Raw genomic sequence first — 144179 nt, 5'->3', positions numbered from 1 at the left:
AAAACAAATTAGTAGAACTATAAATATTCTATAAAGAGTTCTAATAATGATTCATCATGCAAAGATGAATTGGCCCTGCAGATTTCAAGGACAAGGTATGCTTGACAACACTTTGACTTTATACATTTAAAATCCAGAACTGTGAGACAATTTCTATTATTTTTAAGCCTCCCAGTTGTGATACTTTGCTACAGAAGCCCCAGGAAACTAATCATATTCACCAGAAAGAAATCATGCAGGACAGATTTTTCACTACTATTATTTTGAAAGAGTCCTGTGCTTATTCTTTCAGGACTACTCTTAAAATTAGAAAAACATATTGGTTTATATATTTTAAACTATCTTTTAGAGAAAAGATATTATCAATGAAACATTATTTTTAGTTTTATTATAGGAGATGAGGAAGATTTATGCTCTTTCCTGGAAATCAACATTTTCAAGTATCTGTCCAAAGTCCCTCAAGGTTATTTATTCTTCTCTAATGGGAACCACAGTACAGTGGGTAAGGTAGTTGCCTTGCATGTTGCTGACCTGGGTTTGATTCTCAAAACCCTGTATGGTTCTCTGAATTTGCCAGGAGTAATCCCTGAACACCGTCAGAAGTAATTCTTGAGCACTGCAGGATCTGGCCCCCAAAACAAATAAAAGATTATTCTTCAGGCATATCCATCAAAATGTTATGAAATGTAGGTTGGTTTGAGCGATTCCTCAATTTCAGCAAAGGTAAAAACATATACTACTTTGTTTGGTCATAGCTAACTTTAGATATAATTCATCTTTTTATGTAGTAGCTTCATGTTTTAATAATCATATACTTCCTTTTATTTGATAGGAGAGCTGTGATCGTCTTTATTCTAAAGTGTACTTGGAACACAGCAAACATAAATTAAGAACTTTTAAAGGAATAATGTGATCCATTTGTTCATTTATTTATGAAAATTTTAAATTCCAAAGGTACATAATATTTTATGATAGACTATACAGTGTTTTATGACATTTCATTGTCAAAAAGATTAGAATCAGAATATTTACACTATAATCCAGCAATAAAGGAAAAACATTCTAGCATCACCATAGATTGTTTTAAAAAATATGCCTTGTTTTGAATATAGTATATTTTCATCTAGAAGCATCTTACCAGGGTAATACTGAAAAAAATAATTAAGTATCCAAATTCCATTTCTATCAATCTTGGTGTATTAACAGTTTCCAGTCAATTAAACAAGCAAGAGCCAAATTCACCCCATGAATAATGTGAAGACAGCATTTAGTCTTAGAATTCTTGATGAGTAAATGATAGAAATTCATGAACCCCATTGAGAATATATACACATCAAAATGAATGAATCAAACTCCCTTTTATCCATTACCTACCTAATAGCTAGAAAGTCCATCTTAATAGCTAGTCATTAGGGATTTGCTTTGTAATAGAATGAAGAATACTTACTTAGGTAAATGACATCTACCTTTAATAATTATTTTTCATTTTCTGTCTTCATTACCCAAAGGGCTAATAAAAAATCTCAATATAATTAGTACTAGTTAAAATGGCATTGGTTATATTTTATAAAAAATTACCAGTCATTAATTTGTTTTTGCTTGTTCAAATTTCACAAGTAGAATACCTAAAAGAAAATATGGGAAATAATAACAAACAGTATCTAAAGAACTCTCAGATCCTATAAGCTAATATGATTCTTTTCATATAGGTTTGCTATCTTTTCTGCACAAATAATAGTCTCTGTATTCCCCATAATTTTCTGACTAGCCATTAGGGAATTACCACTACCTATTTTTAATGCAGTTTAAAATTATGCGACAAGATTAAGTGACACATACTAATGAAGGGATAGGAATGCAAAATAAGACATTTCCTGTACTTTTATTAAATTATATATATTGTTATTATCATTTATTATAGTTTAAGTGACATAGTTACAGTACTGTAAACTTTATGGTTTCAGTGTACATAATCACTTCACCTTATACTACCAAAGTGTAAAAGTCCCACCACACCTGTCTTTGTGTTACTTCTATTCGACCTCCAGCTCTTACTTCCACCTCACTCCTCCACTGGTTGATAATATGTTTTGGAATCTAAGACCAATAGTTTGTCTTGGTTTGATATTATTTATTCCCTGTTTTGCTGCTCTATAAATCACAAAGGAGATAATCCAGTATTTGTCCTTCTCCCTCTGATTTATTTCACTTAACTATATTGACTTCCAGTTATACCAACATTATTGAAAGGAACAAAATTTCATCTTTTCTTAAAGCTGCGTATTATTCTACTGTGGACTTATATAGTATATTATATAATAAGCCTTTATTTTATATATGGTATATAAATCTAGTATCCTATTTAATAGGGTTTATTTTTAGTTTAGGCCATGTATATTCTTCAGTGTAAAAATAATTGATAAAATATATGAATTTCTTTATTTATAAATTTAAAAAATTTGTTTTGTTTTTAGGGCCACATAGTTGTGCTCAGGGCTTACATCTATCAGACACAGAGAACCACATGCGATGCTTGGAATGGAACCTGGGTTGACAGAATACAAGGTAAATACTCTATACAGTATATATCACTCTGGTCCCAATAGTTAAATGTTATGACATTACACACTATCAATCAGAAAAATAATGTTTACCATCAAAATGTATTAATTTGTCATGTCAATATATGTATATATTTGTTTTTTTTTTCCTTAAAGAAATATTTTATTGAAAGACCGTGAAAACAAGAAAAAAAAAATACAAAGCTTTCAGGTTTAAGTCACAGTCAAATACTGATTAAATCACCATCCCTTCACCAGTGCACCCATTCCACCACCAAGAACCCCAATACACCCCCCTCCCACCCCACCCCCCATCTAAGTAGCTAATGATATTCCCATTATTCTCTATATATATTGAGTACATTTCATATTTCCATACAGAACTCACTATTATTGATTGGAAATTTTCCCCAACAATCAGGCCTGCTGAATAGGCATCATCTAATAATTTCTCTTCATTGGTAAGAGTGAAGACTTTGAGTCTGCGCGGCCGCTATCACGGCCGCGCGGTTTTGGGTTTCTAATATTTTAGCTCAGTTCACAGTCAAAATGGATGACTGCAAGAATCCGCTCTGGTGCCAAAATGGGTTAGGAGACCTCAGGATCACAGTCAATAGGCACGGAGGCTCTGCTTCTCGTGCTGCGGCTCTCGGTTCATCTCTGGGCGGAAGGCACGCCGGGCTATGTATATATTTGTTTGCAGTTACTTTGCCCAAATAATAGAAGAATTAAATAAACCTGATATGGCTTTGAAATATAACATTAACTGAATAGAGTTATGTGTACTTATTCCGTGCATTGTACTTTTATTTTTCACTGTAATATTTACTATTATTGGTGGTTGAATATTTCTTAAAATTTCATTGCAACTTATTATATTCTCTTCCCTTATACTTTTTACTTTGATACCTTCCTTTATTTATTTATTTTTTTAATTGAATCACCATGAAAAAAGTTACAAAGCTTTCAGGTTCAAATCTCAGTCACTCAATGATCAGACCCCCATCCCTTCACCAGTGCACATGTTCCACCACCAAGAACCCCAGTATACCCCCTCCCATCCACTCCCACCTGTGTGGCTAATGATCTTCACTTTAATCTCTCTATACTTTCAATAAATTCAATATTTCAACAGAAAACTATTATTATTTAGAATTTCCCCCCAATAATCATACCTGCTGAAAAGGTATCATTTGACAATTTGTTTTCCATTGCTGAGAATAAAAAATATATGTGCTCTGTTTTGGATTTCTGATATTTTAGCTCAGTTCACAGTTTTGTGTGCGGCTGCTCTGGATCTCATCTGGGTGGAGAGTGTGCCGGTAACACCCCCATTCCAAGACCTCCTGCACTCCAAGTCACTGCAAACTTGTACTTCTGGGTAGTGGGTTCTAGAAGATGGTGGTTGCCACGCGGGTGCTGCCACCACCGTTGCCACCACCCCAACCAAAAGAAAAGGTCAAGAGAGAAAACCTTTCCCCTCCAGGGTGGCATGGGGTTGAAGTTCAGTTAACAGTCTAGATGCATTTCTAAAAGAAGCCACTGGGTGCCAAAAGTGATTTGATACCTTCCTTTAGTTTTGATAACTTACCCTTTGACCACTTTTGATTGTTTGTGCTAAGTTTCTTTGTTTTGAGGTTACTATGAGGTTTACATATAAGATGCTAAGTGATATTCTTACTTAAATCAAAAGTGAGCAAAGCTTTAATTTGTTATAAAAGTTTCAATTTTTATACTATTCTCCCAAACTTTGTGTTCTTTTAAGCATCTTGCTATTTCTAATTGGGGTTCCTTTTCCTTTTATAGAAATCCTTAAATTACCTGTTTACCAATTTATTGAAGATGTCACTTGAGCTTTCATTTGTCTGAGAATGATATCAAGCTATAAAATAAAGCAGTAGTGATTGAAACAGTATATTATTGGCATCAAAAGTGATAAATAATCAGGGGGCTGGAGCGATAGCACAGCGGGTAGGGCGTTTGCCTTGCATGCGGTTGACCCGGGTTCGATTCCCAGCATCCCATATGGTCCCCTGAGTACCGCCAGGAGTAATTCCTGAGTGCATGAACCAGGAGTAACCCCTGTGCATCGCCAGGTGTGACCCAAAAAGCAAAAAAAAAAAAAAAAAAAAATGACAAATAATCAGTGGATTAGAAATCAAGACCCAGAATTAAACTCTAATATACAGGGGTCACTAACTTATGATAAAGAAATCAAAAGTGTAAAACTGTGCAAAAAAGTCACTTTACACATGAGTGAGAAAACCAGTTAGACAGATCAAAAAGGATGAAACTACATCACTATTTCACATCATTCACAAAACTAAAAATAACTGAATGACTCAGATGTTAAAATACAAACTACTAAAACACATTAACAAAACGTGGTAAAATACGTCATGATACTGACATATGATATATTCAGGGGTTCTACTCACAGTGGCAAGATGAAGAAAAGACATCTTTAATAATGTTATATTTGGGGCTGGAGAGACAGAGTAGTGGATAGAGCACTTGGATTGCATATGCCCAACCCAGATTCAACTCCCAGATTCCCAAATAGTACCCCAGAAGCCCATTAGGGGTGATCTCTGGGTACCGACCCAGGACTAAGACTTGAGAACAGCCAGACATGGGCCAAAAACTAAAAAACAAACATATTCTGTTAGTTTAATTGAAATGAGGTTTGGAATGTACAAGTAGTACATATATATATATATATACACACATATATATATACATGCATGTATATATATATATATCATCATTATCATCCCGTTGATCATCGAATTTCTCGAGCGGTCTCAGTAACGTCTCCATTTGTCCTATACATATATATGCACATATATGCATATATATAATATATGTGGAGAGAGAGAGTGAGAGAGAGAAAGAGAGAGCATCGACATGTAAAACCCCTTGCAGTCTTCAAATAAGATCTTGTGCCAAGATGGTAAGATGCTGGCCTTGCACATGGCTGACTCAGGTTCTATCCCTAGGAATACAAATGATACAAGGAGCACTATCAGGAGTGATCACTGTGTACAGAGCCAGTAGTAAATCCTGGACACAGTCAGATGTGACTTAAGAACTAAAACAGACAAAGGAGCACTATCAGGAGTGATCACTGTGTACAGAGCCAGTAGTAAATACTGGACACAGTCAGATGTGACTTAAGAACTAAAACAGGCAAAAACCCTTAAAACAAACCTCAAATGCGAACTTTCCTCTATGTTCAATATAACACCATAGGTAGAAATTGTAACTCACCTCCTCCTATAGATATAAATAATCAAATACTACTAACCATGAATAAGATACCCCATTCAGGTGTGATTTCCTTTTATGGGATATTCTGAAAGTAGACTATGGTTCTGTGGTAACTTGCTTTGAACACGTTAATCTTTTCAATTCTGATTGGCAAAGATAAACTACTAGATTGCTGGCTCTGAAGAAAAAGACATCTGGATGATATTAGAATTATACGAAACATAATTTGCCCATCAAAAGATGTACATACAGTGACCCAGGAACTCATTACAGAAACGAAAGTATAAAGAGTACACAATTTATAAACTTTTACAGCATTTGTCTTTGAGATAGAAAGCTTGATGCTCAGATTGGGAACACTGGTGGCTATACAACTACACCTAGAAGGGCCCACAGCGCTACCACCCAGTATACAATAGATGCAAATGTTCCCACTCACCAATATCACAGCATACTTAACCACCTCACATATTCTGTTTTACTGCATAGTGGATAGATTAGTATAGTTAACACAGGCCACACACTTGGAGCACCTAGTTCAGGTAGTCATGAGGAACTGTGCTTCTGGACTCTCTAGGACAGCCTCTTTAAAAGATTATTTTTATAGGAATAAGAGAGGTAGTAGAATAAACTAAACACAAAAGAAAACAGAGAATCTGGCAAACTTGAAATACAAAGAAACTGGTTCTTCCGAAGGACAATACAAAAAGACCTATAAAAAAAGGACATGAATAAACTAACTTGTTAAGATTTCAAAGTAACAGTTACAGATATTCACTAAAATTGAAAGAAGTCAGAATGAACTAGAGAATTTCCAGAGAAAATCCCAAAATAATTTATTGAGCTAAAGAATATAATGATAGAAATAAAATATACAAAAGAGGCCTAAAGAAGACTTACTGAAGTAGACAGAGGATTTGATAAGTGAACTGGAATATAGAGATATAAAACTTGTTAGACTAAAATTATGACAAAGAAATCAAGACAAATTCAAGAAAAATATCTTATTATAGTGCTAACAGAAGGAGAAGGAAGAGAGAAAATAGCAGAAAAATTATTTTGGAACTAATGGCCATGTAGCAAAAAAAGTGGATCAATCACTCATAAATAAAGCATGGTTATTAAAATCAAAATCATATTTACTAAAGATAAAAATCATTATTCACTTAGAGTAACAGGTAAATCTAAGGAAATATTCAAAGACAAACATGGTCAATTCACATTTTTATGTAAAGTTTTGAGAATGTGAATTCTTAGAAACTAATAACAGATTAGTGATTGCAAAACTGAGAGTCGGCTGGAGAAAAATGGATGAAGATAATCACAGGTTCCTATCTTAGTTTTTCAATAATATATTCTAACTATGCAACGTACACCATGGGGAACATAATTAATGGCACTGGTTTATACAAAGAGTTGTTCTCATCACAATAGAACAATTTAACTACATGAGTTGATGAAGTTAAATGCAATTTTTGTGATGAATATTTGCAATATATTTATGTATACAGCATGTCACACACATCAAGTGAACACACTACTATAAGGTCACTTAATACTCATAACATTGTAAGGAAAATGAATTTTAAAATGTAGTTCATTTTCTGTATCTAGATAGTAAAACTATAAAAAAATGTTTACAATAAAAAAATTAAATGAATGAAAAATTTAAACGTGAAAACTAAATTAAGAAAAGATATTCTGCTTTACATTCAACTGGTAATAACTATTCTTTAGACATCTGAAGTGTATATCACCATCTAAAATGAGAAGTAAACATCAAAACCTTAAAAACAAAATTGTAGAGGTAAAAATATGTGTAATAAACTAGAAGATTTAATAAATTGTAGGTATAAAACTGATGAAATAAGCTTTGTTCAAGTATTGTTTTGTTTCTATTCAAGTTCAGTGAGCAGGTGCTTGAATTTCTATAAGAAAGGTTATTATAAAGATAAGTAGCTTTAAATCCCATGTGATTATTTTCATCATTCATAAGTGCTGTTTGCTCTTACTTTAGTGCACATTTGCTTTGTTGATTTATTTTGCTATTTTGTCTCATGATGGAAATAAACTGCTACACAAACTGCTTCCCTTCAGCCATTTCAATGTTATTTTGTAACAGAGCTTCAAAATATAGCCAGGGTACTGTAGTATAGAATACAAAGAACCAGAAAAAAATAATAGCTGTTTGTGTAAGAGGGTAGCAGGACTCACAAGTTGGTAGGGACATATTTGTTTCTGAAAATGTTAGTAAAAATAAAATTTAAATTGCCCTAAAATATATAAAAGAAAAAATATAACAACATTTTTAACATACTTCAATATTGCTAAGAAGGCATAATATTATGATAGAATAGGTTGGTGGGAATAAGTAGGGAAGTGCATTGTTATCTAATTGATCTTGTCAAGTATTCTCACCATTAGTGGGTTTGTCTCTGTGTTGTGATTATACAAACATCACTATATATATATATATATATATATATATTTAATATAGATGTGGAACCTCTGATTTAGATTAAATATAAGAGTAAATAAGTGATACTGTTAAAATATTTATGAAGGCCATACACCTATTTTCAATTCATTTTACATGACTTATTAGTAACTTTAATTCAAAATAAAACACATTTAATTGCATGAAATGATTCTAAACTATTTTTCCTATTTAGTTTCATATATGTTACATTTTCAAACAAATTTTAACCCATTTATTAATTTAACTTTTTTTATCTTGACCACAACTGACTGTGATCAGGACTTACTCAAATCTCTGTGCTTAGGGGTCACTCCTGGTGATGGCATGGGGGAACTACATGTGCTGCTAAACCTGGTTAAGTAACGTGCAAGGCAAGATGATATGGATAGATGTATTACCTCTCTGGAGCCCGAATTTAACTTTTCAATCCTGTGTCAATTCTCTCTTAAAGAATTAAGAGAAAACTGAATTTTTCCTACAGTTCTTCAAGGATTTTCTAGTTTCTAGGTTAATAGATTTTATTCTTTCTGCCTACTACTGGAGAAGCTGAAAAACATAAAATTTTTACTCTAAATTACTCGGTATAGACATTTTACTATTTTTCTGTTACAAAAGTTTTTGAGTTTCCTTTGTATCTGTTATCATCAAAATTCACCATGCATCACGAATCACAAATCACAAAATTCCATTGATCATCGATTTCTCCAGCAGGCTCAGTAAGCTCTCCATTTGTCCTATGCCTGAGATTTTAGAAGCCTCTCTTGACTTGGCTTCCTAATGATTCCACATTGGAGGCCCTTTCAGGGTCAGGGGAATGAGATCCAGCTTGTTACTGGCTTTAGCATATGAATACACCATCGGAAGCTTGTGAGGCTCTCCCATGTGGGCAGGAAACTCAGTAGCTTGCTAGTTTCTCCCAGAGGGAGAAGTAAGTTATAAGATATAAGAAGCTTCTGGGAGCTTGCTTTTAAGTCTCTGGATGTTGGCCGTTGAAGGGATTACACACACCTGGGTTCCTCTGCTGGTACCTTCATGTGTGAGCCTTGTCCAAACATGTGGAGAGGGGCCTTAAGCATGCTATGGCTAGGTTCCGGTGGTCTTCGGCCACTGAAAGCTCTGCTCAGGGTAGGGAGGGAAGCTGGAACCCATCCCCTCCGAGGGGCCCTGAGGAAAACAGCCAGTTGTGCGGGCAAGAGATGATACATATAAAAGGAAAGAACTAAGAAACTAAAATCAAATACACCATGATCATCAGGCTAATAGGTGAAGAGCAAATATCATTTAATGAATAGTTATTGTGTTATAAGTGCTAAATTATATTTTTGCACAACTATACCTAATTTTGAAATATAACAAATTGCATTAATATTTTCATCCTATAACAAATGATTAACTCTTGCATGATCATACAAAATGTTTAACAGTCAAACTTCCTAGTGCTACTGCTTACCACTGTATAGCCTTGTCAGTATGCCAGCAGAACATTATACCAAATACGGAAAGAAAAAGCTATATATGTAAATGAAATTAATTTATAAAATAGAATTATAAACCAGTGTAGAAAAATCCACAGAGATAAAGGTGTTCATATGGAGATTCTATTAATTTGAGAGATATTGGTTGTTATCTAATGATACACAAAAGGCCAGCTGTGTTAAATTACTCAGACTTTGAGGATATCAAAGGAAAAATTTTCTTAGCAACTGCAAATAAAACTATAATGCAAATATATTTAAATGACAAATATTATAATTGAGAATATGTACATGACACATTTTAAAATAACTAATATAGTTTAAAAATAGCATATTAGTAGGCATTCCATTCCATTTATAATAAAGGACCATTTCTCAAAAACAAAATGAGTTATTTGATGGAAAAGTCAAAAGTCATTCTTTGAGCACTCCAGTGTCATCAACTAAGGAATACACAAAAATTAAGAGACTAACATCCAGCAGAAGAACCTACCTGAAAAAATCCACTAGAGAATACAACCATCATTGAGGTAGATTCAAGACCGTGGAACACAGAATTGCAGAAAAATTCAGAGCTGGGAACACTTATCTCTGAAGGATGGGGAGGGGAGAAGTAGAGAATGCAATGGACAACTAGTGCCAGACCTTAAATGCCAACCTAACACAGGAGCATTTATTGGCTTAATATAATTCCAATTTTATACTAGTACGTGCTGAGTTAGGAAAAATGAGTAAGGAGAGGCTGCTAAAATCTCAAGGCTAGGACGAATGGAGACATTACTGGTGCCCACTCGAGTAAATCAATGAACAACGGGATGACAGTGATACAGTGATACATGCTGAGTTTAAATTAAACTTGGGTTTTCTTGAGCACCATACAATAGGTTTCTGTAGCTATGAATATCAGCTTGCTGAACTGTTGGGTTTATGTGGCTGCAGTCTGCTATCACTGTCCAGGTCAGATGGATTTTGATGCCACATTCACTGCCAAATACAAGCAACTCTGAACAGTGGGTCAATTAGACATTAGTGCTAAATCACTGGTGACCACAGAATGTCTATTATTTTCCAAGTGCACAGAAATCAAAGATACAGTCGCCACTTTTATACAACAAGCATTGGAGAGATATGCACAAGGGCATCTGTGGCTGCCAGATATAAGTAGTCACAGAGGAACCAATCTGATATTGCACAGGGGAGCAATGAATTACCCAGGCTAGCTCAAACTTGTAGTTCCATCCTTAGCTCACACAAAATAGAGTAGTAATGAAAAAAACAAAGAAACTCAGATGCATTAACAGATGTGTACAGAAGCCCAAGAAAGTTCTCAACAACACTAGAACTTTAAAAACTGCCTACGGATGACTTCATAAGAACAGTCATTGTGAAGTTCACTGAATTAAGGAAATAACTGGGAGAAAGAATCAGTAAACTTAAAGAATGATAGGGCTAGGGGAAGTATTCCTCTAAGCATAAATGATGGAACTAAGGAGTACAAGAGCAGGACTCAGCAGCAGAATGGAAGAAGGCAAAAATTGAATTAGAGACCTTGATAAGAGGGCACAAAACATTACCAACAATGGTTTGAAAATGGAAATGGAAATGGAAAACAAATTTTAAAAATAAATTAGTTTAATAGATATATTTGAAAATATCAAGAGGAACAATATCTGAATTATAGAAATTCTAGAAAGAACAAAGGAATAAAGGAAAAGAATAGCTGGTGGGTAAAGTAATAGTATTAATCTATAGCATAATACCCTCTCAGCCTCAGGAGGAAATACTTTGGCTTTAAACATTAAGTTTCTATACAATACATTGAATTTTTATAAAAAAGCCAACGACAAATTGCAAGACAAATAATCCCAAAGCAAAACAAACAAGACTCTTCATATAAAAAGACAACAGGTTTCCTTACATCAATAATTTCTCTAAATATTAATGGACATGAGTTTCAACAAAAGTAACAGTACCTGAATGGATCAGGAAAGAAAATCAAACCCTCTGTTTATAAATAATGAAACACTTGAACTCTCATAATAAACACAGGCTCAATGTCAAAGGCTGGAAGACAATAATACAGGCTAATAGATAATTAAAAAAGGCAAGGAGCTAGACCTGTAATGGACCAAAGATTATTCAAACAAAAAGAAGTAGCAAGAGGGAGGGACATTACATACCACTTAATGAATCAATAGATCAAGTGCACTTAATAATTATTATATATATGAACCAACTTAAAGAGCTTCAATTTTTTTTTCTTTCTGGGTCACACCTGGCAATGTATAGGGGTTACTCCTGGCTAGCACTGGCGATGCTCAGGGGACCATTTGAGATGCTGGGAATCAAACCCTGGTCAGCCACGTACAAGGCAAACACCCTACCTTCTGTGCAATTACTCCAGCCCCCAGCTTCCATGTTTATAGAGCAAATATACCCAGGAAGATATACTAACTATACAATATTAGTGGAACTTCTGACACCCCACTTTTGTCATTAAAGAGATCAACTAGAAAAAAACATCAATAAGAAAGAAAAAGCATAAATGATGAACTGGAAAATCTTAGACTCATATATATATGGAAAGAACTTACACCCCCAGAAAGTTGAATACAAATTCTCAACTGTGCATGGGATATTCCCTATTACAGACAATGTACTGGGGCATGATCCAAGTATTCATAATATCATGAAAATGTAAATTAATATCAATTGTCTTTTCAGACCATGAGAGTAGAAATTAACCTTAAAAATAAGCAAAACTCTAATATTTGTAAAATAAATAGCGTATTGCAAAATAACCATTGAGTAATGAGGAAATAAAGGAAGAAATAAAAATTCTGGAAAATGGTGGGAATGAAGATAAAGAACATATGAGATACAGTGGGAATTTTCCCACTACTATGGGAAAATTCACAGTAACTCAGCTTACATCAGAAACAAGAAGTTCAAATAAACAACCCAGTCTCACAATTTCAGAAACCAGAAAAACAACAAATGGAATAAAAGGATGAACAGAATAAAAATTATAATAGAAACTGATGGTATAAAAATTAAGTAATCAAAAAATCATAAATTAAATCAAGAATTTTTTTAAAAAAATTCAAATTTTCACACCCTTAGGTGGCTATCTAGTGTTCTGCTTATTGTCATCTGCCAGGATGACTGGAGTGAACAAACTTGTAGATGAAAGACAGCAGGCAGATTGGGCGATAGTTGCCGATGTCGTGGATGTCTCCCTTCTTGAAGAACAGAAGGGTCCTGCTGGTTATCCACTGGGTCAGAACCTTGCATTCAGACAGGTAGCATGTGAAGATCCGAACCAGTGTATTGATGAGTACTGGCAGCAGATTCTTCAGGTGTTAGGATCTGACCTTGTTTGGACCGGGTGCTGTGCGTGTCTTTACCAGTGAAATGGCATGTCGGATTTCGGAAGGGATGACGTTAGGAATGACATATTCATCCTGCAGAATTTCGTATGTGAGCAGGTGGACATGGCTGTCAAAGAGATCCGAGTAGAAGTCGTGATTAATCCTCTTCATTGCCTTTCTGGAAGATGTGATAGATCTATCAGGACTTCAGAGGGTAGTCATCTTGGTCTTGTAGTTGGCGAAGGACAGGCAAGTGTTTTGAATACTTTTCCCGGCTTCTGTTGCATCTGCCAACACTGCTGCTCTTCTCTCTTTGAGGTCTTCCTTTATCACTTTTCTGCACAGCTTTGCGAGCTCAATGTTAGCTTGTGGTTGCCTGGGGCTCGCGCCAAACCACATTGACAAATGAGCTCGAGAGTTTCCAAAGACAGGTGTCTGTTTGTGGCTTTCTCACTCTCGGCATTCTTCGTGTAGTCATTGAGGTGCTGAACCAGTCGATCGTATTCCTTGTCGATGTTGTCAAGGATGGCATCTTCCCACGTTGCAGCAATAGTGTCAAAGAGCTCCCATTTGGTGGTCATTCTGGGAGTTTTTTTCTTAAACTTAAACTTTGCAGACCTTTCTCCCTGCTCTGTGAAATAGAATTTTGCACGAACAAGATGGTGGTCCGATCCCATTTGGAATTTTGGGACAACAGCGACATTGGTCAGGTAAAACCTTCGATTGAATATGATGTGGTCAATTTCACTGTGGAACTGTCCACTGGGAGACTCCCATGTCCAACATTTAGATTCGACCTTCTGGAACTGTGAGGTATGATGGATAGTCCTGGTCAACATGATGAACTCAGACAGAACACTAACCATTCCAGCAAGCCAGATTCCGAAAAGGATTCGGCACGATCAACCATATCCACACGATGACAAAACTCATTGAAGTTTCTCAAGAGTTCAAGATGCCACTCTAACATTCACCAACTTAAAGAAGGCCTTTGATTCTGTTGAGACTGAAGCAGTCATCAAAGCCCTAGCCAAACAGGGCATTCAAACTCAGTATATCAAGATCCTCCTTGACTTGTATTATGGATTCATTACCAGGATCTCACCATTCTACAAGTACGTGATCATTGATGTAAAGAGAAGGGTTCAGCAGGGCGATACCATTTCACCAAAACTCTTCAGTGCCACCCTTAAGAACGTCGTGAAACTCTTCAGTGCCACCCTTGAGAACTTTATGAGACGACTGGAATGGGAAGGAATGGAAGTGAAGGTAGATGGTCAGAAATTATACCACCTCCGCTTCGCTGATGACATAGTTTCCATAATGCCAAACATTAGCCAAGCAGCACAAGTGCTGGCCGACTTTGACTGCCAGTGTGGAAAGGTCAGACTGCAGCTGAACCTCAACAAGATGATGCTCATGAAAAATGAACTAGTCCCTGATGCTCCATTTACTCTCAATGGAACGACCATTTCCGAAGCAGCAGCTATGTGTACCTGGGTCGAGAACTCAACATGAGGAATGACTTGGTGCCAGAACTGCGCAGGAGGAAGAGAGCAGCATGGAACACTTCAAGAGCATCGAAGAAGTGGTTAAGAGGATGAAGGACCTCTGGCTCTGGGCACATCTTTTCGATTTCACTGTTCTTTCTGCACTAACGTACACCTCAGAGACCTGAGCCCTACACAAACAGGATGAGAATGCTATTCGTGTATTCCAAAGAGGAATCGAAAGAGCTATGTTAGGAGTATTATGTCTCACTCAAGTGAGAGAAGGAATCTGGAGTTCCAACCTCCATTGATCGTCAAGAATCAGGGATGCTGTCTCGTTTGCCAAGACATTAAAAAATCAGATGGGCCGGACATGTAATGCTATTCAGAGACGACAGCTGGACTAGAGCTATTACTGACTAGATTCCACGGGATGTCAAAGACTGCGTGGCCGTCCACCAACAAGATGGTCAGACTTCTTCATCAAAACTGTGAATGAATGGTTTGAGGCTCTTCCTGTTCCTGGAGCGAGCAGAAATCATTGGGTTACACTAGCATGCGACAAGAACAAATGGAGACATTACTGGTGCCCGCTCAAGCAAATTGAAGATCAACAGGGGAAGACAAATGATATGATACAAGTGATACCAGTGATACAAGGTGGCTATATACATGAAGGGAAAAAAAATCCCTAACATCACCCCCCAAAAAAAAGAAAACCCAAAGTCCTGTTTATAAAGATTGAAAAACTTGAACTCTCATAATAAACACAGGCTCAAAGTCAAAGCTTGGAAGACAGTCATACAAGCTAATGGATGATTTAAAAAGGCAAGGAGACAGACCTGTAACAGACCAAAAAGTATTCAAACAAAAAGAATAAAACAAAAGGTGAGAAACTACAGCAAATTCCTTAGAAATTGAAAATATTATGAGCATATTATGAACAACTTTGTGCCAGTAAGCTAAAAACCTAAAAGAAATGTATGAGTTTTTTAAAATCATACACCCTCTCTCTCTCTCCACACACACACACACACACACACACACATATATATATATATATATATATATATATATATATATATATATATGCCTCTTGGAGGGCCCGGCAAGCTACCAAGAGCCCAGCAAGCTACCAAGAGCAAGCTACCGCATGACACAGCAGTTCCTGGCAAACTACCCATGGCGTATTCAATATGCCAAAAACAATAACAATGGGTCTCATTCCCCTGACCCTGAAAGAGCCTCCAATCATTGGGAAAGAGGAGTAAGGAGAGGCTGCTAAAATCTCAGGGCTGGGAGGAATAGAGATGTTACTGGTGCCCGCTCGAGTAAATCGGTGAACAATGGGATGACAGTGATACAGTGACACACCCTCTCAATACTGAATCATGAAGAATAGAAAACTTGAGCTGACCAATCACAAGGAAATTTGAAGACTGATAAGATGTTTTTCATTGGTGGCTAGAGTGAGTAGTACATTTGCATGTTTGCCTTGCACATGGCCATGCTTGATTCAAAAATTGCCATTCCATGTGGGTCTCCTGAGCACTGCCAGGAGTGAGTGAGTGCAGACCAGGAGTAAGCATGGAGAACTGCAGGGTATGAAAAAAAATAAGCAAACCACCAAAACAAGTATTTTCTTAAATGCACTGAGTCTGACATGAGTAATCTAAAGGTACTTCTTGCTTCAAATACTGCTATTATAATGCTATTTTAGAAAAAATTATAATGTACAAACTTCTCTTATGCATCTTTTGCTATATATTGTTATATAGCTAAAACATAAAACTTAATATTTTACTACTAAAAATTATTGGAGTGTTGGAGCAATAACACAGTGGGTAGGGCATTTGCCTTGCATGCTGCCCATCCACGTTTTATTCCCAACATTCCATATGGTCCCTGAGCACTGCCAGGAGTAATTTCTGAGTGAAATCCAGGAGTAACCCCTGTGCATCGTCGGGTGTGACCCAAAAAGAAAAAAAACACATTGGAAATGCTTCTAAGTAGATATGGAGAAATAATTTATTATTTGAAATATCAGTCTATGATTAAAACTATATTTATTATTATTCCTATGTTAGTAGGCTTTTATTCAACCATGTGCTAAACAGAAAATATTTCCTTTAAAATTTCCATTTAATGCTTTTCTACAAATTACATGTAGTGTGTTTTTGTTAATAAAAGAAATAGAATAAACTATACAGTATCTTATAATTATAAAGTATATTTTCCTGTGTACTGGAAAATAAAATGAACCAACATCTCTGTTTTAGAACCCAGAAATTTTACTCTTCTTATGAGAATTTTCTTTAATAATAAAAACACCATCCTCTGGAAATTGGCCTTACAACATTTCTTTGATTTTGGCATTAAGACATAATAAAGAAGGCAAGAACTAATAATTTAAAAAGTAATTTCAACAGAAAATTATCATTTCCTCAAGTAGGTGTAGCAACTCTTATCTCCATCTCCCTTTAAGTTAAACAACCTTTTACCACAAACTCTTGAGTTTATGAGGATATCATAAAGGCTTTATAAGTCTAGATATTGATAATACAAAACATAAATATTCAGGTAATGGAATTTTTGCCTCAAGTGTGCAACCATTTTATTAGCAAACTACAGCTAGGAGACTGACAAATGCAATCTGGAATATTAAACCAGTTTATATTCTAATAAACTTCTCTAATATATCTACCTGAGAAAGTCACATCACTATGCTTTCTGAAATGGGGATATGGAGCATTCATAATATACTACTCTCACCCATTTTAGAATCCAGCTATTAAGAAATCATTCATTATTAGACCTTAGTCTTTTTAGATATATTGGCACACAAAATTTGTAAGTTTGAGATACATATTATTTGAAAGAAGACTACTGCAATAGTTAACAGCCTCAGCATTTCTAATAGCTATTTTTTATGCGGTGATAAACTCTACTTTTTAAAGGGGCTACAGGTTAGTACTCTGGGTAATTAAGTAGCCTTGCATACAGCTGATGCTGGTTCATTCCATAGATGCACATATGATATCCCTGAGCACTGTAATAAGTGATCCCTGTACACAGAGCCAGGAATAAGCACTGAGCACTATATTTTGTGTCCCCAAATTAAAATAAAATAATTATACTCTTATAACAAATTTGAAGTATATAATATTGTATTGTTCGCTATGTTCATCATGCTATATAAAAAGAAATTCTCCAAAAATGTTTTATCTTACAACTAGAAGTTTGTATTCTTGGACCAACATATCTCCACTCTCACCATCTTTTAACTGTGTCAACTGTTATTTTACTCTGACTTGCCTTCCTCTTGTTTGATATTTCACTTAGTGCAATAGCCTAAATACCCATCAGCAAAAACATATTGGCAACAAAGGTTTTTAACTATTGAATAACATTCTAGTGATACATGTAATCAATTAAATTGGGAAGAGAGTCACACCCAACAGTTCTCAGGGTGTACTCCTTGCCCTTTGCTCAGGGATCACTCCCGGTTGTGCTCTGGACACAATATGAGGTAGGTACCCAGGATTTTACCCATGTCGGCTATGTACAAAATAAACTATCTCAAGCTTTTTATATCTTATCCATTCACCCATCTATGGCTACAATTTTAGTATTTCAAATGCAAATTAAGAAGATCTAACTTTCCTAATTAACCCATAGTAAGTTATGTATCATCAAATGATTGCTTATAAAATTGAAATAAGAGTTGTAAGGGAAGTACGTTAAGAAATATTTTCTTGGGGCATAAACAGTATCGTGGATAGGGTGCTTGCCTTCAAATATATTATCAAAGCACAAAACAAAATAATACAAATTATTAAATAAAAACAGTGCATTGGACTCTGGCAGCAGATCTGAATTTACCCAGTAGGGCTCAGGGAGGTGGTGAGTTGATGATTTGTTTAGCTAGATATAATTTCTAGTTCTATCCATATTGTAGCCAATTTCAAGATTTTCTTATTGGTGGCTATTATTCCATGTTTAATATACCACAATTTATATTTATATAAATTTGCATATTTATATAAATATCAATTTGTTCAAGCGGGCACCAGTAACGTCTCTCATTGAAAGACTTATCGTTACTGTTTTGGGCATATCCAATACGCACGGGTAGCTAGCCAGGCTCTGCCATGTGGGCTCGATACTCTCGGTAGCTTGCCAGGCTCTCTGAGAAGGGTGGAGGATTCAAACACGAATCGGCCGTGCGAAAGGCGAACGCCCAACCGCTGTGCTATCGCTACCACAATTTATCTTGTCACTGTTGGACACGGCTTATTTTCAGATATTGGCTATTGCAAATAGCGCAGTAAGAACACAGGTGCACATATATCTTTTCAATTTTTTGTTTATGTTTTGAGGTAAGATACCAAGAGGTTCGGGGCAGAGAGATATACAACCAGTAGGAACCACACAGCTGACCCAGATTTGATTCCTGGCATCCCACATGGTCCTCTGCGCCTATGCAAAAATGATTCTTGAGTGCAGAGCTAGGAGTAAGTCCTGAGCACTGCAGCTGTGACTCTTCCCCAAACAAAACAAAGAAGTATCAAAGGGTGAAGTTACTGGATCCTCTGGTAGTTATTTTGATTTCTCACCTTAATGCATGAAGGCTATCTTTCCTCCACTCCTCTGCTCCCACAAAAAATTGTTATCTCCAATATTTTCATTTATAGACCATTCTCTCTTATGAGAGTTGATATATCTGTGTGGCTTTAATTTGCATTTATCTAATAGAGATACAAAACATTGTATTTTTGTGCCATTGATATACTTAACTGTGAATATGCATTTATCTTTGGGTTTTTTCTTCTTTGTTGTAAACTTGTGTTAGTTCTTAATATTTTTTATATATTTTGAATATCAATCCTTCCTCAGACATATGAAGTACAATTGCCTACTCATAATTTTCAGATTATCTTTTGTTTTGTGGTAGTTTCTATGAGTAGTGGCTTTTTAATTCACTGCTGTATTTTTTGTTTATTCTTCCCTTTGTTTTCCTTGGTAATGGAATTGAATTGATGTCCTGGAAAATATCATCTACGTTTTTTGTATGTATTTTGTGATTTGATTTCATGTTCATTATGCTGAGTTTAATCCAACTAGACCTAATTTTTCTCTCCTTTCCCCTCTTCCTCCTTTTCTCCTCTGTCTTTCTCTCCCTCCCTCTCTCCTCTTTCTCTTTTCCTGTCTCTTTCTCTTTCTCTTTTTCTCTCTCTTTCTCTTTTTCTCTCTCTTTCTTTCTTTCTTTCTTTCTTTCTTTCTTTCTTTCTTTCTTTCTTTCTTTCTTTCTTTCTTTCTTTCTTTCTTTCTTTCTTTCTTTCTTTCTTCCTTCCTTTCTTTCTTCTTCTCTTTCAACTGTAGTTTTTCAAATGCCAGTTTTTGAGGACTCAATTAGAATGAGTTTTAATTAAAATTTAAAATATATTACTATAGTTTACATAAATTTGAAACCCATTTTTGTCTGACTTATGGATATTTATTTAGTCTACATTATATACAATTGTGGTGTGCCTTCCAAATAATACAATAATCTCAGTTGGTATATTGAAATCTGTCACAGTAAGCATGTATATATAGAACCAGATGTAAACCCTTTGTTTCCATTTTGAGTCATTAATATTTATGGCCTGATCACATAATTGAAACTATATCATTATTCAAAAATAAATATTTCAAAATTTTGATTTGATTTTCCAAAAACAGTAACAAACAGTAACAATAAGTCTCTCAATGAGAGACATTACTGGTGCCCGCTCAAGCAAATAGATGAACAATGGGATTACAGTGCTACTGTCACTGTCACTGTCATCCTGTTGCTTATCGATTTGTTCGAGTGGGCACCAGTAACGTCTCCATTGTGAGACTTGTTGTTACTGTTTTTGGCATTTTGAATACACCACAGGTAGCTTGCCAGGCTCTGCCGTGCAGGAGGAATACTCTCAGTAGCTTGCCGGACTCTCCGAGAAGGATGGATGATTCGAATCCGGGTTGGCCATGTGCAAGGCAAACACCCTACCCGCTGTGCTATTGCTCCAGCCCAGTTTTGGTTTTGATGTGAATAACACAAAAACATTGGGGGAGGGCCCAGGGCATTTTCTGGCAGTGCTCAGGAGGCCCCAGGAACCTCATGGCAATTCTTGGTCCACAGGTTCAATGTGACAGCCAGAGAATATGGTGCTGCACTGGATCTTTGGTGCTGAGAATTACCTGGACCACCCAGGTTGTACTCAGGAACCCTAAGGTAGTATTTGTGAGTTTCCAAGCCTATTCAGAGGGGATTTGAGAAACCATGTAGTGTTTTGGGTTGAACCAGGGTCTATTCCTTAACTCCTGTATTAGCTTTCCAGTCCCTATTTCGAATAAGTTTTTTTTTTTTTTATATTAAGATGTTGGTCTGAACAAGCACTGCATATTATGTATGCTTGCTCAACTACAAATTCTATGATCTTATCAGTCTTTATACTTCAGAATCTAGAAAAATATCTGAGAGTTGTAGATTCTCCAGAAATGATTTCTGTCTCAGTCCACACAAGTTGGCCTGAAAATCATGCCACCATCATACCATTTGCTGGTATGTGGATGGATCTAGAAATTATCATTCTAAGTGACACGTTAGAGAAAAGGAACAGACACGAAATGACCTCTGCCTTGCACGAGGTCAATGTCAGTTCGATCCTCAGCACCCCATACTGTCCCTTGAGCACCACCAAGAGAGATTTCTAAGTACAGATTCCGGAGTAACCTCTGAGCATGGCCAGGTGTGGCCTAAAAAACAAACAGAATGATCTCTCTTACATGGGGAATATAAAGAAGCATAGTTGGGGGGTGGGGGAAACAAAGAGCATGAAAACTGGTGGCAGAGGGAAGCCTGCCACTGGGGACAAGGGGGGGGAGGGATGGGAAACAGATCAGAGAAGAGTTATCATACAACATTGTTGGAGGGAAGTGATAACTCTGAAGAATGGAGTAGGTCTGCAACTCAATCATCAATTACCTTGTAACTCTGTAATTCACGGTGTTAAATAAAAAAAGGAAAACACACACACACACACACACACACACACACAAAACAGTAGCTGAAAGCTGTATTTTTCTTCTGCTTTGTCCCCCTACCCTTCTTTTTTACAATTTATGCCTTTAGATTTCACTCAGGTCATTATTAAATAAAACAATGAACCTGTGGGAGAAAATCTAATTAAAATTAAATTATTGCAAAATAAAATGACATATTATTAGAAAAATCTCAGAAATTTTAAAGCAAGTCAGAGCTATGGCTAAAGGGGTAAAGCATATGCCTTATATGTGCCTTACAAGGCCCTGGGGTTCAACTCCTGGCACCACCTGGCTTCCCATACACTACCAAGAGTGGTCCCTACAAACAAAATTTTTAAAGAGAAAAAATTTAATGCACAACAAAGAACAGTAAATGCAAATAAAGATATGGTCCTCAGAATGCACAGCCCAATCTTATTACAAACTGCAAAAATCTAAATTTTATTATGAGCAATTTTAATTCAACACAAAAAATGTGGGAACAGATCAAAATATCCAATATACTTAATGTTATTTCTGAAAGGTAGAATATTGATTGCTTATATGTATATATATTTACTTTCTGAATTGGTTTGATGAATTGAGGTTAATTATATTGTGAAAATAATTTTTACAGTTTAGTTCTTAATAATATTAATATATTAACAGCCTTCTGAAAACTGCATAAATGATTTATTTTTCAAGATTTGTGTATGTGAGACAGAACAAAAGCAGTTCCTATGAAACTATTGAAACAAATTCTTATGAAAGACAAAATTGAGTATAATAACTTCAAGATAAAAGCATGTATTTTTATATTTCATCCACTTCGAATATCATCAGATAACTAAGAATAGTGTATATATATTTTGCAAGTAGTAACTGTGCAAACTAAAGATCAGTTTAACTCCTATGTTTACAGATCAGCTTAATACGTTCACCAGATGGGGAACTTTTGGTGAAATAAAAATGTTTGAAAGCACCAAAATTTACACCACTTGATATTTGAATCATTTATATATAAAACATCACAGTTAATAACTTATTTATCAGGAAAATGTAGCCAAAACTTGTCACTTTGCATTCAGTTTATTTAAGTCCAATTATGCTACTATGTTTTACAGAAGCATAAAATGCTTTGGAAGAAAAACTTATGCAATATGCTATTATTATTTGATCACTATAATTTGCAAATCTCCAGCTGGTATTCAATCTCTGAAAATTTGAAACAGTCAATGCTCTTCCTGTCTGACATGACTTTGTCTTACCTTTTATGTTTTACTGAAGAATGTGTATGTTCTGACTTTTAAAATACGGGTTTAATGTTTTAAATATTAGAAATTCTTATTCATTTGAACATTTCTTGATGCAAATGTATGTTGTCTAATTCTTGCCTTGAAATTTTTAATGTCCTTACAACATTTTAGAATCAGTTACCAACAAAATCAGCAAGCACTAAAAACACCCTTTATTTTCTTCTCATAGAACTAAAAATGTTTGAGTCAAATATACTTGCCATATTCCAATAACATTACTTAAAAATTATTTCTCTGTCATCACTGTCATTCTGTTGCTGATCAATTTGCTCTAACATGTACCAGTAATGTCTCCATTGTGAGACTTGTTACTATTTTTGGCATACCGAATACGCCACAGGTAGCTTGCCAGGCTCTGCCTTGAGGGCGGGATACAAGAGTAGCTTGCCAGGTTCTCTGAGAGGGACAGAGGAATCGAACCCGGTCGACCACGTGCAAGGCAAACGCCCATAACATAGAGCAGATATTTTCCTGCACTGTATGTCTCTGTCATGAAGTTTTCAAATATATAATCTTTCTAATAACCTTAAATAAGTCCTTATACCAAATAAATTTCATTGTTTTCATATATCCCTTCTTATTTTCAGAATAACTGGGATCAAACCCAAGACCTGTGCAAGCATTCATATGTTCCAGCCATTTGGCTTACATTTCAAATTCCAATTTAATACCTTTAAAGTAAATTTCTTATTATAAAGCAGAAATTTGTCAATTACTATTTGTTATCAAATTGTAACCCCCCCACAAAGAAACAATTGGGAAAAAAATATTTAGATCTGATGTAAAAAGCAAGGCCATGATCCTAAAGAAATTAAGGATATGTTTTACAAGCTATGAAAAAAGTGAAAATGCCATAGTAACATATTGTTTTAATATATATAATGAATATGGTTAATTATATTGCATATATATTTTTCAAGTAGTGACTCAATATAGGACATACAATATTTCACATTATAATATTTTACATCTATTATTTGATATTCTATGAAACTATTTAACAACTCATGACTATTCTTTTTTTTTTTTTTTTTTTTTTTTTTTTAATTTATTTATTTTTAATTAGAGAATCACCGTGAGGGTACAGTTACAGATTTATACACTTTTGTGCTTATACTTCCCTCATACAAAGTTTGGAACCCATCCCTTCACCAGTGCCCATTCTCCACCACCCGTAAACCCAGTGTCCCTCCCACCCTCCCCAATCCCATCTCCCCCCCACCCCACCCTGCCACTGTGGCAAGGCATTCCCTTCTGTTTTCTCTCTCTAATTAGCTGTTGTGCTTTGCAATAAAGGTGTTGAGTGGCCGCTGTGCTCAGTCTCTAGCCCTCATTCAGCCCGCAACTCCCTTCCCCCACATGGCCTTCGACTACAATGTAGTTGGTGATCGCTTCTCTGAGTTGACCTTTCCCTGGAACGTGAGGCCAGCCTCGAAGCCATGGAGTCAACCTCCTGGTACTTATTTCTACAGTTCTTGAGTGTTAGTCTCCCACTCTGTTATTCTATATACCATAGATGAGTGCAATCTTTCTATGCTCATGACTATTCTTTACACTTCTGATCTCCTCATTATTCTTTATTTCTTCCATTCCTATTTTCTTTCTCCTTCTATGCTATTCTTTTCTCTCCTTGGTATCTTTATCTCATTAAATTGTTGATTTCTTTGATCAAATTTCTTCTCTATTCTTTCCTTGCATTATCTATTTGTTACTCTCCACTTCAGCTATTTTCTCAAATATCTGATAAAGACTTGTGTTATCAAACAACATTTATGATTATCATCAGAGAATGAGCAAAGAGTTTATGCTGCTTCATAGTTCTTCAGAAAGGCTTATTTCAATACTAAGCTTTTTATTTAGTTGTACGGTCCCAAGATACAAACTGCCTCTCAACATATGTCTGTGGATGAGTTTAAAATATTTGTCTAAATTCAATTTCTGTTCTTCTAGCTGCAAGATAATGAAGACAAATAAGTTTTATATGTCAAACTCTGTCACTGCTTAAAAAGGTCTCCTTTAAACTGCATCAGCCATTGGTTAGAATCTTTCTTTTGAATGTACTAGACATTTTTATCTGATTACATTTGCGTAAATAAAGCAACATGTGAAGTTTTTAGTTTTACATAAGCAAAATTTTCACCTTACACACTAACATATGATTTGGAAATTAAAACTGAAATTGTTTCCTCCACAATAAATATTTTTTCTGTATCTCTTATATGAGGAATATAAAGAAACAGTAAGGAATTTGCAAGTGGTCACAGAAATAAATCATAAGGAACAGTCAACAAAATTGGCCTTATTGGACTAGCAGACAGGGAGAACGAGGATGGGAGGGTGTGTAGTAGAGAGTATGAGACTAAGTTAATAGCGGAGAGAAGGAGGGTGTGGTGTTAGAACTCTGTATGCATGAGACTATTATTAGAAGTATTTTAATAATGGTTTCTCAAGTTTTTACATATTTAAATGCTTAGATTGTCTTCCAAGTATTCATTTTAATAAATAGTAAGAAAATGATTTATTTTTATTTTATTGTCATTAATGCGGATCTTAGTCCCTTCCTTATATGCCTTATAAACATTTTTTCTTAACATTTTTCCAAATCTTGGTTTCAAAAGTTTCTTCATCTGGAAACCATGGTTTTACCTCATAAACTACTTTAAAGCAGGACCGGAGTTGGTCTCTGGAAATGCAGAGTTCCAGGTCCCCTGTTTTGCAGGAGAGATGCTGAATCAAATCCATATATGACTTGGCATGTTTATTCTGGCTCGAGAATCTATGAAATATCTTGGGAAGACCCAGAATCCCCCCCATCTTAGTGTGGAATAGCTGCTAGTATTCTAACTCCCAGGACCCTAAAAAAGAAAAGAATTATTCTCCCACTCACTTTCTAGAATAGGGGTACACCGAAAGCTATTCTCACCTTTAGTTGGTAGTTCATGCCTGCACCAGCTGTAAAAAATTACAAAGGCGGTGCTCCTGGGAGAGGGGGAGATGCGATGATGTGGATGATGTGTGGTGTTGTTACGTTGTCCAAGGGCACTCGGGGCAGCTCTCTCTTGCACGTGCTGCTTGCGTTCGGTGTTCTTGAGCCGCTGTGTATGGACCAGATCGGGACGGCTCCTTCTTGTGCTCTGCTTCTGTGTGTGCTGCTGTGCTCTCTTCTGTCTGTCTCTCTATCTCTGTTGTCTCTCCTCTGGTCTCTTCCAACCTTTGTCTCTGTCTTCTCTCCTGCTTCTCTCTCTTCTCTCTCTCCTGCTGTCTCCCTTGTCTTCTTCTGTCTCCCCCATCTTCCCCCACAGTCTTAGTTTATATAGCAAATTACATAAGGCGATAATACAAAGGTGGGTTGAACATTAACAAATCAACAAAGAAGGGTAAGATCATTTCTGGAGGAGATTAAAAAAAACCTCATCTAAGGAGATTACTAGGAGATCCATTCAAAGGTGGGGTCCAAACAAGGGTATGTCAGGGTGTTTCCCTTTCTTCCTTCCTCAGCTAGTAATCCGCTTAAATAGTTATAGTAAATTTACTTCTAATATTTCTAACAATGTCATTCTGTATGAGCACAGTAAGAGATATATCAGACTTAAAGTTTGGTTCTTCCTGAGGACATTCACTATATATTCCAGACCACAGTCCTCAGGCCAGGTTAATGTTCCTAACCCCAGCAGGGTCTTAGTCTCGTCATTACTTTTGGATCATGATAGCATTTGTCTATGACCATGCTCTCAACTTATAGTTGAGTATCGTGGTGCTTTGGCCTGGCCAATTTTGATGCCAGGGTAGCTCACAGCATGCCCTGGGTCCATTCTGTCCCTCTTCGGGACCCTGCTTTTGGGGTGCTAGGAACTAAGGGCAACTGAGTTGAGAAAGCAGATGCCTGGGAGTAAATATTGTTGGAGTCAATTGGCTCCCAAGTTAAAAAGTATAACTGTGTTCCTGTGTGCATACAGAAAGGACAATGCTTTAAGGTAAACTAAGTTCCCTTCAGCAAGGCTCAAAGGATAAACTCCATGTTATCCAACAAACTGATGTTGATTTTACAGTCTTTACTCATGTTATATATTTTGAATATTGATTTTCATTTAAATTTTATAAGAGTATCTATGTATTAGACATCTAAAAAACCTATTGCTCTTTGAGGCATATGTATTTAGGCTTTTTGATTTCTCTGATTATATCTCCTAAATATTTCAACATCCCAAAATACTGTTTGCTTGTTTGTTTTTGAGGATTCACCTGGCTGTGCTCAGGTGAATTTTGTCTGTAGTAAGGGAAATCGCTCCAGTGGAAATCAAACTGGAGTAAACCACAAACAAGCCAAGGATCGAAACCACTCTCTCTGAGTATCCAAGGAGAATTTTCATCAGCTCCAAAGCTCAGCTAAGTGACTCCTAACAGATTTACTTCATTTTAATTTCATTGTCTCCATCATTTGCACTTTTCTAACTAGTGCAGCTAAATGTGTATGCTATTGGGGTTTAAAGAAAAAATATTTTGTCATTTAGATAAACATTTATTATTGTACATATATTTTTACCGATAGTTTCTGGCTTACATTTTCTCAAGCCATTAGAATTTTCTAGTTTTAAGAGCAATAAGGGGATCTTTTATTATGCAAATGAGCCTTCTGTTTTTAAAGTCCATTGTTTATATTGAAGTGTAATTGCATTATAATGTTTGTTTAAGTGGTACACTGTCAAAATCAAAATGCTATGTTCTATATAAAGTTATCATTGAACAACCAATTACATTCTTCACCATACATTTGCCAATTTTGCCCAATTTCCTTAATAACCTCTTTCCCCTTCCAATTCTTATAATAACTAACTGGTCATTTTTTGTTTTATTTAATTCAACTATTTGGGTTTTTTTCTATAACATAATATTATGCCATGTTTGTCTTTGATTTACTCAACATGATAATCTCTAGTGTTATATTTGTTGCTCAAGTGACAGGGTTTCATTTTTATTGTTTAATGTTTTCCTATTTCACACACACACACACACACACACACACACACATTAATCCATTTGTAGGATGACATTGCTTTGTCCTTTCCCCCCTTGCCACAAGGAGCTTAGGTTTATCCCAGTCACACCATTCAAGGTGCTCCTGAGCCACTCCCATTCCTTTGTTTATCTGCAACTACTTCTCTATGCTCTCTTCCCCAAACAGTTAATCAGCTTTTCTCCCTTATCAGACTCTGTTAATTTGTAAGGTCAGATCTTTCTAAGACACTGTACTTATATTGTAAGTTAATATTGCCTTTCTCCTCTCTTTATATCTTTTGGATAGTTTACTTTAAATGTCCCTTTTTGTATAGATACAAGAAGGCAATATTATGCTTTTGTAACTTGGGATTTAATTGGCTTCGAATATTATTCATTCCTGGGCATCTGCTTTCTCGACTTAAGCTTCAGTTGCCCTCAGTTCCTAGCACCCCAAAAGCAGGGTCCCGACAAGTGACGGGACGGACCCATGGCAAGCGGTGAGTTATGTGCTACCCTGGCATCGAGATGGGCCTGGCCAAAGTGCCTAATTCTCAACTATAAGTTAAGAGCTTGATCATGGACAAATGCTGTCATGATCCAAAAGAAACGATGAGAATAGGACCCTGCCAGGGATAGGAAAGACTAATCTGGTCTGAGCACTGTAGTCTGAGATTGAGATGGCCCCAGAAGAACAATTCTATAAGTTTAATGCATCTCTTATTGTGTCCATACAAAATTATTAATATTATGAATGCTTATATGTTTGCTGGATGAGGAGAGGAGAAACACACTCATGGGACTCCATCCTTGTGTGGATCGTCCTGCTGAAGGAGAATCTGTCCTAGAAGCAGCATCTCCTGAGGGAAAGAACTTTAACCCTATTGATTGTGATCACACCTATGTGTAAGCCCCAACCCCCTCATGCTGGGGGGATTTAACTAGGCTGGAAGAGTGGGTTGAGGGCGAGATTGAGAGAAGTGGAGAGAGAGAGAGGAGAATGAAATAAACAACAACTGATCGAGCAACCGGTTTGGCCTTCTTCTTTGCTTCGTCTTCCCTTGACCAACAGCCACACAAAGCGGCTCCAGAACACCAAACACGGGCAGTGAGACAGAGCTACCCGGAGTGCTCGAGAACACATGCCCCTCAGCGTGCTTAGTTTTTTTGTTTTCTTTTTTTTACAAATATTTACTTCTGCTACTTGATAATTAGCTTGTTTCCAGTTTTTGACTACCATAAGTAATACTGCAACAAATATGAGTGCATACATTTTTCTTTAAATTTATGTTTTTATATTCATAAAATAAATTCTCTTATGTGGTACAATTGAATTATAAAATTTCTGGTTACAATACCTTGAGGAATTTGGCTGAAACTGAAGAGGGAGTGTGTACGTGTGTAGAACTAACTAGGTGATTAAAGGATTGGAAACTCAGTCCCACTCCCATAATGTGCCCCAGAGAAGAAAGGATAGTTAGAATTTTAATCAATTACCATTGGTCAAAGAGTTAATCTGCAAAGAACAGGGTCTGGACAGCTCTCAGTTTGGGAAATCAGAATCTTTCTATATGACACTCTCGGGGTCCAAGCCTGAAGAGGACAACTCCTCCTCTGTTCTGGACTTTGATCTTTGTATCTCTTCTTTTTTCTGATGATTTTATGACCTTCAGTGTTGTATATAAGTCATTGATCTAGTAAGTAAATAAGTTTTATGAATTCTATGAGCTGCTTTTGCAAAATAATCAAAATAAGAGGGGAATGTGACTCATATTTATAGCCAATTACTCAGAACCACAGGTAATGATCTAGAAGCTGTGACTAACATTAGTAGTGGAGGGAGGTCTTGGGAAACTGAGTCCTGTGTATAGGAATCTGAAACTATATGTAAATTTAAATTTTTTTTTTTTTTGCTTTTTGGGTCACACCTGGCGATGCACAGGGGTTACTCCTGGCTCTGCACTCAGGAATCACCCCTGGCCGTGCTCAGGGGACCATATGGGATGCTGGGATTCGAACCCGGGTCGGCCGCGTGCAAGGCAAACGCCCTACCCGCTGTGCTATCGCTCCAGCCCCTATATGTAAATTTAGTGTTAGAATTTTGTTGAATTCTTGGGCATCTTGCTGTTATCTAAAGGTTTCTTGTTTGTATAGGGACATGTACTCCTTGGCTACACATATTCTTGTGCTGATATAAGTTATGGTAATGCCTTTTCTCATTTAACAGCTTAATTTATAAATCAATTCCATAACTCTTATGAATTAAATAACTACTCCCTAAACAAATGTATATGCTGTAGTTTTAATACCTTCTTACTTAACATTTGGCCTATGTTCGGGGTATTCTTCATGAAGTAATTATGCTAAAATTATGTAAAGGGGGATTAAATAGAATATTAGTATATTTAAAATAAGGTATTGAAGCATTATATATATAGGGTTATAGAAAAATTATGCATGTAGACAAAGGATGAGAGTTTATGCACATATCAAAGATAAACATCTTGTGAAAAATTATTCTGCGTCTTGATCTTACACTTTCAACTAGAATGGTGAGAAAAGAATACTGATAAAATATACCTGTACATTGTATTTAGTTAGAACAACCTGGTCAGTAAATTTAGTTACAGATCCTGACTTCAAAATAAGGTTTACACAGTGTCTCTGTCTATTTTGTCTCCATCTTTGGCGGGATGCTTTCTAAGCAGTGGTTAGGAGGTTTGAGCACCCTGCTTAGTGGTTCTCAGCTAAGTTGGTGTTTGCTCCAATACTGAATCTCAAAGATATAGTGCTGCTGTGAACCTAGTGTCAGAGATTCCCAAGATTACCCTAGTAGTTCTCTAAAGTCTTCAGTGCTGAATTTAGAGATGCTGAGGATCAAACTGAGATGGGTCGTATACAAGAAATGTTCCTTAACCCCTCGACTATCTTTTTGGTTCTCATATAATATCCTTTGTTAAATCAATTCTCTGCTGATATTGTAAAGTTTCTGATAATCTGTACCCACAAATTATTATATTATTCAAAAGTTCATGAGAAACAATTGCTCAAATGTGGCAAACCATTAGTACATATAATAAAGAGAAATAGTTTTTCATTGATTTCATTTCCAAGTCATTTCACATGGACTTCTTTTTAAATAATATGTACTGGTACAGCTATGTGCCAAGCTTCATGCTAGATATTACTCATAGAAAGGACATTTGTGGTGAGATGCTAAAAATAGTAATTTCTTATGTAATTTAGAAATAGTAACTAGGAACACAATCTTATATTATTATTGTCCACAAGATAAATGGAAGTAGAGTGATGTTTGAGTATAGATGAATGATGATAGTGTTTGGTAGATGAAAAAACTGAGAGATAGCCTTGTAAATGGCCTTAAAATATGGGTGGTATCCATGTTTGACCTGGCACAGACCCTCTGAGATAAGTGTCCTCTGCCAGATGCTCAACAATCCCTGGGCACACTCCATCAACCTCAAGGAGATCAGCCTGAGGCCGCAGATGTCCCAGGTGCTGCCCAGAGATGGATGCAGGTGCGTGTTTGTCAGTGTGCAGAGCGTTACAACATGCCAGTCTACCAAAAGCTTATATTCAGTAGATTGGGAACACCTGTAAAGGCGATTAGAGGCCACCCCAAAAGCCTCTGTCCCTCAGAGAGCCTGGCAAGCTACCGAGAGTATCCCACCTGCACTGCAGAGCCTGGCAAATTACCCAGGGAGTACTTGACATGCCAAAAACAATAACAACGATGGTCCTCATTCCCCTGATCCTAAAAGAGCCCCCAGTACGCCACTGGGCTACACTAGCACGTGACAGGGATGAATGGAGATGTTACTGGTGCCAGCTCGCGCAAATTGATGGACAATGGGATGATAGTGATACAGTGATACAGTGATCCTTGTTTAAGCTAGCTTTAGGGAAAGTACCGGCCGAAGAAATGCCCCACTAGATACAGGCCTAAGCTGTACACATCCTGCTCAGGATACTACAGGTTTTTAGGTAGACATACAAGGATGTCATGTAGACAGCTTGTCAAGGATACCCCTGCTAATATCAGATCATTCCCATAATCTCAAGGCTATTGCTTATCTGAACCAGCTCCCAGCTCCATGCCAGCAGCTACACTAAGTAGTTTTCCTGTGTTCTAAGTACTAACTCATTCTGAATGGTGTCTGTGATGAGAAGGAGGAGGGACATGAAAGTTATTTATAAAAAAAAGGATAAGGAGCCCATGTTTGGGGCTGTTGAATCTTGCTCGCTAACTGGACAAGCCACTGTGTACCTCTCATTCTGTGCAACATACCCCAGCTGAAAGGAGGTTGAAGGTGTCAATCCACTTGGCTATATTGTGATTACCACACACTTTAATTAATGACATATTATAGAGTGAAGAAATACGAAGAAGCATATGGAATATATTATTTGCCATTCTTCTGGGCTAGAGACTAGTTTTACTATCCAGGACTTATATAAAACATTTGAGATCTAATCTTCTCAGCTACTGACATTTCCTAATATTTCAGTCCTGAATAAATTAAAGAAGTCATGGTGGCATCTTTATTCTATACAAAAATTTACATACATATTTCCTCTCCAGGGAAACCAGGTCATAGGAAATACCTGAGACACAAATCCAATTTCTTACAAGTGTCCTTGTAGACTTAGACTTCCTAAACATATATTGCCCTTTAGTTCATTTATTTTTAAAGTTACAAATTCATATTTGATATTATTATGAGGTTCAAACAATTTTCTTAGAAGAACCAAAGTGAGTACCAGTCAATTATTTTCTATTCCCAACAGTCATATTGAACATTCAAAAGTAATCAGTAAGTTGACTCAATTATAGTCACTCTGAAGAACAAAGATGTGTCGTTAAGAAACTTATAAATCACTAATAAAAATGTAGCACTGTAGCACCGTTGCTCCATTGTTCATCGATTTGCTTAAGCAGGCACCAGTAACATCTCCATTGTGAGACTTGTTGATATTGTATTTGGCATATCAAATATGCCACGGGTAGTTTGCCAGGCTCTGCTGTGCAGGCAGAATACTACCAGTAGCTTGCCAGGCTTTCCAGGAGGGATGGAGGAATTGAACCCGGATCGGCTGTGTGCAAGACAAATGCCCTATCCAGTGGGCTATGGCTCCAGTTCTATAAAAATGTACAAAAATGTAAAATTTCAAAAGCTTAAAGTGCATAAAATACCCTAAACTGTCAAATCAAGTAATGTAAAATAATGAACGTTTCTAGGCAAAATTGACCTCATACATTTTACGTACTTCTGATGTCTTATAGATAAATTAATCAGACTAAATTATTATTTTTTTATTTTTTTATTTTATTGAATAACCATGTGGAAAATTACAATGCTTTCAGGCTTAAGTCTCAGTTACACAATGTTGAAACAACCATCCCTTCACCAGTGCCCATATCCCACCACCAAAAAACCCCCCAAAAAACAGTACACCTCCCATCCCGCCCCCCTCCCGGGACCACCCCCCCCTGCCATGTAACTGATAAATTTCATTTTACTTTCTATTTACTTTGGTTACATTCAATATTTCAACACAAACCTCACTATTATTGTTAGGAGTACCCCACTTGTCAGACCTGTTGTGAAGAGATATGAGGTTTTGGATTTCTGTACTTTAGCAACTAAGTCCAGGGAGATTTCTTCCAGTGGATCATTGCAAGCTTGTAAACCCTATCTGTGGTCGTAATAATATGGCAGTCACCACGCCCTTCACCCCTGGCAAGGAAGAGGTGAGAGAGAGAGAGAGAGAGAGAGAGAGAGAGAGAGAGAGAGAGAGAGAGAGAGAGAGAGATCCCTTTCCCCTCCTGGGCGGGTATCAGGCGCGGCTTAGTTCTCAGTCTGGAGACATTCTGCGAGGAGCTGCCCATGCCGAAAAATCTAGCTGGCGTCTGGAGTCATGTCCATGCAGCTGCAGAGAGGAGAGAGGCCGCACACACGTGCGGCCCCCCGGGATCACATCTTTAATCAGACTAAATTAAAAGAGTTTGTATGGCATTAAATTTTTGGTTGTGGGGCAGGCACACGTATTTTTTAAAAAACAAGTTTTGGTTCTGGGTAAGATGAATTATGTTTACATACAGTGATGTACCCTAATATGCCTCATATTTTACAAACTATAAGAGGATGATAAAGCAATATTTTATAAATCTGAGAAATCACATCTGTTATGTGTTGATACCCAATTTCTTTAACTATTTCTTATTCATGGGATTATATTCTGATCTGTCAATCAAATTAAGAATTTTAAAGTAATATCTAAATTTCCCAAGCCCATAATATTCAGTCTGTCTTTAACATGGAATGTGTCACACAATGAATTTTCAATGCTCACAATAATAAAAAATGAAATAGTAGATTAAATTTTCTGTTGAGAGTTGTTTTAATGAATGGTTTGTTGCAGGAAATGTTTAAACTCTAACATACATAAATCTGGATTACTTTTTTTTTTTTAACTTAATCAACTTGAGGTACATACTCACAAAGTTGTTCATGATTGGGTTTCAGTCTTATAATGTTCCATCACTCGCTCCTTCACCAGTGTACATTTCCCACCACCAATGTTCCCAGCTTTTCCCTTGCCCTCCTCCTCACGGCCTGCCTCTATGCTCTATGGCAGGCCATTTTCTTTCTCTCTCTTCTCTACCTCCCTCCCCTCTCCCTCTCTTTCTCTCCTCCTCCTCTTCCTCCTCCTCTCTTTCTTTTTGGACATCACAGTTTGCAGTACAGGTGCTGAAAGGTTATCATGTTTGTTCCTTTATCTACTTTCAGCACTCAGTTCTTGTCCAGAGTGATCATTCCAACTACCATTATTCTCACTGTCCCTTCCCTATCCTAGCTTTCCTTTCCCCACAACCTCTTGCAGCAAGCTTCCAAGTGTGGACCATTCCTCATGGTCCTTGTTTCTACTGTCCACTAACAATTCTTGCAGATCTAAATCTCTTTCATGCATCTCACTCTTGTAATTGATCTTTACCTTTCTCTCTCAATTTTGCAATTTATTCTAAAAATTATTGCCTAATTACATATTTCTGAAGCACAGAAATCTATGGCAGATCTATGGCAGATTCCACTTAAAGTATATTCTCTTGAAATTGGCAAATATAATATTTCATTCAGCTTTAGTTGGCCATATAGAGGAACACTCAGAAATATTAATTTCCATTTTTCATCTTGAAAGATTGAACTGTAAAATGAGAATTAATAAGTTTTATAGTGATACAGCATACAGGACAAGGGTATAGTTCAAGAGTTGTAGCACTACCCAGTATATGCCATGGTCTCAGGGCACTTCTATTTGTGGGCCCAATAAAATTTCAGAGTACTTCTAATATGCAACAAAGACAAAAATGTGCTATCTGAAAGGGTGCTATTATCTTTTCCATCAAGACGGTGTAAGTATTTTTAGATGACATTCCTCAAGGCAGTCATTCAAGATTTTAAGTATTGTCTTCTTTGCCTCTTTCTACACAGTTTTACCATGACTGTTTAGTTCATTAACACAATATAGGCTTCCTCTTCTTAGAAAAAAAGCACTATAGTTATTTTTTCAGCTAGACATGCTATATTAACTATGTAAGTACCATCTAGGTTTATGATAGTTTGATAGTCATGATCCTTATATGATTTAGCAAAGAAAATATAGTTAAAACAATGTCAATATTTAACATTTTATTCATGTAATCTATGCAACATTATGCTACATTTTATTCATGTAGCATAGTGGCAGCATATTGAATTTATTATTGTATATTATATTGATCCATCAGGATACTCACTTGATATTATGTTTTAAATATATACAAGCAATAAATTGTATATATTTAAAAACATAATATCAAGTGAGTCTGCTATAAAGATATTTTTATGGTTTGTTGTTATCATTTATGTTATTTCTTACTGGGTTTTAGAGTTATTTTTTAAAATAGGTTTTCAAAAGTTTTCTCTAATTATAGTGATTGTCTATATTATAATGACCTATTGGAGTCATTACTAAAATAATAAATTTTAATTCATATATTTCATTGTGAGTTTCCAAAGAAAGCATGTGGGTTATTAGGGACTCAAGCTTTTGGTGACCAGAGAGCTGTTTCCCTGGTTGGCCCACCTCGATAGACGGGGGCAGGTGGGGGAGGAAGATGGAGAAACTGGACCCCAGGCTGGTTGGTAGTCAGTTTATTTCTCTGTCCTCCCCAACTTAGTCTGATCGCTCCCCTTACAGCACAATCATAGGCATAATTTTGGTCATAGTCCCAGTCATCATAGTTCCATCATCCTTGTTGACTTCAAAGTCCTTTCCTTCATTATATCTTCTTCCTCGTCTCGTCATAGTCTCATAGTTCCTCATTTCCCCTTATAGCATAGTTATATAACAATCATGAAGCAAGGGGGTACACATAGGTGAAGCTGAACATTGTCATAACAACAAACAGAGGTAAAGCTACTCCTTCAGGGGAAGTTCTAAGAGATTAATTCAAGGACAAAAATCTCATCCCAAGGTTCAGCACTCTAGATTACTAGGAGATTAGCTCAAGGGCGGGATTCCATTCAGGGTGTATTGCTTTATCTTTTCCTCAGCTAGTAATCCATTTAACCAATCTTAATAAATGTACTTTTTATAATATTTCTAGTCATTTTTTATGGACAAAGTAAGAGATATATTAATCTAAAAGTAGGCTTTTCCTGAGGACACCTTGCTATATATTCCAGGCCACACATAAAGGAAATAGAAATGCAATATCGGATTATTAGTACCTGATGGAATTGGGTGTGCCTCAGGGACACTGTTTCGGAGTAACTCAATAGATCTAAGCCCTCTGCGGGAGGAGCAAGGACAACCCCATGTTCTCTAACATTTCATATTTAACATTTATACTTATATCATTTATACTCTATATTACTATTTTATATAAAATAAAATATATGAAATATATTTTATAAAAAACCAAAAATTTTGCTGGGCTTCTCTCCATACCTTTGGACGAGCTTCACGCATGAAGGAACAGGCAGAGGAACCCAGGTGTGTGGGACCCGGGGCTGAGATGGCCAAGCCTGCTCAGATCGGGACTGGGCCTCTTCTTCACAGATCCCCTATTTTCCAGTAGTTAGGCGGTCACATTCAGAAATGCCCCCTGGACCATGTAATCCCACCAATGGCCAACATCCAGTGACTATAAAATCAAGCTCCCGGAACTGACATCTTATAGCCTAGTTCTCCCTCTGGGAGAACCTGGCAAGCTACTGAGAGTCTCCTGCCCACATGGGAGAGCCTTGCAAACTCCCCATGGAGTATTCATATGCCAAAATCAGTAACAACAATGGGTCTCATTCCCTTGACCCTGAAAGAGCCTCCAATGTGGCATCATTGGAAAGAATAAGTAAAGAGAGGCTTCTAAAATCTCAGGATTAGGATGAATGGAGATATTACTGAGGCTGCTCAAGAAATTTGACAATCAATAAGATGATGATGATGATGATGAAGAAATATATACATATATTTTTCATGATTTTAAAGCATTCTTTCTATTACAAAATAAATAACATAATCTGTGCATCCATCTATAAATATTTAATGGCTACATGTGCAAGTTTATAATTATCTCAAGTTATTTATTCAATGAATAACAGTTTATAGTTATTTTAAGTTATTTAGTCTTATTACTGATTATATAAAACTATTTAAACCACTGGGACTGGAATAATGGAACAGCGAATAAGGCACTTGCCTTGCACATGACTGACATGCATTCAATCCCCAGCATCCCAAATGGTCCTCTAAGCATCACCGAGAGTAATTCCTGAGTGCATAGTAAGGAGTGAGCACTGGGAATCACTGGGTGTGATCCAAAAACTTAAAAAAAAATCACAGACTGCATTAGGTAGATACTTTTGGCATCAAGCTGGAAATATTAATGTGTTTGCCCTTTCACAACAATAAACATCCTCATTACTACTGTAAGAATTTTAGTGGTACTAAGGTGAATCTGTAAACATATCTGAGTAGATTGCTCTTTGTTTAATATAAAATAATCCAGAGTTTTGTTATCCCCATAGACTAGTTTGACCCCATAAGCAAAACTCTAGAGAAAGATTATTTTCTCAGAAAGCATGCATCCTGATGAGCCATGCTTTAGCAGTGATTTCATCTTTCATGTACTTATATCTGTTTCAGCATATGACAGTTTGAATGTATATTGCAAAGATTTATTTGATAGTGTATTGTCCCATTTTCATTGCCCCATCTATTTTTTTCTTTTTTTCCCTACAGATAATATAAATCAAAATCTTAGTGCCATAAAACCTAATTGTACATCTTGAAATTCTGCATCATTATAAAAGAGTGCTATACAGGAACAATGCTTTATGTATTTTAGTGGTTTATTTGCCTCCTTTGTAAGATAATACAAATGGCAATCAGCTTCAGAACCCACATGCGACAGATTTTCATGGTACTATTATATCAGTTTAGGTGCTATATATGAAACCTGATGAGCCTAGTAATAACTTTAGAAAGAAGGGTTATCAAAGGAGTGCCGATATCAGCAGGAAAGAATCATCCACAACTAGCAATCTCTATAGACTGCCAAATTACCCAAAATTCCATTCTGCAATGCAGTAATCTTTAATGTTCCAATAAAAAGTAACTCTTTCTGGAATAGATATTGTGCTTGTAATTGCACACTGAGAAACTAATTTACATAATATTGCAAAGGATTTCAGGAAAAACTAGTGATAAAAAGATAATTTATGATAACTGGAAAGCTATGTTTCTTCATGACATTCTTATTTATTAATACTCCTTTCAAAGATCAAGCACTTATTCTGTGACTGGAACATATAAGTGTCTGAGGAGTAAAAGAAAATATCACATGTCCTAAAATAGTTCATGTTTTAGTTCTGGTATACTAAGCTCCATAAGATTATTGTCTGATATTTCTCATTATAGCAAAATATCTGGAAAATACTTAGATATGGATATTGGGGACCTAGGAAAGATAGGTCAAGGATACTTATTGGGTAACATGGCATTTAGAGAGTTAAAAAATGCATATGGGAATTAAAATAAAGAACATTATATAGAGGCAGTATGAAAATTTGAAAATTTATAGAATGTAAAATATGAAAACATAGAAAAGGCTGGATTTATGTATAGAATATAGCTGACTATGGGAAAGAATGAGGAAAAAATAAAGTACAGATTTGAAAACTAAACAGAGGAGCATAAAAATAATACATTTTATGTGATATTAATGAATTAGTAATGAAGACAATAGAACTAAATGGAAAACTAGAGTTAGAGCAGATTCCCATGTTAAAGAGATCACTGCTGAATATATTTCATAGAGAGTCACACATCAAAATCCATTGGGAGGTTTTACAGTAATCAAAATGAATGGTGATATGGAAAAAAATTTAACCAGAAGGAAACTGAGGGCAGGTAGAGAATCACTAAATACTCAAAAAAAGTGGTCACAGATAAAGAGTTAAGGAGTCAAAAGTTACTCATCAGAAAAATTGATATGCTTTTAGTATGAATTTAGATTCTTATCTGAAATTCTACAATATTTGAATATATAAACTATTCATCCTACGAACTTTAAAAAAATATGTTTTAACTTTTTTTTTTTTTTATTTTAGTGATGGGGTTCCCAAGTCATGCTCAGGCCAGATACACTAGAGGTGAGTTTTGGCAAACCAATGGCTGATCTGATGATTAAATATAAGGGCCAAAAGATCCACAGCTCACTGGGTCCTGGTAAGCTATGAATCACTTTGACACCCTGGAAGTGTTTGGAGGTCTCCAGCGCCATATCTTATGATGCTTGGGACTTCCAGGGCTTCACTCAGTCATGCGTAGGGAACCATGAAATGCCAGGGATTAAGATATTTGGTTATTTGCAAGCAAGGCATGTTTTTTAACCTCTATATTATTTCTTGAGTCCCTGTTCATTTTCATTCCCCATTCTTTTTGGAAGAATGTATTTGTGATACTTTATATTTTCATGAATATTTTTAGTCTAGTTTTCACTAATTTTGTTTTAAGTATAAAATAAATTATATCATATCAGTAAATCAGCATAACATATCTGACATATTATGTTTTATTTTGCATTTTCTTCATCTATAATTATGAAGGTACTGTGGGTTATAAGACTTATTGTTTATGTTTAGGCATATAATGTTATATAATTTATCAGAAATAAAGTGGAAATCTATTAGTATTTTCTTCTTTTATTTTTACTAATTTATTTTGTTTTACTATTTAAAATAATTTTTTATTAAAAACACTACGATTTTCAAAACTGTTCATTATATAGTTGTTTCAAGCATTTAGTGTTCCAACACCACTAGTGTGACCTTCCCTCCTCCAATATCTCCAATCTGCCTCTTGGACACATAAACTCACTTTGTATTTCTTATTGTAACAAAAAGTTTAAGACATGGCAAATAGAATGATCAGAAAATAAATCAGTAAGAACCCATTTGTGATTACTATATGATTTTGACCTATGTAAATAAGGTCCCTTCTCAAATTGCCCATTCATTCCAACAAACACCCTGCTTGGAAACTTGAGAGAAAGAGAGAGAGAGAGAGAGACAGACAGACAGACAGACAGACAGAGGCAGAGGGAGAGACAGAGAGAGACAGAGAGACAGACAGAGAAAGAGATGCCTGCCTAAGAGCCAGGCTGAGAGGGTGGTGGCACAAGGGATACAGGGGATAGTTTTGCTGGGAAACGTACACTGGTGGGGGGATAGGTATTCCTACATTGCATGACTGAAAATTTGAAAGCTTTGTAACTATCTCATGATGACATGGTGCACTGTCATCCCATTGCTCATCGATTTTCTCAAGAGGGCACCAGCAACATCTCCATTGTGAGACTTAATGTTATTGTTTTTGGCATATCGAATACACCACAGGTAGCTTGCCAGGCTCTGCCCTGTGGGCTGGATACTCTTGGTAGCTTTCCGGGGTTCTCCAAGAAGGATGGAGGAATTGAACCCGGGTCTGCTGCATGCAAGGCAAACAACCTACCCATTGCACTATTGTTCCAGCCATTACTATATATATATATATATATATATATATATATAAAACAGAAACAATAATCTAAACCCATCAGCTTCATCACCCAAGTAACAAAATGTTGAACTAACCCCTACCCCTACCATCTCTTTTTCCCCACAAGATACAAGATCCTATTTAATTCTTGTTATAGGAATTATTAGGAAGAAAAAAATTAGATCAAAATACATACACTTATACTCATTTCTATCTCTTAAAGATTCTGAAAACTTTAGCAGATTACCAATTTAAAATTAATTTCTTAAGTGTAGTTGGACAAAGGTGATACACACACCTGCCACTTTGTTCAAATGCCCGATGGCAAAATAATCCAACAAGACCAAACAGGCCCCAGGAAATGAAGAGATTATCTTAGAAATCAAGCCAATATGACTTAATCCAAAACAGATCACATGAAGTACCTCATGGACAATACAAGCCTAGCTTAATAAATAAAAGGAACACAGGTGGCTGCATCCTGGGAGCAGACTCAGCCCCTCGGGCCCACTCAGAGCCTCTTCTGAGCCTCCACAGTCACCTCCATCTGCGAGAGTCTACTGGTGCGGCCATGAAGCTTGTAGCCAACTTATGTGACTAATGTCACGGTGCCAGGATGCACACCAACACCAGTGAGCACGTGCAAGATGAGTTGGTGCTCTTGAGGGTCATATTTGTCGCCAACAGGGGGTCATCTTCTCAAGGCCATGCTTTGGCAAATACTCTCTTCAGCTTTGCTTCTAAAAGGGACAAGCCTTGGAAGATCTTCTCCAGGGTGGGCTTCTGGTCCCCCAGGCTCTGCTTCTGCAGAAAGGCACTCTGCTGTCTTCTCCAAAAGGTCTGCCACCTCCACGTCCTTACAGAAACTCTGAATTCCAAATATCTTGGCATCCTCCACACATCTCTGGGTTCGCTTTCTGATGTTTTCACCATCAGCTACAATTCTCTGGTATTTTATTGTCAAATTCTGCACTTCTTTCTCCAGTTTAACAGCTTTTAGCTTTAAGGCTCGTTCTGATGCTGGACCGCGCACCTGAGGCAAAGAGGCACCACAGCTGCCCAAAGGTGATATTTAATAAAAAATAAATAAATAAATAAATAAAATCAAAATTAAATCAAAATTTAAGAAGAAGAGATAGTACTAAAATGTTGTCACAGGTTAAGGCTTCTGTACTTATGTTTTGTTAATCCAGATTGGTTATCTTCTACATTTCTCATTCAATGCGGTATGCTACTACCTGTTTATCAGTGTAGTGGAGTTTGAGATGTCATGCAGACTTGAAGGTGATCACATGCTCCAGGAAGTTTAGAATTTTTATGGAGTGGTACAGCTAGAGTTAAATTTTTAACTGGGTGGTGGATTTGGAGTGTATGCCTGACTCCCAGGGCTTCTGAAAGTACAGGGAAGTGGGGGGAGGTAGTCCATCCCAACTCTGCACAAACCTGGTGATTTTGGTCACAAGACAAATCCATTTGAATTTTCCATCAGGTTAATTTTTAAGTGAGGCTTAGTCCAGAGACAGTGGAGTCTGACAAGAACAATGGACTCAATTTTAGAGTGTGGGACCATGCAGCTTCAGGGGCTCTGTCTGAGTGGACCAGCCCAGGTCACCTATTTCTGGGTGATCTGAATATCCGATAAACTATTAGTAACTTAGGAAACTAGAAGCAATTAAAATAATCTTTAAAATCAAAAGTAACATGTATTTGCATTATGTTCATATAACATATATAAATTCTTTATAAAATTTCTACAACATTCATACTTACACTCAATAGATTCAGATACTTACCAATGATTTACCTTTAAACCACATATAAAATTGCTATCCTTTCTCAGAAATATGCTAGCCATTATTCTTATGCAAATCCATGTGATATACTTTGAGATAGGTATGCATTTAAAATAAAATTATGTGATATTTCTCAATGGAGAGTTCAGCAAAATTTACCACAAAATAATAGAAATGCAGAGAACCTTTCCCAATATTATGTTAAGGTTTATAATGTGAGATGTTACAGAATGCTCAGAATTAATATCAAAGTTCACAAAATTTGATTTGCTGGACAGAATAGTTATTACATTGAGTTTTGAATAGACAATGATCAAAATGCCTTCCTATGTCTTGTGAAAAAAAATTTAAATTAGATTTTGCTTTATCCTATCATTGTCACTTTACCATTAAAAGAAATAAGAAAACTTACTTCAACTATAATTATCATAAATCATTTTTAGTGTGATTTCAGTTATATTTTTCATAAGGAGTCTTTCTTCATGTGATATATTGATGCATTTATAAATTATAACACCAATCTCTTACAACTGCATAATACATATATATCCAAGGATAATGCTTAGTAGTTTACTATACTTTGTTTTTATAAACTCATGTAAGCCCCTCTTTTATTTTTATCATTATTTCCTCCTAATGTCCAATAATTTAATGCTCAAATGCCAAGTATACCAAATTATTAACTTATTCTGACCTTTAATATTAAAATATTTTAATTATATATATCTGTGGTAATATTAGGAGTCTTGCTATCAAATTTATGATTTTCCCTATTGAGATTAATATTGAATGTTTTAGAAGTATTTTATAACCTGATTAAAAGTAATCATCTCCCCTTCATCTCTACAATAATAGTTTGTCTCTAACTTAAAATCTTAGGTGTTTTAAGTGGTTTTATGATATTTTGCCTCAATCTCCTTTTAAACTTCTTTGTTTAGGTTTAATTGATATCAAACAGACTGGACAAGTTCATTATACAATTTGCTGAGTTGGAGATACGCTTGCACAATGAAACTATTACCAAAATCAGGTAGTAAATGTGTCTATCACTGCCTATGTTTCTCTTGTTTTTTTTTTTCTTTTGTTTATTTTAGCTTTTGTTTGTGGATAGCACCTGGCAGTGCCCAGTACTTACTCCTGGCTTTGTGCTTAGAGATGGTTCACTCCTGGAGAGCTGGGGCCAATTGATACCAGGTTGGCCACATGCAATTCTTGGTTTTGTGATAAGAATATAACACATTAAGAATTTCACTCTTAACAAATATTCAATACTCAATTGATAACTCTGGGCAATACTATGGTATATATATACACACATAAATGATTCACTAACTTAAACATAATTAGTTCTTTTAACAACTCCCCTCTTTCATTCCTTTCAATTATGTCCCATTTTGCTCATTCTCAGTTTGATTTTGTTAGATTATCACATAAGAGCATTCTTAAAAGGACAAGGGGTTAAGGAGATGGGGTCAAAAGGGACATTTGTATTACTAAGTCATTGCTTAAATATCAAAGCCATTATTGTACATAAGGAAATATTTGCAGCCTTCATTAAATTTAAAAATTCTGCAAATCTCACATTTTTTTCCCACGCACTTTCCCTCCTAATTTAATCCTCTTCCTACTATCCAATTTTGCAGTCAGGTGCTCTGTATATTCTCTTGCTGCTCCCCAAGAGCTGTAGTTTGTTCTTAATGTATCTTTTTTTTTCCATATATTCGTGAAAGCATTTACCCCCAAAGGACAAAGGATGCACATAATCTTTGAAGCATCTAGTTTGGGGCTATTGATTTTATTTTTCTGTAAGTCATGTCTTCATGCTGCTTGTCTTTGCTTAGCCAGCACCAAGCCTTCACAAGTGTACGGAAATGAAAAATCAATAAACAAAATATTGATTTTTAAAGAACCATACAAAAAGTGAGACCTGAAAAGGTTTGTTCTTTGGTTGATTCTAACTTTTAACTTGGAAACCACACACTTTTCTAGCCACCTCTCCAGCCCTGAATTAGTCTTTACAGATCATCTCTGTCAGTTCTTAGAAATGGAAACAGAGTCTGGGTAGAAGAAAGAATTTGCCTACAATTGAACACACTGTGTAAATTGGTCATGTCAAATATTTCAAATGCTGTGACCCTACAATACTTGCATTCCATAGAGCAATGTACCTGTGCAATTATGTCATTTTGATTTTCTTGTCTCATGTAGAGTCTACAAGAGCCTCATCTGATATGCAAGAGATTTGTTATCAAGAGATATATACAAGGCCTCTTTAAAGAAAACATTTCTGAGATTTATGTCTCTTTCTGCTGGTCACTTTTCATAATTCTTCTTCCTTATTTTGTTGTATGTTTATTATAAATTCATCGAATATGCTGTAATTTTTGTGTTTGCTCACATATGTCACATTTAAGAAAATATAATATTAGAGCATTGTTTCCTTTTGAATACAAATGTAGCTAAATTTCAGTGAATGATTGTAAAACTATGAACAATTTGCCTTGTGTTTGTAAATCATCCCTTGTAACAATGCCATTGAAGAGTCAATAAAAATTCATCATGGAATTCCTTCTTATTCCCTTTAGCAATTCAATTTCTATTCTATGTATTCTTAATGAGAACAAAATTGGGAGATTATGCAGAGTATTATTAATATATTATCACTTTTACTAAGTCCTTGCTTTTATATATATTTTTTCCCCCCACATTTTTCTCAAAATCACATGATCTCCAGTTTTGGCTTAAAGTCTAAAATTACAAAAAACTTTGGATTATTCTTATGTGTATATTATAGTTTCATATGTAAAGACTGTGTTTTAACAATTTGTATGTTTTTTGGATTCCTTACCTTTGTTCCAGATAGTTACTGCTACTTTGGTAGTGGGTTTGATATAGTAAGTAAAACATAAATAGCAATAGTATTGCAAACCATTATCCCTCAATAGAAAGTCGCAATTGTACATTTCTATAGTTTATATCTTAAAAGAAAAAGTAAATATATTTATCCAGCATATTTGTTCTTAGTTTGATTTGTAATTATTAAGTTCGCCCTAACAATGAAAAAACAGTCCTCACTATAAATTTCACTGGAGACAGTATTAAAAAATGCCAACCTAGATTAAAATAGAATAATAAACAATGAAAGAAATCATCCATGAAATCAATACAATACTATACAATATGCTACAATTCAGTTGAATGTGGATATGAAACACACATTTGGATCAAGAAGTTTCACTGAACTATAATTGAAATTATGTATATAATGTATATGTACAATTAAAATATGTATATACATATATAATATACATACAGATATATTGTGGTCAGGGAGGAGGAAGTTAAATTGTTTTGAGTGCAACAGTGATTATTGTGCTATAATTATTTAAAGAATTGAGTAAATATGTGGCAGAACAAAAAAGTCCTTCATTTAAGGAACTTTTACTTTAGAGGGAATTAATAAATTATATTATTGGGGGGACATTTATTGGACATTGTATCTTTCTCAAAGTAGAAGATAGAGCATATACATAGAGTAAATATAAGTTAATTTGGGGAAACTATGTTTAAAGAGATGCAAAGGAATAGCTTTTGGCAGTCTGCAGTCTATTTTCTTCTATTTATTTACTTACTTTTATTTTGTTTGTATTGCTAAAATTCTACCTAGAGTTTATTGCACTTAAGGGCAAAGATAATTATTTTTGCTTTTGGGGTTTGGTTTTTAATATCTGAGTCTTATTTGCCTCTAGAATGTGCAATTCTGCAGTGGTTCTGTATTTTGTTTCATTATTTTTCTTTTAAAATAGTATTTCTCTTGCTCCAAGTTGCTATTTTCATTGTTCACTAATAATACTTAAATTTTTCTATTATGTAACTTCATTTTTTAAGAAAACACACATCTATACTTTAACAAAAATAAATCAACTTGTAAGATCTTACATATGATTGCTTTTTATTATGATGTTGAGGTTCACATTTCATTGGAGGAATCCCGTTGTACCTACAAGCATAAAAGACTTTCCTATAAAGCTATGTATCTTGCTGGACTCATCAGATATTAATAAGTCTTTTTAAATATTTACTTTTTTAACTTAAATATTTACTTTTAATCCATAATTTTATTACAATTACTAATATTTTATTACTATAAATTAAAAGGTTTCAGCAAATTGGACTTGTATCTAAGTTAAATATATACAAAGTTATACAAAACAGAATACATCTGTTAAACTTAACAGACTACAGTTCCGTTGCTAAAAGTGGATATTAAACCATGTCAAGAACAAGTATATATGCTATGTTAGGCAGTGTGCCATAAGTATCAGAGAGAGAAAGACATGTGAAGTTGGAAAATAAGTTTAATCAGATTATCCAATTCTGACTTATAATACCAGAGATAAAATGTCCTTTAATGTTTTATTTGTGCTGTAATATTACAAGTAGTAACAATTATAATCATGTCCAATTTATTGTGTTTTCAATAGAAATAGAATCCTTAATTCTTTTTTGTTTCCTGTTAATTTAGGAAGATTTAAAAAAGAATCTTATGATTCATACTTGAAGCATATACTTGGAAAAATATCTTCATGGCAGATGTACTGTATAAAGAATATAGGTGTGCACTGTAACTATCATATTCTCCCTTTTATGATATGATTGTTTAGTTAATCATATACACTTAAAATATGTAAAGGTACTCAAACAGATGGTTTTGAGTTAAAATGAGGCCTAGTTAAAGTGAGATAAGATGATTAAAATAACTTTATTTATCATTTCTTGGGTTTTCTACCTGAAACTATTTTCTTTTATGGATGAAAAAGTTGATGCTTAGATAAAGAAAAAGGAAAATTCAAAGGCATAATTATATTGTCAAATTCATCAATGTACCCTGACAAATGTCAAATTACTGTTGTTGTTACTGAATAAATACAGAAGTAGTATTTCTTAACTTCCTATAGTAAGATAAACTTTGAAAGAAGATAGCAAACATCTGGTTTTATATGATAGCTATTTGATATATTAGAATTCTTTCCAATCCATATGTTATGAAAGTAATGTTGTATAGAAAACCCAATTAATCACTGAGATATTTGACTGTATGCCTTGAAAAGGGGATCTAGTTTTTAAACAATAAATATATAATTACACACAACTTCACTTCCTTTATACATTTTTATATTTAAGTGCATCCATACCATTCCATTGCAGTCAGAAATTTAATATAATTTTATTATATATTCCTTACTACTAGGGCCATGAACTCAATTTTCAAACCATGTTGCTTTTTCTTAAAAGTATCTCTACAATCTGTCTTCTTGCATCAAATTATACCAATTGTCAATCTGTTCTTCTCTAAGTTTCTTAAAGATGCTAGGCCATTTTTTATAAAATATTAATTAGTTTTGCAACTTCTTTTAAATATTTTTGCTTGGTTGTTTGGTTAGGGGCCACACCTGTTATTGCTCAGGGCTTGCTCCTGACTGCACTCAGTAATCACTTCTGGCGGGACTTGGGGGACTATATAATGTGCAAAAAACTGTCTGGGTCAGATAATTTCAAGGCATTCACCCTATTAGCTGTACTATCTATTCATGAAGCATAATGGTATCTGCTTTTCTTTAGAAAAAAAATCTCTTTTTTGTTTTGTTTTTGATCTGAACTGTGTTTAATGTTCCTTTGTGGGCAGAGCCAGTGCATCTTTGTATCAAATTAAATGGTTACTGCTGCTTTTTCTTTTCTTGTTCTTTCTTTTCTTCTTTCCTTCCTTCCTTCCTTCCTTCTCTCCCTCCCTTCCTCCTCCTCCTCTCCTCCTCCTCCTCCTCCTCCTCCTCCTCCTCCTCTTCCTCCTCCTCCTCCTCCTCCTCCTCCTCCTCCTCCTCCTCCTCCTCCTCCTCCTCCTCCTCCTTCTTCTTCTTCTTCTTCTTCTTCTTCTTCTTCTTCTTCTTCTTCTTCTTCTTCTTCTTCTTCTTCTTCTTCTTCTTCTTCGTCTTCTTCTTCTTCCTCTTCTTCTTCCTCTTCTTCCTTTTTTCTTTTCTTTTTTCTTCTTTGTTGTCTTCTTCCGTTCTTCTTTTTCTTCTTCTAAATCACCGTGATACACACAATTACAAAATTGTTCATAATTAGGTTTTAGTGATACAATGTTCCAACACCCCATCCCTCCACCAGTGTACATTTCCCACATCTTAGTTATTCCTAAATTTTTCAACACCTACCATACTGTTATGTCCTATTTAGTTCACAGATGGTATAAAATAAAGATTTTTCAAAAGATATTTAGAAAAAGTAAAACTCTTAGTTCAGTTAACTTGTATATTAAATATATTTATAATAATTATTGCTTGCTTAGTTACAGCAATTTATTAAAATGTGTAATTTTTATGATAGAACTTTTTAAAAATTACACTTTAATAGAACAAAATTAAAATTGTATGATACTAAATTTTACTTCATGGAAAAGTAATAATACATTATATAAAGGTTGATTCTTTATAGTTAATTAATAGAGAATTTGTTATGTGCAACATTTGGTCTTTTCAGCAAGAATAGTCTCATGTTCTCTTTAGCAAACTAGAATAACCTCAATTATGTGTATATAATTTATATATAACTCTATGCACATATTTAAGATAGCTTGAGTTTTTGTCTAACTCATTGGAGGATAGAGGAAATAGAAATATCATGTAAGTAATATAGAATGGGTCCTTAATTGTGCTTTAATTAAAATTTAAATAAAATTAAATTAAAATATTCTTTTTGGAGTAGGATATTAGTATAAAATGATTCTTGTTTCAGGGAAGCAGTTATAAGTTTACCTGAATAGATTTCTTGGTAAATGACAGGATCCAAAATTTTTATATAAATTCCTCTTATCTGAAGCATCTACACTGTAAAATTGCTTTACTAGTGGTGTCTCTGCCTTCATATTGCAAGGTGGTTACCAAATTTGCCAGACTTGTGCTAAGAAAAATACAAGAAGATATTCCATGAGTACCCCTGAACCTAGCAGTTAGCAACCCTCCTGCTTCACCTTTATATTGGGCTCATGCTTTGCTATAAAAAGAGGTTCTGATATAAATTTTGCATTATTCCCTTTGCCTTACATAGGATTTTTAGTATGAAATGGAAACTTATATTTTTAAAAAAGGAACATACAACCATGAGATATACTACTGATACCATCTGTGAAACATCCCACAGGTGACCTTAGAACACTTGCACTTGTTCATAGTGCTATTTTATCTCTGAGATGTTTCTAGTAACTTCTGCCACGGTTTAGGAACCACAGTAGTTTCTCTCTCTACTTCATGTCTACATGCAACAGAGCTTGAAGCAATTTTTCACTACAGATGAAGGTACAACAAGAGGAATCTCTAGGGCTCAATAGAATGATATTTCACTGAGAGTAAGAAATAGCACAGGTCACTACAGTTTCCAGGTTCAGAAAGGCATTTTATGGGCTACTGGTGGCTTTTATTTACCAATCACATACCTCATTATGAATGAAGGCGTTAATAATCTACATTTATTTCAAATTCTACAGGACTTGAAGCCTCCTATAAACTATGGATTCTGGAAGCTGAGAAAGTATTTTCGGCGTCAGGCCCAAAGTCAAATGTTTAGATTTTAACAGAAAACCTTTACCATGGCAGTTACATTTTATCTAGATTCAGGACTGGATATGTTATTAACTTGGTTGTAAGGACTCTCCTATACATCGTTTTATTCTGGAACTAAGATCACTGACAGCAGCTTTGACTTTTCCCCTCATTTCCATTAGGAAAATGCTTGTATGTTCCTTACAGAATTGGCAAGGTCTTAAGACATAATGCACTTTTTCTCTTATTTGACCTACAGAAATGTTCTATTTCTCTGGGAAACATAATATTATGTATCTAACCATTTTGATCAGCTATGGACTTTTTCTTATTTATTTTTTTTTTTTTTTTTGCTTTTTGGGTCACACCCGGCGATGCACAGGGGTTACTCCTGGTTCTGCACTCAGGAATTACTCCTGGCGGTGCTCAGGGGACCATATGGGATGCTGGGATTCGAACCCGGATCGGCCACGTGCAAGGCAAATGCCCTACCCGCTGTGCTATCGCTCCAGCCCCACTTTTTCTTATTTTTCAATCAATCACAATCACAACCACAATCACAATATCCCATTTATCACCGATTTCTCGGGCGGGCTCAGTAACATCTCATTTCATCCTTTCCCTGAGATCTTAGAAGTCTATTTCGACTTGGCCCTCCTAACGAGGTTGCACTGGGGACTCTTCAGGCATGCGGGCAAGAGACTCTCTGCATCACTCTCTTCTGAGAGCTTGCTTTTAAGTCTCTGGATGTTGACTGTTGATGGGATTACACACACCTGGGTTCCTCTGCCGGAACCTTCATGCATGAGGCCCGTCCGAACGTGTAGAGAGGAGCCTCCAGCAGATTCTTATTTTTACAATCTGAATTTTGTGCTGCTCTGCTGTCTCAAGATCCTCCCTTTGGCCTTCATACTGGGTCCAACACCTGGACATTTTTCAGGTTTTACTAAGCCCAATCTGTATATGATAGTTTTATAATCCTTAAGTATTTCAATACTAGATAGATAATAAAGGGGATAAAGGCACTTCCTAGTTAGCTGATGCTAGTTAGACAGTTGGCCCTACATATGGTTCCTCGAGCACTTCTTAGAGTGATACTTAAGCACAGAGCCAGGAATAAGCCCTGAGTACAGTTGGCTTGCATACTCCACCCCCCTCCAAATAAATGGGAGTAGAAAAATAAAAAATTATTGTAATGTTCCTAATCTTAACATAAAAACATTAGTCTCTCCTCCACTGAGGATAATGCTGCTCTGGGTTTTACACACATGTTCTTCATTATATTGAAGATTTTTTCTCTATTTTTCTTTTAAATATCTACTGTAAAAAGCTGTGAACTTGGCCAGAGCTGTAATAAACAAATATGTAAAAGATGATCAAATGTGCTTTCGTGTTGTTCATTCAGAAATATTCTATCATTCCTCAGTGCATTATACTATGTTGAATCTGTCTTGCACTTAAAAAATATGTCCCAGCTGATCATATTGTATGATCCCTTTTATTTGTTGTTGAAATTTTTGTAGCATTTCCTTAAAATTTTTGGGATCAATAATAATCAGAAATATGGATCTCCAGTGTCTTTTTTTATTCATCTGGGAGTTTAGGGAAATTGAGGAATTGCAGGCTTGATCTAAGTGTTAATGAATTTCACCTTAATGAGATACCTTAACAATTATCCATGTATTGTTCTTAATCATGTCTGTTGCTAATTCTTTTAAATATATGTACATATATATGTATGTGTGTGAACATAATATACTCTCCAATTACAACTCAAAAAAAAGTGATCATTTTCTTCATTCTTTGTGAATAAGTGTTGAAGATGTTCTATAATTAATTTTATAACATCTTTATATTAGAGTTTAGAGATTTTCTTAATATATGTTCTTCAGTTGACTTTAACTTTTTTTTTTTTTGCTTTTTGGGTCACACCCGGCGATGCACAGGGGTTACTCCTGGCTCTGCACTCAGGAATCACCCCTGGCATTGATCAGGAGACCATATGGGATGCTGGGAATCGAACCTGAGTCAGCCGCGTGCAAGGAAAACGCCCTACCTGCTGTGCTATTGCTCCAGCCCCGACTTTAACTTTTGTAACAATATCAAATTGGCTTTAAAATTCTTTATTTGGGGGCTGGAGCGATAGCACAGTGGGTAGGGCATTTGCCTTGAACGCAGCCGACCCAGGTTCGATTCCCAGCATCCCATATGGTCCCCTAAGCACTGCCAGGAGTAATTCCTGAGCGCATGAACCAGGAGTAACCCCTGTGCATTACCGGGTGTGACCCAATAAAGCAAATAAATAATAAAGAGCGATAGGGCAGTGGGTAGGGTGGTTGCCTTGCATGTGGCCCACCTGGTTCAATTCCCAGCATCCCACATGGTCCCCCAGCACCACCAGGAGTAATTCCTGAGTGCACTCCTGAGTATAGAGCCAGGAGTTAACCCCTGTGCATCACCAGGTGTGACCTAAAAAAAGAAAAAGAAAAAGAAAAAAATAAATAGATAAATAAAATTCCTTATTTGGGGACCAGAGAGTATACATAAATAAGGTGCTTGCCTTCCATAAGCTGATCTGGTTTGATCATCAGTACCCCCTATCATCTTGGAATGATCTCTGAGTTTAGAGCCAGAAATAAGTCCTAAGAGCCACTGGGTGTGGTCCAAAGCAAACAAACATACAAATTACAAATTACTAATTTGTTAAAATGCATAGACTTAAAATAATGCTTAATTGTATTCGTTTCCTTAATCTGTCATTTTCATCTGTGTGAAGTTGAAGTAGAAAGGGTTATTGGAAAAGTAAGAATAATTAAATAACTATTCTATTATCCATTATTCATCACTGTGATTAGAATAATTTGTTAAATATAGTATCATTTCATTAAATCTTAAATAGATGCTTAATTTGATATTAATTTACTTTTGACATGCATGTTTTTAACCTAGAGATGTGTCAGTTACTGTTAATGAGAATTTAAGTTTTGCATTCTTAGCAAACAAATTTACATCGGCATATAATGTATAACTTATTGGATATCAGTCTAATAAATATGCTAATACATTTCCCCAGAGTAATTTGTTTAGTTTCAATTTCACAATAGAAACTGGACAATGCATATTTACATCTATTTAATTTCTTTAAAATAAAATAACATTTTCGGGGCTGGAGCGATAGCACAGCGGGTAGGGCGTTTGCCTTGCACGCGGCCGACCCGGGTTCGAATCCCAGCATCCCATATGGTCCCCTGAGCACCGCCAGGGGTGATTCCTGAGTGCAGAGCCAGGAGTGACCCCTGTGCATCGCCGGGTGTGACCCAAAAAGCAAAAAAAAAAAAAAAATAAAATAAAATAACATTTTCAACTGCTATTGTTATTTTTTCTTGTTACTTAAAAGAAAAGAATTACATTACTCTAAGTTTCCCAAATAATTATATGTATGACACCCAGTCTTGCAGTCAAGCCAGAAGTAAATAACATTAGGGTTCCTAAATGAGTTCAGAAAATGAAAAAGTCTTTGTTTATAAACATAGAAAAGAAGGGGTTAGGAGATGTATAAGATTCCTAAACATTATAAATCTGAACTAAAAGTTCAATGAAATCTCCTATTTGAAGTCACTGATTATTATCTCAAGAAGAGATTTACTATTAAATAACCAGTTTTTTCTTATTTTTTATTCCCCAGTGTGGAATGATCTATAAACTATTAAAAAATACTGTAAACGTGAGATATTTGCGTACTTTTTTGGTGTAACAAAAGGAGAGAGAGAAATCTGAAAGTTTATTATGTACTCTATAACCAGACTTAAAAGAAAAAGGACCTAAGGGCATAAAGTCTGTGGGAGAAAGTTTAAACTTCTCTGTTAAATGGAGATACATGGGTAGAATATTGTGAAGATAAGATGCAGATATGTGGGGCTGGAGCGATAGCACAGCAGGTAGGGCGTTTGCCTTGCCAGACGACCCGGGTTCACTTCCCAGCATCTCATATGGTCCCCTGAGCACCGCCAGGAGTGATTCCTGAGTACAGAGCCAGGAGTAACCCCTGTGTATCGCCAGGTGTGACCCAAAAAAGCAAAAAAAAAAAAAAAAAACAGATGCACACATGAGTAGCAAGTAGACAAATACACAAAATATCCCATGCATCATGTCTTTTAACTGAATTTAGAGGAAGATGACGTAGCTCTGAGTAGTCAAGAACTTGTTTTGCATGTGTTTTGAGTTTGATCCCCAACAATACACACCTGAACTCAAACACAATTAGTAAATAAAACATTTAATTTTATTATAATATAGTAAAGAGAAATAGGGAATAGGTATTAATTTTAAGGAAATTTGTGTTTAATATAGTTTGTTTTCTTTTTTCCCGCTACATGTTTTGGCACAGCTCATTAAACATTTTCTGATAGCATTTAGTTTAATCACTATCAAGAGTTGTTCTTTCTCTAAAATATTCTTTCATGCTAGGAAAAGGATTACTGGACTCCACAGAGACAAAAACAAACAAAATCTCAATTAAGATGCAAACAAGATGCAGCAATTGAAGACACTGGAGTTTCACAATAATTCCCATCCCTCCGATAAGGAGACTAATGAGCAGTGAAATGACCAATTGTAAGCAACAGATGGAAAATGGGGGTGGGGGATTCTGAAAAAGTCCATCACCTAGATAATCAATCAGCCCCTGAATAATTCAGAGATAGCTGAATTTCTTTTTATTATTGAAAACAAAGATTTAGCAAAACTCATTGGTGCCATACCTAACACGCTCCCGTGCTTGCTTTTATCAAAACAAATGCTATTCTATAAGGATCCAATGCTTAGAGAAGTAAAGAACATGGGTGGCATTTTGCATCTGCTATTCTTTTGTAGTTCTGCATCCAACTAGGTTTTCCCTTGCTTCCTTAGTTTTTTAAAGAAGCTAGCTGCTACAAAATCATTATGGATCCCATAGAATATCACAGAGTGCCTCTCTGCTGATTTCTGCTGCTGGTATTAATTGTTCATGCTGATTTAGCCATCCTTGCCATTGAACAAACCAACTACAGAGAAAGTCTTCTAAAATATAAATCTTTAAAAAGTATCTTTTGAGAAAGCAATATAGTTCAAATTTTTACTGCATCTTTAGATTTCTCTTTAGTACTTATATACATATTTTAATCCCATGTTTAAAATTTAAAAATTATATAGATACAAAAGTTACTTTATGTTTATGAAAATATATAAAGTATTTTATTATTTATATATTTTATATTGATATATTTTATATATTATAAAGTTAATTTCTCTGGTTTCTTGCATACAGAATAGAGGATGAAAACAAATGGACTCTTGTACCCTAAATTTTTAAGTATCCAACTAGATTATGTTAAATAGATTTGCATTAACAAAAATATTTGGTTTAGAGGGCACATTCGGCTGTGAAAAGGTTTTACTCCTGGCTCTGTGTTCAGGGATTATTCCTGGAAGGACTCAGAGATAAATAAGCAGTTTCAGGGATTCATGTATCCCAAAGAGGAATTGAAAAAGCTGTGCTTGGAGTACCACGTTTCACTCAAGTGAGAGAAGGAATCCTGAGTTCCAACCTCCTTCAACGATCAAGAATCAGGGACACTGTCTCGTTTGCCAAGGTGTCTAAAATCAGATGGGCTGGATATGTGATGCAATTTAGAGGCCACCGCTGGACCAAAGCTGTTACCTACTGGATTCCACGGGATGTGAAAAGACCTCGTGGCCACCCACCTACAAGATGGTCAGACTTTTTCGTCAAGACCTTGAATGAATGGTTTGAGGCTCTTCGAGTTCCTGGAAGGAGCAGATGCCATTGGGCTACGCTAGTACATGACAGGGACAAATGGAGATGTTTCTAGTGCCCGCTTGAACAAATTGATGAACAGCGGATGACAAGTGATACAAGATTATTATTTTAATAGGGGGCATCCTTGTGGTATTCCAAGTACCATGAGTGGCAGAGATCAAAGTTAAGGCCTTCCAGAACATGTTAGGCTTCTGATCTACCACAAGAGCTATCCCCATGTACAGAAATGATCTTCTTAAAAGATACTATTGCACAAATAAGAATAAGAGAATATTTTATCCCAAAAAGGAAAAAATAAACAGAAGACAAAAAGACAGTACATTCAGAAAGTCACTTGCTTTGCATGTAGCCTGTCCAGATTCAACCCCTCGAAACTGATATTTGCCACAAGTGGTTCCTGAGCATAGCTCCATTCCTGAGCACAGCTCATTGTCACCCCAAACCAACCAAATAAACAAAAAAGTAAAGTGTAAAGACCATGAAATAAGAATACAGTCTGATAAGGATCAAACACATTAAACATGTATTTTTATATAGCACTGCACTGTAGCACTGTACATCCCATTGTTCATCGATATGCTTAAGCGGAATCAGCAACGTCTCCGTTGTGAGACTTGTTACTGTTTTTGGCATATTAAATATGGCATGGGTTGCTTGCTAGGCTCTGCCGTGTGGGCGGAATACTCTCGGTAGCTTGCCAGGCTCTCGGAGAGGGATGGAAGAATCGAACCTGGGTTGGCCACATGCAAGGCAAGTGCCCTACCTGCTGTGTTATTGCTCCAGGCCTGCTTGGAATACAATTTTGGAAAATTAAAGATTGAGCTTAAGTAGCAAAAGACTAAATTTTTCAAATAATGGTATCAATTAAAAAATGTTAATAAATACCAAGTATGGGAAACAAAGAAACATAACACAATCTTATTTATACTTTACAAAAAGAAAAAATAAAAGAACATTATTATTTGCCATGCTGAAATATGTAGCTAAACTGTAAGGAAGGAGTAATTGGAATTTGTGATTGTACTTCTAATTGATTTATTTCACACTCCTTTACACACTCCACTAATAAAAATATTGTTGTCTATAACTTTATCTACCTTTGTGAAATATTCCTAAAATATATGTATGCCTCGGGAAATAATAGCGAGGCAACTGGGATTTTGCATATTTATTATTACTGAATACTATAAAGCTTATCATGAAAACAATATACAAATTGCCTTATATAACACGATTCCCAATATATTATGAAAGATATTTTCCCCAGAGCCTTACTGAACTAAGATTTCATATCTAATTCACAGAACACATACATTAGAGTGACTATCTATTTAATTATTCCAAGGATGGCAAATAAGCAGAACCATTCCAAATGAACCAATAGAAGTTAATCCACTACATAAGTTTATTGCCTTAAGGAATTATGTCTTAAATTCTTCTGAACCCTCAAGTAAAACCTTTCAAAAATCTGCACCATAAATGGCAAATGATAAAATACTTTACTGAAGGAATAATTTGCAACTTTCTGATTAATATGAATTTCACTCCCTTAACTTTCTATATACCATGTTTTTAATTAGACCTATGAAAAACCTTTAGTTTGAAGTGATTTTCTTTTCACCATCATTTTTTCTTTACCATAACCTGGTCTGCTTTTCTTCTTTTTGTATAATTTTTATACCTTGAAAATACTACCTACTTAACTTATAAGTGCTTTTTATTATCTCTTTTAGCAAGATGTAGTTCACAACAATGATCTTTAGATGTTTTTCCCCCCAATATAATCTAAATGTCATTACTTGAAAAGTAACTACTTGGCAAAGTGTTGATACAAAGAAGTAAGATTAGCATGAAACCCTGTAACAGTATTGTAAACCACATTATCTAAAAGGAAAGAAGGAAATTAAAAATATGCCTAGATCGAGGCAGGCTGGGATGTGGAAGGGAAAACTGAGGATATTGGTGAAGGGCAGTGGACACTGGTGAAAGGACTGGTGATGAAATACTATATACCTGAGACCCAATCATAATTAACTTTGCAACCTTGAAACTCATAGTCATTCGGTTAAAAAACAAGACTATGTGTGTTTTCATTTTATGAGATATCTTTTTCTGTCCAACTCTGTGTTAATTTATCTAGTTTTAAATCTTTTTTTTTTTTTTGCTTTTTGGGTCACACCCAGCAATGCACAGGAATTACCCCTGCCAGTGCTTGGGGGACCATATGGGATGCCGGGGATCGAACCTGGGTCGGCCGCGTGCAAGGCAAACGCCCTACCCGCTGTGCTATCGCTCCGGCCCCACTAGTTTTAAATCTTAACTACTCATTAGGAACTGCTTTTCTGACTTACTCCATCTTGCATGATATAATTCAGTTGTATCCATGTTGTAGCAATAAGCAAAACTTCATTTCTTCAAGTATATACCTTTTGTGGTTTTTTGTTTCTTTTGTATCTTAACTATTGTAATAAGAGATGCAGTGAACCAAGAGTGTACGCATACCTTCAAATTAATGATTTTGTATTTTGTGGTAGTAGATATTTGTAATTGATATAGTTGGGTCAAAGGGTGCTCTGCTCTTAAGTTTTTTGAGAAATCTTATTATTATTTTTTGTAATAACTAGACCAGTTGACATTCCCACCACCAGTTTATGAGAATTTCATTTTTGCACAAACCCATCAATCCTAGAGCCTGGAATGATAGTACAGCAGATAGTGTGTTTGCCTTGCACATGGCCAACCTAGGGTTTACTCCCCAGTATCCGACCTATTCCTATGAGCCTGCCAGAAGTGATTCCTGACTGAGAGCCAGGAGTAACCCATATCATTTTGAATGACATTACTACATACAAAGGAGCACCCCTCAGATTTACAGCGGACCTGTCAGAGGAAACCCTCTGAGCCCGAAGACAATGGTGGGACATAGTGAAAACACTCAATGAAATGAATGCCTCACCAAGAATACTTTATCCAGCTAAACTCTCACTCAAACTCAAAGGAACCATACACTCTTTCTCAGATAAACAACAGCTCAGGAACTTCATACGCTCAAAACCAAACTTGAAAGAAGGTCTAAAGGGGCTACTGTAAGACAAGGAGGAGCCCCATAAGAACAACAAACCCCACAGAAAGATGACACAAAACCCCATCACAATAATCTCTCTCAATGTCAATGGGCCTAAATGCACCTATCAAGAGACACAGAGTGGCAAAATGGATCCGGAAATTAAACCCAACATTCTGCTGCCTGCAAGAAACACACCTGAACAGAGTAAACATAGACTCAAAGTCAAAGGATGGAAAACAATCCTGCAAGCAAACAACTCCCTTAAAAAAGCTGGAGTGGCAATCCTAGTATCTTACAACATAGATTTCAGGTTGAAAAAGATTAAAAGGGATAGAGAAGGTCATTTTCTATTTATCAAGGGATATATACAACATGAAAAAATCACAATCTTAAATGTATACGCTCCTAATGAATGACCGGCTAAATATTTAAAACAACTCCTAACAGACTTCAAAGAGGATATCACTAACAGCACAATAGTAGTCGGAGACTTCAATACCACCTTATCACCTCTAGATAGATCGAAAAGAACAAAACTCAGCAAGGAAACACTGACTGTGAAAGAAGAAATTGAAGAGAGAGGCCTAATAGACCTATACAGGGATTTACACCCCAAGAAGAAAGAATACACATTATTTTCCAGTGCACATGGAACATTTTCTAAAATAGACCATGTACTGGGCCCCAGAACATACCTCAATAGAATCGGAAAAATAGAAATTGTATGAACCATCTTTTCAGACCATGATGCGCTGAAGACAGAAGCTAACCACTCACTGACATGGAGAACTAAATCAAACACCTGGAAATTAAACAACTCCCTGTTGAACAACGAGTGGGTCAAAAAGGAAATCAAGGAAGAAATCAAAAGATACTTAGAAACAAATGAGAATGAAGACACGAGCTACCAAAACCTATGGGACTCAGTTAAAGCCGTGTTAAGGGGAAAATTTATAGCTCTCCAAGCATTCCTCAGGAAGGAAGAAAGGGCCCACATAGATAGCTTGACTTCATGGCTCAAGACCTTAGAAAAGGACCAGAAAAAGAAACCAAACCAGGTCAAAGGAAAGAAATAATTATAATTAGAGCAGAAATTAATGACATCAAAACCAAAAAAAACAATTCGAAAGATCAATGAAACAAAGAGCTGGTTCTTTGAGAAAATTAATAAGATCGATAAATCGCTAGCAAGACTCACAAAGAAAGAAAGAGAGAGGACCCTAATAAATCGAATCAGAAATGAAAAGGGGGACATCACAACAGAAACCAACGAAATTCAAAAGATCATTAGAGACTACTTTGAAGGTCTATACACCACAAAACAAGAGAACCTAAAAGAAATGGATGAATTCCTTGATTCCTACAATCTCCCAAGACTGAACAAAGAAGACTTGGAATACCTGAATAGACCCATCAATGTTAAGGAAATTGAAACTGTAATAAAAAAAAATCTCCCCAAAAACAAAAGCCCAGGTCCAGATGGTTTCACTGGTGAATTCTTCCAAAAATTTAAAGAAGACCTGTTGCCAGTTCTCCTCAAGCTGTTCCAGGAAATTGAAAAAATAGGAACTCTCCGAAACAGTTTCTATGATACATACATCTCCCTAATAGCAAAAGCAAACAAAGACACCACTAAGAAAGAAAATTATAGACCAATATCCATGATGAACACTGATGCAAAGATCCTCAACAAAATATTAGCAAATAGGATCCAACAACTCAGTAAAAAGATCATACATCATGACCAAGTAGGATTCATCCCGAGCATACAAGGATGGTTTAACATTCGGAAATCAATCAACATAATCCGTAATATCAACAAAAGTAAAGATAAAAACCATATGATCATATCAATAGATGCAGAGAAAGCATTTGACAAGATCCAACATCCTTTCATGACGAAAACCCTCACCAAAATGGGGTTTGGAGGAACTTTCCTCAAGATAGTTGAAGCCATCTACCACAAGCCTACGGCAAGCATTATCCTCAATGGGGAAAAACTAAGGGCCTTTCCTCTAAGATCAAACACAAGATAAGGATGCCCACTCTCACCACTTCTCTTCAATATAGTACTGGAAGTACTTGCAATAGCTATTAGACAAGAAAAAGAGATTAAGGGCATCCAGATTGGAAAGGAAGAAATCAAACTCTCACTATTTACAGACGATATGATACTATATCTAAAGAAGCCTAAAGCCTCTACTAAGAAACTCCTAGAAACAATAGACTTATACAGTAAAGTTGCAGGCTACAAAATCAATACCCAAAAATCCATGGCCTTCCTATACACAAACAATGAGGTAGAGGAAAGGGACATGAAAAAAGCAATCCCATTCACAATCGTGCCCCCCAAAATCAAGTACCTCAGTATAAGCTTAATCAAGGATGTAAGAGACCTCTACAAAGAAAACTATAAAACGCTACTCCATGAAATAAAAGAGGACATGAGGAAATGGAAACATAACCTGCTCGTGGATAGGGAGAATCAATGTGGTCAAAATGGCAATACTCCCCAAAGCATTATACAGATTCAATGCGATCCCTATAAGGATACCCATGACATTCTTCAAAGAAACGGATCAAGCAATCCTAAAATTCATATGAAACAACAAACGCCCATGAATAGCTAAAACAATTCTTGGGAAAAAGACAATGGGAGGCATCACCCTCCCCAACCTCAAACTTTATTACAAAGCAGTAACAATTAAAACAGCATGGTACTGGAACAAAGGCAGAGCCGCAGACCAATGGGACAGGGTGGAATATCCCTACACACAACCCCAAATGTATGAGCATCTGATCTTTGATAAGGGAGCAAGAAATGTGAAGTGGAGCAAGGAAAGCCTCTTCAACAAATGGTGCTGGCACAACTGGACAACCACATGCAAAAGAATGGGCTTAGACCTCGACCTGACACCATGCACAAAAGTCAGATCAAAATGGATTAAAGACCTCAACATCAGACCACAATCCATAAGGTACATTGAAGACAAGGTCAGCAAAACCCTCCATGATATTGAAGATAAAGCTATCTTCAAAGATGACATGCAACTGGCCAACCAATTGGAAACACAGATCAACAAACGGGACTACATTAAACTAAAAAGCTTCTGCACAGCAAAAGATACAGTAACCAGAATACAAAGACTATCTACAGAATGGGAAAGGATATTTACACAATACCCATCAGATAAGGGGTTGATATCAATGTTATATAAAACACTGGTTGAACTCTACAAGAAGAAAACATCCAACCCCATCAGAAAATAGGGAGAAGAAATGAACAGAAACTTTCCCAAGGAAGAGATACGAATGGCCAAAAGGCACATGAAAAAGTGCTCTACATCACTAATCATCAGAGAGATGCAGATCAAAACAGCCACGAGATACCACCTCACACCACAGAGACTAGCACACATCCAAAAGTACAAAAGCAACCACTGTTGGAGAGGATGTGGGGAGAAAGGGACCCTTCTACACTGCTGGTGGGAATGCCGAATAGTTCAGCCCTTTTGGAAAACAATATGGACGATTCTCAAAAAACTAGAGGTTGAGCTCCCATTTGACCCAGCAATACCACTTCTGGGAATATATCCCAGACGAGCAAAAAGGTATAGTCGAAATGACATCTGCACTTATATGTTCATTGCAGCACTGTTTACAATAGCCAGAATCTGGAAAAAACCCGAGTGCCCGAGAACAGATGCTGGTTGAAGAAACTGTGGTACATCTATACAGTGGAATACTATGCAGCTGTTAGAAAAAAGGAGGTCATGAAGTTTGCATATAAGTGGATCAGCATGGAAAGTATCATGCTAAGTGAAATGAATCAGAAAGAGAGAGACAGACATAGAAAGATTGCACTCATCTGTGGAATACAGAATAATAGACTAGAAGACTAACACCCAAGAATAGTAGAAATAAGTACCAGGAGTTGACTCCATGGCTTGGAGGCTGGCCTCACATTCTGGGGAGAGGGCAAATCAGAGAAGGGATCACCAAGTATCACTCGGTCAGAGGCCATGCAGGGGAAGGGTGATGCGGACTGAATGTAGACTAGAGACTGAACACAGTGGCCACTCAACACCTTTATTGCAAACCACAACACCTAATTAGAGAGAGAGAACAAAAGGGAATGCCCTGCCACAGTGGCAGGGTGGGGTGGGGTGAGATGGGATTGGGGAGGGTAGGAGGGATGCTGGGTTTACTGGTGGTGGAGAATGGGCACTAGTGAAGAGATGGGTTCTTGAACTTTGTATGAGGGAAACATGAGCACAAAAATGTATAAATCTGTAACTGTACCCACACGGTGATTCACTAATTAAAAATAAATAAATTAAAAAAAAGCATTGGGAAGAATTTCCTTAAAAAAGACTTAAAATTTTTTTTTTAAATTAATGAGTCACCGTGAGGTTGCAGTTACAGAGTTTGGTGCCTGTGTTACAGTTATACAATACTCGAGTACCCACCCCTCTACCAGTGCCTATTCTCCTTTATCGATGGCCCCGGGATCACTTCCTCACACTCCCCCCGTGCTGTCCGCCCCCCGGCCCCCCACCTCACAGGGAATCCCTTAATGTTCTCTCTCTCCTTTTTGGTGTTATGGTTTGAATGGAGATACTGGGTAGCTATCATGTTCAATCTATAGTCTGCTTTCAGCCCGCCTGTTCCATCCTGAGTGGATCCTCCACTGCACTTTTGTTGGTGTTCCCTTCTCTATATGAGCTGCCCTCTCACCCAGCATGTGAGGTCAGCTTCCAAGCCGTGGAGAAGGCTTCCTGGTACTTATTGCTACTATTCTATTTTATATTCCGCAAATGAATGCAATTTTTCTGTGTCTCTTTCTGACTCATTTCACTTAACATGATACTTTCCATGTTGATCCACTTATATGCAAAGTTCATGACTTCATCCTTTCTGACAGCTGCACAGTATTCCATTGTGTAGATGTACCAAAGTTTCTTTAACCAGCATCTGTTCTCGGGTACTCAGGTTTTTTCCAGATTCTGGCTATTGTAAACAGTGCTGCAATGAACATACCGGTGCAGATGTCATTTTGACTATACTTTTTTCCCTCTCTGGGATATATTCCCAGAGGTGGTATTGCTGGGTCAAATGGGAGCTCAACCTCTAGTTTTTTGAGAAGTGAACATATTGTTTTCCAAAAGGGCTGAACCAGTCGGCATTCCCACCAGCAGTGTAGGAGGTTTCCTTTTCCCCCACATCCACGCCAACAGTGGTTGCTTTTGTTCTTTTGGATGTGAGCCAGTCTCTGTGGTGTGAGGTGGTATCTCATAGTTGTTTTGATCTGCATCTCCCTAATGATTTGTGATGAAGTGCATTTTTTCACGTGCCTTTTAGCCATGTGTGTTTCTTCCTTGAGAAAGTTTCTGTTCATTTCATGGCCACATTTTTTGATGAGGTTGGATGTTTTCTTTTTGCAGAGGTCAAGCGGTGCCTTGTATACCCTTGATATCAACCTCTTACCCGATGGGTATTGGGTGAATATCCTTTCCCATTCTGTAGATTGCCTTTGTGTTCTGGTCACTGTATCTTTTGCAGTGCAGAAGCTTCTTAGTTTAATATAGTCTCATTTGTTTATCTCTGTTTCCACTTGGTTGGCCAGTTGCATGTCGTCTTTGAAGATAACATTAGCTTCAATATCGTGGAGGGTTTTGCCAACCTTGTCTTCTATGTATCTTATGGATTGTGGTCTGATGTTGAGGTCTTTAATCCATTTTGATCTCACTTTTTTGCATGATGTTAGGTCGAGGTTTAAGCCCATTTTTTTTGCATGTGGTTGTCCTGTTATGCCAGCACCATTTGTTGAAGAGGCTTTCCTTGCTCCACTTCACATTTCTTGCTCCCTTATCAAAGATCAGGTGCTCATATATTTGGGGTTATATGTAGGGATATTCCACCCTGTTCCATTGCTTGGAACATTGATTGGCTCTGCCTTTGTTCCAGTACCATGCTGTTCTAATTGTTACCACTTTGTAGTAAAGTTTGAAGTTGGTGAGGGTGATGCCTCTCATCGTCTTTTTCCCAAGAATTGTTTTAGCTATTTGTGGGCATTTATTGTTCCATATGAATTTGAGGAGTGTTTGATCAATTTCTTTGAAGAATTTAATGGGTATCTTTATAGGGATCACATTGAATACGTATAGTGCTTTGGGGAGTGTTGCCATTTTGACAATTTTAAGTCTTCCTATTCATGAGCAGGGAATATGTTTCCATTTCCTCGTGTCCTCTTTTATTTCGTTGAGTAGCGTTTTGTAGTTTTGCTTGTAGAGATCCTTTACTTCCTTAGTTAGGCTGATTCCTAGGTACTTGATCTTCTGGGGCACAATTGTGAATGGCATTTTGTTTTTTAATCTCACTTTCCTCTGTCTTGCAATTTGCGTATAGGAAGGCCATGGATTTTTTGGTATTGATTTTATAACCTGAAACTTTACTGTACAAGTCTATTGTTTCTAGGAGTTTCTTAGTGGAGGTTTTAGGATTCTCTAGGTATAAAATCATGTCATATGCAAAAAGTGAGAGCTTGATTTCTTCCTTTCCTATCTGTATACCCTTAATGTCTTTTTCTTGCCTAATTGCTACTACAAGTACTTCCAGTACTATGTTGAACAGAAGTGATGAGAGTGGGCATCCTTGTCTGGTCCCTGATCTTAGAGGGAAGACCATTAGTGTTTCTCCATTGAGGATAATGCTTGCCATGGGTTTGTGGTAGATGGCTTCAACTGTCTTGAAGAAAGTTGCTTCTAAGCCAATTTTGGTTAGAGTTTTCATCATAAATGGGTGTTGGATCTTGTCAAATGCTTTCTCTGCATCTATTGAAATGATCATATGGTTTTTATTTTTACTTTTGTTGATATGATGGATTATGTGGATTGATTTCCGAATGTTAAACCTTCCTTGCATCCTCACGATGAATCCTACTTGATCGTGATATATGATTTTTTTTATGAGTTATTGGATTCTATTTGCTAGTATTTTGTTGAGAATCTTCTCATCCGTGTTCATCAGAGATATTGGCCTGTAGTTTTCTTCGTTAGTGGTATCTTTGTTTGCTTTTGGTATTAGGGAGATATGAGTCTCATAGAAACTGTTTGGTAAAAAGTCCCTGTTTCTTCAATTTCCTTTAATAACTTGAAGAGAACTGGCAACAGGTCCTCTTTAAATATTTGGAAGAATTCGCTAGTGAATCCATCCGGGCATGGGCTTTTGCTTTTGGGAAGAGATTTGATAACAGTTTCAATTTCCTTGATATTAATGGTCTATTCAGGTATTCCAAGTCATCTTGATTCAATCTTGGGAGATTGAAGGAATCAAGGAATTTGTCCATTTCTTTTAGGTTCTCCTGTTTTGTGGTGTATAGACCTTCAAAGTAGTCTCTGATGATCTTTTGAATCTCATTGATTTCTGTTGTGATATCCCCCTTTTCATTTCTGATTCGGTTTATTAGGGTTCTCTCTCTTTCTTTCTTTGTGTGTCTTGATAATGGTTTATCAATCTTGTTTATTTTCTCAAAGAACTATCTCTTTGTTTTATTGATCTTTTGGATTGCTTTTTGGGTTTCCATATCGTTAATTTCTGCTCTACGTTTTATTATTTTTTTCCTTTGGTCTGGCTTGGGTTCCTTTTACTGTTTCTTTTCTAAGATCTTGAGCTGAGAAGTCAAGCTCTCAATGTAGGCCCTTTCCTCACTCCTGAGGAATGCTTGCAGGACTATAAATTTTCCCCTTAACACAGCTTTAGCTGCATCCCATAGGTTCTGGTAGCTTGTGTATTAATTCTCATTTGTCTTAAGATATCTTTTGATCTCTTCCTTGATTTCCTTTTTGACCCACTCGTTGTTCAACAGGGAGTTGTTTAATTTCCAGGTGTTCAATTTGGTGCTCCGTACCTGTGTGTGCTTAGCTTCTATTTTCAGTGCATCATGGTCCGAAAAGATGATTGATACAATTTCTATCTTGCTGTTGAGGTATGTTTTGTGACCCAGCACGTGGTCTATTTTGGATAATGTTCTGTGTGCACTGGAGAAAAATGTATTTTCTTTCTTTTTGGGCTGTAAAGCCCTGTATAGGTCTATAAGACTTCTCTCTTCTATTTCTTCCTTCAGGGCCATTGTTTCCTTGCTGAGTTTTGTCCTTGTTGATCTATCCAGATGTGATAAGGTGGTGTTGAAGTCTTTGAGTACTATTGTGGTGCTAGTGATGTCCCCCTTAAAATCTGTTAAGAGTTGTTTTAAATATTTAGCTGGTTGCTCATTAGGTGCGTATACGTTTAAGAGTGTGACTTCTTTCTGTTGTACATATCCCATGATGAATAGAAAATGACCTAAAATGACCTCTTTTTAAAAGAGACTTTTAAAATTTTAATTAAAATAAAATCTGACTTCATATGGAATATGAAGTAGAACATTTATATTGTCTCTTGTGGCCTTAAAAATGCAAAATATTTAAAAATATTAAGTAGACTAAATCTGAAAGATCATCAAATGTTATCAAATGGAAAGATATGAAAAATTAGGTAATGTTTGAAATTGTAGTACTCATATTCTTTTTTTTTTTTTTTGGTTTTTGGGTCACACCTGGCGATGCACAGGGGTTACTCCTGGCTCTGCATTCAGGAATTACTCCTGGCGGTGCTCAGGGGACCATATGGGATGCTGGGATTTGAACCCGGGTCGGCCGCGTGCAAGGCAAACGCCCTACCCGCTATGCTATCACTCCAGCCCCTCATATTCTTTTTTATGAGAAATGTTAGAAGATAATATGTACAAATAACCTTTAAATTTACCATGGCCATTAGGGAGTTGTTTTATGTTTTTACTAATAATATTTCACGGTTAAATTTTCACAAAAATAGATCGCATAAAGACACAATAATTGTTTTTCACATCTAGAAGAATATGTTTAAACTACTTGCAATGTTAAAATAAAATTATGTAGACAAATACAATTCTACTAGTATTCATTACTCTAAGCTAATTGAAAAAGATTAGAATTTTACTCACACATTAGACAAGTACAGAAGTTTTTGTTATGAACTAAAGTAAAAGAGGGAACATTTTACAGTGTATTATAAACTATCCTTATTTGAAAAAATTATGCCAAATTATTAGATGAACTTGGCATGATAAACTAAAATTCAAATATATATTTATATCCCTAGTAAATACTCATTACACGAAACTTACATTCATTTTTCCGAATAAACTGTAAGTTTATTTTAGAAAGCAGATATAGAACTTAGAAAGATAGATTGGGGTGGACAATATAACCTTAGAGCAATTAAATGAAAGTATCACTTAATTTTTTATTATTGTGGTAACATGGCTTACACTATCATTAACATGTATACTTTAGAAAAACATAGTTAATGCAACACACCAACAAAGTGGATTAGTAATCCTTCCACCATTCTCCCTATGTGACTTCTCTTTCTTATCCACTCACCCCACCTTGGTGACATCACTTCTGTTGCTAGACTCCAAGGGCTTATTTTCATTTACATTCCCATGCTGTCTTTGGCTACTGTTTCTTTACAGAACTATATAAGAGTAAGATCATTTGATATATGTATTCTTCCTTCTGAGCTACTTCACTTAGCATGATACCCTCTAGTTATAGCTATATTGTAGCAAAATACAAAATACAGTAATTCTACACTTTAGCTCAACAATATTCTAAATTTTCATGTGTATAATTTATTTTTAAATGTAAGAATTTGACAAGAATTTTTTGATTTAATCTTTTCTCATTGATATCTGTTTTGGTGTTTAAAGAGATACAACAAAGTTTTTTAAACATCTTTTGTACAAACTAACACCAAATCAATCACAGAGGTCAAGATTCTTATTTTCTCAACAAGTACTGGGAAATTTTTTATTGAATAAGTAATGTTCACAGATTTTTACTTACTCAAAAATAAGATAAAAAGATAAAAGACATAGTACAGGGGTTAAGACACTTGCTTTGCAGGCAGTTGACCTGCTTTCAATTTCTGGATCTGGCAGAAGTGATCCCTGAGCACAGAGGCAGGAGTAAGCACTGAGCACTACCAAATGTGTACAATCTCTCCCCATTCTCATTTTGAAGAAAAATGCTCATGTTTCATGTGAATTTCTGATCAAATATGAAGTTATGTAATAAGTTGAATTAGTAAGTACTACCAAATGTAAAATAAACATAATACCAAGTTATATATATATTATACATATTCATGCTTTGTTATTAAAAACTGGGCTTGTGTTTGTTCACTAGGGTAGACTAAACATCTAGGAAAGTGATTATTATGCAATATGTTACAATCCTGGTGTTTACAGAAGGTGTCAGATAGTCTATTGTTAAATAAAGTAATTGGGTTAATAGAATTTTTACAAAATGAAATACATTACAACAGTGCAAAGAACGATGACATATGTATGTGTATTCTATTAAAACATTTGGGATTTTTTGTTGTTTGTAGTAGAGTTACTAAACGTAATGATGCATCACTATTTAAATCAATCACAGTAACTTTGTTAGTGTTTTAGTGACAAAAATATGCATGGAATCAGTAGTCACTAGAGATAACCCAATCAAATTTACAATAGTTAATAGTTGTAATTAAGTGAACCTGCCTATTGATCCTTGCTTATCTTAGTATTGAATAGTAAAAGAGCAAGATTGAATATATTCCTATTAGTTTTAGACACTCAATTGTCTGAAGGAAAGGGAATAAGACTAAGTGATTTATGAGGGTCTCTTTTAAATTCTTGAATAAGAGTTTAGACCAATTCCAATTAAATTAATTGCTAGCAGTTCTAATTTAAAATACAATTGTTTTATCAGCAATCAATATTGTCCATCTCAATTTGTTTCTATAATGCTTCTGAGTGCATAAATAATAACCAAAACACAAATCACAAAGTCCTAAAACCTTCAAGACAACAGAAACCCTAATGTTAGAATTTTAAAGAACTCATAGTAGACTCTTACTGAGCTGAGAAAATGATGACATAAGGGGCTGGAGTGATAGCACATTGAGTAAGGTATTTGCCTTGCACTTTGCCTACCCGGGTTTGATTCCCAGCATCTCATATGGTCCCCTGAGCACCACCAGGAGTAATTCCTGAGTGCAGAACCAGGAGTAACCCTGTGCATCTCTGCGTATGATTCAAAAAGTTTAAAAAAAAAAGGAAAAGAAAATGATGATGCAAGTTTTTTTTAATTGAACCATCATGAGATACATTTAGAAAGTTTTTATGTTTGAGTTTCAGTCATACAATGATCAAACACCTATCCCTCCACCAGTGCACATTCTCCATAAACAATGTCACCAGTATCCCCCTGACTTCCCGACCCTCCCTTTGCCTCTATGGCAATTTCTGCCATACACTCTCTTTACTTTGGGGCATTATGGTTTGCAATATGGATACTGAGAGGCTATCACATTTGGTCCTTTATCAACGTTCAGCACATATCTCCCATCCCAAAAGATTTCTCCAACCATCATTGACTTAGTGATCCCTTCTCTATTCCAGCTGCCTTCTCCCCCAGGTCTTGAGGCAGGCTTCCAACTATGGAGCAATATTCCTGGCTCTTTGTCTATGTCCTTGGCTGTCAGTCTCATGTTATGTTATTTTATATTCAACAAGTGAGTGCAGTCAGTCTATACCTGTCCCTCTCTTTCGGATTCATTTCATTTATCATGATACTCTCCATGACCATACACTTATAAGCAAATTTCATGACTTCATCTTTCCTAACTGCTGTGTAGTATTCCATTGTATAGATGTACCAAGTTTCTTTAACCAGTTGTCTGTTCTCAGGCACTCAGATTGAAATAGACTCACCGAACAATAAAACAGAATTGAAAATTCTGTCACAGATTCTCAAATATATGATCATTTAGTCTTTGATAAAAGAGCAAGAAATGTGAAGTAAAACAAGAAAAGCCTCTTCGACAAGTGGTGCTGGGAAAACTGGATATTGACCTGCAAAAAAAAATGAGCTCTGACCTCTAATGCCAGGCACAAAAGTCAGATCAAAGTGTATCAAAGACCTGAATCCATAAGGTACATGGAGAAAAATGTAGGCAGAACTCTCCATGACATTGAAGCTAGAAGCATCTTTATGGATGAAACACCACTGACCAAGCAAGTGGAAACGAACATAAACAAATGGGACTACATTGAACTAAGAAGCTTCTGCACCTCAAAAGAAACAGCAACTAAAATATAGACAAAGTCCACAGAACGGGAATGAATAGTTACCTAATACCTATCTAATATGGATTTAATATTCAGGATATACAATGCACTAGCAGAATTGTACAAGAAAAAGGCCTCCAACCCCATCAAAAAATGGTGAGAGGAAATTATCAAAAACTTCCTCAAAAAAGAAATACAAATGACCAAAATGAAATGGAAAAAAAAACACAATGAAAAAGTACTTCAAATCACTAATCATTAGGAAGATGAATATCAAAACAACAATGAGATATCATCTCACACCACAGAGATTGGCACACATTCAAAAGAAGAAAAGCAACCAGTGTTGGTGTGGATGTCGGGAGAAAGGTACCCTTGTGACCCTGTAATACCACTACTGGAAATATATTCGAGAGTGCAAAAAAGCACAATAGAAATGATATCTGCACCTGTCTGTTCATTGCAGCACTTTCACAATAGCCAAAATTCAGAAACAATCCGAGTGCCCAAGAACACATGACTGATTAAAGACATAAGTTTTAAGTTTCACCTCACAAATGATACTAATTTATAAAATATAATCTCAGTCCCTGATTCTAAGTCCCAATGTTTTGAAACAAAGATATTGAAAAGGGAAAGAAACCCTGTCTCTGCTGTGTAAGGATTACTCTCAGAGAAATACAAGCTCTGCTTATGTTTTGTTTAGAGCTATTTCTTCATATAAGGCCAGTTGGAAGTAGCTATTTTAGTGTTAAGTTTGTTGAAGGAACTTTCCTGCTAGAGAGATCATTTGAAAGCCTATCAACAAATTGTTGGGGTCTCAACAGCCAGGCTGAGACTTTGACTAAACCCCTGTCCTTGAAAGCAAAAGCTGGCCCTGTTTACAGGGGCCCAGGGGCCCTTTATTCCACACACTCCAGCATTCCACACACAGGCACTCTGGTTGAGGGGACAATGGGATGAGGGGTGTGACAGTTAACATTTGCCTGAGCTCGTTAACCCGGCCCTGAGATTGGGGAATACTACTCATTAACTAGCATGTGTACTGAGCTCAGCGAGATAAGCATGATACATGCGTGGAATGTGCCCTGCCCCTGCACACACATGTAAAAACCCCTGTATAAAAGTCAACGGAGACTGCTTGATCACCAGACTCCCCCACTCTGCTCGGTGACCTTCTTTCTTGGTCTTTTTCTCTGCGGGGGCAGCAGGAATCCCGCGGTGAGCAGAGGGCCAGGTCAGAGGCTTCTCCCCTTCCCACTCCCTCTCCCATAGGGAGTAAGTCCAGTGACTTCGGGGCTCATACTTCAGTGTGCCAGACCCTGACAACTGGTGCCCTGAACAGGGACAGCATGGACATGGACAACACGGATGTCGCTGGAGCAAGGTATGAACCCCTGGTCACCCCGAATCCATGCAGTAAAATAGGCAACTGCATTGGAGACACGGGGTTGGTAATTCAGGTAGGGGAATGAACGGGCACTCAAGTTCTGCCCCCTGATAGTAAGGCAAACTACCAGAAGAGTTCTCCTTGAGTCAGGACTATTTTGGTCAATTCCCACTTTGTTTTCGCTTCTCCCCCAGTCTATGTGGTGCCTAGCATATATTCTGTATATCTGTGTTTCATCGCAGGACTTTGGCATCTTGATCTTGGCATCTTGTCTCATTCTCGCTGTGTGTCTTTGCAAGGGTTGCTTCCTTTAGGCCGGCTATGTCTCCCCGAAGGCATGGGTTGGGCACTTAAATGCCACTACAGAGCCCACCGCTTGAAGACACCTGTGATAGGATAAGGGGGTCACAGCCACAAGTCCCAGATAAACTTGCATCCCCCGCAGAAGAAAAACTGTGCAATGGTCAGACACTCGTTTATAAGCATTCCATTTGTCACCATTTATTGCAGATGCTGCTGAACCTCTCCTCTGTATTCTTTCCTTTGCCTCGGTGGTCTCCTAGTGGAACCATCATCTATCCTGATCTTCTCAGCCCCACTAGATTCCCCAATATCATGGGAAACTCCATTCAGAAGGTGCATCATCCGGCTCTGAAGGCTTTGTGCTATTTGCTAAAGAGCCGGGGGCTAGAATTTTCTGAGGATGGGGCATCTAAGCTTTGGGGCACTATCCTTAATATGGCTCCTTGGATCCCTACTGGGGACCTCTTTTCGTTGGACACCTGGGACCAGGTAGAGAAGCTTCTTATAGAAAGCAGAAAAAAACAGGCAAAAAACACCCGCCAGGTTTTCATGCAACAATAGCAGCCCTAAAAGCATGCTTCAGGAGAAAAGATAGTACGTCTCTCCTAGTACTAAGCAAGCAGTCACTTCAGGACTGTCCATCACCGGTCAGGATATAGAGGATGAAATAGTTGAAGAGATTTCGGGGGGAAGACAGGTCTGAACACTCTCACCCCACTGCCCCTACACAAGGAGCCTATGCTCCCTTTTTTGACCGAGACTGGAAAAGGATTACTGGAAACCCCTCTGGGCCTTCCCCATCAATCACAACCCAGAGAGAGCCCAACCTGCAGCTTGGTATCCTTGGGAACCTGGGGACTTGACAGAGTTAAAAAAAAAAAAAAGGCAGTGGCTGAGGATGGGCCCAACTCCCCGTGGGGGGATACCATCCTGCAGGGGCTAACCCATTAGCCCTGGACCACTGCAGACTGGAGAGCCCTTTGTCATGCAGTGCTCCCTAGCACCCAGATGGGGTGCTTTCATTTTTAATTTTTTTTTATTTTATTGAATCACCGTGAGATAGTTACAAGCTTTCATGTTTGGGTTACAATCTCACAATGATCAAACACCCATTCCTCCACCAGTGCACATTCCCCACCACCAATATCAGATGGGGTGCTTTCTTTAAGGAAGAATGCCACACGCAGACCATCCTGGACCCTTATCGAAGTTAGGTTCGTGGCCTAGTGTTATCAGCCTGGAGGCAGCTCGGGAGAGGGTCCCACTGAGGCTCCCCCAGATGGAATGCAGAAAAGATAGGGGAAGACCTCCCAACTTTTGTTGACAGGGTCCAAAAGAGCATCGAGCACAAGTTTTCCCCAGGGAAGCTAAGAGATCAGTTTATCAAACTATTGGTATGGGACAGCATGACAATGGAGCATAGAACTGCTTGTGCAGGCATGAAAACTGGCTCCATGGATAATTGGATATGTGCTATCCAAGATTTAGGGTCCCCTATGCATCAGACCCAGGTGCTAGCCGCAGCCTTACAGAATCAGAATGAACTATAGGAGGGGCAAACCCCAGGTTCATTAACAGAAAAGAGAAAGAGCCCAATGTACATTAGAGCATCCTCATTATCAGGGGGATTAGACCAAAGATAACCATACTGCTGGACAGCAAAGAGTTCAAAGGGCAGCTTGACTCAGCCACAGATCTGTTCCCAGTGGGGTCTACCCACTGGACCAGATCACAGACTATGATTTGGATTGAGGAGGCCCTCCCAGAATGGAACCTTAGAGCAGGGCCAGCGGTCAAAGGGATAGGAGGAGGACAGCTGACCCTTGAGACCACTGATCTGGTCCAGTGGGTAGACCAGACCCCACTGGGAACACGGGGTTCATCCACCCACAGATTGTCAGAGGATTAGAGACTAACCTTATAGGCCCTGACCAAAGGGGCATCTCAGGCAGTCAGCTAGCCCCTGGAACACCCCTATGTTTCTGATCTGAAAAGACTCAGGGGAGTGAAAAATGCAAGATCATATGATTAATTGTTCGTTTGATATCAGAAACAAAGAAGTGTGTCACTAAGGCAGCCTATCCCCATGTCTGATAAGTAAATACTACTCAAAATACTACTCCCTGCTGCAGAGCTAGCCTTGACCAAAAAAAAAAAAAAAAAAAAATGCTAGTATCTGACCACCTTAGGTTTCAACAACTTTGAAAAATTTTGCTGGCTTGTATCAACAAAAGCGCTTTTTGAACCATATATTTTTTATTTTACAAGCAGGAAGCTGGCTGGTCAGACTGGGAAACAGGGTCTAATGTTCCCAATCAGCCGACAGGGCTAACTTTGCCCTGGGGACTGATCCTTCCTTAGTCTATCAGTTTTCTCCCTGCCACTTTTGAGGGGTCAGATTGATCCATCATCTGCAGATGTGTGCACATGTACATGTGGTATTTTTAGTCAGTTTATTGTCTTTTTGTCTGTCTGTCTGTCTATCTGTCTGTGTGGAACACTTGAGTGTTAGAGCCAGTTAGAAGTCAGTAGTAGAAATTCTGGGCAAGCAAAATTATCAAGAGAGGTCAGAGCGACATACAGCCCAGCACTTTAAAAGGTCTAGGTATTTTTGGAATTTTTTTAGACCAGGTATAAACATAGACTTTTAATCAGAATGTAGCACCTACAGAGAAATTGAAATTCTCAACTTAAAGTTCTTATTGGAAGAACTTTGATAGGTATTAACAATTGAAATTCTTTTGAACTTAAGGATCTGTACTATCTAGGAAAAAACACAGATCTAGAGCCTGAAACTAAAGTGAGATAAGAGTACAAAGAATGCAAGGCTTTATCTTACTAGCATCATACTAGTCTCAGCCAACTTTAATGAAAAGTTAAGGCCACTCTAGGAACAACAAGGTACAAAAGCCATTAAAATAAATTTTCTTATGCCTCCATAAACAGTGGCAGTAAAAATGTTTCTGTGTCTAAAAGCATGTTTGTATTGTGGAATTGTTAAAAGCATCTGGTGTAGAAAGCTTGTGATTTGAAAGAACTAGGGCACAAAAACTATCGAAATTAAATCAGAGGTTTTCCCATGTTTCACAAAAAATGATGGTCCAAAGGTCTTATGCTATTATACCAATGTACATATTTGTATCTGCACAGGATTAGAATATTTGACCTAGAGAATCTTGTGAATTGAAATAATCATAATATATGAAAACAGGTTCAAAGAGTAATGCTTCAGTTTAAAATATGATTTTCTAGAGTTGCAAAATTGGTTGAAAAACTTATCGTACCTGTGTTTTATTTGATCTCTGAGACTTCTGGTAACTAAAATTTTTAAAGCTGCTTAGCATAGAGTTATAAGGGGTTAATCTAAGATGTCAGCCTGAGAGTTTTTAAAGATTTTCCCTGGGTCTGCCCATCCCCCTGCATTCCCAGCTCAGCAAGCTCTGTGTCAGTTAAAAACTGGATATTCAGACCCCCCTTAACCTCAACAATGAGTTCTAATCACACTTCTGCCCAACAGATAAGACTTGCTAACTCTTCCAGGTATTTGGTTCTTGCAACTTTGTAAATAACAAATGGCTTGGGAAACAATTGATTCTTATATTTGCATTAAAAGAAAAAAGAAATAGTGGGAAACCTCTTTGTAGGAGGAAAAGTCCATGCTTATATTTTAACAAATGACAGATTTATTAATGCACTCTGGGTCCTGCTACGGCCTCATCTGGAGTAAAATTCATCCTCCTGGCTCAGTCTCCAGACCACCTGAGACTCCACAACCCTCCAAATTTCAATCCAGAGCAGATCTCAGCTGGAAGTCAGAAGGAAATCTGAGGAAGAGTCAGAGACACAGGACCTGAATGGGGAAGCACAGGCTGAACTGGCCTGAGGACTTAGTCTGGGACTTACAGTATCAATCTAATCCTGATCCTCAGAGAACTTTGTGCTTTGTGATCCTCAGAGAACAAGTGTGAAATCCTTACTGTTTCATGGTAATCTATGAGTGTTTTAATCCTTATAATCTGTGTTTTCCTAGAAATCAGAATTCTAAAGATATCTCTGGTTAATTTCTAATGTAAAGTGAACTTTTGCCCAGTGAATATATGTTGTAAGAACTTCAGTTGTGAGCATCTTTAAAACTTTTTGAAAATCTATAGAACTGATGTAATGCTTATGAAATGGTACTACAGAATAGTTTTGTCATGCTAAATAAGATGATTGTTAACTTGTGTCCAAAGTTGTGAGATCATGTACCAAGTCCTGTTTAAACTTGTGGGATAACTATAAGGAATATAGATATATGTCTTAAATCAGAAAAATAATGGATGGAGATATCATCAGTTAAAAGTAGCAAAGCAAACCTGTCAAAGTGTAGTTGGTTTTGAAGTGGAAAAGTTACAGGACATAAGGGATGTAAAGGAAGTTTGAGGTGGCATTTTGAGGAAAAGAAACCGTAATCAGATTACATTGTTGTAAAAACTCTTGAAAATATATCTGCAGAATTGTTCTAGTATCCAGACTCCTGTTACCGTTCTCTTAGATCATTGAAAATTAATGTTTTCAACATGGAACTAAATGAATTTTATGTGATGGTCACTGTGCTTCCCTGAATCCTCTACTATGAAGGAGACTCTATCCCCACAGGTAACTCATAAGCCCTTTCAGAAGAGTGAGGTAATATCCACTCTAACTATAGCCATGTTTGGAATTGGACTGGCAGGAGCCTGGACTGGTATCACTTCACTCACAACCCAGCAGAGTGGATTCTCATCCCTTCAAACAGCTATTGATGAGGGCCCTGAAAGGATCGAAACCTCCAACACTCAGGAATTACTCCTGGTGGTGCACGGGGGAGAATATGGGATGCTGGGAATCGAACCCGGGTCAGTCATGTGCAAGGCAAATACCCTACCTGCTGTGCCTTCCAGCCCTTCTTGTTTGTTTGGTTTTGGGAGCCATGCCTGACAAAGCTCAGGAGTTTCTCCTGGCTTTGCACTCAGAAATTATTCCTGGCCTGGCCAGGCTCATCAAGACCATATGTGATACTGGGGATTGAACCCGGGTCAGATACATACAAAGCAAGAACTCTGACCATGGTACAATTGCTCCTGCCCCATTCAATGTATCTTAACTCCCAGAATAACTAACTAACTTAGAGAAAATTAAACAGAATACTCAACAAATATACTAAATTTGGGCATAGAATTGATATATTGTAGGTCTGAGTATAAAATTTAAAACCTAGTGAATATTTACTAAGGCCTAATGAAATACAAAGAATGGACTGTTTATGGCCATAATGACTTATAGATAGAATTTATCCTGTTGAAAATATATGTATTCGAGTGAGAGATGAAAAGAAAAATACTATGGTAAATATGAGTAAATCAATGAATTTAAAAGTAAACATATATGGGGACTATAATAAAATATATTTCAAAGTAAGGAAAAATGAGGTGAGACTCATAATTGCTAATTTCATCAATTAAAACTGTTCTGAATAAAACATAAAGCAAATGATAAAGAAATACTTATTAGAAAATACGCACGAAACCACCATTCCATGAAAGTCATACTGTTTTCCCATAGATTCATGTCAAAACTTGTGAAGATTCTGATATTTTAATGAGTTTGCTACTGTGTTAGGGATTCAGGAAAATGGTTGATACTCTAGGCAAGAGACATATAACTTGTTATCATATAACAGCCCACAGTGTGTGACCATCCATACCTGCTTCAATGACTCTTACCTTCCAAGTCTTACAAGTGTGATAGGAAATGATTCAAATAAATGAATGCACACAAATAAATAAATGTACACAAAATGTGTTTGTTATAACTGAATCAATGCTAAGAAAATCTAATCTTTTAAATGAAGCTTCTAGTAATTTTACCCTATATTTGTTCCCTTGAGAAGCAATATCTTCATTATTCTTGAAAGCAAAATATTAATAAAAATAAAAAGTGATAGATTTCCTAAAAAGAGACACTACTTAGTAGAGGGGCTAAGGCAATCGCCCTTTGATAACCTTCTTCAATGATGAGCATCTTGTAGGATCCTTCTAGCATTACCAGTAGTGATCCCTCAGCACAGAACAAAAATTAGCCCTTGAGGAATATCAGATGTTGTCTGCAGCCAAATAAATGCGCTAAATTATTGTGCATATTTATAGCCCACAAAGTATTTAGCTAGTTATTACCAACCTATCATCTATTTTCTATAGAGTGATCTCTAGCTTAAATAAGAGAATATTGTAAATCTTATAATAAGGATTTATTTTCTGATTGTACTGACTTACTATGGACTGGAGCAATAGCACAGCGGGTAGGGCGTTTGCACAAGGCTGACCCGGGTTTGATTCTTCTGCCCTCTTGGAGAGACCTGCGAGCTACTGAGAGTATCCCGCCCCCACGGCACAGTAAGCTACCCATGGCATATTTTATATGCCAAAGCCAGTAACAACAAGTCTCACAATGGAGACCTTACGGTGCCCGCTCAAGCAAATCAATGAACAACGAAACTCCAGTGCGACAGTGCTACAGTGCTACTGACATACTATTGTATTTAAATAGTTTGATAAATTCTACCACCTTTTTAAATTCTTTTTGCTTCTTGAGTCACACAGGGGTTACCCCTGGCTCTGCACTCAGGAATCACTCCTGGCGGTGCTCAGGGGACCATATGGGATGATGGGAATCGAACCCCGGTTGGCTGCATGCAAAGCAAATGTCCTACCCATTGTGCTATCACTCCAGCTCATACCACCTTTTTAAATTAATGAATATTTAAAAGGCATCATGAGAAAATTTCATATCTTGGTGTAAGTGTAATACTATTTTTCTTAATATAAGCCAGAATAGCTTTTCTAAGAATTTAAATTTTCTACCATCTACATCAAGAACTTAAAGTCTTAACAAGAGTCCACACAAACAGTAGAAGTTGACATCCTACCTCGGAAATTCCAGTTTCTGAGTCAATGCAGAGCTTGGGTCAGTCAATTAAGGGATACTACAATTAATGAACATGCATCTCTACGCTGAATCTTCTTAAATTCATTGTGCCAATGATTTGGTCTTAAGTGTCTCTCAGTGTCCAATGCACTCATGTGCATACATACAATATAGGAAATAAGAAAAGCACGATTTGTTTTATTTTTTTATTTTTTAAAAAAAATTTATTAAGTCACCATGTGGAAAGTTACAAAGTTTTTAGGTTTAAGTCTCGGTTATACAATGCTCGAACACCCATCCCTTCACCAGTGCACATATTCCACCACCAAGAATCACAGTATAGCTCCACCCTGTCCCCCCACACCCCTAACCCCCCACAGTCCTAGCCCTCCCCACACCCCTAGCTAGCTCCCCTGCCTGTGTAACTGATAAATTTCACTTTACTTTCACTTTGATTGCATTAAATATTTCAACAAAACTCACTATTATTGTTTGGAAAGTCTCCCCCCTAAAGTCGGACCTGCTGAAAAGGAAGTATTTGATAATTTGTTTTCCATTGCTGAGAATGAAGAGGTATGAGGTCGAGTGACCGCACTTACTGACCTCACGGTTTTGAGTTTCTGTATTTTAGTATTTTAGTAACTAAGTCCAGAGAAATATCTGCCAGAAATTGCATCACTGCCAACTTGTACTTCTCAGTTATATTATATTCCACATATGAGTGCAATCTTTCTCTGTCTGTTTCTTTCTTCCTGACTCATTTCACTCAACATGATACTTTCCATGTTGATCCATTTATATGCAAATTTCATTACTTCATGTTTTCTGACAGCTACATAGTATTCCATTGTGTAGATGTACCAGAGTTTCTTTAACCAGTCATCTGTTTTGGGGCACTCTGTTTTTTTTCCAGATTCTGGCTATTGTAAACCGTGCTGCAATGAACATAGAAATGCAGATACCATCTCTACTATACTTTTTTGCCTTTCTGGGATATATTCCCAGGAGTGGTATTGCTGGGTCAAATGGAAGCTCAATTTCTAATTTTTTGAGAATTGTCCATATTGTTTTCCAAAAGGGCTGAACCAGTCGGCATTCCCACCAGCAGTGAAGAAGATTCTCTTTCTCCCCAAATCCACGCCAACACTGGTTGTTTCTGTTTTTTGGGATGTGGGCCAGTCTCTGTGGTGTGAAATATCTCATTGTTGTTTTTTTTTTTAAAGAAATATTTTATTGAACCACCGTGAAAAAAAGGAAAAAAATACAAAGCTTTCAGGTTTAAGTCACAGTCAAATACTGATTAAACCACCATCCCTTCACCAGTGCACCCGTTCCACCACCAAGAACCCCAATACACCCCCCTCCCACCCCACCCCCCATCTAAGTAGCTAATGATATTCCCATTATTCTCTATATATATTGAGTACATTCCATATTTCCATACAGAACTCACTATTATTGACTGGAAATTTTCCCAAATAATCAGGCCTGCTGAATAGGCATCATCTAATAATTTCTCTTGATTGCTAAGAGTGAAGACTTTAAGTCTGCGCGGCCGCGATAGCAGCTGCGTGGTTTTGGGTTTTTAATATTTTAGCTCAGTTCACAGTCAAAATGGATGGCTGCAAGAATCCGCTCTGGTGCCAAAATGGGTTAGGAGACCTCAGGATCACAGTCAATAGGCGCGGAGGGTCTGTTTCTCGTGCCGCGGCTCCCGGTTCATCTCTGGGCGGAAGTCGCGCCGGGAACGCCCCCCTCCCAGGACCACCTACAGGCTACGTCACTAAAGAAAGTCCTACCTCCTGGTGGAGGGGTCTTAGAGGGTGGCTCTCACCACGTGGCTGCTACCGCTGCCACCATTTTCGCTCAGAAAAATGGGGTGGAGAGGCAAAATAATCCCTCCCCGGGCTGCACGAGGTTGTAGCTCAGTTCACAGTCAAAATGCATGGCTGCAGGAATCCGCTCTGGTGCCAAAATGGGTTAGGAGACCTCAGGATCACAGTCAATAGGTGCGGAGGGTCTGTTTCTCGTGCCGCGGCTCCCGGTTCATCTCTGGGCAGAAGGCGCGCCGGGAACACCCCCCTCCCAGGACCTTCTCATTGTTGTTTTTATCTGCATCTCCCTGACGATTAGTGATGTTGAACATTTTCTCATGTGCCTCTGAGCCATTCAGATTTCTTCTTTGGGAAAGTTTCTGTTCGTTTCATCACCCCATTTTTTGATCGGGTTGGCAGTTTTCTTCTTGTGGAGTTCAACCAGTGCATTGTATATCCTTGATATCAACCCAGTTATCAGATGGGTACTGCGTAAATATCCTTTCCCATTCTGTAGATTGTCTTTGTACTTTGGTCACTGTTTCTCTTGAGTTGCAGAAGCTTCTTAGTTTGAGAAAGTCCCTTTTATTTATCTCTGTTTTCACTTGCTTGGCCAGTGGAGTGGCACAATTTTTTAATAAATTTATTAAAATGAAAAGGAAAATGTCCAAAGAAAAAATTTAAATGTAAGCGCTTCAAATTAAAATTTTAAAGAAACTGCTGGACATACATAGGAATCCCACAAAATTTAATGTAGTGTATAAAAAGACAGAAATGATGTGAATACAAATAGTTTGAACAAGATGGCCACTCAATACCTCTATTGCAAACCACAACACCCAAAAGGAGAGACAGAGAACAAAAGGGAATGCTTATCACAGAAGTGGGGTGGGGTGGAGGGGATGGGATGGGGGGAGTGGAAGGGATACTGGGGTCATCGGTGGAGGAGAATGGGCACTGGTGGAGGGATGGGTATTGTATTTATTTCAGCATTGTATGACTGAAACACAAGCACGCAAATATGTAAATCTGTAACTGTACCCTCACAGTGATTCATTAATAAAAAATAATACATTTTAAAAAATAATGTGAACACAAGTTTGCTTTACCTAAAATATTGTCTTTAAATGTTTTTTGCATGTATGTGCAATTTGAGTTCAATTAGCATAATAAACTACTAACACTGTCTCATTCTTCTTGAAGAGATCTTGAACAATTTATGACATATGTTTAATTCTTTCAAAAATTGTCATTAAAATATAAACTGACAAGGAAACTATTGAAAGTACTATGCTGATTTGTATTTTCATGAATCTGAAGATATTCAAAATGTGCCGTTTCTCTTCAAAATACAAATGTCAATACAGTCATTACATATAATCCACAAATCCTAAACAACTCACTCAAGTGCCACTATTTTTCTACTACATTAAGTATACATTTTCTCAGGGAAAAACATCACAGGTAAAATGTTTGTATAAAATGCTCTACATTACATACACATACACACACACATTGGTTATCAATTGATCTTGATCTACAACTGTCAATTCAGTGGATCAGTTTTCAGAGTTCAAACACATCCTTGAGAAATTGAGTGGCATCCAGAGACTCTGAGAAATTGATATTTTTCATGTTTTTCTAATGCAATTTCTGCCTCACTTTTTTACTAAGCCCATATATCTTTTGTGCTGTCTTCTGAAATGATGACCATATGGCATATTTGGAATTGAAACATTTTCTGAGGTTCTAAAACTAATATCTCTAAAGGAAACTTAAAATAGCAGTATAACTCAAGCATTTTCTGAAACTGTGGATACTTTCACTTAGAGTTTATTTTCCAGGTCCTTTTAGATGTAGCAATTTTAATACCATGATGGGAGGATTATAATAAAAGTAAGTCATGAACTAGGGAACATATTTATAGTAAGTTAACATTATGAAGTGCATTTTGACTATTTTAAATGAACTGTGTGAGTATGGTAATTTATTTTTTCATATAATTCTCTGGTAAAATACACAATATATAAATATCATGATGCTGTAGGTAAGTCTTTTTTGTTTTAATGTTTCTTTAGTAATAAATTATTTCTATCTTCCTTCCCCAGTCTTTATTTTTATATAAACATCTAAATAAATTATCTCATATTTACATAAAAGTCAAGAAATACTATGTAAATTTACTCCAGTTTATATAATATGCTACTGTTGGGTTAATAATATAGTAACTAGAGGATATTTATTGAACTAAACTTATATTTATTTATGTTTTTTACTGTGATATAGATAATTGGAAGTTGAGATTAAACTAAATTGACCATGTCTGGAAGATTGATAAACAATAAGATAAAATTCTTTTTAATTCTGTAACACATATTTAGCCTTAGAAAATGCTGAGAATCTATGAGTCAACCCTAAAAGTCTGTGTATCATGAAGAATTTAATTTGTTACCCTCCTAAATATAATTCAACAAAGTATAGCATTACAGATTGTTCTGTTACACATTGCAATGACCTTGAAATTATATTTGCAACTACTAGAAAAATGCCATTGAAAGCATGAAAAAAATACAATATTTGAGTGCCCCAAGGGCCGCCAATGGCTGTTTTTGGCAAGATATTTGTGCTACTATATTTATCGCAGTGTTATTAACAATATCCAAGATCCAACCTGAGTGCCCCCAAGCAGATGGCTAATGAAAGAAACTATGATATATATATATGGATATGTAGATGTATAGATATAGATGTACATACAATAAATTGTGCCTCAGATATAAACTGTGGTACCTGGGTATATGTACAAAATGGAATATGGTTCAGATAAAAATAGAAGAAACCATGCAGTTTGCCACTATATGGATGGAATTGGAGGGTGGACCTCAGTGAGGACAGGTAGATAGAGATAAAAGACAGAGAATAGTATGTCTTATATAGGACATCAAGATGCATAGTAAGGGAATAATGAATCATCAAAGTAAAAATCCTAAGAACTGGCATACAGAGCTGACCATGGTAGATACTTGGATGAATAGAGGAGGGAAGGAGTAGAGACAAGGGGTGGAGGGATGGGGTGACAACTGAGGGGAGATCTAAGATAAGAACACACCGGTTGAGTGTGGTGTTGGAATGTTGTATGCATGTAACACTACTATTGACAGAGTATTAAAGTTATAAAGTGCAGTGACTAAAATAAAATAAAAATAAAATAAGTCCCTAGGGTACAGAATTTGTCCTACCTAAAGCTGATTGATAAAAATCATTCACACTTGATGACTTTGTGAAAACATAACTCTTTCTCTGCTTCAAAAGCTTAGGTGACTGGATTCTCTCTTTGATCACTGACCTTGGAAACCATAGTTCTTTTTTTTTTATAAGGTAACATCTTTGATATATCTCATTCTCTGTCTCTCATTCTTTACCTGTTATATCTTTCTCACTCTTTTATTTTAAAACATTACAAAATAATTAAATGCATTATTTTCAAGAATTAAAATTAATACCAGAGAACAACTAACCTATCTAGTCTTCCTTTTATAATAAATATTTATAAATATTTTTATATATCTTTATAACAAATATTTACTTTGGACATGCAATGAATGGCACAGCTCCATTCCATGTACTGTACCTGCTTAACCATTTTCCTTTGCAGGTGACCCAGAATTGGAAACAGGTACTCCCTTAGGTTTTTCTGTTCATATTTACAATAGTCAGAGGGAAGAAGACATGTAACAGATAATCTCACTCATGTGTAGAATATAGAAAAATAAAACACAAAATAGTAATGGGACAATGACAAACCCTTGACCATGAAGTACAAAATACATTAACAAGAAGTGGGAGGAAGTCTATCTGTGGTTGAACACAAATAACATTTGATTAAAGGTGACATATATGGTAGTAGGTCATGGATATTTTGGTCTTGCCAAATATAGTAATCTTGTACATCTAAACTTCAATGGAATTTCAACATTGTACCTGAACTCTATAAAAAAAGATAATCAATTCTGACAGGCTTCAGAGAGGTTGGAGGAATGCTCTTTTGAACCCTAAGGATACAATAGTCAGGGTCCACTTAGTTAAGTTACCACAACTTTGTAGAACAAGAAGTGCATTATTGAGGTTCTTAGAAGCTCAAATTTTATTCCCTGGGCTCCTTTATATCCATGTTCCAAAAATGGGGCTTGAGCAGAATTAACAGAGGTAAGTTTAAATTCAAGATGGCCAAACAGTGACTCAACCACTTTTATGGAGTTTTTGGCGAAATTAATCCCTAATAATAGGCACCTGGACAAATGAGACTCCCTGTCCTCCTGAAAGACTTGAAGTTGTCCCTCTTCAGCAAACAATAAATCCTGTTTCCATTTCAAATATATAACTAATTCTGAATCTAAAGACCCCAGTGTTTATCAAATCAAAATTTGGGTACTCACCACTTCAAAGATATAATATTATCATTAGATTATTGATGCCAATCAAAGAGACTCAAGTTTATGCAAGAAAAAATGTTATTATTGGTGTTCTATGTGCTTTGGTTCTGAGAAAACAGGTTAGAAAAAAATTTATGATTTCAGGCAGAACCTGAGAGAGTTCTGTCTCAAAGCCATTCAAACTGGCCAGTGTCATTGGTTAATGGATCCTTGGAGGGTGTGAGTCATCCCCTCCACGTGAAAAATGTCACATGGTTCTTTTCCCAGATCTGCCTTCTAGATTTGTGTTGATTCTTTTTTAAGGAAGAGAGGAGTTTGGGGGCCTGAGGAGCCTCAGGAGTATTCTCAAATGGCCTGTTGTGTTATTCTCCCCATTCTCCCCATTCATAACTGAACCTGGTTTAACGTTACACCAACAGCAGGAAAACATCACTTGGACAAAGACTGAGTGAGAAAGAGTATAATAAATAACTCATTGAGGAGCAAGATGAATCTTACCTCACTAGAGTACAACTCCTCAACCTGCAATGGCATTCAATATTGCTGTTGGAAATTGAGATAATATTAGGACTAAAAATGGAAACAGTTTCACAGTCCTACTTGGTAGTAAAAGTGTAAAATAAACCTCTGCTAATTTTTTAACATTATTTGGTTGTATTAGATGGGTCACACCTCATGGTACTTGTGGTCACAAAGTGCTGAATTAAACTCAAAGACCTATGTGCATATGCCAAGCATGTGCTTAATCACTTAAGCTATCTCCTCTGCCCCTCATCCTAATGAGTTTATTGTTATATTTGTCACCTTAATATCTTTCTCAAATTAAAGATTAATTACTTTCATGTTTCTCAATACTAGTAGAATCAAAAACTGAATATAGTCTGAAAATTTACAAATCATAAATAATGAGTACCTGATTTACAGCTGAAATTCTGTATTTGTTAGGTGAGGTGAAAAAAAATCCGGGTCCTTATAACTCTTTAATAAATGATCTGACCAAAATTGGCTTCCCTATAATCCCGTAATCAGAAAAAAATAGTTTGATATTTAATACAAAGATACTTAGGTTTGACAAATATTTGTATTTAGAGAATAATGACTCCCCAAGCCAAATCATGTACACTTACACCAGATTTGAATGGAATAGTTGAAAAAGATTTTGCAAAAATTTAGCTAAAATCAATTCTCAATGCAACATATATTGTTCTCTGTCATTTATCTCACACTTTTCCTAGACCTGACACAAAACATACCCCACCATTTCATTTACGTTGCATAAAAATATATATTGTAGGCAGTCTTTTCATTTGCTTTCACTCAATTCTCACTTATGTAAGCAAAAAGCTTTATAATGGACAAAAAATGGAACTAATTAAATTTATAGCTAAGCACAAAGGAGTAAAAGCAAACTCAGAATGGTGCACTTTAGATCATTTTCTAACCTAAATAATGATTTGTGAATAAAGATCATCAATAGTAAACTATTTATACAGTGACATTGTATTCTTTGGTTGTTTAGTAGCACTGTAGCACTGTCGTCCCATTGTTCATTGATTTGCTCGAGCAGGCACCACCAACTTGTGAAACTTGTTATTGTTTTTGGTATATCGAATATGCCACAGGTAGCTTGCCATGCTCTGCCATGTGGGCAGGATACTCTCAGAAGCTTGCCAAGCTCTCCGAGAGGGACAGAGGAATTGAACCCGGGTCAGCCACTTGCAAGGCAAACACCCTACCCACTGTGCTATCACTCCAGTTCCAGGCTGTCTTCGTAATAAAATAAAATTAATTAAGAGAAAACTAAAAATTTTACCTAGATTTCCATTTTACACATCTTTACTTGTGAGATATAATTCCAAAATTAATTTATTGTGTATGTGGGCTTTTAGTGCTGAGAAAGGACGTATGTTTTCTACAAATATGATATGTGATTTATCACTACTTATCAGTCATATGTTTAGATCTAATGAAAATAACTACTTACATATATATATATATATATATTGCTGTTTGAGTCATACCTGGTGATGCACAGGGGTCACTCCTGGCTCTGCACTCAGGAATTTCCCCTGACAGTGCTCAGAGGACCATATGGGATGCTAGGAATTGAACCGGGTCGGCTGCGTGCAAGGGAAATGCTCTACCTGCTGTGCTATCTCTTCAGCCCCACACCAATAATTTCTTATAACAAGATTATGATTTTCCTCAAATTATAATATGCCAAGAGCAATAGTTTTGAAGTGGAGTCCATTGACCAGAAACATTATTTTCATCTGAGACTTGTTAAATATTCAAATCTATAAGCACTATGAGAGAACCATTAAATCAAAAACTGCAGTTGAATCTGTATGGTTAGTAATTTTTAAGACTTCCAGGTGATTCTGATGCATATTCAAAGTATTTAATTAATAACAGAATTGATTATCCAGTAGATATATGTAAGTTGAATACAGTGCATTAACCAATGATTTTAGTTTCTAATGTTCTTAGAGATACTAAATTTTACCTATTTTTATGGATGGATAGTTAGATCTTTCATATACTGATTTAAGTTAGTCATCATTTTAAATATAGCTCTTTCTTTGGGTACAACTTTGACTTCAATATGTCAAAATTTCCAATGCCGCCATCACTCAATCTAACTTCATCAGTTTGTGAGACTTATTAAACACTCTTTAAACATTTGAACAATGGTATGCCAAGTGAAACTGATTGCTTCTTTTAATTCTAGTTGTGATTCAGTAAGAGAATGGATAAAGACCTTGCACTTTAGTATTTGATTATTTATTTCATGATTGATCCATTTTAAATTTATTCAACAAATGTTTGTTGGGTCATGTCCCTCTGGAATCTTCTGAAAGAGGATATATCAGTTTAAAGAAAGAAAACTTTTTAGACCACAGAGAGGTCTACCTCCCAAATCCATGAAGACTTTGAACACAAACATTCAAAGGGCATCAGGGATATTCAGTTCACTGTCACTGTCACTGTCATCCCATTGCTCATCGATTTGCTTGAGCAGGCACCAGGAATGTCTCCATTTAAGACTTGCTATTACTGTTTCTGGCATATTGAATACGCCACAGGTAGCTTGCTAGGCTCTGCCATGTGGGCAAGATACTCTTGGTAGCTTGCCAGGCTATCCAAGAGGGGTGGGGGAATCAAACCTGGATCATCTGCATGCAAGGCAAATGCCTACCACTGTGCTATCGCTACAGCTCATTCAGATTCAAGTTTTCTCAAATTGAAAAGTTAAGTGTATTTACAAACTCACTAATAACTGCCCTTTTGCCTTCAGAACTTTAGAATAATTTTATAAAATTCAAATTCAGACTTTTGGTAAATTATAGATAGCTTACAATTGATTTCTAGTTCAATCTCATTATGAGTCAAGAATGCATTTGTAAAATATGAATAGTGAATATTTACTTCTGAGTAAAATTATTCTCTATTAAAGTAGCATTACATATTTACCATAAGACATGAATGAGAAATTTCTATTTTTGCATTGTTTGTTTTTTACTTGGCATCATTATTTACAGTACTGTTGATAATAGTTTCAGGCAAATAATACCCACCACGTGTCACCCTCCAAAACCATATTACAGTCTTCTACCCCAGACCTTTGTCAAATTAATCTTTTAAACATTTTTGATGAATCACCGTGGGATGCAGTTACAGACTTACAATATTTTATGCTTACATTTTAGTCATATAATAATCCATTGACCTTTTCTCCACAAGTGCCCCATTCTCCACCACCAATGTTCCCAGTATCCCTTCCAACCCCCCCCCCCCCATTTCTCTCTGCTCTCCCCCCCTTCACCTCTGTGACAGACACATTCCCTTTTACTTTCTCTTTCCTTTAGGGTTTTGTGGTCTGCAATGCAAATATTGAATGGCCATCATGTTCAGTCTATATTCTACTTTGGGTTTGTATCTCCCATCCCGAGTGGGCCCTCTAAACACCCTTTACTTGGTGGTCCCATCTCTATCTGAGCTGTTTTCCCCTAGCATGTGAGGCCAGCTTCCAAGCCGTAGAGCAAATCTCCTGGTAGTTATCTTTACTATCCTTGGGTGTTAGTCTCCCATTTTCAGACTTCATAGTCCACAATTGAGTACATTCTAAGTCTGTCCCTCTTTTTGGTTTCTGTTGTGATGTCCCCCTTTTCATTTCTGATTCGGTTTCTTAGGGTTCGTTCTCTCTATTTCTTTGTGAGTCTTGCTAGTGGTTTATCAATCTTGTTTATCTTGTCAAAGAACCAGCTCTTGGTTTCATTGACCTTTCAGAATGTTTTTTGAGTTTCCATGTCATTAATTTCTGTTCTAAATTTTATTATTTCTTCCCTTCGACCTGATTTGGTCTCCTTTTGTTGGTACTTTTCTAAGATCTTGAGCTGTGAAGTCAAGTTATCTATGTAGGCTCTTTCTTCCTTCCTGAGGAATGCTTGCAGAGCTATAAATTTTCCCCTTAACATGGCTTTAGCTGTGTCCCATAGGTTCTGGTGGCTTGTGTCTTCATTCTTACATTTTTCCAAGTATCTTTTGATTTCCTTCGTAACCCACTCATTGTTCAACATTGAATCTTTTAATTTCCAGGTGTTTGATTTGGTTCTCCATGTCTGTGTGTGATTAACTTCTATCTTCAGTGCATCGTGGTCTGAAAAGATAGTTGATACAATTTCTATCTTCCTGATTCTATTGAGGTATTTTTTGTGACCCAGCACATGGTCTGTTTTGGAAAATGTTCCATGTGCACTGGAAAAGAACGTACATTCTTTTTTGGAAAGGGTTAAAGCTCTGTATATGTCTATTAGCCCTCTCTCTTCTATTTCTTCCTTCAAAGCCATTGTTTTCTTGCTGAGTTTTATTCTTGTTGACCTATACAGAGGTGATAAGGCTGTGTTGGAGTCTCCAACTATTACCGTGTTGCTAGCAATGCCCTCATTAAAATCTGTTAGCAGTTTTAGCAGTTGTTTTAAGTATTTAGCTGGTCCCTCTTTGGGTGTACACATGTTTAGGAGTGTGATTTCTTTCTTCTGTACATATCCTTTGATTAATAAAAAACGTTACTTGGTGCTTGCTCGAGCAAGTTGATGAGCAACGGGATGACAGTAATGACAGTGATGACAATAAAAAATGGCCTTGCTGTCCCTTCTAATCTTTCTCAACCTAAAACCTATGCTGTCGGGCACTAGTAAGGCCACCCTGGCTTTTTTGAGGGAGTTGTTTGCTTGCAGGATTGTTTTCCATCCTTTGACTTTGAGTCTGTGCTTGCTCTGACTGTTCAGATGTGTTTCTTGTAGGCAGCAGAGTGTTGGGTTCAATTTCTGAATCCATTTTGTCACTCTTTGTCTCTTAATTGGTGTATTTCGAACACTGATATTGAGAGAGATTATTATCATAAGGTTTTGTGCCATATTTCAGTAGGGGTTTGTTGTGCTTGTAAAGGTTTTTCTTGTCTTATGATTGCCCCTTTAGTCCTTCTTTTAAGTTTTGAGTATATGAAGTTCCTGAGACGCTGTTTATCCACAAAATACCGTATCATTCCTTCGCATTTGAGTGAGAACTTAGCCAGATAAAGTATTCTTGGTGAAGCATTCATTTCATTGAGTTATTTTTACTATATCCCGTCATTGCCTTCAGGCTTGGATGGTTTCCTCTGATAGGTCTGCTGTAAATCTAAGGGGTGCTCCTTTGTATGTGATTTCCCTCTTTGATCTTGCTGCTTGCACTACTGTGTCTCTATCAGTGGCATCCATCATTCTGACTATGATATGCCTTGGAGCCTTTTTTTTTTATGGTCTCTTTTAGCTGGCACCCTTGGGCTCCTAGGATCTGAATGCCTGCATTCTCCAGCTCTGGCAATTTTTCAGCAATGATTTCTTTACTTGTGACTTTTTCACTGGGGTTGCCTCCCTGTCCTTCTGGTACTCCGATGATTTTAATGTTATTCCTCTTGGAATCATCCCATAGGTCTTTGATTCACCTAGAGCTCTTTTGAGGTCTACTACCATTGTTTTTTGTTGCCTGTAATCTTCCTGCAGCTCATCTTCAAGCTCACTGATTTTGTCTTTGGCTGTAACCATCTTACTGTTGAGGGCACCCACTGAGTTTTTTATTTCCTCTATTGAATCCTTTATTTGTGACACATCTGTTTGTAGCTTTGTTATTTCTGCTCTCATTTCTTCTTGTATTTTGTTGGTTGTCCATTCCACTGTTTGTCATGTCCTCCTTTAATTTATTGGATGTCTGTTCTACCGTTTCTTTGAGTTCGTTGAACATCCTCAACATTTCATCTCTGAGTTCTATGTCTGAGAGATTATATTTGTGGGAATTTCCTGATGAGGCTTCAGAACTCTTTTCTTCATCCACTCCTTGTGGGGGATCTGTGCAGTCACTTTATGTTGCTGTGGTAATATGGAGGTGGGTCCCTTTAGTTCATTATCAGTGACCAACTCTCTCTTCAAGGGATGATTCTAGATCGGCTTGGTGGATGATGGTCCTTTATCTTCCTCTCTTTAAGAATACTACCTCTGGGGCCGGAGCAATAGCACAGCGGGTAGGGCGTTTGCCTTGCACGAGGCCGACCCGGGTTCGATCCCCGGCATCCCATATGGTCCCCCAAGCACTGCCAGGAGTAATTCCTGAGTGCAAAGCCAGGAGTAACCCCTGAGCATCGCTGGGTGTGACCCAAAAAACAACAAAAAAGTACTACCTCTTTGGTGCTCCTCTGTGCCTTACGTGGGGTCACTAGTGTGGTTTCAGGAGATGTGTTCTTTTGGGGAATTGTTCAATTCTTTGTGTTCACTTTTATTTCGGTGTTTTGGGGGAGTATTTTGATTGGAACAGGCTAGTGGACTATTGGCCTAATGTGACTGGGATAGCCAGGATGTCCTCTTCAGAATTAGATAATGGTGGCTGAGCTGTGAGTCCATAATGCTGTGCAGGAAGCGGCGGGTCACCTCAGTGTCATTGCGGGGTTTGACACTCATTTCTGATGTTCCTGGTCGGGAACTAAATTAATTTTTAATGTATTATGTTTTTATATATAAGTATTTGTGACATTAAACATTACCCAAAATAGTTTACTTGTTATAAATAATTGCAATTTATAAGCATTTATCTTTTCTTCAATTTTAACTAATAAAATATTTTGTTATACTTTCATGTTATTTGGTAGACATTGTCATATATTAATGCTTATGTCAAAATGCATTAAATACTTTGTTATAGAATATAATAAAAATCTACATCACAAGATGTTAAATGGTTTTACAAAGAAACTATATTTGTAAAAATGATCTATTTATCAGCACCTTTGCCAATAATGTCTGTTGTGAATTGTTTGAATTTTAAACAATTTTAAAATAAGTCATTATGTATCACTGTTACTTTAAATTGAACTTTTCAGATTATAATAGTTAAAAACATTGATTAAATAGCAGATAAAAATAATGACATAACAAACATAAAGGGAATAAAACCAATAAAAGCAAACTGCCCAAATGAAAACTGCAAATCATATATGTAAAGAAGTTAAATGTATAACATAAACAAATTAGATAAATACAAGCATCTATATAAACTTTACATTGAAGCAGGTATATCATCTGCAAAAGCTAAGTAGAGTAAAGAGTGTTACCACATGAAAACAACTTAAGTCACCAACGAGGTCTACCAGATCAAGTTGGAGCACAAGCATCTAAGTAAGGATGTAGGGGTCTGGTTTGATGCCCAGCAAAGATATGGTGAGGGCATATCTTATACATATGCTAGAAATTTTTTCCAGTAAACTCATATCAATTCATGAGGGAGGAGGGTGAGAATGTGTGATTGAGCAACATACAATGAACATGCATTACATGTACCGAAAACAAACGGTGGAGGAACATTCTTTAGAAAGTTTTTGTTATAGTATGGTAATGAAGAAGGTGATTGGGGTCAAGCAGGGCTCCATAATGCAGTGTCCATTAGAAAATACTGGATAGCCAAGGCCTTGGTGTCCTGATCAATATAAAGGTATACTTTAAGTTCTTTCTTGGCCCAATCAAAGCTAAGAAAATGTAATATGGTGACTCACAGCCTCCAAACAACAGATCTTACATCAGTCTGCTTTAGCCTTTCCTCATTCTAGCAAGTGTTCAAAGTATTCAGGCAAAAATGAATAGAGGTAAAGTTACAGAAACCTTTGGTCAGCTTCAGAGCATCTATTTTAGGGATAAAGAGGAGCTTTAAGAGAAGAAAAAGAAGTAATTTCATCTTTGTCTTCACAAGCTTCCAATCAGTGTTTGACTTCACTCACCAGTGCCAGACACAAGAAACTGTAAATATTAGGTCACTGTTCAGGACTGTTCAAATAATTTTGCTATCATTTCAACAGGTCAACAGTTGCTACAAATTCTATATTAGTCCTTCAGATTCACACAAACTCAGAGCCACAAATATCTGATAAGAATTTGTGATATGAACAGTGATCTGTACGCAGGACTACTTGAACACAGATTCTTACCTGTAGCCTCTGTGTAGTACCAGGCATAAAGAAGGAATAAAAGAAATCACCCACACTGGTAGTTTAAGACAATTGAAGAACAAGTACATCAAGAAATTTCTAAACTACCTTTTAAAGATTTCAGAGCAAAAATCTGAGATATGCTCACTAAGAAACTCAGTGGAAGAGAATTTTAGCAAAAATAAAAAAAAGATTTTTAAAAAATCTAATCTAACAGATAAAATTGAGATACAAAATAGAGAAACTGAAGCAAAAAAATATCAGAAAGGATCTTATAAGATCTTAGAAATCCAAAATTAAGATCAAATCATTGAATTCAAGGACAAAGTGAAAGAAAGCATCAAAAATTAAAAAATATTTTAAAATCTGGGGACCTCAGATACTGGGATCAAGGAATTTAACTTGCATGCAGCAAAGTCTAGTATAATCCCTGACATTACAGGTCCTCTAAGCAAAGTGTCATGAGTAAACTCTGACCGCTGCTGGATATGGTCACAAAACAAAACAAACAAAATTTCTCAGTTTGGGAGATATCAGACTACGATAGGGAGTAATACCCTTATCATTGTTTGGAGATCACTTCCAGTGGTGCTCCAGGATTCTCAAAGTATTCGTTAATGAACTTGGGTTTCCTACATTAGAAACATGTTCTCCTGCCCATTTAACTACCTTTGGTATGAAAAAAAAAGTTGATATCACACAAGATTTAGGAGAAAGCAGGAAGACTAATATCACTTGCATCATAGAGATTCCAGAGACATAATAAAGAAAATGTGTAACTCTTAGTAGAAGAAATAATAAAAATTTTCCCAAAATTGTTGAAGGAAACATATACCCACATCTAGGAAGCAAAACGAGTTCCAAACAAAAAAAAAAAAAAACTCAGTTGCAAAAGACTCACTATTATCAAAATGTAAAACGTCAAAGGTGAAATAGAATTCTAAAAACAGCAAAAGAAAAGCAAAGAGTTACATTTAGAGGAATTCCGTAATATATTTCTCATCTGAAACTCTACATATCAAAAGGGGATGGTAAGATATTTCCATAGAGTTTAATGGCAAAGGTCCTCAACAAAGAATAAATAGATCTAGCTAAGGTATCTTTCAATTAATGTTATGATCAAAGATTTCTGAAAAATAGTAGCTAAAGGATTCAAGTTTGTTGAATCAGCTTAGCAACAAGTTCTGAAGGAATTCTGTGAAAGAAAAACAGGTTGAACTAGCATAGAAGTTTAAAACTATATAATGTGGAAAAGAAAGAGACTAGTATTGAATGATTAACATTTAATTGATTTAAATTTAAAATGAACAGAAGCATAAAATTCTTAATGTAGACAAACATGCTAAGAGGAAACCAGAAGAGGATAATGAGACCTGATCGCTGCACTAAACGAAACTCTCAGAATACAAGGGAAGAAACATTAAAAGAAAAATAATAGGGAAACCCAGAATACATATAACATAATGGGGCCAGGGACAAGATCTGGAGCAATTTCTAGTTTGTATGAGTTGATGAGTTTGATCCCTAGAAAAGCATGCTAGCCCAATCTCCTACACACCACAACATTTAAGTCTACTGGCTGAAACAATCTTCAGGTATGGTCTTGGAGGTTCCTGGCACTGATGAATCTGAGGTGTGAATTGGCCAGTTATATGCTGAATATCAAAGGAGTGACTCTCAGTCCCCTCAGCACTGCTTGTGCTGAATGGCTAATAAATTCATTCATATTTTTTGGGGGAGCTATAGCACAGTCATAGGGCACTCGCCTTTCACGCAGCCAACCCAGGTTCGATTCCTTCGCCCCTCTCGGAGAGCCTGGCAAGCTACCAAGAGTATTGCTCCCGCATGTCAGAGCCTGGCAAGCTACCCATGGTGTATTGGATATGCCAGAAACATTAACAATTAGTCTCACAATGAGAGACGCTACTGGTGCCTGCTCGAACAAATTGATGAGCAAAGGGATGATAGTGACAGTGATGAACTATTTCATTAAATAGATATACCCTGAGCAAAGAGTCTCTTGCTCACACTCCTGGCTGTCTTCACCAGGGTCCCTCAAAGAGGGTGGGTTGAGTTTCCCTCCCCTACTCGAGCAGAGCCCCTGGCAGCTGAAGATCTCCAGAGCCCAGCCACAGCCATACTCAAGGCCCCTCTCCACATGTTCGGAAGAGCCTCACACATGAAGGAATTGGCAGAGGAATGCAGATGTGTGGGACGTGGGACTGAGATCTCCAAGCTTGGATCAGGACTGGGCCTCTTACGCCCAGATCCTCCATTTTCCAGTAGTTAGGCGGTCAAACCCAGAAACTGCCCAGGCGCTGTGTAATCCCATCAATGCCCAACATCCAGAGACTATAAAACAAGATCCCGGACATCTTACAGCCTAGTTCTCCCTCTTGGAAAACATGGCAAGCTACTGAGTTTCCTGTCTGCATAGGAGAGCCTAGCAAACTCCCTGTAGTGTATTCATATGCGAAAACCAGTAACAATGATGGGTCTCATTCACCTGACCCTGAAAGAGCCTCCAATGTGGCACCATTGGGAAGGACAAGTAAAGAGAGGCTTCTAAAATCTCAGGGCTAGAATGAATGGATACATTACTGAGACCGCTAGAGAAAATCGAAGATCAATGGGATTATGGTGATGATGATGATGATGATGATGATGATGATGATGATGATGGTGATGATGATGATGATGATGATAATGATGATGATGATATACCTGCCAAGGGAGCTGGTTCGGGGGTGGCAGGAAATCTGAGGACACTGGTGGAAGGAAGGGGGAATTGTTGGTGGGATTAGTGTTGGAACATTCCTGAAACAAGACTACTTTAAAACATTGCATTCCTGAAACAACAATACTTTTGTAAATCACTGTGTTTTAATATAAGAAAGGGGAGGGGGAGTAAAAAAACATTTAAGACTAAAAATTTCAAACATATAAAATTTATACATGATGCCATTGAAAAACTACCGGGTTAATGAGGAAATCAACAGTGAAAAATTTAAAAACAAGTAAGAATGAAGACATGACCTATCCAATCATATGGGATAGATGAAAAGCAGTACAAAGCAGTAGGTTGATTTCAATATAGGATTTATCAAAAAAGAATAAAAATCTCCCCCCTGCCAAAAATAATCCAAACTAATAACCAAAAGAACTAGACAAGAAACAAAGAGTGAAATCGAGTCAGTAAAAGGATGATTTTTTTTTAATTGGGGAAGGAAAGCAAAATAAATAAAATAAAACAAGTAAAGATTTGATTTCTTTGAAATAAGAAAAATTGAAAAACTGTAGCTATACTTAATGGGAGGGAGCTAATAAATAGGATCAGAAATAAATGGGAGAAATTACAACAGATGCCACAAGAAATTGACAAGAGACCCCCCAAACTCTTTTAATTCTATCTATAAACAATCTCCAAGATTCAAATGGAAAAAGGTGATGTAAAATTATGCAAAACATTTTAAAAAATGACAAAATGAAATGAAGGAGGTTTAGATTACAACTAATCTTGACAAATGCAATCCTTTTGTTAAATCAGTCATAAAATTGAAATCAACATGAAAATAAAACTTATTTCTACTATGTAAATTTAATAGTTATTTTTAATCTCATCTATATTTAGTAGTAATTTATACAAGTAAATAAGAATCTTAAACTAATATTAGAGAACACCAAACAAAGTACCTCCTCTTGTTTTTTCCTTTAACTCCCAATACTGTTAGGCTCTTTATGATGTCACCTGTCAACATCACTAATTTAAACTTACAGTGCTTAAGTCCTGGCAAATCATAGGTGGGGGAAATGTCTTTACCAAGATTGTAAGTCCTCTTGTCAAATTTATGTTTTAAAATAGATGAAATGCTCTATTTAAACTTATCTTTATTTTCTTTAGTGTAAAGATATGTGTGCTATTAATGCCATTGACAAGCAAGAGATAGTATGATTAACAGATATATCTCTCTTCAAGCAACATCATAGGTTGTTTTGATCAAGACTTAAGAAGCTCATTCACTTCAGTAAAATATATACATGACTTTGGATAAGGATTTTCCAATGTTAATCTTCATTTTAAATTGTACTGTATTTTGGAACATATGAAATAAAATAAAATAATTTATAGTTCTTATTTAGGGATATATAAATTTCATTTGGGCCATTTGGAAATTTATGGGAACATTTGTCGGTATGCATGTGTGTGTATTTGTAATATGTAGTGTATTGCGTGATGAGTCCTACTAAATTTAATTAAGTCTTGATCAAAAGTACTAAGCATTTGGTAAAAACTGGGTTAACCCAAATTCAATATTAGGACCTTAACTTTGCAGTTTTGTTCCATGACTACCAACCTGCAATTGATAAAGAAAACTATCTTCTTTGAATTGTTTTGCCTGTCCCTTTATCTCTTTAATAAGATGATTCATCTAAACTCTAGTCATTCCAGTCAAGAGCTTCATTTCTTGTTGCCTTTCCCTCCAACTCAGGTCCCATCACTCAACCAACTTCTTTAATGCAGAATTGAATAGATCTCAGATTTCTAAGGAAAGAGCAAAAGATTTTCACAAAAACTTCAAACTGAATAGGGTGCCTAAAACTAAATTAAAAAAAAAACTCTAATTGTAAGTCTTTAAATGTCATATCTACTTAAAACTCATCTTCCTTGAGTTCCATGTCTAATAATGACTCTTGATTATTTTAGCCGAAGGATTCACCTTGTTGTACAACATTAATCACTTTGTCACACACCATTTTCATTTGCATAATTTTGTTTAGTTTGGGGGCCACACCTGATGATGCTCAGGATTTACTCCTGGCATTGTGTTCAGGGATCAATCACTCTTTCAGGGATTAGGGGACCACGTAGAGTTCCAGATATTAAATCTAGGTTGGCTGAGTGAAAGGCAAACAATCTACCTGCTGTCTATCTCTCCAGTCCCAAATGTTTCTTAGAGTTGAAGAAAGGGAGTCCTACACATTGTAAGATGCTTAGCAGTTGAATTCTAAGTCCTAGTGTCAACCAAAACTAGATGTTATATACAAGAAAGAAAAAAAAAACTGTGTTGGCCAAAAAATATCAAGAATTGCAAAATTTCCCTTGGAGAAATTATGCCAAATAAACCGATATCATGACACAAAATGTTAGAAAAAATTCTAAGGGAAAAAATCTAGGGAAAAAAAATCTAGAAAAAAAAAGACTAGAAAAAAGAAATCTCACCACAATTCAGAGAATGATGCCTCAACAGGACAAAAACCACAACAACCGTGTAGCAATTAAAGATTACCTTTCCATGAACAACCATCTAGCTAATACAAAATGACTCAGGTATCAGTCACTAGAAAAGTTTCTGCAGGAGCCTTGGCAATATTACAGAGGGTAGGGTATTTGCCTTGCACGTGGCCAACCAGGGTTTGATCTCCAGCATCAGCATCCCATATGGTCCCCCAAGCATCGCCAAGAGTAAATCCTAAAGGCAGGGCCAGGAGTAACTCTTAAGCATTGCCAGATGTGATTCCTACCCTTGCCATGAAAACAAGAAGCAAAAGATAAGTGAAACTTTCTGTCAAATTCCATGTTACTTTTTGCCAAATATCTGACATGGAATCCAAAATTTCAAACCCTGTTGGAAGAATATCTGGAGATACTCACACATACCCATCATCAGTGAGCATTTATCCTTAAACTTGAGGAGGTAGCACATTATTATATAGACTTTGTCTTTTGAATTTTTTGTACATTTTAAGGCATATAAGCAGAAATATTTTAAAACTAAAGACAATTATTTTGTATTTAGGATGAAATCTGTCAAATTAAAAAAAACTGATAAGTATTTGCTTTTGCTTGTTAATTTTTAGTGTTTGCTTCCTAAAATAATATCCCATTGTAAATATGAAAATAATTTTATTTTAAAAATATTAATTTTTACTTAAAAAACAAAGTCCTTCATTATTTTACTCTGGGGTCTCATTTAGTTTTTATTTAGGAACATTTTAAATTACCTTACTCTTTCAGTCAAGAACACATTACATATCATACCAGCAATGGGAATTTCCCTTACTTAAATCTCTCATTCTGAGAGTGATTTTGAAATTAATAAGTTGTGTGTGTATGTAAAGCAAAGTCATACTTGTGACTTCTGTATTACATTTGATTTCTGTTAAGATGAAGTTATTGGGTTCCCTTATTCTTAATTCAAGAGGTATTACTAAGAGAGAAGCTTTGTGTCTTAGTGTCATATATATCTATAGTAGGCAGTTGAATTAGACTATAATCAAAGACTTGAGGAACTTATATTACAAGAATGAGAATAAATTTTTATTCATATATAGTAATTAAGAAATAAAAAGTAAACTTAGAGTAATAGTCTTTTTTTAAGTAACTTCAAACATTGAATCTAAATACATTCTGGTCTAGAAAATATATTGGCTGCCAGAGAGAGAAGGGGAGAGAAGCTTTAACCGAGACAATTATATTTAAGGCCATTTAACTTCTAATACACATTGTGTGTAACTACAAATATCTAGGTTGCCACTCAGGCTTGTAATTGTCTTAGTATTAAAGTAAATATTTAAATACTGATTTAAATTTTTTTCTAATAAAAGGCAAAATGTTATAAATTCTCCTTTAGAAACTTTTTACAATATTTGTTATTTTTAGTTGCATATATGTGTATGTGTATATGTGTATATATATATATATTTGTTATTTATTATTTATATACAAAACCTATAATTTAATATTTGTGACTTTCATATATTTTTGTTATTGATTGAGTTGCTCAGGAAATAGTGACTCTATCTAGTAATTATACAGGGAATAAATAGACTGTGACTATGTAAGATACTTTAATCTTACATTTACTCACATATTTCTTTATGAACCTAAAATAGTTATTCTTTCAGATCAGTTAGAACAGAGAAGTTTATAATCATTGCTGGGCATTAAAATCTTTTTAGTATCATACTAAGGTATACTAAAGCAAATAATCCCCCATTTTAAAAAATGCCCCATTTAAAACAGCAGTAGGTGAAATACCTGTTAGTCAACACATCTATTTTTGGTATTCACTGGTTTCATTCAAATGTTTAGATAGTGGCAAGAATGCATCAGGTTTTGTGCCTGAAACCAGAGTTTTAATGAAGTTATCAAGGTACTTTTAAAGGCACTTTATAAGTGAAACACAAAGTACATGTTTTCATGAATGTGTATGTATATAAATTTCTATGACTAGCAATGGCTCTACTCTGTAATGTAATGGAAATAGTTAGTAATATTTCTCAAACAGATCTTAGCATTACAATAGTCAAAAGTGAGGCCGGAGCAATAGTACAGTGGGTAGGGCATTTGCCGTGCATGTGGCCAACCTGGGTTCGATCCCTAACATACTTCATGGTCCCCCAGGCACCAATAGGAATCTGCAATCAGATTCCTGATTGCAGAGACAAGACTAACACCTGAGCATTGCCAGGTATAACCCAAAAAGCAAAAAAAAAAAAAAAAAAAAGAAATGTTAGGATATTAAAATTCTTTGATGAAACTAATTTTTCCATATATTACTAAAATGTGAAAACTTACGTATATAAAATACTTTATAACAGTTTTATTTACATTATTTTTCCATAGAACAAAACACCAAAATCTGTATCAATACTAATGTGCACCTATAGACACCCATATAAGTTATTGAAAACTTTTCATTTGATTATATAAGAATTTTATACAGCATAAAATATTTTAATTGAAAACCAATAGTTAATCACAAAGAATTGGATAATAAAGCATAGAAGAAGACTTCAATATGGTTTCACCAAAAATGCATATTCAAGATTGCAAGTTGATAAAGTTTCTAAATATTTCAAATATTTTTCTTTATTCCATTAAAGTTGGTTCCAAAAATATACATTTGCTATCTTTATGCTTCAAAAATTAATATACAATATTATATAACAATAGATATTTGAGACTTCAGGATATTTCTCTAATTCATGGTGTCATGAATATATAGTCATATTTATATAGTCATGATAATATAGTTATTTCTTGTATCTTTATTAAAACTTTACCTTTCCTTTATAATAGCCAAAAATCAAACTTTGGGACATATGATAATTACATTCCAGGTAAGAATCAAATCTAAGATTTATTTTTAATATGTATGATTAATTTTGTATTAAATTGAACATTCCACCTTATGGAAGAGCCTGGAAAGCTACTCATGTGGCATATTCGATAGGCCAAATACAGTAACAAAAATGGGCCTCATATACTTCAGCCTGGAAGAGCCCCCTGTGTGGCAGCATTGAGAAGGATGAGCAAGGAGAGGCTGCTAAAATTTCAGGGCTGAACCAGGATGCCAAAATGAAGACCTAAAAAGACTGTCTGCACTTTTAACGCGCGTACGCTGGCATTGGAAGCATCCATCAAGGACCTGATGGTGCAAGTGCAGAAGATCAAGTACGATGTAATTGGATTGACTGAGACGAGAAGGGATCAATGACATCACACTGTTTTCAACACTGGAGAAGAACTGCTCCTTGGAACATGCAACAGTAGAGGTGTCAGACCATTCTGTTTTAGAAGAAGGGAGATATCCACGGCATCAGAAATGTCACCCAATCTGCCTGTTGTGTCCATCGTCTACAAGTTATTCACTTGGGTCATCCTGAATAGGATTGTTAGAACACTAGACGAAGGACAACCATGTGAGCAAGGTGGGTTCCGAAAAGGATTCAGCATGATCGGCCATAGCCATACAGTGACCAAGCTCATTGAGGTTTCTCGGGAGTTCAAAATTCCGCTCTAACAGTCAGTGATTTAAAGAAGGCCTTTGATTCTGTTGAGACTGAAGCGTTCATCGAAGCCCTAGCCAAACAGGGCGTTCAAACTCAGCACATCAGGATCTTCCATGAGCTGTTGTATTACGGATTCACCACCAGAATCTCACCATTCTACAAGGAAGTAATCATCATCAGAAAGAGAGGGGTTCGGCAGAAAGACACCATTTCACCATACTCTTCAGTGCCACCCTCAAGAACATCATGCGACGACTGGAATGGAAAGGAATGGGAGTGAAGATAGATGGTCGGCAACTCCACCACCTTCACTTCACTGATGACATCGTTCTAATAATACCAAACATTAGCCAAGTGGCACAAATGCTTGCCGACTTCGGCTGTGAGTGTGGATAGGTCAAACTGCAGCTAAATCTCATGAAGACAATATTCATGAGAAAGAGACTAGTTCCTGATGTTCCATTTGCTCTCAACGAAATGAACATCTCCGAGTGCAGCAATTAGGTGTCCCTAGGTCGAGAACTCAACATAACAAATGACCTGGCACCTCAGCTGTGATGGAGGAAGAGAGAGGCATGGAATGCCATCAAGAGAGTCAAATAAGTTGTTAAGAGGGTGATGAACTTCTGGCTTGGACACATCTTTTCAACTCCACCGTTCTTCCTGCACTAACATACGCCTCAGAGACCAGGGCCCTACGAAAACAGAATAAGAATGCTATTCAGGTCTCCCAAAGAGGAATCAAAAGAGCTATTCTTGGAATATCATATTTCACTCAAGTGAGAGAAGGAACCCAGAGTTCCAACCTCCATCAATGATGGATAATCAGGGACACTATCATGCTTGGCAAGGTGTTGAAAATCAGATGATCCAGACACTATTTGGAGACAACCACTGGACTAGAGGTGTTACTGATCGGATTCCATGGGACATCAAAAGAACGCCTGGCCCCCCACCTATGAGATGGTCAGACTTCTTCATCAAGACCCTGAACGAACAGTTTGAGGCTCTTTGTGTTCCTGGAGCGAGCAGATTCCATTGGGCTACACTAGCACATGACAGGGACGAATGGAGATGGTAATGGCACCCACTCAAATCGATGAGCAACGGTATGACAAGTGATACTAGTGATGAGTAACTTTGATATAAAATATTATCTACCATTAAAAGTGATAGAACATTAGCTGTCATAAAATATCATTAAGCAGCAACTAATTTTGTTTATGTTTGGCCTTCACTCAGCTGTGCTTTGGGCTGTCTCCTGACTCTCTGATTGAAGGACCATAAATGATGCCCAGTTGACCTAGCAAGAGCCTTACCCTGTACCCTGTCTCTCTGACCCCAAAAGTCCACTTTATTTTTGATCTTTCCAGTTCAACTTTCTTACTGGCTCAGCAAATGTTTAAGATATTTGTTTCTAAATTCAACAAAGACTGTTTAGTAACTGTTTAGTAACATTAAGGTTGACATACTACATGCTAGAAATATTAAATAAAATGATGTTAGAGTAGAAAATGAATTTAGAAACTAAATAAACAGCTTTTTACCTATGTTAAGGATACCTTTTACTGCACACATGATAGATTTCCTCAAACAGGTTAAGCATAAATATGAAAATGTTATATTTATTATAATGAAGGTAATATGGTACATAATTTAATTTGTATACTTAATATATTTTTTCACTGATCCTGACTGTACTTATAAAACTGACAGAACAAGAAATTTGTCTTTCCCATACACTATTATCACACAAATTTAACAACAATATCACGAGCTTCACCATTATCCTAAATGTCTTAAACCTTTCCTACTAATTTCTGACCTACTTTACCTTTCCAGTCATAATTTATTGGTAAAATTTGTCAATATTTTTTCAATATGTTACCTGTAGCAATGCACTTCTTAGATATAACATTTATTTGGGGGCGTAGGGAAGAGTTGGGCCATACTCAAGAATTTAAAAGTTTGCTCCAGGCTTAAAGGTCAATTCTGGCAGCGCCTTGGGTATATGTGTGGTACCTGGGATAGAACTTGGCTTGGCCCTGTGCAAAGCAAGTGCCTTCGGTGCTTTTCTATCTCTCTGATGAATCTGTATCAACATGTATCTTCTAGTTTGAAATTACTACCAACTAAAAGAATCTAAAGCATCAGCATTTGGATTCAGATACATTAGATTCAATATACATTAGATTCAATCATACATCTCATATATATTTTATATCACAATTCATTATGTACTGTGGAGACTACATAAATTATATTTTCTATTATCAGTTAATTATATTATGCCAAAAATGCATAAAGCAAAAATTTAAACTGGGTGAAATACAAAGAATAAAAGGAAACAGTAACCATTTTTCTTCCACTTATATTAGAGACTGTAATTTCACATAACTACCTACCAGTAAAATGGTTAAAGTAGATTTTTTTCTATATTATTATATTATAAAAATAATATTATTTTCTAATATTATTAAAAAGAATTTCAAATATTTTAAATTTCAAATATTTAAATACCAAATACTTTATTTATGAAAAAAATTATTTAATCTGAAATATTTTTAATGTCTTTTTTTTTTTAGTCAGTGAAGTAAGCAAAAAATCATGGAATCAGCAGCACTTTGCCCTACGATTTCCCAAACCACCACGACCAGGACGAAAAAGGAGATCAATACCTTCCCAACTAAGAGACCAATCACTTACTGTGAGTTTCAGAAAGATGATACATTTTTTACTCAAACTTATAAAATCACATATAGTTAGCATGTTACAGACCAGCTCTGACCTATAAAACTTCTGTAATAATGAAAATATTTACATTTTTTTTGCATTGCAATGTTGCTATTGCACATTTAAAATTAAGCTAATGTAACTGAAGAATGAATTTTGTATTTCAATTAACTTTAATGCAACTCAATTATGTTTTTTACTTTGGAGAGGCTGGAGAGTGGGCCACACCCAGCTGTGCTCTTGACTATGTGCTTAGGGATCAGTCATAACAGTGCATGTGACTCAAGGGATCAAACCTTGATTGACCATGTTTGGTTGGCCATGTTCTCGTAAGTGATGTATTGAACATCTTAATGAAGTCAAAGTTCAACTCTTTGGATAAAGGAGATTGTTGGGAGCACCGCATGAACAAGGGCATTCACAAGATTGCTTGGCAGGAATACACAATGTTCACCAACAGAAGGAAGCCAGGTTCAAATGCTAGGTTTCTTCTCTGACTCCTAGAGTTAGTGAATGGACCCTGAAGTTCCACCCACCATCTACATTTCTCAGTTATTTCCTAAATCCTCTCCTTGAAACTAATTTTAAACAAGTCACTGGTAATTTGTCTTCCTACACATACTTTGTCCACTTGGCACTTACTTGCTCTTGTTCTTTCTCAATTAAAACTCCATGAACTTTTGGGACAGTGGTACTCCAATTTGCAAAAGAGGAATCAATGTGTATTTTGTCTGATTGATCCAAAGCAGGAGATATATTTTACTAGCATTTTATTTTATCAAAATTATTTACTTAACTCTTGATTCAGCAAAATTATGTTATAAAAATGATGTAGACAGAAATTATAGAAATATGGAGATCCTCATTTTAGTTGATTTATCATTATCAACTTAGATTATTAGAAATATCCCTAATATTACTATCACTAATAATAATATAACTGATTAGTTACATCTTTCTTAAAAATGATTTTCTATCTGATGATATTCAGTTTAGATTTCAACAAGCAGAAAGACTTTATTTTTTTAATGAATATATATTTTTGAATTTTATTGAATCACTGTGAGATAGTTACAAGCTTTCATGTTTGGGTTAAAATCACACAATGATCAAACACCCATCCCTCCACCAATGCACATTTCCCCAACCACCACCACCAATATCACCAGTATACCCCCCATTTTCCATCCTCCCCCTGTATCCATGGGAGACAATATTCCCCACACTTTCTCACTATTTTTGAGCATTATGGCTTGCATCACAGACACTGAGTGGTCATCATGTTTGGTCCATTATCTACTTTCAGCACACATCTCCCATCTCGACTGATTCTTCCAGCCATCATAGCCATCATTTTCTTAGTGATCCCTTCTATATTCCATCTGCCTTCTCCCCTCTGCTCAAGAAGCAGTCTTCCAGCTATGGAGCAATCCTCCTGGCCCTTGTAGCTACTGTCTTTTGGTGTCAGCCTCATGTGATGTTATTCTATACTCCACAAATGAGTGCAGTCCTTCTATGTCTGTCCCTCTCTTTCTGACTCATTTCACTCAGCATGATACTCTCCATGCCTATCCATTTATAAGCAAATTTCATGACTTCATCTCTCCTAACAGCTGCATAGTTTTTCATTGTGTAGATGTACCACAGTTTCTTTAAACAGTCATCTGTTTAGGGCACTGGAAACAAAATCTTGTTTCCAGATTTTGGATATTGTGAACAGTGCTGCAATGAACATATAGTACAGATGTCATTTCTATTGTGCTTTTTTTCATCCTCGGGATATATTCCCAGAAGTGATATTGTGGGGTCCTATGGAAGCTCAATTTCTAGTTTTTGAAAGACTGTCCATATTGTTTTCCAGAAAGACTGGACCAGTCAGCATTCCCACCAACAGTGAAAGAGCATCCCTTTTCCCCCACATCCACACCAGCACTGGTTGCTTTTGTTCTTTTGAATGTGTGCCAGTCTCTGTTGTGTGAGATAATACCTAATTGTTGTTTTGATTTGCATCTCCCTGATGACTAGTGATGTGGAGCATTTTTTCATGTGCCTTTTGGCCATTTGTATTTCTTTTTTGAGGAAACTTCTGTTCATTTCTTCTCCCCATTTTTTGATGGGATTGGAGTTTTTTTTTCTTATACAATTCTAGGAGTGTCTTGTATATCCTGGAAATTAATCCCTTATCAGATGACTATTGGGTAAATAGTCTTTCCTATTCTGTGGGCTCTTTCTGTAGTTTGATCACTGTTTCTTTTCAAATGCAGAAGCTTCTTAGTTTGATGTAGTCCCATTTGTTTATGATTGCTTCCACTTGCATGGTCAGTGCTGTTTCATCCTTAAAAATGCTTTTAGCTTCAATGTCATGGAGAGTTCTGTCTACATTTTCCTCTATGTACCTTATAGATTCATGTCTGATACTAAGGTCTTTAATCCACTTTGATCTGACTTTTGTGCCTGGCATTAGACAGAGGTCAGAGTTCATTTTTTTTTGCAGGTAGTTATCCAGTTTTCCCAGCACCACTTGTTGCAGAGGCTTTTCTTGTTCCATTTCACATTTCTTGTTCCTTTGCCAAAGAATAAGTGGCCATATATTTTGGGGTCTGTGACAGGATATTCAACTCTGTTCCATTGGTCTGCAGGTCTGTTTCTAGTCCAATATCATGCTGTTTTAATTACCACTGCTTTGTAGTAGAGTTTGAAGTCGGGGAAGTTGACGCCATCCATATTATTTTCCCCAGGGATTGCTTTAGCTATTCATGGGGGTTTATTGATCCATATGAATTTCAGGTGTGTTTTGTCTATTTCTTTGAAAAATGTCATGGGTATTCTGATAGTGACCACATTAAATTTGTATAGAGCTTTGGGCAGTATTGCCATTTTGATTAGGTTAATTCTCCCTATCCATGAGCAGGGGATGTGTCTCCATTTCCTAGTGTCTTCTTTTATTTCTTGGAGTAGTGTTTTGTAATTTTCCTTGTATAGGTCCTTCACCTCTTTGGTTAAGCTGGTTCCAAGGTACTTAATTTTCTGAGGTTCTATTGTTAATGAGATTGATTTTTTAATGTCTCTTTCTTCTCTTTCATTATTTGTATATAAAAAACCATGGACTTTGGGGTGTTAATTTTGTAGTCTGCCACTTTACTGTATTAACCTATTGTTTCTATTATCTTTTCTGTAGAGTCTTTAGGGTTTCCTAAGTATAGTATCATATCGTCTTCAAATAGTGATAACTTGACCTCTTACTTTCCTATCTATACAGGTATCGTTCTCTTGTCTAACTGCTATGGCCAGTACTACCAGTACTATATTGAATAGGAGTAGTGAAAATGGGCAACCTTGTCTTGTGCCTCATCATATAGGGAAGACTTTTAGTTTTTCCCCATTGAGAATGATACTTGCTTTGAGTTGTGGTAGATGGCTTTGACTATATTGAAGAAAGTTCCTTTGATGCCCAATTTGCTGAGTGTTTTCAACATAAATGGGTGTTGGATCTTGTCAAATGCTTTCTCAGCATGCATCTATTGGTATGATCATATGATGATTATTATTATTTCTTTTATTGATATGATGAATTATGTTGATTAACTTGCAAAAGTTAAACCATCCTTGCATCCCTGGAATGAATTCTACTTGGTCATGATGTATGATCTTTTTGATGAGTTGTTGGATTCTCTTTGCTAATATTTTGTTGAGGATCTTTGTGTCTGTGTTCATCAGGGATATCGGTCTGTAATTTTCTTTCTTTGTGGTATCTTTGTATGCTTTTGATATCGGGGTGATATTTGTTTCATAGAAATGTTTGGAAGTGTTTATAATACTTCAGTTTCCTGGAAAAGCTTAAAGAGGATTGGGAGTAAGTCCTCTTTAAAGGTTTGGAAGAATTCACTAGTGAATCCATCTGGGCCAGGACTTTTGTGCTTGGGGAAATTTTTATTACCGTTTCAATTTCCTTGATGGCAATAGGTTTGTTCAGGTATTACAGGTTTTCTTGGGTCAGTCTTGGGAGGCTATAGGAATCTAAGAATTTATCCATTTCCTCAAGGTTTTCATGTTTTGTGGAATAAAGAATCTCAAAATAATCTGAGGATCCTTTGAATTTCTGTAGTTTCTGTTGCAATGTTCCCCTTTTCAGTTTTGATTCTTTACTTTTAACAAAAGATAGAATTTTAAGTTCAAATATCTTAAATATGACAAGAAAAAAATTCCACAAGATTCTACATATAAAATTGTTCAAAATTCAAGAATAATTCAAGGTGAGATTATTTTAAAATGTATAGTAAGGGAAGCAGCCAGACAGTATAGTGGCTCTGGCTCTTACCTTGCATGTGATTATCCTGGGTTTGATACCTGTCAACATATATGATTCCATGAGCACTGACAGGAGGGATCCATGAGCATAAAGACAGGAGTAAGCTCTGAGCATTGAGCATAGGCAAGTATTACCTAAAATACAGAACTAAAAGATAAAACATAAAAGAAAAATGGGAGTGTTCTTTTTTTAATTTTTATTTTTAATTAGTGAATCACCGTGAGGATACAGTTACAGATTTATACATTTTTGTGCTCATGTTTCCCCCATACAAAGTTCGAGAACCCATCCCTTCACCAGTGCCCATTCTCCACCACCAGTAAACCCAGCGTCCCTCCCACCCTCCCCAGTCCCATCTCCCCACACCTCAAACTGCCACTATGGCAGGGTATTCCCTTTAATTCTCTCTCTCTGATTAGGTGTTGTGGTTTGCAAAAAAGGTGTTGAGTGGCCATTCTGTTCAGTCTCTAGTCTACATTCGGCACGCGTCACCCCTCCCCCGCATGACTTCTGACCACATTTTACTTGGTGTTCCCTTCTCTGAGTTGCCCGAATGAGAAACCAGCCTCTAAGCCATGAAGTCAACCTCCTAGTACTTATTTCTACTATTCTTGGGTGTTAGACTCCTAGTCTATTATTTTATATTCCACAGATGAGTGCAATCTTTCTTTATCTGTCTCTCTCTTTCTGACTCATTTCACTTAGCATGATACTTTCCATGCTGATCCACTTATATGCAAACTTCAGGACCTCATTTTTTCTAACAGCTGCATAGTATTCCATTCTATAGATGTACCAAAGTTTCTTCAACCAGTCATCTGTTCTAGGGCACTCAGGTTTTTTCCAGATTCTGGCTATTGTAAACAGTGCTGCAATGAACATATAAGTGCAGATGTCATTTCGACTATACTTTTTTGCTCCTCTGGGATATATTCCCAGAAGTGGTATTGCTGGGTCAAATGGGAGCTCAACCTCTAGTTTTTTGAGAATCGTCCATATTGTTTTCCAAAAGGGCTGATCTAGTCGGCATTCCCACCAGTAGTGTAGAAGGGTCCCTTTCTCCCCACATCCTCTCCAACAGTGGTTGTTTTTGTACTTTTGGATGTGTGCTAGTCTCTGTGGTGTGAGGTGGTATCTCATGGTTGTTTTGATCTGCATCTCTCTGATGATTCGTGATGCAAAGCACTTTTTCATGTGCCTTTTGGCCATTCGTATCTCTTCCTTGGTAAAGTTTCTGTTCATTTCTTCGCCCCATTTTTTGATGGGGTTGGATGTTTTCTTCTTGTAGAGTTCAACCAGTGCTTTATATACCATTGATATCAACCCCTTATCTGATGGGTATTGTGTAAATATACTTTCCCATTCTGTAGATAGTCTTTGTATTCTGGTCACTGTATCTTTTGCGGTGCAGAAGCTTTTTAGTTTAATGTAGTCCCATTTGTTGATCTCTGTTTCTACTAGATTGCTTAGTTCCATGTCATCTTTGAAGATACCTTTATCTTCAATACCGTGGAGGGTTTTGCCGACCTTGACTTCAATGTACCTTATGGTTTGTGGTCTGATGTTGAGGTCTTTAATCCATTTTGATCTGACTTTTGTGCATGGTGTCAGGTCAAGGTCTAAGCCCATTCTTTTACATGTGGTTGTCCATTTGTGCCAGCACCATTTGCTGAAGAGGCTTTCTTTGCTCCACTTCACATCTCTTGCTCCCTTATCAAAGATTAGATGATCGTACATTTGAGGTTGTGTGTAGGGATATTCCATCCTGTTCCATTGGTCTTCAGCTCTGCCTTTGTTCCAGTACCATGCTGTTTTAATTGTTACCGCTTTGTAGTAGATTTTAAGGTTGGGGAGGGTGATGCCTCCCATCATTTTTTTCCCAAGCATTGTTTTAGCTATCCGTGGGCATTTATTGTTCCATATAAATTTCAGGATTGTTTGATCCGTTTATTTGAAGAATGCCATGGGTATCTCTAGGATTACATATCTTCAGGTAGTTTAGGTTTATTGGGCTACTCCTGTCACAGTGCTCCCATTCCTCTGTGCTCTGTGTTTATTTTTAGCTTCTTTCTTAGTGTTCTGTTGACTTGTAAATAATGTCTTTCTCTTCTCCTTGAGTCCTTTGCATAGCTTATTCAGAGCAAGTACTTTTTGTATGGACAAAGAAGGACATTTATTAATATGCCTTTGCAATTGGGATTTAATTGGCTTTGAATATTATTAATTCCCGGGCATCTGCTTTCTTGACTGTAGTCTTGGTTGCCCTCAGTTCCTAGCCCTCTAAAAGGCAGGGTCCCAACGGGGGACGAGACGGACCCAGGGAAAGCGGTAAATTATGTGCTACCCTGGCATCGAGATGGGCCTGGCCAAAGTGCCTCATTCTTAACTATAAGTTAAGAGTCTGATCATGGACAAGTGCTGTCATGATCTTAAAGTAATGACGAGACTAGGACCCTGCTAGGGATAGGAAAGACTAATCTGGCCTGAGCACTGTAGTCTGAGATTGAGATGGCCCCAGGAGAGCAATTCTAAAAGTTTAATGCATCTCTTGCTATGCCCATAAAAAACGATTAATATTATGAATGCTTATATGTTTGTTGGACAAGGAGAGGAGAAACACAACCATGGGATTTCATCATTGATGGGTGCTGCTGAAAGAGTATCTGTCCTAGAGAACAGGTGTTCTGCTATTGTTGTTGAACCTTTTAAGCTTGAATTGTTACATTGTAGATTCCAGGCTCTGGCCAAGCATAGTCTTTGGGATGTAGGTTTCAGGTGCTGCCTAGTTTGTAATTGACAATGTAGATTTCATGTGGCAGCCCAGCCCAGTCTTTGGTATGTAAATCCGAGTGCTTTTCAGCCCAAGGAAGGCTTCAGTTTTGGTTTTGTATCTTCTTTCCGGAGGCCTAGATTACTGGCCTGCAGATACAAGAGAATAATGTTGCCTCACTGTTCTTCCTGTAAGATCTTTTGGTGCCTTTGGTGACGTCAATGTATTGCGCCATGAGCAAAAAGGGGTTCCAAGAGAGAGACAGGGGGAAGGAGAGACTAGAGAAGGGAGCTTAGTAGATCCAGAGAGAGGCCAGAGCTGGGAGTGCGGGAAATGGAAGATTAAAGATTTAATAAAAAGTAACAAATCAGCAACCATCATGGTCCTGGTTCTTCCTTTGCCTGTCCTTGGCCAACTGCCGTCCCCATCCAGCCCATACACAGCGGGTTCCAGAGCACCTAACGCGGGTGGTGAGGCAGAGCCGCCCAGAGAGCCCGCTAGTGCACTTACTTGCCCCTCGGCGAGCTTTAGTTTTTTACAGGTATCCTTATAGGGATCACGTTAACTCTGTATAATGCTTTGGGGAGTATTGCCATTTTGACAATGTTTATCCTCCCTATCCATGAGTAGGGGGTATGTTTCCATTTCCTCATGTCCTCTTTTATTTCATGGAGTAGCATTTTATAGTTTTCTTTGTAGAGGTCCTTTACTTCTTCAGTTAAGCTGATTCCAAGGTATTTGATTTTCTGGGGTACGATTGTGAATGGGATTGCTTTTTTTATGACCCTTTCCTCTGTCTCATTGTTTACATATAGGAAGGCCATGGATTTTTGGGTATTGATTTTATAGCCTGCGACTTTACTGACAGGTCAATTGTTTCTAAGAGTTTCTTACTAGAGCTTTTAGGCTTCTCTAGGTATAGTATCATATGGTCTGCGAATAGTGAGAGCTTGATTTCTTCCTTTCCGATCTGAATCCCCTTAATATCTTTTTCTTGCCTGATGGCTATTGCTAATACTTCCAGTACTATATTAAAGAGAAGTGGTGAGACTGGGCATCCTTGTCTTGTTCCCGATCTTAGAGGAAAGGACCTTAGTTTTTCTCCATTGATGATAATGCTTGCCATAGATTCGTGGTAGATGGCTTTGACTATCTTGAGAAAAGTTCCTCCAAAACCCATTTTGGTGAGAGTTTTTATCATGAATGGGTGTTGGATCTTGTCAAATGCTTTCTCTGCATCTATTGATATGATCATATGGTTTTTATCTTTACTTTTGTTGATATGATGGATTTTGTTGATTGATTTCCGAATGTTAAACCATCCTTGCATCCCCAGGATGAATCCCACTTCGTCATGGTGTATGATCTTTTTGATGAGTTGTTGGATTATATTTGCTAGTATTTTGTTGAGGATCTTTGAATCAGTGTTCATCAGGGATATTGGTCTATAGTTTTCTTCGTTAGTGGTGTCTTTGTTTGCTTTTGTTATTAAGTAGATATGTGCCTTGTAGAAACTGTTCGGAAGGGTTCCTGTCTTTTCAATTTCCTGGAAAAGCTTGAGGAGAACTGCTAACAAGTCTTCTTTAAATGTTTGGAAGAATTCGCCAGTGAATCTGTCTGGACCTGGGCTTTTGTTTTTGGGGAGATTTTTGATTACGCTTTCGATTTCCTTGATATTTATGGGCCTATTCAGGTATTTCACATCTTCTTGGTTCAGTCTTGGGAGATTGTAGGAGTCAATGAATTCGTCCATTTCTTTTAGGTTCTCTTGTTTCGTGGCATACAGACTTTCAAAGTAGTCTCTGATGATCCTTTGAATCTCCTTGGTTTCTGTTGTGATGTCCCCCTTTTCATTTCTGATTCGGTTTATTAGGGTTTTCTCTCTTTCTTTCTTTGTGAGTCTTGCTAGCGGTTTATCAATCTTATTTATTTTCTCGAAGAACCAGCTCTTTGTTTCATTGATCTTTCTGATTGTTTTTTGGGTTTCCATATCGTTAATTTCTGCTCTAAGTTTTATTATTTCTTTCTTTCGATCTGGTTTGGGTTCCTTTTGCTGGTCCTCTTCTAAGATCTTGAGCTGCGAAGTCAAGCTATCTATATAGGCCCTTTCTTCCTTTCTGAGGAAGGCTTGCAGAGCTATAAATTTTCCCCTTAACACAGCTTTAGCTGCGTCCCATAGGTTCTGGTAGCTTGTGTCTTCATTCTCATTTGTTTCGAGGTATCTCTTGATTTCTTCCTTGATTTCCTTCGTGACCCACTTGTTGTTCAATAGTGAGTTGTTTATTTTCCAAGTGTTTGATTTGGTTCTCCGCCCGAGTCTGTGCGTGATTAACTTCCATCTTCAGTGCATCATGGTCTGAAAAGATAGTTGATACAATTTCTATCTTCCCAATTCTATTAAGGTATAATTTGTGGCCCAGAACGTGGTCTATTTTGGAAAACGTTCTGTGTGCGCTGGAAAAGAATGTGTATTCTTTCTTTTTGGGGTGTATAGCCCTGTATAGGTCTATTAGCCCTGTCTTCTCCATTTCTTCCTTCAGAGCCATCATTTCCTTGCTGAGTGTTGTTCTTGTCCATCTATCCAGAGGTGATAAGGCAGTGTTGAAATCTCCAACTACTATCGTGGTGCTAGTTATGTCCTCCTTAAATTCTGTTAGGAGTTCTTCTAACAGAAGCTGGTCGTTCATTAGGTGTGTATACGTTTAAGAGTGTGATTTCTTCCTGTTGTATATATCTCTTGATGAATAGAAAATGACCTTCACTGTCCCTTCTGATCTTTTTCAGCCTGAAATCTATGCTCTCAAATACTAGTATGGCCACCCCCCCTTTTTTTTGATGGAGCTGTTTGCTTACAGGATTGTTTTCCATCCTTTGATTTTGAGTCTGTGTTTGTTCTGACTATTCAGATGTGTTTATTGTAGGCAGCAGAAAGTTGGGTTTAGTTTCCAAATCCATTTTGCCACTCTGTGCCTCTTGATTGGTGCATTTAGACCCTTAACATTAAGAGAAATTATTATCATGGGATTTTGTGTCATTTTTCTATAGGGTTTGTTGTTCTTGTAGGTTTTTTTCCTTGTCTTATAGTAGTCCTTTGAGTCCTTCTTTTAAATTTGGTCTTGAGTCTATGAAGTTCCTGAGCTGTTTCTTGTCATTGAAATAGTGTATGGTTCCTTCAAGTTTAACTGATAGTTTAGCCGGGTAGAGTATTCTTGGAGAGGCATTCATTTCATTAAGTTTTTTTCACTATATCCCACCATTGTCTTCGGGCTTGGAGGGTTTCTTCTGATAGGTCTGCTGTGAATCTAAGGGGTGCTCCTTTGTATATGATCTCCATTTTTGATCTTGCTGTTTGCAGTATTGTGTCTCTATCCACGGCATCCATCATTCTATGATATGCCTTGGGGATTTTCTATTTGGGTCCCTTTTAGCTGGCACCCTTCGGACTCTTTGGATCTGGATGTCCGCATTCTCTAGCTCTGGGAATTTTTTAGCAATGATGTCTTTAATGGTGTTTTTTTCATTGGGATTGGTTTCATGTGGTTCTCGCACTCCCATGATTTTTATGTTGTTTCTCCTGAGGTCATCCCCTAGGACTCTAATTCGCTTTAGAGCCATTTTGAGGTCTTTTGCCATTATTTGTTGTTCCCTATATGCTTTGTGCAGCTCATCTTCAAGCTCACTGATTCTGTCTTTGGCTGTAGTCATTCTACTATTGAGGGCTCCTACCGAGTTTTTTATTTCATCTACTGATTCTTTTAGTTGTGTGACTTTTGTTCGTAGCTTTGAAATTTCTGCTTTCATTTCTTCCTGGATTATCTTGGTGGAGCGTTCCAAGGCTGCATCCATATCCTTCCTTAATTTATTGGAAGTTTGTTCCACAGTTGCTTTGAGTTCATGAACCATCCTCACAATTTCCTCTCTGAATTCCTTATCCGAGAGGAGGTTGTATTTCTGGGAAGTCACTACTGAGGTTAGTGAGATATTTTCTTGGATCTCTCCTGGTGGTGGGGATTTTCGCTGTTTCTTCATGTTGTTATGGGCTTTACTATCTGGTGCTCTCCTTAGCTTGGGAGGGGCCTCAACTGAAGATGTGGGGCTATGCTCTTTTTACAAAGGACTTTTCTGTGCAACTTGATGTGTTCACTGACAGTTTTTGTGAAATTAGGGTAGGCTAGGTTACTTGAATATTAACATATAGTGACTAAGATGACCAGGGAATTCTTCAGAGGAGTGGATTCTATCAATTGTTGGCAAAGGAAAATGCATGGAATGTTAAAAAAATAACTGTGGCCGTGTAAGTGGCTGGCGCTCCGGAAAGAGGCCACACCCACTCTTGAGGCCATGCCCCCAAAGGTGAGGACACGCCCCTAACCAGCAGAGTGGGGAGTGTTCAGGAACCGACAGTGGCGGCCGAAAGGTGCCAGGCGGGGTTGGGGGCGTCAGGGCGAGCCCCAAACCGTGGCGGGCAGGGGGCGGGGAAAGGGCTTCTCCGCGCCAGAATGGGAATGTTCTTGATATTTCATTTTCATGATTTTGAAATGGCTTCTAATTAACCATTACTCAGTGAATTCTTAAAGCAGCTCAAACATAAACTTGAAAGCATTATGAAGATCTTCAAAACGGAATGTTTTCCCATAAGGATGAATTTGATTTAAAAACTTAAATTTAAGGGGCTAGGGAAATAGTTCAGTGGGTAGGGATACATGCCTAGCATGTGCCTCACCCTGGCTTGATAAACAATAATATAGGGCTGCTTGAGTATTACTGAGTGTGGTTTTGGAAGGCTCTGAGCATCAAGAAATTCCAGGGTGACCCTAACTGTGCCATTATTTCAGAGAAAGGCAACATTGCATTCTTGGTTTCTAGCACTGAACTGCTAGCTCAGTTAGATAAATATCACCAGGAGAAGCCTCTAGGATCTCTAAATACTGCTTGGAAACACACATTAACCTCCTCCCTCACCCTGCATACACACACACACACACACACACACACACACACACACACATTTGAAAAGTAGAATACATTCCTAAATTAGGAACTCTATACCATCAGAATTTAAAATCTTTTCATTTTTGACATTAAAATTCATTTGCAATCAGGAGAAATAAATAGCAGTGACTCACAAATTTTCATCTTTATTCTCAACTATATTTCAGAAACATGATGCGGAAATAAAAAAGGAGGGAGGCCATAGACGACCACTGTGGATGCACCGTTCTTTAATGACAATTTCTGAGAGGCCATCTGAATATTTAGCAGCCAGGCGGCAACCTCCAACTCAAGTCAGCCTAAAAAAGGAGGAGGCTAAAAAAGAACCTGCGCCCCCAGTTTTTAAGAAAGATGAAATCAAGAAAGAAACAGCACAAGCAGAACCCAAAACAAAGCCAAAAAAAGATAAGGATGTACCAGTAAAAGCAGAAACCCCAAAAGATGTTGCAGTTAAAAGCGCCCCAGAAGAGAAGGGCAAGGATTCAGGTATAGAATCAGAATCTGAGAAAAGTTCAAAGAATGGTGGGAAATCGGAAAAGAGAGCTTCAAAACGAAAGCCAGTAGGCAAGGATTCAGGTACAGAATCAGAACCCGAGAAAGTTGTAAAGAAAGATGCAAAATTGGAGAAGAAAGCTTCAAAAAAACAGACAGCAGGGAAGGATTCAGGTACGGAATCGGAACCCGAGAAAGGTGTAAAGAAAGATGCAAAATTGGAAAAGAAACCTTCAAAAAAAAAGACAGCAGGGAAGGATTCAGGTACGGAATCAGAACCCGAGAAAGGTGTAAAGAAAGATGCAAAACCGGAAAAGAAACCTTCAAAAAAAAAGACAGCAGGGAAGGATTCAGGTACGGAATCGGAACCCGAGAAAGATGTAAAGAAAGATGCAAAACCGGAAAAGAAACCTTCAAAGAAAAAGACAGCAGGGAAGGATTCAGGGACAGAATCAGAACCTGAGAAAGGAGATGCAAAGAAAGAAAAGAAAGGGTCAAAGAAAGGCAAGGATTCTGGTGCAGAATCAGAACCTGAGAAAGGAGATGCGAAGAAAGAAAAGAAAGGGTCAAAGAAAGACAAGGATTCAGGGGCAGAATCAGAACCTGAGAAAGGAGATGCAAAGAAAGAAAAGAAAGGGTCAAAGAAAGGCAAGGATTCAGGTGCAGAATCAGAAAATGAGAAGAAAGCGGAAAAGAAGCAAGCAACAAAAGATGATAAAAATGCTGAGAAGGACAAAAAGTCAAAGAAAGACAAGAAAAAGGAGGAGAGCAAAACATCTAGTGCAGATAGTATATCCAAGGAGAATGCCAAGAAAGATGCCAAGAAAGATGCCAAGAAAGATGCCAAGAAAGATGATAAGAAAGCTGCAAATCCAGGTGAATCTCCAAAGAAGGCTTCAAAGAAGAAAAAGTAGGCAATGGATAATAATTCAATACAAACATGGTGAAATAATTTTAGCAGGATAATACCGGAACCACGAGTGAAGAGGGGCATTTAAAGAATTAATCAAATAACTTGAATGGGAAAAATACACAAATCAAATATTTCAGTAAAGTTTCATAAAATATAAGAAATGTGTTAAGAAAAGTTAAGAGATGAGTCACTGAAGCACTTGGAGGAAATGATGAATTTGGAGTTATGAAGGAAGCAGTTTAAAAATCACTAGAAATATTCAAAGATAGTCAAATAATCCTATAGACAGATTGACAGTGAATCTAGGAGTTAAAAATGAGGCAATGAAATCATCAGAAAATCTAGAAAAAGGATATTAAATCAATAAGCAATCTGAAGATACATTCACACATTAATTTTACGAGTCATGAGAGATAGAGAAAGAAAAGAGGAGCAGAAGTAAAACTACTTTCAGAAAGTCTACTTTCAAATCAGTACGGATACAAAGCAAAAGTAACATTCCACAATCCAAAGGGAAAAAAAAAAACACTTTACTCCTTATGAGAATATAATCACTACCTCAAGTCAAAAAGATTGAATGTTTAACTTGGTAAGTCCATTTTGTTTTGTTTTAAATCTTATTGGGGGTATTAAACAACAGTTAAGTCAAATTAAAGGTTTAAAGTGACAACATTTTATAAAATCAATGAGATTAATATTTTTTATTGTAAGTCATATTTCAAAAATGTAGGGTACTATATTTCAAAAATGTAGTACCTGAATAAAGTTTACAAAACATAATTGAAATAATTGAGGGATTTAGAAATATTTGTTTTGAAGGAAAAGAGTCAACATATAAATTTAGCAATTACATAACAAGAGTCTTTTTAACAACAAATTTGTTTTACCAACTTTACTCCATTTCAGGAAGAATGAAAATACAAATCGCCTGAATTAACAAAGCAAGTACATTTAAAATTATGCAGTCTCAGATCATCAAGCTAAATTGTTAAATGTATATATGAAAAACCTATTAAAATTTTGACAGAATTTAACAGGGAAAATATCCTACAAATTATTTAGATGTAGAAAAATATATTTAAAATATTTTAGTTTTTCTTTTTCTTTTTGGTTTCTGAGATCACTCTTGCCAGTGCACAGGACTTATTCCTGACTCTACCTGCCAGGATCGATTCTGACAGGGCTCTGGGGACCAGATGGAGCTTCAGGAATTAAACCTGGATCTGCCATGTGCAAGAAAAGTGACTGAACCACTGTGCTATGTCTTTGGCCTTATGTTTTGGACACTTTATTAAATTTCCTGTGACTGGTGAATTATGCCAATGAAAATTAGACTTAAAAGGAATTTTTCTTAAAATGAAAATTCCTTAGACTTTCCAAGTGACAGATATTAAATCTTATTTGATTTATTTATGTATTTATTTTTTGGAATTTTTTTATTAATTAAAAAATTTAATTAAATTACCATGTGGAAAGTTACAAAGCTTTCAGGTTTAAGTCTCAGTTATACAATGCTCGAACATTCATCCCTTCACCAGTGCACATATTCCACCACCAAGAATCGCAGCTTTTTTTTTCCCCCCACCCCCCCAGCTCCCCACCACGCCTGTGTAGCTGGTAAATTTCACTTGACTTTCACTTTACTTTAATTAGATTCAATATTTCAACAAAAAACTACTATTGTTGTTTGGAGTAAAGCATTCTCTCTTTAAAAAATTTAACAGTACAAAACTTTTTATGTAAACTTTTTATGTAAAGCATTTCTATGTAAACGTCTGTCTCCTTTATTTCACCCAATATAAACTTTGAAAAAAAATACTATTATTTTTCTATTCAGGGGTCTGCTATTGGCTTTTGCTCAGGGAATGCTCTTGGAGGTGCTAAGGGGACTATGTTGTACCAAGGATTGAACCAGGCTCAAGCAGTGTGCAAGGCAAGTGCCTTTAGACTTATAGTAGCTCTCTGGCCTCAGATAACGTATATATACATACATACACACATACGTGTGTGTGTGTGTGTGTGTGTGTGTGTAGCCCAAAGTCACATACCCTTAGTAGATTTCTATGAACTTCAATGTTTTCTTGCTGTTTAAGCACTGGACTACTGCCCCCTTCTCATGTTAACTACTCAATGGTTAAAATTAGTGTAACTCATGGCCTGAAGTGGGGAACGGGGTGGTGGTATCAGTTCTACCTAGCTAATTTGACCTATATATAATGACAAATAGTCAGATCCTGCCACACTTCTCTTTACCTCCCATCGAACTTCATTTGCCTTCTGCTTAGTGTGGATTTCTATGTTTAGAATTTATTTGTTTAGATTTTCAAGCATAGAAATAATAGCATCTCTCCAGATTTTGAAAATAATTTCAAATCCTTGTTTCCCTCAAAAAGAACCCTTATAATAATTTTCTCACATGGGATGTGTAAAGAAAGTTTTAAATTTAATGTATGATTCTTGGTGAATAATGACTTAAATGAGTCCAATTTTCCTGAGAACCTCCATTTAGTCAAATACAAAAGGAATGTATTGTTTTACCTTATTTCTATCCTCTTTTCCCTCTATATTTACAGTTTATACATTCATATATTTCCATAGATTTATATACAGATGGCATCCAAATATTAAACTAAAGTATCTACTCAACCTTCTAGGCATTTGAAAATTGACATATCCCCATAGTAACTTTTAATATTCATCAACTGAATCCTTTTCCTGACCCCAGGAAGTTTTAAAGAACTTAGGAATAAAACTGAGTTATAACATATCACATAGTTCAAAAGTAGGAGGTCATTCATAGTTATTTTTCCTACACAACACATTCTGCCTGTGTCCCAAAAATATTTAAATTAATTTATTGAAATTTATTTCTACCGTTTACATACTAGAAATGCAATAAGTTATTACATTTCCTGGTATATCTTCCCCAAAGACTCCATTTACATGGAACTTTTTCATCACACCCCATATTTTCCTTATAGAAATTGTCATATTACTCCATTACTCTAAACCATCTAATTTCTTAATAACATCTAGCTGGTTTTTGTTGTAGGTGTTCTGTCTTATAGAATTTGGTGTTTGTTGTAATTTTAAAATTGATTTTATTATTTTTGTAAAGTGAATTTTTACACCCTGCAATGTTCAGGGATTACTCCTGGCTCTGTGCTCAGGAATCACTCCTAGCAGAGTTCAGGTTACCATTTGTGGTTACTAGAATCAAACTAGCTCAGCTGTGCATAAAGCAAGCACCATTAACCCTGATTATCTCTCTGACCATGGTCCTCTGGTCTTTAATAATACCTTTTAGTTAATCTGTATTTATATAGTACCAATAGTTCATGTCACAAGAAATTTCTTTGACAACATGGCCATTGCAGTTTTAAGATTGCATAATTTTTCTCTCTCATAATAAAATTCTAAACTCCACATTGTGGACTTTTTCAAATTATCACCTAGCTTACATTTTACATTACAAGCATGGGGGAGGGGTAAGATTTAAGTTTATAACCCTATTTGGTGCATAAAATCTAGTCATAAGAGGTTTCCCATTCATAAGTTTTCCCCATTATCTACACTTCATGCCAGGTTACATTTGTCATAGCTGATGAACCTACATGAACATATCATTACTATACAAAGTTTACAGTTTACTTTAGGATTATGTAATAATGCTTATTCCATTTTTAATGCATAATTCACTAGAATAATTTCACAAAAATTTCACTATTAAAAAGCATGTGATTAATGACTCATTCCTCTTTTCCTCCTTAGCCCTGAAAACCACTCATCTTTTTATTGATTTCATAGTGTAACCTTTTCTAGAAATGCAGCAATTTTTTTGGTTGATTTTGTACCTGCTATATTGCTAATTATTGTTTCTTAAATATAATACAGTACTTAGGTTCTCCTATATTATAAAAAGCTGAGTTTATTTTTTAATTAGAAATAGACGATGACTCTATCTCTGAATCAATAAACATGTCAAAATCTATCTTTAACTCTATTAATATGATCAGATCATTATATATATTTATTTTTATCGTTATAGTACATATTACATTAATACAGCTTTATTTCTAAGAACTTTCTCCCTTATTACTATTTTTTTCTTTGTCCATAGTTTCTAATAGTTTGTGTATTCCTTCCCATTCATTCTGAGGAATCTTTTTTTCTTCTTTAATTTCCTTTTGACTATTTGGAAACTGTGTTGCTCAGTTTTCAAATATTTAAGCATTTCACACCTTTCTTTTCTCTGATCAATTTCTGCCTTCATGGAACTGTTATCTGGAAGCAATGGGATGATAGTGATACAGTGACTATATATAGTGTATATATTAATTGGGTTATAACATATTTATATTTATATATATTTTGATTATCTACTTTTCTTTACTTGCTGATGCATAATATCCCATTTTACATATGTAGCACTGTAGCACTGTCGTCCCGTTGTTCATCGATTTGCTCCAGCGGGCACTAGTAACGTCTCCATTGTGAGACATGTTGTTACAGTTTTTGGCATATCAAACATGCCACGGGTAGCTTTCCAGGCTCTGCCATGTATATATATATATACATATATGTATGCATATATGTATTAGTAATTATTCTGAACTATTGTGATACAGTAACTATTGTTCTAAATGTTGCAATAAATTAATGTTGTGCAAAAGTCCTTTTTAATGAACACTTTTGTGTTGTGATGTAGATACCAAGAAGTGGATGTGCTGGGTCATAGGCAGCTCTATTATTAGTTTTCTGAGAAATCTCAATGGTGTTTGTCATAGGAGGAGTATCAGAGACTACCAAGACATTATTATTTTAGTTTTGCTTTTCTTGTTTTGCTTTGGGGCCACGCCCAATTGTCAAGCTCAGAAAACCACACGGGGTGCTGGAAATTGAACCCGGGTCAGCCATGTGCAAGGTGAACACCCTACTTGCTATACAATTGCTCCGGCCCACTATTTTAATGTTTTTAATGTGCCGTTTTCAGTGTTGTCTGATGATATTTCATTGTCACTTTGATTAATATTTCCCAGAAAATAAGTGATGATGAGCATTTTTTACGTATCTATTTGCTATACAGAGTTTCTTCATTTTCTCTCCCCATCTGTTGGTAGGATTTTGAATTTAATTTTTATTTTTGCGAATATCTCATTTTGGATTTTAATTCTTTATTTGATCTGTGAAAAAGACGGTACTATCTCTGTAGGGGTTTTGGGACTTTGAGGTCATTGAGAACAAGAATAAGAGTGGACTAGAAGGACAACTAGATGACGATGATGACTGGGAGTAGAGGAATAGGAGGACTATGAGACTACAAAGAGACAAAGAAGAAAATATAATGAAAGAGTGGAGTTTGAGGTCTGTGAGGAGACTAGGAGGCTGGAACGATGATGACAGGTAGTACCACCCAAACTACGACTGTGATTGTGCAGTAAAGGGAGAGATCCGACTGCATGGGGAGGAGAGAGAAATGAACTGACTACCAACAAGCCTGGACTTGACTGCACAGCAGGTAAGGTGTTCGCCTTGCATGCTGCCAACCCGGGTTTGATTTCTCTGTCCCTCTTGGAGAGCCTGACAAACTACCTAGAGTATCCCGCCCTCATGGCAGAGCCTGGCAAGCTACCTGTGGCATATTTGATATGCCAAAAACAGTAACAAGTCTCACAATGAAGACGTTACTGGTGCCTGTTTGAACAAATCGAGGAAAAATGGGACGATAGTGATACAGTGATATTTGAGCTATAAATGTCAGTATTCACTCCCATTCAATTGAGTGTCACTTATTTTTAGCTCATGTTTCTTTTCTCATGCAGATTTTGTGATTTGTTATTGTTGTTGTTGTTTTTAGGGGGCCACAACCAGCTGTACTTAGGCCTATAACTCCTTATAACTCCTGTACTCCTGGATTTGTGTTCAGGGAACACCTTTGACAGGGCTCAGAGACCCTATGCGGTATAGAGATCAAACCTGGGTTTTGTGTGTACAAGGCAAGCACCCTACCTGTACTATCTCTCCAGTTCCAATGAAGATTTCAAAGTGATGAAAAATGCCATGTTAATTTTTGTTCTTGTTGCCTTTGCCAATGGAATTATCTGACTAAAAACATCTTTAAGAGCCAAGTCTTCTACTGTTCTGATTAAACTCCACATGTTTATGGATGCTGGCCTCATTTCATGTCCTTGATCCACTTAGAATTGACTTTTGTGTAAGTTTGCAAATATGGATCCAGTTTCATTTTTTACATGTAGTCTCACAGTTTTCCTAACATCATTTGTTGAAGAAACTGCCTTTACTCCACTTCATATACACAAATTCTTTATTGAAAATTAGCTGACTATAGATCCTGGAAGTTTGATTTTGGGTATTTGATTCTAATTCATTGATCAGAGAATATATTCTGATTCTAGTATCATGCTATTTAATGATATTCACTTTGATCAAGATATTTTCTCTGTCTATTTCCATGTGCATTCCTTAATACCAAGTGACTTATCTTAAAATGCTTTGTTTTTCTACATAATAAATGTCTACATGTGTTGTATTATATTATTTTAAATTTATTTTATGTACATCTAAGTAGAATAATTTATTACTTGTCTCCCTAAGTATAAAAACTCTGCAGAGAAAATAAAATTATGTGACTTATTTACTGTTGCATGCTCAGTATACATATTTATCTCTCACAGGTACCATATACTCATTCTAAATATAAGATAAATACATAAGTATGTTTAATAAGACTTTTGTAACTATTTGTTTTATTCCAAAACCATAGAGTAAAATATAGCAGTCTTAGCAAAGGCAAAGTGAAATAATTAAATGTGTCTTGAAAGAGCAAAACAACTTTTCTGAAAAAGTCTAAAACTTCCTGAAGAAAAATTAAGTTAATGGTTATAAGAATACTGACTGGACTTGTGAGTATAATAGATTAAAGAGAAGTTTTGATAAGATTCTAAATACAGTTTACAGATCTGTACCATACAATATAAAACTTAAAAATACCAATGAGGACCCAACAGACAAAATGAAGTAATGGAGCAGATATGGGATCTGCAGAAAAAGCAATAAAACTAATTTATGCAAAAGAGCAATGGAGAAAAGAATGAAACAAAGATACCTTAAATTTCTTCAGGACAGCAATGAAATGAATAATATTCACATTATGATGGTTTTAAAGAGAAGAAAGGTAATAAAAACCTTTGGGCTTATAATAAACAAAACTTCCCCAATGTGGGGAAAGGAATAAGATTTTCAAAAATAAGAAGGCCTAAAATGGAAAAATAAAATAAAATAAACCCCAAAAGATCCACCCACAACAAGTATAATTAAAATGGCAACATTTAAGGACAAAGAGTAACAGTTTTTCATGAACAAGGTGAAATGCCTTAAATTTATCAACAACTTTTTCAAACAACAAATTTGGAGGTCAGAACATAAAATAACATATTTTAAAAACTACAAAAATTATTTATCTGCAATTAAAATTGTATTTTAAAATATTACATTTAATTAATTGCTTTCATAAGAAACTACTATGAACAACTCTATGCCATAAAATTGAAGAAAATAGGGGAACAAATTCTTAGAAGACCATGAACTCCCAAGACTTAATCATAGAAATATTGAACACTATAATTACAAACAAGGGAATTGAATCAAGTCTCCCCCAAACTAAAAACTCAGGCCAGATGGTGTTTCTAGTGACTTTTCCCAAAACTAATCAATAACAAGAAAATTTATTTATAAAAGAAAAGGAAAACCACAATAGTAAAGGTAAAATTTAGTGTACACATTACTGATAGAGCAAATATATAGATGACAAAACCAAAGCAATTAACCAGTATTACAAATGTCCAGATATGCATATAGATAATAAGATATGAGACATTAAAAATGCAAAACATGAGAGAGAGAGAGAGGAAAAGAAATGTATAAGTATGGTATATACATGTGGACTTGTGGTGCCTGGATCAAACTTAGGATTTCATATGTACTCCAGTATTTTGAGCTTTCTCCTGGGTCCTACACAATCTCTTAAAAATGAGATAACAGCAGCATCAAAACCCAGCCAATTATTATTTACCACTGCTTTGTAAACACTTTACTTATTATATTGTTATTTAATCCACATTTGTTATCCTTAATCCTAATATGCTATATCCATGGTGAAGCTTAGAAAGGTAAGGTGAAAGATATAAATCAAAGCATAATTGTGGGTCTTAATTAGTCTAGAAAGAACTTTTCCCCTGGAGGATTTTTCCCACTCCTGAAAACTTTTCAACAGTGTCTCTCCAGAAAGTTTTGAACTCTGCTTAGGTGGCTTTTATGAGTAATAGTTGTAAAACTATGTTGTATAAGACAAAAATATGAAAATTAAAATTATGCATTTGAACCATAGGTCAAACATTAATCATGAAGAACGGAATGGGAAGAAAGATATAAACAAACTCACCATTTAGAAGGACACCACTTAAGAGCCAAAGAGCACTGCTTCTAAAATGAACTTAAAATTTTTCATTTAAAACAGGAAAAACAGGTAAAGATGAACTTATTTCTCTACCTATTATATAATTAAACTATAAATCCTAGCCAACACAATTTAATAATTATTATAGATATTTATTTTTGGTTTTTGGAGCATACCAGTGTTCATATTTTTGACTAATATTTTTAGCTATTATCTGAATTATATTTTAATTACATCCCTTTTATTTTTAACCCTGTCAGGGATCAAACCCAGGACCTAATATGTATAAAAAAGTGCACTACCAATGACCACATACCCAGTCTATTATAATTTATAACTGCTTTTCTAAAAATACTTGTTTCTATTCACCCATATACTAATTAAACATGGACTTTTCCAATATATTTTCAATACAGAAAAAAGTAGAAATATTTTTCCTCAAAATTTTAACTTTTGACTTTAATATTTTTCCAGACTTTATTATACATTTACCTTTGATTTTATATTTGACATTAAGAATCCTATGTGATTTATACTTTATTTATTTTATATTAATCGGTTTTCTGAATTTCGTTTGTTTTGGGTCACACACAGCAGTGATCAAAACTTACTATAAGCCTTTCATTTAGTGATTATTCCTGATGAGGTTCAAGGAATTATTTGTAGTTCTAGGTATCAAACCCAGGTTAGACATGTGCAAGGAAAACACCCTAACTGCTATACTATTATTTCAGTCCCTATTTTCTGAATACCTTAAACTACTTACATAATAGTATAAAATAAAGGGACACAAATAAATATATATATAATGAATCATACAGAAACCAGTACATATATATTATAAATACTAGAAATACTATTTCATGTGTCTTCTGAAGATATTTTTACTAGAAATTTTTACTTTGATGGTGTTACTTCTTTTATCATACCTTTAAAAAGATATTTTAGTAAATGAGAAATAATAGTTGGTTATTTAACCTATTTTCTTATATTTTTCTCAGTCAAATAAAGTTTTATACACTAAAATTGTCTTTCTAGAGTGACAGTTATGTACTTGATTTTATGGAGAATAAAAAGAAATGTAGAATTCAGATGTTATATTATAAAAAATTAATTGTAAAACTAAATTTCCTACAATAAAATTATTCATGATAAATAATAACAAAAATTGCAGTTATAGTCAATTTTGTGGCAGGTTTGATTGAACACTCTTCCTTCCCTTGCTTTGTTTCTTTATGTACACTTAAGAGTGAAATAATATTTGTCTTCTCTGAATCAGCATGCTTAATATGAATCCTTCCAGTTTCACTTACGTTGTAGGAAAAGGTTAGATTTCACATTTTATTAATATCTGAGCAGTTTTCCTTTGTGTATATACATATATATACATAAATACTATAGCACTGTAGCACTGTCATCCCATTGTTCATCGATTTACTCAAGTGGGCACGAGTAATGTCTCCATTATGAGTGTTTCTTTTTGTTTTGTTTTTTGTGTGTGTTTATGTCTATAAAATTTTACTTATTTATTCATTTATTTTATTTTATTGAATCAGCATGAGATAGTTATAAGCTTTCATGTTTGGGTTACAATCACACAATGATCAAACACCCATCTCTCCACCAGTGCACACTTCCCCACCACCAATAACACTCTGAATGTGCATGATCTTGTCTGATCTTGGAAGCTAAGCAGGGTCAGGCCTGGTTAGCTCTTGAATGGGAGACTTGTTGTTACTGTTTTTGGCATATAGAATAAGCCATGGGTAGCTTGCCAGGTTCTGCTGCACAAGCAGGATACTCTTGGTAGCTTGCCAGGCTCTCTGAGAGGGACAGAGGAATCTAACCTGGATCGGCTGCGTGCAAAGCCCTACCTGCTGTGCTATGGCTTCAATATTGTCACTGTCACTGTCATCCCCGTTGCTCATCGATTTGTTCGAGCGGGCACCAGTAACATCTCACATTGTGAGACTTATTGTTACTGTTTTTGGCATATGAAATACGCCATGGGTAGCTTGCCACGCTCTGCTGTGGGGGCTCAATACTCTCGATAGCTTGCCAGGCTCTCCGAGAGGGGCGGAGGAATCGAACTCGGGTCGGCCATGTGAAAGGTGAACGCCCTACCACTGTGCTATTGCTCCAGCCCAGGCCCCGATACATTATATATAAATAAATATGTAAATATTACAGCTTATTTTTCCATTCAACTTTCTTATCTTAGACACTTAGGTTTTTTTCTATTCTTGGCAATCATAAATGCACTACAATTATATTGATGTGCATACATATTTTTTGAATAAGTGTTTGTGTTATTTTGGATACTTTGGAATTCAAAGATTATTTGGTGATGTGATTTTCTTTTACTTCTTTTCCGAAATCTCCATATTCTTTTCATAAAGATGGGCTCAATTTATATTCCTACTAACAATGAATAATATATTTCTTTCATCCCCAAATCTACCAGCTAATGTTCCTGACATTTTTTTATTTAGGCTGACCTCATAAGTTTGAGGCGATGCTTCACTGTATTTTGAATGTACTTCATAATTTACTTCAAAATTAAAATAAAATTTTAATTTTAACGTGCCCTTATTGACCATCTATATGACTTCTTTGGAGAAGTGTCTATTGCATTTTCCTTGTTGTGGTGGTGTCAGTTGTTTGTCAGGTTTACTAGAGCCCACATATAAAACCCCACATGTATATGCAGTTAATTTATGACACAGGAGTCAAGTAGATAAAATGAAGAAAGAGATCTTTCTTTAACTAATGCTGTTGGGTAAATAAAATAGCTATACACAAAACAATAAAATTGGACCACTATCTCAGACAACATTCTCAAAATTTTCTTTGTAACTAAAAATAAGTCAAAGTGGATCACAGGCTTAGATATTAGACCCAAAGCCATAAAATGCAACGGCAAAAAAACCCAGAAAACTTCCCATGTTATTAGCTTTTAGTACTGTCTTGGTGATTGGATTTAAATGCAAAAAGCTTAAATGAAGGTACTACATCAAACTAGGAAGCCTCTTCAGAGTTAAAGAAACTATAATCAAAACATTACTGGGAGATCCAGGCAAAAAAAAAGTACATCAGGTAGAGCATTTGCTTTACACGTGGCCAACCCGGGTTCCATCTCCAACACTCCAGATAGTCCCCCTAAACCCTGCCAGGAGTAATTCCTGAGCGCAGAGCCAGGAGTAACTCTTGAGCAGTGCCAGCTGTGGTGTCCAAAACAAAAAAACAAAAAGCAATACTACTTGGCTGGAGAGATAGCATTGCAGATAAGGTGCTTGCCTTGCATGTGACTTAACCCGGTTGTATCTCCAGTACCGCATATGGTCCCCTGAGCACCTCCAAGAGTGAAACATGATCACAAAGCCAAGAATAATCTCTGCTCACCACCAGATGTGGCACAAAAACAAACAAACACAAAACGGCAAGAAACGTTTGGGACCAATATGATAGTACAGGAGCAAAAGCACTTGTCATATATGTAGCCAACTCCAGTTCAAATCCTGCCACTACATGTGATTCCCACGCACCTCCAGTAGAAATTCCTGAGCATAAAGCCAAAAGTAAGCCTTAAACAGCGGGTGTAGCCCACACCCTCTGACAAAATAATAATGAGAAAAGAAAATGACCTTATACAGAATGAAAGGAAATATTTGTAGTCAATTATTTAAGATGTAATAATTCTAAATTCAATATGTCACAATATGCAAACTTACATAGATATTTCGTACTTTAGCTTTACTCTGTCTTTTTGGTGTTTAATTTGGTGGGAAAACTAGTAAAATGATTTTATAATAGCTAAAATCAAGGAGGTTATGTGATAGTAGGAAAATGATTTCAACAAAAACAAAAGATGGTGATAATAATTTTTACTTACCTTATTCTCAGGACTATTATCATAGTTTAGCAATATTTTATATAATACCTTGCTTATTTTTCATAATTGTATAATGAATTTAACTTAGGAGCTGGTACTAAATTTTATCAGAAATGTAGGATATTTTACTGGGTTTAACAAGCTAATTCAAAATAATTTGTAATACTCAAAGCTTAAATTTTACCTTTTTTCTTAACAAAACAAATACTGATCATTTTGTTTACTAATAATAAGCACAACTTATTCAAACAGCAATTTTATATTCCTTGTTATTGATTTAGGAAATTTAAATAACTATTTAATAGGAAAATAAATCAGAAAGTTTGAGTAGTTGAATAATATGCTCTAGTCAAATCATAAATAATAGGCATTAGTTATCTTACCAAACCAAATGCTTTGTCAATTCATAAGATTTTTGTGTTTTTCTTTTAGGAAGAAGTTTAGCTAAAAATATGAGTTAAGATTTCAGGCTAGTGAAAATATATCATATATACTGGAAAGATAAGGAAGTGAAGGCGATTCCAAAGCAGAAAATATTTACAAGCTTACATACAATTTCAGAATAATTTAAAGACAGTTTAAGATAACTAAGTATACTGAAATTACTGAACATATTAATACTGTTATAATTAACAAAATTGAGATGGATGTTAGTTTAAGGAACTGAAGTGTGCATGCTTTATATTCAGGAAGTCCAGGCTTAATCCCTGGCATCATTGTGCCTTGAAGTGATGGCTACTAAGAAATGGACAAAATTAGGAGAACAAAGAAAAAACCAAAAAATATTAGCCATTCATTTGTCAATTTATACCTTCCAATGCAAGAGAAATATTTGAAGAATTACAACCTGGGATTGTAGAACCTTCGTTTTTTTGTGTGTGTAAGGTCACCAAAAATAAGTTATGGCTTAGTGAATCATAAAAACATAAAAACAACACAGTAGTGGGGTGTCCTTATTCTTAGAGCATTACATAAGGCAAAAGACTAGAACTGTCTTAGAACTGGTAAAACAAAACTCTAAGGATTGAGAATTTTTTTTTTAAATCTTTATCAAGGATTTCCTTTGTAAAGAAGTACTGAAAGGACTGAGGATTAATGGCAAAGCCTGATAACAGGGCACACAAATGATTGATTGGATTATTTTAGCTCCCTGGTTTTACATTCTGGAAACAATGTGCCTTTCTTTGCATTTTCTTATTACAAGTTGAGAGTTTGTAGTTTTTAATCTTTTGTTTCTTTGTAACTTTTATAAGTTAGGATTTTCAGTTACTTCAAGACAAGTAATGGTTACATTTTTTTTCTAAAAAAAAAAAAGCCTGATATTTCACAGTGCCAAATAAATTTGAGGGCTAAGTACTTATTATTGAACTTCGGTACTTCAGGTTAAGGGAATTTAAGTTATTTCTGTAGGGAAGATGACAGACAATTGTGAAGTACTTGAAACCTGATGAAATACCTAAGTGACAGAAATGGGGTTCAAGTGAAGATAAGCAATTTTGAAAAGTGGGGTAAAGGAGAATGACGAACACAATAAAATGATATTAATATAGTTCTAAATGGGGCTCAATTTCAAAAGAGATTGCAAAAATCCAAACCATTCTCTGTGAGTTTACAAAGTTTTGTGAAGTTTATTCTTGAAGCATAAAAAAGGTTTGTATCTAAAATGACGAGGTCTAACCTAATGCTATAAACCCAAATTTTTATATGTGAAATTGTATTTGCAATTTTTTACACAGATATTAGTCGATAAGAGATAAGTAAAAAACTAAAGTACATAGACTAGGGGAAAAATAAAAGAATTTCTGAAAACAAAATTTATTAATATTTCCTTTGCAACTTACATCTCTAAAAGTTTACGGAGGAAAAAATTGTAATATCTAGACCATTCTCTTCAAAAATGAAAGTGAAGCCAAGATTGTTTTAAAGTTAATATTTCTCAAAAGTTAACTTATAATGTGGCATCTATGAATCATCTAACTATACATATATATTTTACCCATAGCTTGTATTTCAAATATTTTATAATTTTTACTTCATATTGTCATATTTTTATCTATTTAATGATAATAATGCACTAGTGAATTCACCATATGGAAGAATATACATGTTTTATAATAATAAAATATATTACTAGAAGCCATCTCATAATTTTAAATAGCATAGATTCCATTTCCCTTTATAAAATAATTCTTCTAAAACTCAAGAGTAGTATGTATGATTAAAAGAAACTAAGTGTGGCAGAGAGTATAATATGTTATGAATGAAAATATTATGGGGACAATGTGGGAATAAATTGACTTCGTTTTCTTACTAGACTGAAATATTTGGCAAGATATTTGGCAACATAACAAAAATCTACTCAAAATACATTTTCCTAAAAGTAACTTATTATTTCTCAAAAATTTAAATTTAGTATATTTTTTATGTTTCATATTATTGACCACAAGGAAATATTGTCTTATTAATTACATTTACAAGTTTTATAGTTGGCCATTAGGAAATAAATTTCATGGTATACAGAGGAAATAAAAGATTAACAGACTTATATGCATTGGTGGGGTTTAGATTTGGGAAACTAAAGGAAACTAAACAAAAAACATGCACTGTAAATATGAACTTTTATTTGTAAATACATGTTTGTACAAAACCAGATAAAGATGTCATTGTATTTATACCAAGATTACATATTATAAATAATTCTGAAAAATTAATAATGTATCTACAATGATAGAGTTAATTGTGATAGTTATGACATGAATTGTCTGTAATTTTCTTTTTTTTTTTTTGAGTGTTGTTTGGAGTGTCTTTGGGAGGATTTCAAATGATGAGGATCACTTCCTTTCAGAGTCAGGTATTTGTATTTGTGACCAGAGTCAGGTATTTGTATTAGAAGATGTTTGTCTTATATTCACTTGCAAAGCATATCATACATATTCCAGTTTTCTACTTTTATTTAGTGTATTACATGCAACTAACAATATTTATTTAATTTTAAATATATGTGAAACCAGAAAAAATATGTAAAGATTGAGACAATGCTTAGCACCTGACTCTCTCTCAAGATCCTCTATAGGTATAAATTATGAATGAATGAGTGAATGATTGCATCCATATATAAGAGACAGTAGCACAAAAGCAAGGAAAAGAGTGGCCAAAAATTTAGGGAAAGAAACCATCTCTGGCAGCACAATTTACCACCAAGTGAGGGAAAAGGCAGTTGTGATAGCATGTCTCTATAGCTCATGGATAATGGGAAAGAAGTGCCTATTGTTGCTTCTTCTGACAAAAAGGAAAAAAATAAAGCTTAAATAACAGTGTAGCAATATTGTGATACCCTTGCTATGAAGTACAGAATACAATTATCATAGGATTTTTTTCTTTCCCTCCACTTTTACCTTAGGCTAGAGTCAATCATTGAGAATAGGTATCAGAGAGAGATTTTTTAGCAGAGCAAAAAGTCAAGACTACGAATATGTATAAGGTTTCCCGTCTACTGATAGACCTCTCCTAAAAATCCTGTGAGTTCAATATATTTAGAGTTTTAACCCACTAGAGTTTTGATTTATAATTTTTTTCTGTTTGCTCCTGCAATAAAATTATTTCCCTTAGAATTATAAATAAACTCTGTGTGTGATGGCAAATGAGTCTGTCACCCCATCATATTATCAGCTAGATTTTTTTAAAAAATATTATATTCTGATGATGAATTTTCATTGGTCTAAATTTATTTTTTTGGGGTTGCCATATGTCAGTAGAGTTAGAATGCAGATATTGTGAATAGGAGCACCAAATAGATGTTTAGACAACTGAAAAAAGAGCTTCACCCTAAACTCCCCCAAAGCACCAGGAATGCTGAAACAAGGAATTCAGTTGCATCAATGAATGAGGCCAAATCCTCAGAAAGTCATCAACTACATCAGAATTTTCAAAACTACCTAGGGAGTGAACTGAGAAATATAAGAGAGAATCAATAAACTTGAATCAATATTAATTTAAAAAATTAAAGAACTCAAATAGAAATGGTACTTGGGCCAGAAAGATACTACTACAGGTAAAATGGAAGATGCACTGTAGCACTGTTATCCGTTGTTCATCGATTTGCTCAAGCGGCACCAGTAACATCTTCATTGTGAGACTTGTTGCATATAGAGCGTTTGCCTTGCATGCAGCCATCCCGGGTTCAATTCCCAGCATCCCATATGGTCTCCTGAGCACTGCTAGGAGTAATTGCTGACTGCATGAGCCAGAAGTAATCCCTGTGTATCGCTAGGTATGTGACCTAAGATGGCAGATACAAAAAAAAATCAGTGACCTTGAAAATAAATGCACAATATCATTAATAAAGATGATACTAGACAAAGGACAAACATGTGAGCGAGCCGGGTTCTGAAAAGGATTCAGTATGATTGACCATATCCACATAGTGACCAAGCTCAATGAGGTTTCGAGAGAGTTCAAGATGCTGCTCTTGTCTCAAGTTAATTGATTTAAAGAAGGCCTTTGATTCAGTTGAGACTGAAGCAGTCATCGAAGCCCTAGCCAAAAAAGGTGTTCAAACTGAGTACATCAGGATCCTCTGAGAGCTGTATTATGGATTCACTACCAGGATCTCACCATTCTACAAGGAAGTGGTCATCAACGTAAAAAGAAGGGTTAGACAGGGTGATACCATTTCACTGAAACTGTTCAGTGCCACCCTCGAGAACATCATGTAGCAACTGGGATGGGAAGGAATGAGAGTGAAGATAGACAGTCGGCAACTATGCCACCTCCACTTCACTGATGACATTGCTCTAATAACACCAAATATCAGCCAAGCAGCATGACCAACTTTAGCCAACTTTGACCATGAGTGTGAAAGTTGGACTGCAGCTGAATCTCACCACGACAATGTTCATGAGAAATGACTGCTTCCTGACATTCCATTTGCCCTCAACGGAAGAACATCCCTGAATGCAGCAGCTATATATACCTAGGTCGAGAACTCAACGTGTAAAATATCCTGGCACCTGAACTGCACAGGAGGAAGAGAGCAGCATGAAACGCCCTCAAGAGCATCAAAGAAGTGGTTAAGAGGGCGAAGAATCTCAGGCTCCAGGCATATATTTTTGACTCCGCCATTCTTCCTGCACTGACATACACCTCAGAGATCTGGACCCTATGAAAACAGGATGAAAACGCTATTCAGGTCTCTTAAAGAGGAATCGAAAGAGCTATGCTTGGAATATCACATTTCACTCAAGTGAGAAAAGGAATCTGGAGTTCCAACCTTCATTGATGATCAAGAATCAGGGACGCTGTCTCGTTTGCCAAGGTGTCGAAAATCAGATGGGCCGGACATGAAATGCTATTTAGACTGCTGGACTAGAGCCGTTACCGACTGGATTCCACGGGATGCCAAAAGAACGCCTGGCTGCCCACCTACGAGATGGTCAGACTTCTTTGTCAAAACCCTGAATGATTGGTGTGAGGCTCTTCATGTTCCTGGAGCAAGCAGATGTTCTCTTACATTTCCAGTCTATCGAATGTAAGCTTTTGGTCGACTGGCATGTTGTAACGATCTGCACACTGACAAACACGCACCTGCCTGGGTCTCTGGGAATCACCTGGGACATCTGCAGCCTCAGGTTGATCTCCTTGAGGTTGATGGAGTGCACCCAGAGGGTGTTGAGCAGCTGGCAGGGCAGGACCCTATCTAAGAGGGTTTGTGCCAGGTGGAACACCTGTGCCGAGTCCCAGATCACCTTGTGGTTGGCTAACAGCACCCCACAGCAGTTGAGCCACTCCACACACTACTGCCGTGGCTCTATGTCCGACGGTGCTGCTACTCGACCCACCCAGAACAGGTGGCACTATGCGGCCTCTGCTGCAGTTTTTACGTGCCCCGTCTACGCCATCTTGTCCGAATCTTGCAAAAGAGACAGCGATGTCCATCAGGAATCATGCGTAGAGTTCCAGCAGGGATTAAGTGTAGAATACCATGCCTAGCATGCTGAGCCACACGTTGTCTAAGGCAAGATGATAATCCAGGTTCAGGACAGCACGAGGGGTTCAGGCAGCATCAGTGACATCTTGCCTCCAATTTGCACAGCCCATGTCACCTCCAGACTCAGGCATTCTGTCCGAATCCTGCAAAACAGCTGGCAATGTCCAGCAGGGATCACAAGTAGAGTTTCATGCCTGGTGTGAGCTGCATTGCTGTCTAAGGTGAGATGGTGAGCCAGGTTCAGGAGAGTGCGAGGGCTTTGAGACACTGAGACCTACTGTTCATAATCATTAGAAATAGAGGGAGAGGGAAAGAGAGAGAGAGAGAGAGAGAGAGAGAAACAAAGAGAGAGTCCTTATACTATCAAGAGAACCAAAGACTCACATATGCAGGAAACATGATAAGACTTGTATCAGATTTCTCAAATGAAACTGCAAACAAAATAATAAAATGATAAATTCAAAGTACTGCATAAAATGCAATCCAACCAATAATCCTTTATTTCTGTAAATTTCTCAGATTTAATGAAGTTATTAAAATATTCTAAGACAAACAAGAGCTGAGGGTTTATGTTGTCTCCAAAACTGCTCTGCAAGGAATGGTCACCTATAAAAATCAAATAGCAAATGGTAACAATGACCATAACACTCATAGAAAAGTGGCAACAAAATATTTTATATCAATAATCTCTCTAAATGTCAATGTACTGAAGTCTTTAATGAAAAGATACAGAGAGACTGAATGGATCAATATACAAAATCCAACCTTCTGCTACTTACAAGAGACATATTTGAAATTTCATGTTAAATACAGACTGAGAAAAAGGCTGGAAAACAACACACAGGCTGGGAAACACACACAAGAGACACAAAATTGATATTTTTTTTAAGTTACGACAGTCATAATTGTACATTGTAACAGAACAAGTTACATTTAAGGCTAGGAATGGACATTACAAGCTGGTTAAGGGATTAATCAAGAAAATTTTAATCTTACAACATATATTCACCAAATGAGGAAGCAAAGTTTATAAAACACCTACTAATAGATCTGAGAATGGAAACACAATAGATACATCAATATACACTGTAACCATTCTTCTTATTAGACAGAGCAACCAGATAGAATATCAAGAAGGAAACATGAACCCTAAATACTGAATTGTGAAGAATTAAAATTCATAGATGTTTCCTACTGCAGAGACGAATCCATACTCTTATTCAATGCACAAGGAAATATTCTCTAGGACAGACAATATGTTGGGGAAGAGTTCTAGTACCTACAAAATCACAAAAATAGAAATTGCAGGGGCAGGTAGAGTACAAGTGTTAAGGCGTTTTCCTTGCATGCAGCCACTGCATTTAGGTACCTGGTGACCCGTATGGTTCCCTAAGCACTGCCTGAAATTATCTGTGAGCATTGAACCAAGAGTAAAGACTTGACACAGCCAGGTGTGGCCCACAAGCAAGATAAATAAAGACCAAAAAAACCTCTAATAATCAAGTATATTTTCAGACTACAATGCCATGAAGGTAAAAATTAATATCTAAAAAGAAAAGTCAGAGAAAGCTCTAAAATATGTAAATAAAATAAAACAGTAAAATGCTGCTAAATAATCATAGGGTCAAACAGGAAATCAAAATAGAAATAGATTCCTCCTACATCAGTATTTTTCAACTGTATATTATATGGTCCCCAGTGTTCCCCAGGATATTCCAAGGAATGATCAGGCAAAGCTCACATAAATGGGAGCAGCAGCATGAGGCTAGGATCCAGTCAGTAAGGCATAGTAATCACCATGATGAAAGTGCTGCAACTGAAAAAATTTTAAAAGCACTACCTTAAATGAATGAAGACAAACTATCAGTAGCTATGGCAAATGCAAAAGCAGTAATAGGGAAAAGTTTCTAGCAATACAAGTTTACATCATAAAATAAGAAGCTCAAATAAATAATATAACCTCATGAGTTTGAGAAACTAGGAGAAAACAACATAATAACCATACAGGTCAAATTCTGCCAAAATAACCAAGAAACAATCCTTCCTACCAGTTTCTATGAAGTCAACATTACCCTAATACCAAAACCAGACATAAACATTTCTAAAATAAACTGCAGAATGATACCCTGAAAGACATTGACATTTATATGTCCACAACAAAGTCATAGTGAACTGGACCCAAAAATATACCAAAATGATCACATACCGTGATCAAGTGGGATTCACTCAAAGAATGCAAATGTGCTTCCATGTATTGTAACATATTTATGTATCACTCTATATCAGGGCTGGAGCTATAGCACAGCAGTAGGGCGTTCGCCTTTCACGCAGATGACCCTTGTTGATTCCTCCGCCCCTCTCGGAGAGCCTGGCAAGCTACTGAGAGTATCGAGCCCCCATGGCAGAGCCTGGCAAGCTACCTGTGGCATATTGGATGTGCCAAAAACAATAACAATAAGTCTCACAATGAGAGATGCTACTGGTGCCCGCTCGAACAAATTGATGAGCAACAGGATGACAGTGATGACTATATATCAATGAACTTGAAGCATAGCACAGAGGGTAGGGCATTTGCCTTGCATGCGACCGACCCAAGCTCCATTCCTCCATCCCTCTTGGAGAGCCCGGCAACCTACCAAGAGTATCCTGCCTGCACAGCAGAGCCTGGCAAGCTACCCATGGCATATTTGATGTGCCAAAAACAGCAACAACAAGTGTCACAATGGAGACGTTACTCGTGTCTGCTTGAGCAAATCAATGAACAACGGGACAACAGTGCTACAGTGCTATTTCATATCAACAAAAATAATGATAACATTTATATAGTCATTTCAATAGATGCAGATAAATCTTTTGGCAAGATTAATGGAACAAAATGTACATAAAGCAATGGCCATTTATTATGTATATTGACAACCAGCATTATACCCAATAGTGTAAAAGGAACAGTTTCCCCTCTGAGATCAGGAGGGGAAAGGATGTTCAATTTATCTACCTTATCTTATTGAGTATTGCTTTGGAATTCTTCAGCACAGTAAAAAGTCAAAAAAGTGATTTCAATTATAAAATTAATTGAAACTATGACTATTTGCATATAACTTGATAATATACATAGAAAATATAAATCCTACCTTAAAACTCAGAATTGAAAAACCAGTACAACAAAGTATCAGGTTGAAAAACCAAAACACAAAAATCTGTTGCAATTCTATATATAAATATACAAATAAAATGACAACGCCATTTAAAAAAATGTCCCCAAATATCTATGGATCATTTTAACAAATGATGTGAAAGAATTATACATTGAAAACTGTAAGTCATTATTGAAAAAATAGAAGAGGACACCAGAAAATTTAGAAATAGTACTTTACCATGAATTGGAAGAATTACTATTGTCAGAATGGCCATTTTCCCAGAACATTATATAGATTAAATGCCATCCCCATCAAAATTGCAATGACATTTTTTCAAGGAGATATAACAAGTATTACTAAGATTTGTAAGAATCATAAAACTCCTTAGTTTTCAAAATGATCCTGACAAAGAGGTAAGTATTGCATATCCTGACTTTAAATTATATATTATGTTATATTTAGACTGAAGCGATAGCACAGTAGGTAGGGTGTTTGCCTTGCACGTGGCCGACCCAGGTTAGATTTCTCCATCCCTCTTGGAAAGTCCGGAAAGCTACCAAGAATTTCCCACCCACATGGCAGAGCCTGGCAAGCTCCTCATGTCATATTCAATATGCCAAAACAGTAACAACAAGTCTCACAATGGAGACGTTACTGGTGCCTGTTTGAGCAAATCAATGAACAACGGGATAACAGTGCTACAGTGCTACATTATATTATACTTATAATATAATTATACTCAAAACTGTAGTGCTGAGGAACTAAGTCAGTATTTCAGGCCAGCGGAATAAAATTGGGAGCACAGAGATACTTCCTCAGATACCAGTACAGTGTATTAAAACAGAACTGGATATAGAAAATAAGGAAGCTCTTTACAAGTGGTATTAAAACAATGGGGTATCACATACAAAATTAGTCAGGTCTGGAAAGAGATGGAGAGAGAGAAAGAGAGAGAGGGGGGAGGGAGAGAGGGAGAGAGAGGACAGAGAGGGCACAGAGAGAGTGAGAGACACACACACACAGAGATATGGAGATATATATATATATACATATATATATATATATATAGAGAGAGAGAGAGAGAGAGAGAGAGAAGTAAAGTTCCTGCCATGGAGCACAGAGGCAGGCAGGAGTGGAGCAGGAAAAAAACTAGAGACATTGATGGTGTAAAATGTACACTGGTGAAGGGATTGGTGTTGGAACAGTATATGAAACCCAATCATGAACAACTTTGTAACTGTATGATTAAATCAAAAAGATATTTTTTAAAACAGTCAGGTCTGGAGAGATTGTATTGGGTTTCAGATACTTGTCTTTCATCTGCTGGTCCTAGTAAAAATTCTGGCCAGGAGTTGCTCCTAAGCACAGAGCAAGGAGTAAGACTTTAGTAAGTCAGGTGTGGCACTGCTCTCCAAAGTGCATGCTAATTGATAAAATCTATATGCTAAGGGATGGAGCAATTGTACAGCGGTTAGGGCATTAGCCTTGCATGCGGCTGACCCAAGTTCAATCCCTGGCATCCCAGATGGTCCCTCTGAGCACTGCCAGGAGTAATTCCTGAGAGCAGAGCCAGGAGCAACCCTTGTGCATCACTGGGTGTGAACCCCCTCAAAATATCTACATGCTAATTGATAAAATTTATGTAGTGAATATAAAGATATATATAGATATATAGCAAATTTCCTATTAAGAAATTTTCTTTGTTTCAGATAAAGGACCATAATGGAACAGAATGAAATCTGTTCATTAGAGCATTATAGAGCATTGGAGCATTAGAGCACTAGGCCTTCTCATTATAAGCTCAGAAATAAGACTAACACTAGAAAATATCAACTTCTTTTGAAAATAAAAAAAAGTTGTTATAATTTAGTTTAGTTTTTGAGGAGACAGGGCACGGATGTGTCAATTTTAGGTGGAGAAAGTTTTTCTAAGAGTGGTGGTAAGATAAAAACATAGAAGCCAGAATACAGTTCTTTGTGTATAAGAAACATACAATTTTAATGATTTTGACTATAGTTTACCTTAGAATCAATTGTTCTCAAACGATACAGCATGGTCAAGTATATTTAATGTTTTCTTTCCAGAAACCTTTTTTCATGACATCTCCTCCTATTTATACATAATTTTGGATGTAAATATAAAAAATACATACTATTATAAATTAGGATAATGGAATATCAGTTGTATCCACTTTAACTTTTTCTAGATAAAGCTGATAAATCTTAGAGTATGTTGGAGGGATATATTAGGATTTCTAGAGCTAGCATAATAAATCAAGTCAGCTTAAGTGACCTGAATGACTAAAATTTGCTTTCTAACTGTTCTGGGAGCTAGAAGTCTGAGAACAAGTATCTGCCAAGCTTTCTTCTGAGGTATCTTTCATCAGCTTGTGGATTGCTTTCTTCTCCTTCTTTCTTGACATGTACTTTTGTTTTTGCATCTATATCCTAATGTCTTCTTAAAAGGCATATCAGTTATATTGGATTTGGGGGTACCACACCACCTTTATTTAGCCAAAATCTAAATAGCCAAAATCAAAATCTAAAACCTATTTAAATGTCCCTTTTGCAAAATACAGGTGTGTCAATACCTCAACTCTGAGGTATTGAATTTAGCATATAAATTCAACCATCTAGCATAGAATTTTAAAGTATGTATTTGGGGTGGATTTTCCAGCATAAATGAACTTGCTGA

At 36.3% G+C, this 144179-nt stretch overlaps 1 protein-coding gene and 1 pseudogene across 1 annotated transcript; one reads left to right on the top strand and one right to left on the bottom strand.

The window, feature by feature from the left end:
- Nucleotides 1-41628: 41628 nt before the first annotated feature.
- Nucleotides 41629-92566, bottom strand: LOC101554522 (grpE protein homolog 2, mitochondrial-like; annotated as a pseudogene).
- Nucleotides 92567-98799: 6233 nt separating this feature from the next.
- CYLC2 (cylicin 2) lies at nt 98800-119995 on the top strand. Its single transcript, XM_055125091.1, has 4 exons — nt 98800-98816; nt 103073-103113; nt 106371-106492; nt 118757-119995. The coding sequence occupies exons 1-4, from the start codon at nt 98800-98802 to the stop codon at nt 119993-119995; spliced, it is 1419 nt and encodes a 472-aa protein (XP_054981066.1).
- Nucleotides 119996-144179: the final 24184 nt, after the last annotated feature.

The sequence above is a fragment of the Sorex araneus genome, chromosome 1, assembly GCF_027595985.1.
Source record: "Sorex araneus isolate mSorAra2 chromosome 1, mSorAra2.pri, whole genome shotgun sequence".
Lineage (NCBI taxonomy): Eukaryota > Metazoa > Chordata > Mammalia > Eulipotyphla > Soricidae > Sorex > Sorex araneus.
The sequence above is the reverse complement of the archived record's forward strand: the minus strand, read 5'-3'. Positions and strand labels throughout refer to the sequence as shown.

Excerpts from the sequence above, each read along its gene's own strand:
- CYLC2 (XM_055125091.1), top strand. Across the intron at positions 103,114-106,370 it reads ATATGATAATTACATTCCAG|TCAGTGAAGTAAGCAAAAAA; the intron begins GTAAGAATCAAA and ends TTTTTTTTTTAG. Across the intron at positions 106,493-118,756 it reads TAAGAGACCAATCACTTACT|AAACATGATGCGGAAATAAA; the intron begins GTGAGTTTCAGA and ends ACTATATTTCAG.